Raw genomic sequence first — 121,829 nt, 5'->3', positions numbered from 1 at the left:
GAAAGAAAGAAAGAGAAATAAATATATTTTAATAATTTATTTAACTAAAATCCCCCCAATATTATCATTTCAACATGTGGCAGTAGCCACACTTCAAGTGATCAGTGGTCACATGTGGCTAGTACCTATCATATTGGATAACACAATTCTGGATCATATTTACTCTTAACCTCACAAAATAGGACTTTAAAGATCTCGTTAGCTTCTCTGAGGTTTATAACCTTATTGTAAACACATTTGGCCCATTTTCCAGCTACTCTAAACTCCTTTTACGATATAAAATCTCAAGAACTTTGAATGGAATCCAATTATAGGGTACTTAGAATAGCATGATTTTCCAGATGTCTTCGAACAGGAAGAGAGCAAATAGAAATGCAAAATTCAGCAGACCCAGAGATCACAGCTTAGATACTGGGAGCTGTGATGAAAGGGGGGAAAGAGAGCAAGCAAAAGAAAAAAAAAATTGTACCAAAAAATCCCCAAAACAAAAAACCCTTTTTATTCTAGACCTAAGGTGTTTTGGCAATGAAATTAACTATTGGAACTGATTTGAGGATCCTCACAGAGAGGGAGGCAAAACCAGAGACAAATACACATGTGTATTTCATAACCAACCTTGTAAGACAAGTAACAAAGTCCATTTCAAAAATTATAAGCTGAGGGACTTCTACATTCTAGCTATGATGGAGCAACTGGCATCAGAGCTGCCTTTTTATCATAAATAATTGAAAGACTAGACAAAACTTATGAAGCAATGATTTTCACAGACTGGGCAGTAAATCGTAAAAGATGGCAATAAGCGAAAAAAAGAAAAACAAATGAGGTGAGACCTTTAGTCTCTCCAGATATATGGCCAGAGGCATTTCCTGGACCCGAGCAAAGGGAGGGAGATCCAAGCAGAGCAAGGAAGACTCATCAAGCTGCGGAACTAGAGATCAGAGTTCAGGGAGGCTAAAGCAGTTAGAATTTACAGAGCAGAGTACTGGAGAGGAGGAAGCTACAAGGGGAAGAGTTTCAGAAACTGGCGTGGGGTCCACCTGAGTCTTAGGATGAATGCCAAACTGTCAATGTAAAGGGTGAAATTCCAGGAGGCTGATCAAACAACTACCGGGGGACAACCAGCCATTGAGAGAATTTATCATCCCAACAACTCCTGGAGTTCGCATACAATTGGGAGACACTCAGCCCAGGGGAGTAAGAGATTTCATCGAACAATTGAGGCATTCAGCAGATACCCCCCAAAGGCCATGCCTTAGGAGAAGGGCTAACCTAGCCCAAGAATAAAAGCTAATCCCAACCTAGTTTAACAAAACATAAGAACAAACTTGAAAAATATCAAACTGACGTGCAAGTAAGTTAACTAAAAATAAAAAATTTTTATTTTTAACGAAAATTAACGAAAAATTAAAAAATGAATAAACGTCTTTCTCTTTATTAGAAGACAGCAGTGAACTCAATACGGTAAAACTGCAAATGCCTGGCATCTATTCTCAAATTATTAGCATGCGAAGAAGTACAAAAATATGGCTCATCAGTCAATAGAGAAAGAGCTCCCGAGCTGATGGAGATGATAAAATTAGCAGACAAGAACTTTACAATAGCTGGTATAGTTAATATAAAAATATTTAAGATTCAAAGGAAAGCACAGACACGATAAGTTGAGGAGGAGAAATTATAAGGCATAAATTTAATATCCGATTATACACTTTCAAAGAAAAGATCAGTAAGCTGAAGACATGGGAATAGAAAGTATCCCAGCCGAAGGAAATAGAGAAGGAAGATCGGCAGCGACCTATGGAAACATAATGAGCAATAGAATGTACAAACAATTGGATTCCCGGAGCAGACGCTAAGTAAACTATATAAAGAAATAATGGCTGGAAATCATGGCTGAACATTTCTACTATTGATTTTAAAATACAAACCCACATAGGTAAGAAGCTTTATCCCCCAAAGTATAAATCAATGAAAAATGCACAAAGGCATATTGCAGTAAAAATTTACTACACTGTAGTAAATTTACTACTAGTAGCTGAAACCCAATGAGGAAAAAAATCTTAAAGGCAGAAGGGGGAAAGAGATGCATCATATTTAGAGAAAACAAAGGTAAGGATGACTACAGACTCATCAACTGAAACAAGCAAGCCCTGTAGTGAAATGGCTTATTTGAAGTCCTCAGAGGGGTGCCTGGCGGGCTCAGTCTGTAGAGCATTAAATCTTGGTCTTGGGGTTATGTGTTCAAGACCCATGTCAGTTGTAGAGATAACTTTAAAAAACTTTAAAAAAATAAAATAAAAAGCAACGACAATAAACAAGTAAAGTGCTGAGAGCCTGACCTAAATGTAAAAGCTTAAATTAAAACTCTTTGATAGAAGACATAGGAAAAAAAAGTCATTACGATCATAGGGTAGGTAAAGACGTCTTAGTCAGGAAATACTTATTAAAAATAGATCAACTGGACCCCCATGAGAATGAAAAACCCTCGTTGTCTTCTTTTAAAAATATTTTACTTATTTATTCCACACAGAGAAAGTGCGAGAGCAGGAACACAAGCAGGGGATGTGGGAGAGGGAAAACAGGCTCCCCGCTGAGCCAGGAGCCATGTGAGGCTCAATCCCAGGACCCCGGGGTTAACAACTGAGCAGAAGGCAGACACTTAACAACGGAGCCACCCAGGTGCCCCAGAAAAACCCTGTTTTTTCCAAAGACATCTATATGAGCAAAACGACAAAAGTCTGATGGATGAAAGCCAAAAAGAACTAAATAAATAAATAGGGAGAGATGAGCGAGACTAAATAAATCGGGACAGGGTGACTCAGTATTGTTTGCTCTTCCTAATGGGATCCATTAATTCAATGCAATCCCAATGAAAATTCCAGAAATCTGTGGCTATTGACAAACCAGTTCCGAAGTAGATATAGAGAGGCAAAGACCCAGAATGGCCAACACAATACTGAAGAAGAAAAACTCTACCTCAAGACTTACTACAGAGCTACAATAATCAAGACAGTGTTATCTTGGCAAATGGATATACAAATAGGTCAACGGAACAGAGTAGACAGCCCAGAAATAGACCCACAAAAATATAGTCCACTGATCTTTGGTAAAGGAACAAAGGAAATACAATGGAGCAAAGATAGTTTTCTCAACAAATGGTATTGAAATAACTATTTGAACTGTACTCGGAATGGGTGCATCTTCTTTTATGTAAATTATACTTTAATGGCATTAAAAAAATTTACATGCCTGGCCCACAGTTAAGTGCTCAGAGACTATTTGTGGAATTAAATCTTGTGAAACGTGGATTCTGTCCATTAACATACTCTCCATACTTTGATTCTGGTAATTCACTCACACATCTTCCTTGATACTGTCATAGGTCCTGGGAGTGAATAAGACCCAGAGACGTCTCAGATCAGCAATGAAATAGTGTGAGACTTGCCCAGATTCAAGATATATTTAGAAGGTGGAACGGATAGGACTTGGATGGAAGTGTGGGAAATGGAGATGAATTAAGAATGACTCCAAAATTTTGACTTGAGCAACTGGAACGTTGGAGTTGGATTGACTAAGATGGTGAAGACTGCATGTGAGCCAAGTGGGCCTGGGAGTGGGGGTGCTACCTTTGACATCTTAAGAACAACCTCCTTCCTGGCTATAAGCTCTGTGGGGTTCTGTCCTTCCTTACCCCAGTGAATCTCTTTCCGTCTGCATTACAGCTCACAAAATAACCATTATGAGGAAACTCAACGATAAACTAGGCAGAAGAACGTGCAAAACACTTTTCCTTGTGCCACGCATGCCAAGAACCAATCCCTACCCTGCACACTAGGGAGGCTGTCTGACTGGAAAGTGAAACATGCCTCCCGCAAGCTCAGAATAATAATTTCACATAGTTTGTTGTTGATACTATGTAGCATCCAACAATGTCATCTGATAAGGGGATTTGGCTGGTAGCTCATTCTTTGTTTTCTTTCCAAAAATTATATGCATCATTATTATTGTGGCTGCTGGTTGGTTTTAAAGCCTCCTCTGTAATCGTGTAATTTGAAACAGCTTTTGCTACAAAAAAATGCAATTTTAAATAATGCCGAAATAGTCTGGAGTTAGTTTCTGCCTTTTGTGGCAAGATTAATTGATTTCATCCTGGAAAGCATTAATTTTTACTTATTCTGGGGAGAAAAGCAATTTACTTGAGCATACCAATGTATTATTTGAAAATATGAAAACAGAAACAATATCAGTTCTGCTTTGGGCCAAATATTCTTGCTAATCCTGCTACAGACTGGAGGTAGGGTGTACAGCACAAAAGAATGCTGATCTAGTACAATCCCCATTTCGATCATCACTGTAAACCCTAGTGGCACCATCACATTGTCACATTTGTTTCAAGAGCTCAAGATTCATGCATGACATTCTCACCGGAGTCTTATCTACTATTTAGCTTTATGAGTTTATTCTGAACTATGGTATTTGTGATACTATATTCATCACTGTCTTTTCACTTCAATGAACCACTTTTGAACTGTTGATTCTTTTTTTGCTGTGTGTGTGAAAATGAGAATATAATTGAACAGAACAGGAATGACATAAAAGGGTATGTTTAACACAAATGATATGAAAACACACTAACCTAGAAGAATTGTTCTCTGGTAAGAAAATAGTGCTAAGGCAAAATGCATGTGTCACCTGTACCGCATTTGGCCCCAGTTATTAATAAGGGAAAGGAGGGGCACCTGGGTGGCTCAGTTGGTTAAGTGTCTGACCCTTGACTTCTGCTCAGGGCATGATCTCAAGGTCATGGGATTGAATCCTGCATGGGGCTCCATGTTCAGTGTGGAGACTGCTTGAGATTATCTCTCTCCTGCCCCTTCCCTGTCCATGCTCACCACACTCTCTCTTAAATAAATAAAATCTTTCTTTTTTAAAGATTTTGATTATTTATTTGACAGTGAGAGAGAGCACAAGCAGAAGAGGCTGCAGGCAGAGGAAGAGAGAGAAGCAGGCTTCTTGCTGAGCAGGGAGCCCAACGCAGGACTCGATCCCAGGACCCCAGGATCACGACCTAAGCTGAAGGCAGCTGCTTAACCAACCGAGCCACCCAGGTGCCCCTTAAATAAATAAAATCTTAAAAAAAAAAGGAATTTCTGCAGAGCTCTAATAGATTTTACACCTCAGATTTGTCAAAGGTGGTGAACAAATTGTTTTATCACATTCTTTACTGTAACTGACAAGCCACCTAGATAGATTACAAAAATGGTCCTGACGTCCTATACTTCTTTCTGTCCAAGACTCTTGGAGCATGACTTTTTACTCTCTTCCATCAAGAGGTAGAATCCATCCACCTTTGAATTTAGGCTGGTCTTGTGGCTTGCTTTGGCTGATAAAAGTTTGTAAACATGACAGTTTGTAAGCCCTGAGTCTAGGCCTCAAGAGGTCTTTCTTGCTTTCGTTCATTTCCTTAAACCCCTGGGAGTCTCAGATCAATAAGACCAGGCTAGCCTGCAGAGGGATGAGAGATCATGTGGAGGACAGTCAGAGCAGATGAGGCCATCCTAAACCAGCCAGCACTCTGCTGACCTACCGACTGACTGCAGACACATGTAGGAGACCAAGCAAGGACAGCCAAACCTGGTCCAGATCAGCAGAACACTCCAGCTAACCCATGGAACAATCATAAATGCCTTTTGTTTTAAGTCACTGAGTTTGGGGGTGGTTTGTTATGCACCATTAGCTGACTAATTCACCCTCTGTGGTCTATCTGATATCTTTGAGAAACACTGAATTAGAGAGAAAACTCCATCAAGGTGTAGGGATCATATCTGTATTTTTAACTACAGCTCCCCAATATCTACACTAGAACCTTGTACAAGGTTAACACTTTGTAAGTAAGTTATTCAATTAGTGAATTAACCAACTTCCTGCCATCAGCACCAAGAACATTGTGGATTTGTGTCTTCGTGAATGTTATCAGCATTTGCTGTATACTTTTTTGGAAATTGAGAGAGATGCATACAACTTGCATCCATTACTCTGACAATGTAACCTGGTTTAGAGATCATAGTTAAAAGAGGTCTTAGGCCAAGGATAGCAATAGGTTTTAATTTGTGTGTCTGCCATAATCAGTGGGTCATAACCATCTGGACCCTGGGGTGAGGAGGATTCTGGAGTCTCATTTAAGGTCAGTGGAAAGAGAATTGAAATGAATGAACAATGTGTGTTCTTGGTTGGATGGTTAGAAAGACAGCAATCTGCTTTGTGCTTGCCCATCCTTCATTAAGGTGGTTACTCACTGCCGAACTAAAGCATAAAGTGTTTGTATTAGTTTATTATCGTTGTTGCCACGAATTCAGTTGCTTAACAGAACACAAATTTACTATCTTAGTGTTCTGAAATTCAAAAGTGCTCTACAGGATTAAGATCAAGATGTTGGCAGGGCCATGTTCCTTCTGGAGAGTCTAGGGAAGAACACGTTTCCTTATCTTTTCCAACTTCTAGGGCATTCATCGGTGTGTGGTCTCCTTCCGTCTTCAAAGTTAGCCATGTGGGGCCAAGTCCTTCTTATGACGTCATCTCTCTGGTTCTTCCTCTTCTACTTTCCTTTCCCACTTTTAAGGACTCCGGTGATTACATTGGGCTGATCTGTATAATCCAGAATAATCTCCCTATTTTAAAGTCATCTGCAGCAATGTTAATTCCATCTGCAACCTTGATTCTCCTTTGCCGTGTAACATAACCTCTTCACAGGTCCTGAGACTTGGGATGTGGGCATCTTTGGTGGGTGGGGGAGGCATTATTCTGCTGACTATAGGCTTCGTACACTGAACGCAGACTCTCAGTCCTCTCTGACTAGGAGTTGGGGGGGGTCTCTCTTTGATGCTCTTGGGACTTTATTGGTGATGATTAATTTTTGAGGCTATTGTGACTGATTTCTCCAAAGAGTTAGGGAAAAATCCAGCCCACACATGGTTTTCTATAGACTATCCTGTAGGGTACTTGGAAAAATAAAAGAGCCACAAACCAGTGGTGTCAAGTCCTGAGGAACATTACAAAAGTTTGGATTTCTAGGATGTGTCTTAAACCTACTGAATTAAATTTTTCAGGGGTGGTACTAAGGAATCTGTACTTTTGAGAACTTCTTCTCATGACTCTGATACACACACAAGTTTGGGAAACACTAGTGTAATGTCCTGGGTTACATGACTCCCTTCCAGAGGGATGCCCAGATTATGCTAAGCTGTATTTCCCTAGCTGACCCCAACACCTGGAGGCACAGACATTTGAATTTTCTCAGTCAAACTTCTGGATGTTTCACAATCTATTCTGAAAAGAAAGGCCTAGAAACCGATCAAACCTAACTTTAATATAAAGACATTTACTTTTGGATCATTCTAGTAGTTTAGACCCCCAGTCCTGCCATGTTTTCCAAACTGATGATACAGACACTGATCATTGTCTCACTCTTGACAGACATGCTTTCATGCACATACATGACACCATAGACGGTATATTTCATCTTTATACAGAACTTAATCATTTGAGAAAGTACTTTGGAAATCATGAACAACATGACTGGCATCTCTGGTATTTTGATAATTGGCCTGACGCACTTCACAGGTCATAGCACAAATATATCAGCAAGGCACCCACCTGGGCTAATGAAGATAGATAAATCTTCAGTATCTCACCTTCTCCAGCAATTGGAATATCCTCAAGTAATCTCTTTTTGGGAGTGACTGTAATAATGCTAGAAAATACAATCTCTTGATAGACAATTACTCAGTCAAGACAGAGTTTTTCAGCAATGTTGTCGCTTTACGGCAAGAGCACATGAGGTTATGGCTCTTGAACACAAAAGATGGGCTCGCTGTCCTCCTCCCACTGAGCCTAGGCAGGCTGCATCCCTGTCCTACCACTTATAACCCCCTACCCCCAACCCAGACCCTGAGGAAGATCTCTGCTGGCCTCCAGTCCCAAATGCCTTCCAGGTAATGATGACAACAGGTAGATGAGATTTTTGTCCTCCCTTGATTTACTGGCTTTGGTTTTGACCAGATCAGTGGGGGAAACAACAGGTATGTGTTATAACCAGGAAACTGAGAGCACAGTTCTGCTCTTCCCGATCTTATCCCTTCCATTACCCAGACCTCTCCCAAACTCTGCCCCACAGCTCCTCCCTAGAAAGAGCAGTCCAGACACTCATTTCTTTGCTAATGATTGCTATTTACCTAATTGCATGTGGGTTTTCTCATTAACTCTCATGTTCATGAGGTGAGGCCCCCATCGCTGGGTAACCTTGAGTGCCTCACACTCACTCCATTTGGGTGGATCCTCTGTGGCATTTGCTCAGATTCTGGGTCCTTAGTTTTCTTCACTCTTGTGGTCCACAGCAAGGGTCGGTGAATTTTTTTTCTATAAAGGGCCAGGTGTCAAACCTTAGGCTTTATGGGTCATAGAGTGTCCACTGGCACTACACGACTTGGCTATTAAACCATGACAACCAGCGTAGACAACATGGAAACAAATGAATGTGTTTGCGTTCCAATAAAACTTTATTTATGGGCACTAAAATTTTAATCCCAAATAATTTTCATGGATCACGAAAATATTATTTTTCTTTAGATTTTTTTTTTTTTTTACTGTAAAAACCATTCCCAGTTTACAGGCTGAAGGTGGCAGGATGGATTTGGCCTGTGGTCTAAACTCAAACCTTCTACACTTCTGCGGTGAAGTATATGCGCCCAGAAAGCAGATTTTGTAGGTGCGGATCCCAACACTACTGTGTGCTGATGTGACCTTAGACTTGGTGTCTATGTCTTTGTATCTTAGCTTCTTCATCTGTAAAATAGGAATGTTCTAGGACCTACAACATCAGGTTCCTGTGAGGAATAAATGAGACAAGACAGCTAAAGCCTGTAGAATGGGGCCTGGCACATAGTAGTTTCTTAACAGATATTATTATTATTATCCTGATGAAATTTTCCTGTTTTATTTGTATTTCTATAATGCTTCACAGAATTTACTACCTATTTTATTTCTTCTCATTAACTCAATACCTTTTCTTCCTCTAAGCCAGAACTCACCTCTGATTAATACCCTACACTTAACACACAATTTGATATTTTAATTGTAAATGACACATATCATCAAATCTGAGATTGATTAAGTATATACATATTTTAAAACTTGATTATAAGAAATAGTTGACAAATAATTAATAGTACATAAGGAAAATCACAGTTAGCACAACACAAGATAATTAAGCCAATTACTTTTTTTTTTTCATTTCCATGATGACTGTAACTATGTCCAGAGAGTACTAAACACATAGATGAAAACATTTGGATAATCGAAGTTAAATTAAATATAGTTTAAAGTTAAATTAAATTACACTTTCTCTAAAATATCCCTTCCTGGATAAGCAGTTATGTAAAATATTTCTTAAATATATGAGAAAGTTGTATGAGTCATAAGCATTACTGGAAATAATATCCAATTTTTTATGGGTGATATCAGTCCTTAGTCACTGCCATGTCATGACAAATACTTTTTTCGATTAAATATTGCAAGAAGGGTAAAAATATCCTGCAAAACTATCTGGGTTGAAAATGCTACTTTTAAGTATTCATACTTTAAAGTGCTCACAATTCTTTTATGAAATCAGACTTGGTTATACATTAATGACAATTGTGTTTCTAGTTAGTATCCTGATCAGGATTTAGCAATGGGATAGATCACTGCCAGTTAGATCTGAATCACAGTGAGAGACTTATTATAGTCATGAAGGATAATCTGTGCCTTATGATTCACTTTTTGGTTCCCAAAAGTTGTTTTGAAGAGTTAGGTCATAGGAAAAGGCATGAAAATTTTAGAAAAATAGATTCCTTTAGATGAAACTAACTCATTGATGGATAATTTGGATTAATTCTATGTTTGTAACAAACCTGATTTCCCAACAGTTTTCTGATCTTCCCTCACCCTCATAGAATCCTCACAGAACACTGGAAGTCTTTAGAATAATATTTGAAGTTCTATTGCATTCAAAAAATAAGAATTAGATAATATCAAATATTTAGCAAGTTTGGCAAAACATAACATGTTCCCTGGAAAATCTCTCTATACACATAATGGTTTTATAGTCCCAGACTCTGACTGCAGAGGGTAGGAGAGAATTCTTTTTGCACATGATATTTCTTGTCCTCCATTTGGAAGAAATCTAGATTTTTCCTGTCCAAAGTGTGGTCCACGGGCAGCAGCATCAGCATCACCTGGGAGCTAACGGGTTAGGAATGCAAAAGCCACCTATCGGACTGAAGGAGAATCTGCACTGTAACAGGATCTGCAGGAGATTTTGTGTGCACGATCAAGTTTGAGAAATGCTGATCTGGATGGCCTTACTTTAGCTCATCCCCATATATGATATACATTAAAAGGGAGAAGATGAAATTCATAAACTGCCAATCAAAAAAAAATAGCTGATCACTTTTGGAAACTGGAGTCAAGTTTCACCCATTTGGAGATGTTGGAAACTGCATGGACAAACACAGCTCAGTGACACCTTCATAATCTCTCAGTCTCATACTCAGATCCAACCCTTAAACAAATATTTACACATCATGTTAATACCAAGGTGTGAATGCACAGATTCACGGCCTTTCAGATAATGAAAGTGTGCATAAACACCAGCTTTACAATGGGTCTATGTATGGGACCAGAGAAACCCCCATCTCCCCTGTCAGTTACCAAAGTGAAATTTCCTAGGTTACCATTTGGGGTCAGAAGAAATTTACAGAACATGCTTCAACTTCTTGAAACTTGTTTTGTTTCCTCTGTGAAATGGAAACAAGGATGGTAACTTCACTGCAGAGTTTTTGTGAGAAATATACAAAATAATGCCTATAATGTCTTAGCACAATTTTTGGCACAGAGTAAGCTCACCAAACGGCAACTGTTGCAAATACTTCAGGAATTCCTGGCTGGTAGGATCCACGGCTTCCTGGGGAATTGCTAAACTCCTACAGCTCAGCTGTGATGGGAAACTTCTCTCCAGCAGATAAACCTGCTGGAAATTCCAAATACCAAATTTCTCCTCTAGGACATTTGAATACAACCAGATTTCCTTAAGTATTTATGAAAGCCACACAGAGAGGAAGTTATAGGGAGATGGTTGGGTGTTTCCTGAGATGCTCCTCCTCTATCTGGGGATGTGGAACTAGCTAGCACCCATGTGATTGAAATCTACAAAGCTGGCGTTGTGCATCATCAAGGTAACAAGAGCATCCCAGGCCTAGAGATGCGGCCCACCTGAGGTTTAACTGATTATCCAGCAAATATGACCTGGAGAGTCTGACTTCCTTCTGTGACTACTGTGGGAAAATGCACCCTATCTGGGGGCAGGCTTGCCTCAGTGAGGGATTGCAGTGGAACCTGGCTATCCTTGGTTATGGAGTTTTGAGATGTGCAAAGTTAACTCCACATGCTTTGCAGCATGAATCTGGGAGATTGGGACTGGCCGACTGAACGAACATGAATGTGAATGAGGTCTCTCTGTCAGGTAAATCACTTATCTCTGTTTCATGAAGGTGTATTTCTGGAATTTTATCTTGTTCCTTTGTTTGAAACAGACTTACCTGTTTTTGTCTTGTTTTGTTTTAATTTCCTTGTAGTCTCTGTGTTGGTTTCTGTGCATTAAACAGTTACCTCTTCTGGTCTTTCTTTTTTTTTTAAGATTTTATTTATTTATTTACTTAGCAGGGAGAGAGAAAGAGAGACAGCAGAGAGAGGGAATACAAGCAGGGGGAGAGGGAGAGGGAGAAGCAGGCTCCCCACTGAGCAGATAGCCGGATGTGGGGCTCGATCCCAGGACCCGGGGATCATGACCGAGCTGAAGGCAGACACTTGAGGACTGAGCCATCCAGACACCCACTCTCCTGGTCTTGACCAGAGTGGAGATGGGCTTTCTCCTTCAGGTGGACCTTGGTTCTTGGTTGTCCCTCAAACCTTTGTGCTTATCCAAATTTCTTTTTTGTTCTTAGTGGCCCATAATCACTGAGGGTGTGCCAGATCCGTCTCCATGTGGGTTTTTTCTCATTCCCCCAATGTGTAGGAGTTGCTCAGCGAGTTTTTGGCTATCTTTCAGAGGGAATTGCTCTTCCATATGTAGCTGTAGATTTGGTGTGTCCATGACAGGGAGTGGGTTCAAGAGTGTCCTCTGTCACCTTCTTGAACCAGAACCTCCTGAATGAGGTAACAAAAGCACCTGAGAACTGACTTTTGAGTCTCAGGTAAAACTTACAAGTGGAACATAATCTGCCAACTCCAAGGTTGTATCAATAAAGAGAAAGTCCTACTTAACCCTAACCTCTCAACGTGGAATTTCTAATCATGTGGTTTAGGACTGAAAACCTTTGGGAACTGCTCTCCCAGGCTAATGTGGAACTATCTGAAGTTCTCTCTTAAATGTGTTGCCCATCCTACCAACGTTTGCAGGATAGACAGGCTGTGATTCGCCTTATGGCCCCACCTACCCTCTTTGCAGCCTCCCCAGGGGAGTAGGAGCCCAAGAGTGTCCCCTGATGAGAATCTCAGGAAAGGAATGCCCACTCTGGGAAGAGTAAACTGCTTCAGAATGTTTTGGAATGAGTCAGCAATAAAATATGTATCTAATGGGACTCTTGCCAAGATACCATGACAATAACATCTAAAGGGAGACAGTGGGATTTGGGCCCACTTAGGGAAGATATGAGAGCATTCCAAATTTTCATTAGTCATAACTTTTTTTATAGTTATGTAAGAAAATAAGAGTACATCTAACCCTTCAGGTAATTAATTGTCATGAGTCATGATCTTGCCCCTCTATGAAAAGAAACTAAATTTAATGATGAGTCACTTTAGGAGATTGCAACTAGGAAAATAATGCATTAAAAATTAATAATGAAAGTAATTACTTAACCTCATGAAAGGTAAGCCTAAGATGATTTTCATATCTAAGTAAGTTTAGCTGTTCATTCACCCCATGAGGTTATCCATAGATAACCAATTCGATGTTTTAGATGAATTATAGCAATTTCTTAAAATTAAAACTGATGATAGATGAAATTCAGGCCAGAGTAATTGCTTGATTAAATTGTTTCACATATATTTCGTTTTTTTTTTAAAGCAGAATTGACTAACAAATGAAGTCAAGCTGACTTCTGATGAGGTTTTTGTTTTGTTTTGTTTTAAAGATTTTATTTATTTGACAGAGAAAGAGAGCACAAGCAAGGGGAATGGCAGGCAGAGAGAGTGAAAAGCAGACTCCCGACTAAGCAAGGAGCTGGTTGATCCCAGGACCCGGGGATCATGACCTGAGGCAAAGGCAGAGACACTAAAAAACTGAGGCAACAAGTTACCCCTGGATGAAGTTTAAGATATTTGTCATTCATAGTTCTTCTCTGTTTAGTTAAGGGGAGAAGCATCTACATCCATTATCATGCTGATGCCATTGTGTTAGAACAAATTCTGCAGAGCAGAGCCTGTGGGATCCTTTGACTCTGGAGATTTACCTGATTAACACCCACAAAAGGTTTATATCAGTTTCCACAGCCTCTCTGTGGGACCTGAGTTTATTTCCTTCCTGTGCTTTCTCTGTGGTCAAGACAGATGTGTTCAACTTCACCTGAAAAAATGCAGGAGCTCTAGGACAGAGGGAAATCAATCAGGACCCAAGTGCCTTCTCTTTTAATACATTTTAGAGCATAAAATGACGTTTTTTCCTGTCTTGCTAATTTTGGCCATTCTAACTGGTGTAAGGTGATATCTCAATGTGGTTTTAATTTGAATCTCCCTGATGGCTAGTGAGGATGAACATTTTTTCATGTGTCTGATAGCCATTTGTATGTCTTCATTGGAGAAGTGTCTGTTCATATCTTCTGCCCATTTTTTGATATGATTATCTGTTTTGTGTGTGTTGAGTTTGAGGAGTTCTTTATAGATCCTGGATATCAATCTTTTGTCTGTACTGTCATTTGCAAATATCTTCTTCCATTTCGTGGGTTGCCTCTTTGTTTTCTTGACTGTTTCCTTTGCTGTGCAGAAGCTTTTGATTTTGATGAAGTCCCAAAAGTTTATTTTGGCTTTTGTTTCCTTTGCCTTTGGAGACATATCTTGAAAGAAGTTGCTGTGGCTGATATCAAAGAGATTACTGCCTATGTTCTCCTCTAGGATTCTGATGGATTCCTGTCTCACATTGAGGTCTTTTATCCATTTTGAGTTTATCTTTGTGTACGGTGTAAGAGAATGGTCGAGTTTCATTCTTCTACATATAGCTACCCAGTTTTCCCAGCACCATTTATTGAAGAGGAAACAACATGTGTTGGAGGGGATGTGGAGAAAAGGGAACCCTCTTACACTGTTGGTGGGAATGCAAGTTGGTGCAGCCTCTTTGGAGAACAGTGTGGAGATTCCTCAAGAAATTAAAAATAGAGCTTCCCTATGACCCTGCAATTGCACTACTGGGTATTTACCCCAAAGATACAGATGTAGCGAAAAGAAGGGCCATCTGTACCCCAATGTTTATAGCAGCAATGGCCACGGTTGCCAAACTGTGGAAAGAACCAAGATGCCCTTCAACGGATGAATGGATAAGGAAGATGTGGTCCATATACACTATGGAGTATTATGCCTCCATCAGAAAGGATGAATACCCAACATTTGTAGCAACATGGACGGGACTGGAAGAGATTATGCTGAGTGAAATAAGTCAAGCAGAGAGAGTCAATTATCATATGGTTTCACTTATTTGTGGAGCATAGCGGATAGCATGGAGGACATGGGGAGTTAGGAGAAGGCAGTTGGGGGAAATTGGAAGGGGAGGTGAACAATGAGAGACTATGGACTCTGAAAAACAATCTGAAGGGTTTGAAGAGGTGGGGGGGTGGGAGGTTGGGGAAGTCAGGTGGTGGGTATTGGAGAGGGCATGGACTGCATGGAGCACTGGGTGTGGTACAAAAACAATGAATACTGTTATGCTGAAAATAAATTTAAAAAATGACGTTTTTTCTACTTTATAGATCCTCATGCACATTGTTAATCTAAAGGCAATAGAAACTCATTGGGATAGAAGAAAATTTAAATGTTATAATCCAATATATGGACTCTCTCCTTGTATTTTAAATTTGAACCCAAACTAGAAGTTTAATCTGGGTGGTAACTTGAATCATGGGAATTTTATTATAGGCATAGATGTTTTATTTTTTAAATATACAAATGCAGTATCATAGGAGGTTATGCAATGTCCAAGCCCTGATTCTTGTAGTGCTATATGCAGAATCTTCCACTAGAGGGCCCCTCAACTAAATATATTGAGGGGAGATGAAAAAGGATTTTTTTCCATGATGAAAAGTCCATTACAAAAAATCAAAAGGCTTTTGAATCTCCATCATTACTGTATATTAATGGAAGGTTATTTTACATGAAAACATACAGATATTCAATGAGAGCTATAAACTGGGAGTCTATGATCAGAGGAGAATGTCATAAACAAAATAAAAAAATAGAATCTTACAATCTTAGTGCCGGGTGGCAACTTTTAAATGCTAACAAAATAATTATTTTAGAAATACTCTAACTTCATTACAAATATTGTTTTTTTTAAAAAGGAAACAATCTTAGAAATAATCTCTAACATTCTCTATTTTATTGAAATTGGAGAAATCAAGGGCCAGAGTGCAAGTCTGGACAAGCTGTCAGGCTCCTGACCCCAGTTCCAGGCTTTTCCCATTATTCTCCAGTAAATGATATTCTCTATTCAGTCTACCTGTATCTGTATCTGTCTAGAATAAATGTCCTTCTGATTCTCAAGTCGTGGAAAATATTCCCCCCTTCCATGACTTTCAGGCTGAGCATTAGGTAATACTGTGGTTAAGTCACTGGCATTGTGGTCCCATTGCCACATGCCTCTGGTCTTAAATTATACCCAGGCTCTCCACCGGGTTTTGCTGTGTCAATTTCTGGTAATGTAAATTCACTGATTGTAATCACTACTATTTGATTTTAATTTCTCTACTTTTTAAAAAAGATTTATTTATTTGAGAGAGAGAGAGTGCATGTGAGTGGGAGACACAGGGAGAGAGAGAGTCTCAAGCAGACTCCCCACTGAGCGCAGACCCTGACTTGGGGCTCCATTCTTGGGACTCCATCCCAGGACCCCTGAGATCATGACCTGAGCCAAAATCAAGAGTCAGAGGTTAACCGACTGAGCCTCCCCGGCGTCCCTAATTTCTCTACTGTTTTTTTTTTCTTTTAAGATTTTATTTATTTATTTGACAGACAGAGATCACAAGTAGGCAGAGAGACAGGCAGGGAGAGAGGAGGAAGCAGGCTCGCCGCTGAGCAGAGAGCCCGATGCGGGGCTCGATCCCAGGACCCTGGGATCATGACCTGAGCCGAAGGCAGAGGCTTAACCCATTGAGCCACCCAGGCGCCCCTCTACTGTTTTTTAACTATACTTCTTAACGTTATATTTTTAGTGGTTTTTCTAGGGACATATATATCCCAGTGTATATACATACATACACTATATCCTTATGTATATACTATACCTAGATGGTATATCCTTTATACTATAGTTGTCCTATCTATTACATCTGTATAACATTACATATCTCACAAGACTATTAAAATGAAGTCACAAAGTTTTAAAAAATGAGAGTAAAAAATCATCTTTTTTATTTGCCCACATATTTACCATTTCCAATGTACTTCATTCCCAGTCCCCTTTGGGATCCTTCCCTACAGCCTGATGAACTTTCTTTCAAGATTCTAAAACTATTTTATGAATACAGGTCTCCAAGCAAAAATATTTGGCATACCCCAAATTTTATCTATTGTGTAATTTCAAAGCATATGATTTTATCACTTTACAAAAGCTTTCGTATGACATTTCTTTTAACACAGAATTTGTATTTATCTGTCATTACGCCCAAAAGCAGCATCTACAAAAAGACCAAAAAAAAAAAAAAAAAAGTTGAGTGTAGCTTTAAAAGAATGGAAAAAAAACTGAAATAACTTAAAAATCGTGGTAATACATGCATGACATATCATCTATCATCTTAAACATTCTTAAATATACGGTTCAGTGACATGAAATGACATTAAGTGACATTCCCACTGCGCAGCCATCACTCCCATCCATCCACAGATTTTTTTTTCATGTCGCTAAACTGAGACTCTGTGTCTGGTTAATAATAACTCCACACTCTCCCCTCCCACAGTCTCTGGCAGCCACCATTCTACTTCCTATCTCTATGAATTTGACTACTCTAGGGACCTCATATAGATGGAATCATACAATATTTGTTCCTTGGTAACTGGCTTATTTTACTTACTATATATAACATCTTCGAGTCTTACCCATGTCGTGGCATATTCTAGAATTTCCTCCATTTTTAAGGATGAGTAATATTCTATAGTGTGTATATGCCACATTCTGCCTATCCATTCATCCCTCAGTGGGCACTTGAGTTCTACCTTTTAACGATCGTGAATAGTGCTTCTATGAACATAGTTTTATAAATTCCCATTCAAGCCCCTTTTCAATTTCTTTGGGTATACAGAAGTGGAGTTGCTGGATCATACGGTAATTCTACTTAATAATTCAGTTTTTTAAAAAATTTAAAAACACTTATAATACTATTGTATGATCCCTATTATAGGAAGGTCAGGAACAGGGAAAACTGTTAAAGTGATAAAGTGGGTGCCTGGGTGGCTCAGTGGGTTAAGCCTCTGCCTTCAGCTCAGGTCATGATCTCAGGGTCCTGGGATTGAGTCCCTCATCGGGCTCTCTGCTTAGCAGGGAGCGTGCTTCCCCCTCTCTCTCTGTCTGTCTCTCTGCCTACTTGTGATCGCTCTCTGTCAAATAAATAAATAAAATCTTTTTAAAAAGTGATAAAGTCACAGAAGTAATTACATCTATGTGGGGGAAGGCAGAGTGAAAGGACCGGGAGGGAACTCTCTGGGTGATGGAAACATTTTACATTCTGATCCGGGTAAAGGTTGCACAGTACACATAAAAATGTATCAAACCATTTAAGATATGTATATTTTACCATATGCAAATTATACCTAAAAATCCTCAAAGATGTTTAACAGTGATATTTTTAAGTAAATATGACTCAGTAAACTCAGAGCCATGATATATTTAAATTTGATTTAAATATAGATGGATAGCTAGGAAATCAATTTTACATGTTTAAAAAACCATTTGTAATATCTCATTAAACAGGGCACATTTTCCAAACTCACCAGGCAGTTCTAGGAAATTCTACATGTCATGCTAGAGTATAAATGCCATTTAATATGTAAATGTTTCCTTTTCCCTAGAGTTCCACAGAAAAATAATAAGAAAAGGGAGGGTTCAAAGGCTATGTTTCCAATTTTAACCATTTTAAAAGCTTACATCAGTAGTACCTGAGGGAAATTCATAAACGTACACATAAAATTTATCTTGAAATCTGGGTAATCAATGTTTAAATAAGTCACTCTTTTAATGTTTTTAAAATTTTTGTTTTATTTCACAGTTCTGAGTATATATGTGTTTATGGTTGAACAAGCTTTGTTACCATAGAGCTTGTTCCCAAACACTAAAAATTACCTGCCCAAATATTTTTTTCTGCGAATAGCTTGTCTAACTCACCGCAAATTCAGAAACAGAAAATAAAGCCACTTCTGCATCGAGCAAGATGATTCATTTTTTCTAGAAAAAGGGGAGTTAGGATATGCATGCCTGGCTGATGGACCCACTCAATAATGCAGCAGAAAAGTGAGCTAATGGAAGGCGTTGTGGTTAAAGCCTGAGGAAAGAGTAAGTTACAGGGTTACCTCATGAAGTTAGGAGAAAGGAAGCTGAGATTCCATTTGGAAAATTCTATCTAGAGGAAGAAGGAGTCAGGAAAGATCTCTGGAGGAGAATCTGAGAGTATGTGTTCAGTGTCTACTGACTCCTAAGCTCCCTGCGGACGAGAGCAGGGTCTCGCTGTACATCATGGAGCGGGTACCGCTGAGTCCTGATTACGCGTCCCTAGGAAAGATGATTCAGGGGCGCCTGGGTGGCTCAGTGGGTTAAGCCTCTGCCTTCGGCTCAGGTCATGATCTCAGGGTCCTGGGATCGAGGCCCGCATCGGGCTCTCTGCTCAGCGGGGAGCCTGCTTTCTCTCTCTCTATGCCTGCCTCTCTGCCTACTTGTGATCTCTCTCTCTCTGTTTCAAATAAATAAATAAGGTCTTTAAAAAAAAAAAAAAAAAAAAGGAAAGATGATTCAGTGCCCAGATGAGGCATGAGGGGTGCAAACAAGAAAGATAGAGGGATAGAAGGGCAGAGAACTTCGTGTGTAATGAGTGATCAAGAGGCTTGATGAGTGGCTGCTGGCGCCGACAGTGTGGAGGAAAGGACTAGCTCGGATAACATCTGACTTTAAGGTTAGAGGGAGTCAGTTAGTTGCCTGGGACGGTGGGACCAATCTCAAAGACGCCTGCAAAAATCTTACGCTGGGATTTTAATGAGCTCTTTTTAATCTCAAAACTAGGGTAGAACATCTGAGGATAGAAACTTCTAAGAATCAAAGTCCTAATTCTTCAGGGGATTGGGTCATGCGAGGCTCCAGCCAGCCTCTCCACCCTGGCCAGAGCCGAGTCTGAACTTGTCATGAAGGTGAGTCTGCCATGAAGGTGAGTCTGCCCCGTCTTTTGGCTGCCATTTAGAAAACACAGCATCGAATCCCCACGGCAGCCTTTCCTACTTATAACTGTGTTCCAAGCGTATCTACTAATTGAAACATTTAAATATAAATTTTAAATTTAAACATTTAAATATAAATTTAATTTAAATTTATTTATTTAACTAATTTAAATTTATTTAATTTATTAAATTAAATATAAAATTTAAATTTAAACATTGAAATATAAATTTAAATTTATTTAACTAATTTAAATTTATTTAATTTATTAAATTAAATGTAAATTTTAAATTTAAACATTGAAATATAAATATATTCACTTATTTCCTTGTAAAACAGAGAGAGAGAGAGAGACTCACTTTAGGCCTTGAATCACTTTTTGAAAAATTAATATTGAATCGTTAGAAGAATGCTTACAGGATGTATGTATAGTATAAACAGTCACGATCAAGGGTCTGTTCATCCTTCACTCAAAAACTCCATTTCGTGTCAGGTCTCCTTCACAGGAAAACCAGTGTTCACCACGATCCTGCCCTCCTACCCTGTCTCCTCCTCCCTGACTGCTGGGCTCCCGCCACCCCAGCTGCCTGCTGACTGCTTCCTCTCAGACCTCTGTCCCTCTTCTGCCTGCCACTCACCTTCCCACAGGGCCACAGGGCCAGGCCCAATTTCCTTCCAGGCTTCACCCAAATGCCACCTCCACAGGGAGCCGGTCCCTGGCCAGCCTGCATACAATTTCAACATCTACCCAAGGCAACACTTCCTCTGTGCTCCATTTTAAAAATCCCTTAGCATTTATCACTATATAACATATATTATTTATTAATCACAGTCATTGCCCATCTCCAAGCATCAGAAGTCCAAAGGACAAAATGTCTATTTTGTTCACTGCCGTCTCTGTGATGCACAGAGGACTTCAAAGAAATATTTGTTGAATGTGTATGTGAGTCAACACGCTTGTATCTACCAGGCAATGGAAGGCATAGGACGAGTCCCCTGCATGACCCCCCTCTATTCTGTCCTCCTACCTCCCCCAGCAGGGGTGGCCACACATCTAAACTCATCCCTCCCCTGCTTTGCTTTAAGCCTTGTGTGTTTGAAACGTAGTATGTGTTTGTCTCCCAAAGTTACACTTTATAGTGTTGCGTGGTCTTGACTTGCTATAAGGGCAATCATACTCTAGGCACTCTTCAGCAATGTGGTTTTCCTTACCCAACATCATGTTTCAAAAATTTGTCCATGTTTTGTATACTTTTGATTGAGTTTTCATCATCATATGATAGTCTTTTTTTTTTTTAAGGATTTCATTCATTCATTTTTGTGAGAGAGGGAAGGAGAGAGAGAATGAGAGGAGGGGAAGGGCAGAGGGAGAAGCAGGCTCCCCACTGAGCAGGGAGCCCAATGTGGGACTCGATCCCGTCCCGGGATCATGACCTAAGGTGAAGGCAGACGCTTAACGACTGAGCCACCCAGGCGCCCTGTATGATATTCTATAACATGATTTCACCACAATTAATTTATCCATCTTGCTCTTTATTGATATCTGGATTGTATCTAGTTTTGGTATTACGAAAATTGTTGCTACGAACCTATGCAATTATGCAAATTCTTTTAGATTTCCTATCTAGGCGTGGACTTGATAGGTTGTAAGATCTTTTGTCCTTAATCTTCTTAAATAGTGTTAATTATTTCCAAAGCAGTTGCTGTAATGTACATTTCCTGCAGCACTACCTAACTGTTCTGGTTGCTCAACATCCTCCTGTAATCCGAGGTTATCAGATTTTTACATTGTCGCCAATCTGTTGGCAGTAAAACAGCCCAGTGGTTTCAATGAGCATTTACTCGATTATCACTGACACTGAGCTTTTTTTTTTTCCTTGTATTTGAGTTCCTTTTTCTGTAAAGTGTCTCTTGACTGTTTTTATTAGGTTATTTTTCTCTTTTTATTTGCAAACTTCCCTTATATACTCTGGATAGAAAAAACTTGTCAGTTTTCATGTTGCAATATATTCCCCTAGTCATGAGATTATGGGCTTTTTATTTTCTTTATGTTTTCTTTTCATGAACAGGAAATTCTTTCTATTTTAGTGTAATTGAATATATATATATGTATATATATATACATATATATGTATGTATTTTCCTTTATGATGTACTTATTTTTATATTTTTTCAAAGAAATCCTTTTAAATTCAGAAGTTATAAAGATATTTGACACTGTCTTTTGTTTTATAGTACTTCTTTTTACATTTAAGTGTTTAATCCACCTAGAATTGATTTTTTTTTTGAAACTATGGTATGACGCTAACTTCAGGTGTGCCCTATTTGTTGAAAAATCCAGTCTGTTCCCACTGGTCTGTATCTGCAGTGTTCATATTTGTATGGGTCTCTGTCTTTTGTTCTCTTGGTTTCTTTGTCTATCCTTTCACTCAGAATTTGTTCTCTCTCTCTCTTTTTAAAGATTTTATTTATTTTAGACTTCCCACTGTGTGGGGAACCCCACATGAGGCTTGATCCCAGGATTCTGGGATCATGACTTAAGCCAAAAGCAGACCCAGGCACGCCCCCCCCATATTTGTTCTATTAATTTAATTTTTATTTTATTGTGGCGAGAACACTTTAGATGAGATCTAAGTGTACAATACAGATGCTTATCTATAGGCACAAAGTTGTACAGCAGATCTCTAGAACTCATTCATTTTGCATAACTGAAACTTTATACCTTTTGATTAACAATACCCAATTAAAAACACTTTAGAAAGTAAGAATAGAAAGCTACTTCTTTAATGTACCAGGGACACTTCTCAGGAGCCCATGCTTTAATGGTGAAGGGCTACAGATATTCTCATTTGTACTAGATAAGACAAGTCTGTTCATTATTTATTATGATTTATATTGTTCTGAAAGTGCTAAATAATGCAAAAATCTAATAACAAGCAGGATGCCAGCTGGGAAGGAGAGGGGCAATATTCCTTTATTTCCAGATGCTATCACTATAGTTATGGAAAATCACTGAAAACTGCAAAAGAATGTAAGGTGGTCAGTCAGAATTTACATCCAAAGGCAACAGAATCTTTTTAATGGAAACAATATCATGAAAGAAGATATTTTACTCACAAAATCAGTAAGATACAACATATCTAGGAATCCCATTATATCTAAGAACAAAGGCTGGCTGAGGTGGGGGACTTTTTTACATTATCACTTAATCCTCAAAACAAAATACAAGTAGGCATTGTTGTTGCTGTTGTTATAACCATCATGTAATGGAAAACACTGAGCTTCAGGAAGGTTCCATAGCTTCCCAAGGTCATTCACAGAACACAGCAGAATCAGGATATTAACTGTTAGGCAAGGTTCTGCCTTTCCAAAGAAAACCATAGGACTCTACTAAGGATTCATAAAACACCCAACTCAGTAGAGATAAGTCTGGAAGAGGATGGCAGCATGTCATGAAGGATGGCCATTCTTACCAGGTCACACTAGAGTTAAAATCAAACCCAGTGAAAATCCTGCCAGAATTTTGTTTTTAGGCAACGAACTTATTGATACATAATTAATTTTTCACAGCAGGATTTTTCTGTTAATTCATGAAGTGATTCTAATTTCTGCAGTCTAAACACAGAAATTCTTAAAAAAAAAAAAAGTGGGGGAGAATTTGCTTTAGCTGAGACTAAAATATACTATAAAGCTCTGGTCATTAAAATAATGAAGTACCAGGATAGAAATAGAGCAGCATTCTCTATCTGGGGCAATTTTGCCTCAGAGACATTTGACAGTGTATGGGGACGTTTTTGATTGTTATAAGTGAGGGATGAGTTTTCACTGTCGTCTGTGGAGGGCGGGGATGTCATGAAACATTCCCACAATGCACAGGATACCATCTTCCTCCCACCCCCAACAGTGCTCTGGCCCCGAAAATGTCAAAGGTGCCAAGTCTGAGAAACGAAAACAGACAAACAAATAGAACAGAGTAGGGAATGTAGCATAGATCTAGGTATCTATTGAAATATAATTGGATATAAAGGTGTCATTAAAGCTATGGAAAATGATGAATTTTAGATAGTTAGTGAATGATTTGAGGAACAAAGGAAAAGCTAATTCTAACCTCATTTCTCATACCAAGTCTGAGAATGCATGAAAATTAAAAGCATCCCCACAGTACCTAGAAAAGGCAGAATACAAACCTGGGGAAAATATCTGCACTACACATGTCAGACAAAAACATTACTACCCCTGATATACAAAGAGTTTTTATAAACCAATAAGAAAATGTCAACCCATACAGATAAAACAGGCAAAGTACACAAACAGGATATTCAGAAGTTAAAACATATATAAAATACAATGATGAAAATTATCTATATAGTGCAAAACATATAGAATGTAATGATAAAATAGGATAATGAAAAATGCAAATTCAAATGAGGTATCATTTTGACAAGAAAAAAATACGAAAGCCCTCAGACTCTGAAGGCAGAGTCTTGAGTCCCATCCCAGGAAACGAATCTTGCCGTGCCTTCCCTTACCGTCAGCGGTAAGTATTACTAACAATATAAGCTTTCTCCTCTCCACTCTCATCGGAAAGCTACCAAGGGCACTCACCGCAGATGCGGTTACATAATGAGTAGTCTAAATTTATGTTGCCCCAATGCTGGCTAAACAGCATTCTTTTATAGAAACTGACCTTATTTGACTGTATAAATCTGTACAAATTCAATATTCCTGGTGCAAATCCACCTGAGGCAATATCAGGAAATTTTATTAGCTGTATTGATTTCTTCAGGCCTCTAGAGTGCGATTTATTTCCCAGTAGAAAAGTAGTTTGAGTATTTCAGTATTTCAGTATTCACTGATTTCCCCTTAAAGTCCATTAAAAAAGTTCAAGTAAAAAAAAAATCTCCTACTGGGCTACAAACATCTCTAATGTTTCAGGTAATAGTTGTGAATATTTCTGAGGAAATAATATTTGTACATAACCCTAGTATCTTAAAAGGAGCTATTCTATATTAGGAAAGAAAATTATTTTCCATTTGCTGTCCCTGACTTGCCTGAAATTCATGATTTGGTACAGCCCTTGAATATGACTGTCATTATTTATCATGGCTAAGGAAATTGGGATTCCCAGGCAGCCTGAGGTCAAGCAAAACCCCAACTCCCAGTGCAGATTTGCCCTGTGCTGCCTGCCTCCCTGGAAACCATTTCTGTGACACTGAAGCTGCCCCATGGGCCAGCCCACAGAGGCACTTGGACACCACAGGTGGGCTGCTTGGTCTTGCACCAAAACCTGTCCTCCTGTGGCACATCACAGCTCGGGATAGCCCGACCATGTCACCCTTGCCAAGCTCAGGTGCCTGCCAACCACAATTGCGGATGGCGGGGGGGGGGAAGATAGTTCCCCTTACTGAGCACAGGGATCCTGTTGAGGCCTGTGGGGTGCGTGGGAAAAAAGACTCAGAACCAAAGTGTTTAGGAAAGGAAAGAAGTTACACGAAGTCATTCTTCAGAAGAAGAATAAATAAAACACCCAATAGGAATTTAATGGGAAAAAAACCCACACAAGATTACGAAGCTCGCATCCGTTAATGGCAAGCCCATTCACAAAACTTGGGACGTCTTGAGCCAACAGCTCTGCAAACGTGAAGTAAAGTTATTCTGTGAGGAAACTAACTTACGGGAGATGCTCAGAATCTTCCACTGGTTTCTCAGCATGCTTGGAACGAATTTCCAGGTCTTCACCATGTCTTATAAGGCAAGTCCCTTTGCTCCCTGACATGTCCTCTCACTTTTGGCTTCCGCTCTGGCTCTGATCACACTAGATTCTTTGCTGTCCTTCAAACACATCATTCAGGCCGCTGCCTCAGGCAAATATTTATTGAATGAATAAACAAGCATGAGTCTAAAAGTCTGACAAACAAGGTCATACAGAAAAAACCCAACAACTCTTCCCGTGTCTTCCCCTGTGGCTGCCAGGGAAGTGCGGTGAGGATGTTGCCACAGGTGCTCAGCCGAGCGGTGGAATTCTCCCAGGGCCCTGTGGACACACGTTCCAGCAGAAGCATCACGTCTTACCTCCTGTAGGCCTGGCAGCACCCGGGAGCCTCCGGTGCCAGGGCCTCACAAGGTGACATTGGCAGACAGTGGGCTTCTGTACAGTAACTATTCTGGGCACAGAATTTTCCCTGGATGTTCCTCCAGCCCAGCACCCTCGCCCCACCCCCACCCATGCTATTGCTCCCCGCAGACCTCTTTAAAGTTTCCTCTGACCATTTAGCTGGCTATTTAAGGGGTCTAATATCCTGGCACACTCAGGACTCCCTAGGGCTGGGGTGGGGGGCAGGCAGATCTCAAAGGTCAGCTGCACTTGGATGAAGCTGGTACATCCAAGCATCTGAGAATGGTGGTCACAAGACTCCGCAGATGTCACTAGGTAGCAGAAAGGATCAAAAAGGAAAGAGGTAAAGTTCCTCTGATTCAGTGAAGGTAACTTGGTTGTTGTGAGTTATGAAGAAGAAGAAGGATGAGAAGGAGAATAAGGAGAAGGAGTGGAGGAAGGAGAAGGAGAAGAGGAAGGAGGAGGAGGAGGGGGAGGAGGATGGGGGATAAGGAGAAGGGGAAGGAGAAGGGGAGGAGGAAGAAAAAGAGGAAAAAGAAATCTAAACTAGCTAATAATTTGTGCCAAACTATTTCTTTTGTCCCCTCCCTAAGATAGCCTTGTGATCAACCTTCGTTTCCCAACCTTGGCTGCCCATTGGAATCACTTGGGGATCCTTGAAGAAAGTATTGATGTCTGGGACCCACCCCCAGTGAGGCTGGTATAGTTGGGCGGGAGGGCGGTCTGGATGTTGGGCTTTTTAAAGTTCCCCACTTGAGATTCTGGTCTGTACTTTTATATCAACAATTAAAATGATATGTTATCATCATTTATAATGATTTTGGCATCATGTTTCATTAAATCACTTATCTCTATTAACAAATACAATTGGCAGATATCTTGGGAATCACACAGAACTACAGGGACATATTGGGCCACTCTGCCCAGACATCACTTGGTGTGTTTTACAGAGAGAATGCAGAATATCTGGGAATCCAGCCATTCTTACTAAGGTTGAGTAGAGGACGTTACAGAAGTTTCTTCCTTATTCTTAAACATGTGTCTGTTTGATGGCAGGAGTCAGGGCCAGGGGGTGGCAGGGATTTGCAAGTGATGGGAAAGAATAAAATCTCGGAGAGCAAGCAGTTTTTCACTTAAGAAGAGCAGCGGGCTCTCCTCAAAAATTCTTAAATTTTATTGCCAACATTAAAATTTGTATTTATCCAAGAAGTGAGAGGTTCAGGCGATTGCAGAAAATGACCGTATTGCTGAGGTACCTCCATTGAAGCCATGAAACAGATGACATCAGGGCTATTGAAGAGGCTTTTGTCTCCTTCACAGGAACACACTTCCCCTCAGAACTTAAGCTCAGTTCACACGGCATCCTTGGTGTGCATCCCATGGCCTCAAGACTGTCCCAGTCAAAATGCCACCCCATTTCCAGCGCCGTGTCAGGATCAGACAGCACTTGAAAGCTGACCAACTATGCTTTGCAAATTTGGCCAGGCCTTCCCTGGCATCCCGGTGCCACGCTTGTCAGCCTCTCTGCTGCGAACACAGCTGGTGCTGTCTGTCGTGGTCCCCACACACCTTCTCCGGTTTATCTGACAGCTCATGAGCCACCCGTCCAGCTGGATGGAAGTCATTCCTCCTACAGTGCCAGCTTTCAGCCTCACAGGACGAGAGGTCATCACACGCTTCCCTCGCACACTTCCCTCACTCATCCTTCCAGAGTCACTGGACCCGGAGCTGGTTTTAAGTTTATTGTACTATTCTGTGCTATGGTATTTGCGCCTGTTGTCATCTCTGATTTTCCATCTCGATGAACGGCTTTTTTTTTTTTAAGATTTTATTTATTTATTTGACAGAGAGAGATCACAAGTAGACAAAGAGGCAGGCAGAGAGGGAGAGAGGGAAGCAGGCTCCCTACTGAGCAGAGAGCCCAACGTGGGACTCGATCCCAGGACCCTGAGATCATGACCTGAGCCGAAGGCAGCGGCTTAACCCACTGAGCCACCCAGGTGCCCATCGATGAACAGCTTTTGAGCCATTGATCCTTTTTAGTGAAATTGGTGTCCTAACAAACACAGAAGGAAAGACAAATCATGCAAATTAACAAGTTCGGTTGAAAAGTGGGCCCACAGAGGATGTGAGACTGAGAAGAATGTTCTCGCAATTGCAATGCTTGCTGAAACCCAGGGACAGGATCTATCCTCCCGGTGCATGCTGCTATTGTTAGGAAGAAAGCAAGATTTTTGTGGAAATAATAGCGAATGTTCCATTTCCTATGTGTCATATTTTGAGAACAAAATCGTTTCAACCTTATTCTTCTGAAACTTCCAAACCACTGCTAACCCCTGGACAGGTCGCCCTCTGAGAAATGTGGGACAAGCTAATAGGACCATGTCCAGATTTCCCCCTTTCTAGCCCTCCTGGCCAGCCTGGGAGCTGGGCACCATCAGTTCTGTAGATGCTCTTGAAGAAGCGAGCACTTCCTCCACCATGAGCCCCAGGAAGTGTTCATGATTTCTCCCTTGTCATCGTCTCTACTCTTAGATCCTCGGGCATGTTAGGAAGTAGATTCAAGCAAATTCTATTTTTCTGTCTACTTAAAGTGCTTGAGAGCTAACAGTCACACTTGGAGCCTGGGATGACAAATTGTGTTTGATTTGTGTGTCAACAGTAATTAACTGGCAGGGACTGCCTGGTGCACTGCGGTGGGAGGGATTTGAGGTCCCATCTGATTGCGGTGGGAAAGGGGCTGGTGATCAATTAGTCATGCGGTAGTGGGCTGGGAGTGAAAAATGACACCACGCTGGCCGTGTATTTCCGTTCCTATCTTTAACTTCATTATTTTGACAGCAGAAAACGAAACGCTTTAGATGTTGATGGTGGAATTTAAGGTGCCAGCCATGAGTTGAAGGAGGGATTGAGGACGTTAGCCTTTTGATGGAGTCTCCAAAAATCCCAAGCCTTTACCTGCCTTCAGCCTGCTCCACAAAGGATAGTAGGTGGGGTTTTGGGGACAATCAGTGACACAAATCAGGGGTTCTCATTCTTGTCTGAGCACCTGAAATACCCATGGAAGTTTATAAAAATCAGTTCCTCACTTGAGGACTGTGAGATCATATTCTCAGGGCTCCATATTTAAAAAAAAAAAAAATCCTCTGTTGACTCAGCTGCACACAAATTTGGGAAACAGTGATAAAAATCTGCTAGGGGGAACTGAAATCTGACTTCTCCCCAGCAGGAGGCCTAGGAAGCTGTTTGTCAAAGCTGCTGCTTGCGGATTTTACACAGCAATGTGAGGGGAGGTAGTGTATTTCTAGACTTTGATGTCTAGATATCTGATTGTCTCTCTTTTGGGGGTGTTGGCAGTCATTGAAAATCACTGCCTTGATCCTTTAATTCATTAGGGTTTGAAAATAATAGTATTCTAATTATATCATTCCTTTTACGTATTTCAGGTGGGCTATTTCTGTAAAGAGATCTTTAATTTTTTGTTTCTATTACTTGCCTCTTTAGTAACTGTTAATTATCCCAAGTTACAGTTCATATAGGAAAGGTAAGATAAACGATCGATTTTTCCATTTATATGTCCGTTTTCAAAGATGCATTTAGCATCCTCCAAGGTAAACAATGAAATTTTTGCCTTGTTTTTTAGTATCATTTTGGGCTCATGGCTAAAACTGTATTAAAGTATTTCGGTGCAGTGACATATACCTACTGTTTACTCATGCTCATCCCATCATTCTCTTGGCAACCAGTGGGAACATCTTTAGGTCAATGGCTCCTTAATCTTTTTGACAGGACTCGAGTAACCTCTGACAGTTTCCTTGCTGTTTGGTTTGACAAGAGGTTCCGGCTTCCTATTTTACCTAGAATCAACCATTGCTCCAAGGAGCCTTGTTTCTTTTTGGTTGCAAATGGCATCATGACGTCACAGTCTGGGTCCTAGGGGTACTCATCACAACTGAGTTGGTCATTGTTTCTTGATCTTTTTTTTTTTTAAGATTTTATTTATTTTTTTGACAGACAGAGATCACAAGTAGGCAGAGAGGCAGGCAGAGAGAGAAGGGGAAGCAGGCTCCCTGCGGAGCAGAGAGCCCAATACGGGGCTCGATCCCAGCACCCTGGGATCATGACCTGAGCCGAAGGCAGAGGCTTTAACCCACTGAGCCACCCAGGCGCCCCTTTACTTGACCTTTTAAAAACTGATTTGAAAAAAATATTTTTTAAAAAGATAAAATAGATGATGAGTTCACCTTGGAACTCCCAATTTAAATTCAGAATTTTAGGATTTTACTCAATCTCTTTACTCACGCATCTGTGTATACATATTTTTCCTCCATGCCCAAACTCTCAGTTGTTGATGGCACCAGCCCAAGTTTTCCTCCACTTTATTCCACTGTGCTCACACACCTCCTTCAAAATGGCAACATCACCATTACCCATAACAGGAGAACACCGAAATAGTTTTCATGTTTTTAAAAAAGATTGTTATTTTTTAAAAAAAAGATTTATTTATTATTATTTTTTTATTGAGAGAGAGAAAGAGAGAGTGAGGTGAGGAGGGGCAGAGGGAGAAGGAGAGAGAGTATCTCAAGCAGACCCCCTACTGAGCAGGGAGCCTGATTTGGCACTTGATCCCAGGACTTTGGGATCATGACCTGAGTCAAAGGCAGATGCTTAACCGACTGAGCCACCCAGGCGCCTCTACATGATTTTCTGTTTTTGTTTTGTTTTGTTTTATTTTGTTTTGTTTTGTTTTAAGTTCTTTATGTTCTTAGGGTTATCCCACGGGATATGAATCAATTAACTGTTATAAAATCACTTGGAGTGGTTTTTCTTTGTGTGATTATGAAAATCAACCAGATACACACTCAAGTTCATTTATTTGATTTTGCTTTCAATATTTAGGGATTGCTTTTCTATTCGTTTATTTTGTTATGTAATCATGGAAAACACTTACATGATTCCAGAACCAAATATACAAACTCAGTTCATTGAGAAAAGTCAAGTTTTGTTTCTGTCTTCTTCACCCGATTTCCCTTCTTGCCACTGGTAATCATTTAATTTTTTAAAAAGTTGATCCTTTTGTTTTTTTAAATGCAGTCAAGTAGATATATATCTGTATCCTCCCTTTCTTATTAATAATGTTTTTAGAAACATTAACCCCTCAACTGGAATATAAGAGGCATTTCTTAAGACAAAATATATATTTAAAGAATAAGTTTTTTTTTTCAGCAAATATTGCCAGTTGGTAGCAAGAGCACACAGCCGTCTCTAGAAGAGTCATCCCAAGCTGCGTGCTCATGGCTCCCATCTCCAGTTGGCACAGGCTGCTTGCGGAATGAGTTTTGCAATCATCCTTCCAGCAATGATACGTAGAAAAAAAATGAGACACTATAGATTTTTACTTTTTATCTTTTTTTTTCTCTCTCTCTCCGTCTCTCTCTTTTGTTTTAGAGAGAGATAAAGCAGAGGGGTAGAGCATTGGAAGAGAGAGAATCTCAAGCAAACTCCACACCCAGCCTGGAGCCTGATACAAGGCTTGATCTCACGACCCTGACATCATGACTGGAGCCCAAACCGAGTCTGATGCTTTACTGACTGAGCCACCCAGATGCCCCAGTTTTTACTTTTTGATTTACTGGCTCTTTGTTGATCAAATCAGTGAGAGAAACAACAGACCACATCCAAGGCACAATCTTCCCCAAATGCGTCCACATATCTTCCCCTCAATGCCATCTACACCCCCTGTTTCTCTGCTGCTTCTATTATTAAGTAAGTAAGTAATTTGCATTTTTTTTTTCCTTCGTAGTCATCAAACTGGTTCATTGCCAGGGCAACTAGAAATGATGAACCCTTATTTCAGGGTTCAGTAGGCCTGTATGCTCTATTGATTAAGTTCCAAACATCTTTTTGGTTTCCGTTGCTCCTATGGTCCAAAACATGTAAAACATTCACCTTTTTGCAGTACTGCTGACTGACTTTGGAGCCAGACTTCCTGAGTCTGATTCCTGTCTCTGTCATTTACTGGCTGTGTGATTTTTGGCCAGTTGCTTAACCTCTCTGTGCTTATATGCCTCATCTGCATAAGTACCTATCTCATAGGGTTGTCCTGAAAATTGAATCAGAAAATGTACAAAGCCCTTGGAATTATAGTTGGCAGACAATGGGTGCCCACTGGATTTTAGTTTTTATTATTATTCTGCTGATCTCTTCCTGATTTAGATTGTTCCTGTAAAAGATCATGTCAACCTGTTTAATCTTCTGTAAATTCCCTGAAGTGATTTATTTTACTTCTACTAATTAAACCTAACAGTTTTCCCTCCTATAGTGCAAATGATTTGATCAATTTCTCCCACTTAACATATAACTCAGTAATTTAATTCTTATATGACCATATTGCCAAGCTTGAATTTAATAAATACTGAAAAACATGTGATTGATATTTTATTTTCAATATTACATTTAAAGATTCTAGACTAGCTATGAGACAATTCTTTTTTTATTTGTATAGATACCACAATTATGTCTCTAATCATGCAGGTTTATACAAATTTCAGATAAAACTGCTCTCAGGTTAATTCAGTTTAAAAGGGAAGTTTGCCTAAAATGGGCTAACCTAAATGGTTAGTCACATAACAACATATTTTTAGTACATTGGGTGATTAGATGAGACTTTAATAGTAATTATGATTAAAACTTTTGAGAGAATGGATAAAGAGATGGGGTATTTCACCAGGAAACTGGAATTTGTAAAGAGGAACCAAGTAGAAACATGTAGAACAAAAATGAGATAACTAAAATTGAGTCCAGTGGTTGGGTTTACTAGCATGTCAGAAACAACAGAAGAGAAAATTAGTATTTTGGAAGAAAGAGCAGTGAGAAGTATCCAGATTAAAGCACAGAGAAAGAAACCTGGTAAATATAGAAAAAGCTATAAACCACATACAGTACACAAAGACAAAATCTAATACATGTGTGTGTGATCTCCCAGAGGAGAGGAAAGAAAGAATGAGGAAAAAGCAACATTAGAAAAGGTACTGGCTGAAAATTTTTCAAAACTGGTAAAAGACCCTAAATAGCCAAAGTATCTTAAGAACGGAGTTAGAGACATCACACTTCCTGATCTTGAATTATATTATAAAACATAGTCATCAAAACAGTGTGGTCCTGTCATAAAAACAAATAGACCAATGGACCAGAAGAAAGAGTCCAGAAATAAGTCTAAGTGTAAATGATCAACTAATTTTGACAAGGACGTCGAGAATATAGGATGGGGCAAGGACAGTCTTTTCAGTAAATGGTGCTGGGAAAACTGGATATCCACCTGCGAAAGAATGAAGTTGGATTCTTATGCCATAAGCAAACCAACTCAAAATAGATTAAAGACTTAAAGACCTGAAACTGTAAAACTCCTACAAGAAAGTATAGGCAGTAAGTTCCTTGGCATTGGTCATGGTGATGAGTTTTTGGATATGACACAAAAAGCTCAGGCAAGAAAAGCAGAAATGAACGAATGGGACTACATCAAACTAAAAAGCTTTTGCACCGCAAAGGAAGCCATTAACAAAATGAAAAGGCAGCCTACAGATCGGAAGAAGATATTTGCAAATCATATTTCTAATTAGGGGTTAATAGACAAATTATATATGGAACTCATAAAACTCAATGGCAAAACCAAACCAAATCAAACCAATCTGTGTCCTCCCAAAACCCCAAATAGTCTGACTAAAACATGGACAAAGGAACCTGAATAGACATTTTCCAAAGATGGCTAACCTACAGCCAATAGGTAGATGACAGTGGTGCTCAACATCATTACTCTTCATGGAAATATAAAACAAAACCATAATGAGATACCTCACGCCTGTTAGAACGGCCATTATCAAAGAGAGAAGAGATACAAAGTGTTGGTGAGGATATGGAGGAAAGAAAACCCAGGTGCACTGTTGGTGGGAATGTAAATTGGAACAGCCACTCCCGAAAACAGGATGTTTTCTAAAAATCTAAAAATAGAACTACCATATAACTGAGCAACCCCTCTTCTGGGTATTCTTGGATACCCAAAGGAAATGAAATCAGTACCTTGGAAATCAGCATCCATTAAAGTTGAATATAGGCCAACTCCATCAATCTGTAATTCCAGTCCTAGGTTTGTACTCAAAATAAATGCATACAAAATATATGTTCAAAAATATTTGTACATACAAAAATATTCATAGAAGCATTATTTGTAATAGCTTCACACCAGAAACAACTCAAGTGTCTATCAACTATAGGGTGGATAAATAAATTGTCACACAAATGTTCTATACAGCATTGAAAAAGATCAAACTGGTATTATTTGCAACGATTCTATAGACATAATGTTGGACAAGCCAAGAATGAACACATACCGTACTTGTGTCCAGTTTAAACAACAAACCAAACCAACCTATGGTAAGAGAAATCAAAATGGTGGTTACTTTGGGTGAGTCATGACTGGGAGAGATAGAAAGGAGACTTCTATGATGTCATTAGGATTCTTTTTTTTTAAATATTTATTTATTTGATAGAGATCACAAGTAGTCAGAGAGGCAGGCAGAGAGAGCGGAGGAAGCAGGCTCCCTGCTGAGCAGAGAGCCTGATGCGGGGCTCGATCCCAGGACCCTGGGATCATGACCTGAGCCAAAGGCAGAGGCTTCAACCCACTGAGCCACCTAGGTGTCCCTCATCAGGATTCTTTTTGAAAGAGTTCATGTTGCTGTGTTTACTTTGAAAAAATACATTGAGCTGCACCTTTATGATTTATGCCCTTTCTTGGATACATTGTTATACTTCAATAAAAAGTTCAAATGAAAGCAAAATGTGGCCGCTGGGTGCTAGGGGCTTCCTTCCTCTCTGGCACCTGGGTTATACTGTGAACATTCAGCATCGCTTTCTAGCATTTGCTCTCTTTACCAGTCTGGAATTCACCCAATGGCCCCAGTTACTCTCTTTCTAAGCCTCCCCAGCCAGCAGTGTGGGAGCCCAACCTCTGCCCATGGAGTGAACAACCGACGGAGAGAGCATGTGTCAGAATTAAGGAAAGAGCTCTGCAAACAGGGGTTACTCAGATGACAAGATGTACAAAGAAACGGCAGGGTTTTGCCCGATTCAATGCAAAGTATCAGCACCCCAAGGATCCACTAGTCACAGAATTTTTCCGTAGTCTCATAAAAATGGAAATGCACCTAACTTTAAATCAGCTGCCGCGGAGCAACCTCTTGTCCTTTTGCAATGAAGGGTGACCTAAATTAAAATGAAAAACAGTTCTAGAAACTCATGTTGCCTGATTAAATACTGATTATTTAACCCCCGACATTCAAGTTGCCGTACCTTTTTCTAGCTTTTTATTTACTCCGTAACACGAGCAACGTGATATTTCAGATGAACTGGTGTATTGATATCGTATGAAACTGAAATCAATGGCTGGTGAAATTCTGTTAAAAAATAAACTTGGGGGGCGCCTGGGTGGCTCAGTGGGTTAAGCCGCTGCCTTCGGCTCAGGTCATGGTCTCAGGGTCCTGTTATCGAGCCCCGCATCGGGCTCTCTGCTCAGCAGGGAGCCTGCTTCTTCCTCTCTCTCTGCCTGCCTCTCTGCCTGCTTGTGATCTCACTCTGTCGGGTAAATAAATAAAATCTTTAAAAAAAAAAAAAAAAAAACTTGGCCGCTTGGACTAAAACACTCTTGTCACTTTAAAAAAACAAAACCTGGGGCGCCTGGGTGGCTCAGTGGGTTGGGGCCTCTGCCTTCGGCTCAGGTCGTGATCCCAGGGTCCTGGGATCGAGCCCCACATCGGGTTGTCTGCTCCGCAGGGAGCCTGCTTCCTCCTCTCTCTCTGCCTGCCTCTCTGCCTACTTGTGATCTCTGTCAAATAAATAAATAAAATCTTTAAAAAAAAAAACAACAAAAAAAACCTACCCGTTAATTGTGTTAAATTGGTTTGTCGACAAAGCTTAAATGCTTTCCTCACACTCTGGTGCCTGCTGTTCAATCAAGGGGAAAGTTCGGTCTCTGGAGAGAAATATCTTTATTGATTACTACACCAAGAGCAATTACATCGAAACAGAGGCTAGTGGGTAAGACCTTTCGGTTCTTATATAACCTTATGACAGATACTGAAGAACACACGCAACGTGTACCCTTTCTGCTCACACGCCCTCGACATTCTGTGAAGTCCGAAGCTTAGTGCTCACATGCCTTGTTCACAGGTATGGTCCTTGTCCCACCTAAAACATGGGCTAGGGACAATTCTCAGTACGCCGGCAAAGTACAGGTCCTCCGGCTTTTCTGGCCTTACTTATTGCAAGTCATGCACTTGATGAACACAGTGAAATGTGCTCCGTGTTTTATAGAGTCCAATATACACCGTTATTACTCCGAGAGCAACAATCATTTTTGTTTTGTTTTTAACAATATTCTACCTTTTCACATGCTGTTATTCTTAAATTTCAAGATTGGCTCCAAACAGGAATTTTAGCCAGAATAAGATAATAAGATCTAGAGAACTGAAAGTTTCTCTGCACATAGGTAGAGGTTTGATCCGTTACAAATGCAGACCGTCCTGTGGTTTGTCGATCATTAAGGAGGCGCAGGACGACGCAGTGTGCTCGCTCTGCCACTAGAGGGCCCCCTGACAAATATATGAAACCAAGCAAGCAAGGCTTTCCACAATAAAAAGACAAATCAAACTTCAGGAAAACATGAATTTATTGTGTACATCACCAAAGCATAAAAATACCTAATTAGGGCTTTATATGGTTGGAGAGAATTATGACCACACAAGAAAATCCAAATTTTATTTTTTTATTGATTGATTCACCCACATCATTAATGGATTCTGTGATCAGGCTGAGACCTGAGATCCTCAAATTCATATTTCCATGCTCTATTCTCTATGTTAAATTTTAAAATATTGCAGAAGTTCAAAAAAGAATAACCTTCTGTTTCTGAGATTTCAGAAACCATCGTCTTGCCCTGTTGGTATGAAATAGTGTGTCCCATGTTCCATGTGTCTTCTGCATTTTGCCTTTTCCATGCTGTGTGTTTTGGACTCCCTGGGCCCGTCTCCCCTCTGTGATAACCAGTTTCTGGTCCCGAAAATCCACCAGCCTTTGTCAGTGTCCGTAAAAGAAACATCTGTCAATAAGACAGATAATGTTGCATTTTCCCTTCAGCTTCACAGAGAAAGCAAATGGCACTGTGCATAGTAAAAACATTGTAAAAACATTGTAAGCAAAACACCTGAGAAAGTAACCCTCTTTGAAAAAGGTCTCATTCTAGCTGGTTGACTTAAATACGTTTTGTTGTGCGAACAAAATTGAAATTCCTTTCTTTTCTCCAGAAGCAATAAATACACATGTCTTTGCATTTTTAGGCCAGAAGGGAGTCACTAAATTTCCCTTTTCTTACACTTGCATGTGGAATAATGATTTGGATGGAGCTTTTACTTAAACAAAGAGCCTGAAAGTCTTACCTCAATGAACGGTGTGCAAAGCGTAGCCTACTGCTGTTTGTGTGATGAGTGTTCAAGTGGTAATCTCTTTTGCCACATACTCACATATTTCTAATCTTAAATTCTTTGAAGTGTGAGGTTTCCTGTGGTTGTTGAGAAACGATGGGCTGAAGCTTGGTTATTCCATCTGTTTTCATGACCAGTGGGCATCGTTCTGCCATTGGCTCAGGGCCATTGGAGTGCGTCACAGATGAGCCTGAGGTGAGTGTGTTGGTCACGTTCTGGGTGGTGTCATCTTATATCCACTGGGCTTGGCCTCTGCTCCCTCTGTCTGGGACCCTCCAGGAAATGACTGCTCCTCTGGCCATAGCACATAGTCAACAGATTCAAATTTCAAAATGGAATCACTTGTGAGAACGTATGTGGTGACCACAGATTTCAAAGTTTGGTTTTTTTTTTTTTTTTTTTTTTTTGACAGAGAGAGAACACAAGGAGGCAGAGAAGCAGGGAGAGAGAGAGGCGGAAGTAGGCTCCCGGCTGAGCAGAGAGCCCGATGCGGGGTTCGATCCCAGGACCCTGGGATCATGACTTGAGCTGAAGGCAGAGGCTTTAACACACTGAGCCACTCAGGTGCCCCAACCACAGATTTCAGAAATGAAAAATGCCTGATTTCAGTCTGCTAGTATCACTTTCACACGAGATCAATGAGCAGAGAGCGAAGAAGGTGAGAAGAGTAGTATTTTCTTTGCTTTGATCTCTCTGTGCCTGCTTCGATCACAGTGCTTGCCCGGATAGATTCTCAACAAGGATTTCCTTCCCTGCATCCTTTTCCTGCTCGGTGCTGTGCAGAGTGCGGGAGCGGGGGTAGCTTGTGTTCTGCATGTAAAACCTCATTACTCCACACAATGCCCAGCACAGGAGAAAAACAGGATAACTCAGTGAATGTGTGTTCAATGAATGAATGAAAGAACGTCCTACGAAAAGAAAGAAAAAAGTACGCGACTGAGTCAAGACTAAATGTTTGCAAAATGCAAATATAGAAAATAGGCTGCCCAAGGAAGAAAACATTGGCCTCCAATCTTTGGCTCAGTCGACCCAGGTATGCAGCCTCTCATATTGGCATGAAATCTAGTAGACACTCCACTCTCCTAAGACTTAAATCATTCACAGCAGAACTTTTAGAGCCGCACATGTAAAATAAGGAAGCCCATCCGGTATTATAAGTACGTATTTGGAGGGGGGAAGAAAAGCATAACACAAAGCACGCCTATCATTTTTATTACACGATCTACAGAAAGTAAAGATTTACAAAATCTTTTTAGTCAGAAAGTATATGAAAAAAGATTGATTTTTCCCAAGTGGAGTAGAAAAGGCCCCAGGAGAAACATGAGATTTTTATGTTTATTAAACATGAGCTGAGGTTTTAAGAGGCTGCGAAACAATAACTTGGCATATGTTTCTGTTCCTGAGGCCCTGGGCTTACTCTGGACACTTGCAGAGTCAACAAAACCTGGGAGCTCTAGAAAGCGGGGTAATTCCTATTATCCACTCCGATCTTTGAGGAGCCTGGGGAGAGTCACAGCCGGGTATCTGAGTCTTCCTCAGCTTTGCAGGACCCTTTATTGTCTACCTCCTCTAGCCCCAGACAGAACGCAGAATTCAATGGCTTTTCCATAATGGATATTCACACGCCATTGGCTCCCTTGTCTGCTCTCCCCAGAGCACAAACTCTTGCCAGCAAACCCTTCTGTGGGCACTTTCTCCTCTTAGCCTGACGCGTTAACCAGATTCCAAGCCATCCAACGTTCTCTTCTACTCACAACTCTCATTGGTATAGCCCTTCCAGCTTTATAAGGTGCGAATACATACACTACTCTTTAAGTGGAAAGAGAGAGCATGAGTGAGCTCGAGAGACCTACAAGGGGCTCAATTCCCAATGCCCAATGTGGAGGAACCCAGGTCTTGTCACGTCTCTCGACCAAAGAACTGGTTTACAGGAAGCACACAGGATGGAGAAATGCTTGACGTGAGACCAAGAGGGTTGCAGCAGTTGCATGTGAGGAAATTCCCAGGACAAGTGACCGGGTTTACCTAATAACTGGTGTGCAGGAAGGAGCAGAGGAGTTGTCACAGGTGGAAAGAGACTGAGGGACGAGTCAGTCAGAGGCCCTATAGGGATATTGCTTGGCTCCCACTTTTAAAAAACTCACTGCCAAAAGACACTGTTCAGGCGATCTTGGAAATTTCAAAACTACCTCAATATAAGAGGATATTGAGGAATTACCGTTAATTTTTTTTTAGTTAATCTTAAGTTCATTTAAACATGATTATTGTTGGAGCCGCCTGGGGGTGCTCAGTCAGTGAAGTGTCTGACTGTTGATCTCAGCTCAGGTCTTAATCTCAGGGTCATGAGTTCAGGCCCTGAGTTGGGTTCCACGCTGGGCATGGAACCTACTTAAGAAAATGATTATTGTTAATCTTTGTACAGTGGATACTGTACATATGTTCAACAATTTGAAATATAAATGGGAAGGAGTATGGTAAAACCGAACAGGTTTGAAGGTGAGCATTTGGGGTGACAGGATGACAAGGTATGGGTGAATCAATGGCAATGAGAGGTGGAGGAAGTCAACAGCCCACTGGGTTTGAAGTCACTCATCAGCATTAATGGCGGTCCATGCAAGGAGCAGGACTTGCCCCAACATCTGCTGGTTCAAAATACCAAGTGACCATAATGCAGGGCACGGAGAGAGAAGGGGCATCATTTTTCAGTGCTTTCCCAGGGAACAAACACATGGAAAACAATGTCATCATTCTATACTTTCAGAATCCCTCTGCTTAGATAGGCCATGCACACTTTTTCATCCTCATGACATTCTTACAATGCGGGGGGAAAAAAAAAAGGACAGTAAGACCTATGGAACAAAAAGTTTGTGTTTTATTAAAATAGGTTGCCAGAAGTTAATTGACTCCCATTTGTCTTTCCAAGCTTAGAAAGAGCCAGCCAAGAGGCCTCTTGGGCAAGGAGGCAGGCCAGGACTCACAGAGCCTGGTGCTGCTGGTGGAGCTTCCTGCTGGTAGCCAAGCCCTTCTCAAAAAAAAAAAAAAAAAACACAGAGAAAGGCTGGGCAGAGAACAGTGGAGGGTCAGGACAGCTGCTGGCACAGGAAGGTGTCCTGCCCCCAGAGAGATGGGGCCCTCTCCACTGCCAGGCTGCAGAGGGGGTTGGCCTGCCACACTGTTAGTAGGACTCAGAGACTCGGACCCTCCCCTGGGCTGCTCATGGCCACCCTGCTCCTGGGCTGGCCTAGGCCTTGGGCTGACACACCCACCAGAGAGTAGACAACCAGCCAGTTCATGCCAAACGTGTCTGCATCTCCTTTCCTCCTTCACTGAGTCTCATGCTCCAATCAGTCTTCCATCTCCCACTTGCACGATGGGAAAGAGACACCCCACTTGGTTCTCTGATTTCTGCCCCAACACAAGTTTAAGTACATCCAGGGGCCTCTTCTTGAGGTCCACTTGGCGGCAAGGCACCAAGGAGAATCAAGAAAACTCCTGCAGAGGCTTTTACAGCATTTCCTTTCAACAACATTTACAGTACAGTGCTGTGGGCTAAACACTAAGCCCATTAGAAAACAGAGCAGATAAAAACAGTCATCTTTGATTTGCACTGGATACAGACAATTGAATTACAAAAAACTGAAGCAAAGCTTTAAAAAATGGACACATTTAAATATTACAGGATTATTATTACAAACACAAAGGGACAGTCAGGGGCATTACAAATGAAACGCTGCCTTTAGGCCAAATGCAAACTTGCAATGGGGCTTTCAAGGCCCAGAGAGGAGGAGTCATTTTCTCCGAGCAGGAGGCCTCCAGAGAAGGGGCTGATGATTCTCAGGGACTATTGCCAAGTGTTGGACATATCACAGATCAGCCCCTGAATTTCTTTTACTTCACACACACTTGAAGACAAGGAACACCTTGGAAATACTAATGTATTCTCATCGGTTTTCATTATTAATACATAGACATATCAACCCACAGGGTTATCTATCATCTACATACCATGAACCATAGCCTTACTTTGTCTTAGCAAGATTAACAACATAATAAATATTCTTTAAATCATTCTAGAATAATGCTTATTCTACCTGGAAATACTCAAAATGTACCTCAAGTACTCACCAGGCAGTGTCTCACTTTTGCCCAGTGAATTTATACCATGACACTTTGGCATCACGTCATCTCATTCAGGGAAATTCCAACACAGCTTTATTTTGGCACTGATACCCGCGTTCCTGCATATGACCATACTATACTCTGTCCTAGGACTCAGTCTGTTTTCAAGGCCCTTACAAAGCTTGTCAAGGAGAAAAACATTCTATGTAGAAAACAGCAACAACTGTACTTTTCTACCTCATTCATGATGGTCTACTTTGGTTCAGATACCAACCAGAAGATTCTTTCTTTCATCACTTCCATTAAATAAATCCATCAAGACTGTATCTGAATTTAGCATGGTTTCAGGATCTGGGCAATATTGGGTCCCATGATATCCTGGCTACAGAAGGTAGATCTGAAAAATTTTCAAGGAAAACAAAAGGATATTAAAATGACTCTATGGGGCAAAAGACACATGGTAGATCTAATTGAATGAGTAATTATTATTTTGTAAACACTTTTACAAATATAATGTTTATTTCTTAAATAAGTTTCCTTTTCTTTAATTATAAAATGTTAAGATGTACAAATTTTTACACAAGTTGCAAATTTCAAATTCTACGGAGGTTTCAAATACCATTAAAAATTTAAAAAGTTTGTCTGAAAATTCAAGGGAAAAGGTAATACTTACTCATATCCATATTTTCCAGATATATCTTTTACCACCTCTGCTCCCAACTTATTCTGAGAATGCCCAAACAAATGTTCCTTCCAAATGAACTCAATATTTGTAACACTTCCAACATTAACGTCTGCATCAATTAATTTTGTGTAAGTCATGCCTGGCTTCAGTGTTCCACTGTAAACAGAAAGATAAGACTCATGAGCTCACACCGGGTATTCTCAATATTCAAGTGGAGCCGCATCTGTGTGTACGATGAGAGAGAAAGTCGTGGCTGCTGGCATCTGCTCACAGAGATTTACTCTTTTCGCTCACGTCAATCAGCGTCTTGGAATACCAGCGTTCTGAAGCTTGAAAGGAAGGGCGAGGGAAATGGGAAGCTTGACTAGTTGACGTTGGGGAATGCCTAGAGAGGCATTATCTCGATGGGATCTCCACAATGAAAGGTCTGGTTTTGGCTTTAGAGTCTCAGAAACTAGATTTTATTGACACCAGGAAATGATCACGCTGTCTAGGAGGAGCTGAATTCACAGAAAACTGATCTCTCTGTTCCCAATGGGGAAATGCTTTCTTTTTATTAATCAAAATGTCCTCCGACTCTCTCCCTGGTAACTTCTTTATCTGGACGAAAAGATTCACGTAACCAAGGTAGTCATCCAGAGCATGGCAACAGAGCAGAGGGAAATGGATTCTCTTGATGCATAAGGCACATCTTACCCTAGCCAAAATTAGACCAGATGTGATTTCCCTATTCCTGCTGCTTCGTTTTTCCATTGTTAATGTATTGTCTAGCTCCTCTCCCTGGAAGATAAGCCCCACAAGGACAGGACCTGTGGCTGTATTCTCAGCAATCAGAACAATTCCTGGCACACAGTGGGCATTTAAATGTTTGTTGAGTGAATGAATGACTGTTGCTATTCCTAGGGCCTGTCTTACTCTATTTTATATAGAATTAATTGCTTTAATTATCAGAAGGCAACTTTCCTTCCAGCTTCTTAGGGATAATCTCCCTGTTGCTCTTTGAACTGACTTGGCTCAGTGGACCTACTGTGCGGACCTTCATAGCAGTGCCATTAGAAGCCCACATGACTAACATAGAAGCCACAGGGTTTATAATAATTTAAGAATTATTCTTAAAAGAAGATTGGTGACTATGCAACCAGATGGTAAACTCCTTCTTTAGATATTTGCAAAAGAAATGCAGAGACGTCAAAGTAGTCTTACAATTTTTAAAAAAGATTTTATTTATTTGAGAAAGAGTGCTCACAGGCACTAGGGGCAGAGGGAAAGAATCTCAAGCAGACTCCCGCTGAGCACAGAACCCCACGTGGGGCTCTGTCTCGTGACCCTGAGATCATGACCTGAGCCAAAACCGAGAGTCAGATGCTCAACCGATGGAGCCACCCAGGTGCCCCAAAATATTCTTGCAAATTTTTAGGTGGGTGGGAACTGCCTATTTGTTCCCCCCTGTCCCAGGTCAGAGGCCTTTGTGCAGGGCTCAAACTACCTAGCCTTGCTATGGGCCTGTGGGCCTCAGAGCCGCAGGCACACAATCGATCGTACTGAACGGCTTCCAGAGAACTAGCTTCATGGAGACATGAAGATCACGGAAAATGAGATAGGATAGGGAAGGGTACCTGGAACAGAGGAACAGCATGAGTGAAGTCAGGAAGAGAGGAAAAGGTGGATCTAGTCAATGCTAAGTACTGCAGTCAGGGTAACCTGATTGAGTTGAAGACCAACGAACCAGACACCAGACAGTGGGAGATGGGGATGGAAAGGTGGGCTGGAGCCTGTGCATTCACCAGGGGCCAGAGGGTCCCCGACTGAACCCACAGCTGCAGGTAGGGCTGCTGAGGCAAGAGGGTGTGCACAAAGGGCCAGAATGATTAACCTACCCCATCCTTCGACTGACAAAATAACCACAGAAACCTCTTGTTTATCATGCCTCTGCCCATTCTTTGAAGATGATGGAAAGTAAAGAGGCAAAAATCTAATCCATTCATTGGTTTGCAAAAAGGTAGCATCTAATTAGTGTGCATAACCTTAATTCTGAAACGGATTGCAGAATTAAACAACGTTAAATGAAATCTCTAATACAAAAATGCTAAGGCTGACCAAAGAAAAGACGAAAGGAAACTCAAGATAAAAGGGGACTTTAGCCAAAGGTAAAGGCTCAGTGAATGTCTCTGCTGAATTACTCCCACCTTTGACTATTTCAACACTTGTCCTATGTCTGTGGGTGCTACTCAGACAGCTTATTAGGAATCTGGCCATTTATACAAATGTCTTATTCCATAAGTAATTTGAATCTATACAATCAAAAACATACACTCCAATTTGCATAATGTTAATGGACTGGATAATAACTCTTGTTTGTTGTCCAGTTACTCTATTATCTAGATCTATAATTTTATGCTATTGTTTTCCAACCTCTTCTGTTTGTAGGTGGAACTGCAGAGAAAAGAGTGCCTATGATTTCTATTTTTACATCTGGAAAGCCGGAAGTGAAAAGAGTCAAATGGCAGCCCGTGGCATTCCCATTCCACTGTCAGAAGAGTGAGCTGCTGACTGAGCCAGTCTGCGCGAGTGCCCAGCACTGTGCCACCTGCTGCTTCCTTGTCCTTGGCCCCTGCCTACCTGGCCATCACAAACTCCTCCGTGTTCCCCGTTGTTCCACCTACACGGAGAAACAGGGTCCCTTGAGTGACGTTGTTTCCATCAAGTTTGACAGACAATTTGTGCCTCCAACCTGGAAATTAAAAAAAAGAAGAGTGAAAATGAAGAGGTGAAAACATGTGAAAAGCATGACCTCCTGGGCACTCAGATGTCAATGCAACTCTCAGCCTTGAACGTGGCTGTTCTTGCTCACGAAAAAGCACAACTTTATATAGCTTGAGTGACTTTGGTGAAAAGCTACATTTAAAAAGACATATACATGTACATGTTTTCATTTTATGAAAGTAAATAGTATCATGATATTCTTTAAAGAAAATCCTTTAATCTTCTGGGCATTTTTATGACTTTTAAAAATGGAAGCATGAGCTTTCTTTTGTCTGCTACACTTGTACCCTGCAGCATGTGCACTCTGCTGAGCTGGGTTTTGACTGGCCATGGTTTGACAACTCGTCCAGAATAAATCTAGAGAACCTAGCGAGCAAGAGGGTCTTGGGAGGTAAAGTGAGTTGTCTCTTCCCATCCCACCAGGCTCTGCACTCGGAATGTTCAGTTAGCCCAGGTTGGGGGCAGCACAAAGCCTGCCCACACACAGGACAAATCCCTTGAAAGTGGCCAAGGGTCACTTTTACAAAACCTGGAACGAAACACATCGTTCATTGTGAATTCTGAAATTGTATGCTTAAGAACACATTGGGGAAAGTGCAATTCTTCCTAAAATTGTTTGAAAAAGGTCTAAAAGGAGAAAAGCCTCCAGAGAGAATTTTCAATTCCTGAGTTAATTGTTGCCAGATTTCTTCCCTCCGCAGCCCACACCCTGCCACCTCCACATGGAAACCCCCTCCCAGGCTCCCAGGGTCGGCATCGGCACTTTAACTCAGGATCTCTTTCTCTGCTCTCTTTCTTCTCATCTGACACATTTTTCTTGGGTAATTCCATCACCCGCCTCCACAGCTCTGATGGCTGTCTACACACAGGTGTACCTCTCAAGTCTCTGTAGATCACATCAGTCGCCCATATATCTGACTGCCTTGTGAGCACATCCTCCCCCTCCATCCCAAGGCATCGCAAAACCTGGTGAGTTAGAAACTGGGCCCATTAACTCCTTTAAGCCAGTTTTTCTTCATGTGCCATCAAGTTCAGTGAATAGAACATCCAGTGAGCCAGAATCATCCTTGACCTCTCGGCTTTCTGTATCCCTCACATCCATTCACAGGTTCATTGGGTTTCTACCTCCCATCTCCATACTCTCTCCCCATCTCCTACCTTTCTGTCCAGCTTTATTGAGATATAAACATTATGGATATGTACACCGTGACCGCAATACACACTTAATGATATATTGTGAAATGAATCGCACACGAAGTTAGTTTCCATCCATCACCTTCCATGGTGGTGAGGAAACACTTGTCCTAACAGGTCATTCTGCCTCCATCTTGTCTCCCTCTAATCCATGCAGCAACTAGAATGACTTTTTAAGAAACCAGTCTGATAATCTTAACACCCTTTGGTGGCCTTCCAGGAGCTATAGATAAAGTCCAAACTCCCTATATGGCACATGTTTCATTATTTGACTTAATTTACGTCTCCTGCCTCATCTCGTATTACTCTCTTCGGGGTCTCTGTGGTCCCAGCAGGGGGTTCTTCTTTCTCTCACTGTCTTTCACCTCCAGACACTGACCCATGCTGTTCCTTCTGCTTGGATGTTCCCACTTCCTTCTCCCTCTGACTCCTCTCTCAGGAATCCGCTTAGAAATCACCTTCCCTCAGGAAGCTCTGTTGATTTGGTTATGGACGTCCCTCCTTTGCACGTCTATTATCAGAACGTTTATTACCCAGGATTAAAACTCCCCTCTAGTCTGTACTCACTGTTTTGCTTCCTCACTGCAGCCTCAGCTTCTGGCCCGGTGCCCAGTGATTTAGTAGACACTCAGTAAAAACTGTTGAATTTTTAACAATAAGTACCTTAAAGCATGACAATAAAAAAACTGAGCTACAATACTTACGGGCAAATGGGGAAAGAGACCCAGTGCTTAAAAAATAATATGATCTATTAGGCTGCATATTTTTGAGGTGAAATCTATCAGCAAAATGACCCATTGTTGGGCAACCTTCTTTGGGACAATGGAAGCAATCTCCCTGGGGACAGAAAAGAAGAGGTAGGTTAGAAATGTAATTAGAAATGTTGGCCTTCAATAAACTCTAGATACATTATTAAACTATAATAAATCTTTGACATTTAAATAAAGCATATGCATTTAAAAATGACTAAGTTGCCCAGTAGGCTACCCTGTCTTCCAAAAACAAAACAAAATAAAACAAAAACAACCGAGGGCGGGGGGAAATGGCCTATTAGAAAAATGAGTAAATGCTATGAATAGATAACCCCCAGAAGAGGATAACGATGTAAAAAGCTGCTCAATCTTGCAAGTTGTCAGCAATGCACTAATGAAAACAACATACAATTTCTTACGCAGCAGAACTGCAGAAATTAAAACAATGTGCAACACCAAGTAGTGGTGAAGACGTGTGGAATTCTCGCTTGGTCCTGATGAGAATGTAAAATGGACAAACGTTGCAGAAAGCAATTTGGTCTTGTCTAATAGAGACAGAAATGTGGGGCTGGGTGGCTCCGTCGGTTAAGTGTCTGCCTCCTGATTTCAGCTCAGGTCGTGATCTGGGGTGGGGGGGATCAAGCCCCTTGTGGGGCTCTGCTTGTCCTTCTCCCTCTGCTCCTTCCTCTGCTTGCGCTCTCTCTCTCTCTCTCAAATAGATAAATAAAATCTTTTAAACAAGACAGAAATGTACATATGCTTTGACAATTTCACTTGTATTACACACCATAAGGAAGCTTCCACACAAGCACACTGGCAGACGTATGGAAGTGTTTACTGCAGAACTGCTTTTTTTTTTTTTTTTAAGATTTTATTTATTTATTCATTTGTCAGAAAGAAAGAGAGAGAGAGAGAGCACACAAGCAGGCAGAAAGGCAGAGAGAGAAGCAGGCTCCCTGCCGAGCAAGGAGCCCGATGTGGGACTCGATCCCAAGACCCTGGAATCATGACCCAAGCTGAAGGCAGGGGCTTAACCCACTGAGCCACCCAGCTGTCCCCAGAACTGCTTTTAATAGCTAACCCTGGAAGCAACCAACATGCTTGCTGGTAGGGGAGTGAAGAAATAAATTGTGACTGATTCCTAGAAAATAAATACATCAGATCTCTATATATCAATGTAGATCTCAATTCTAAAATTTAACAACAACAAAAAAGCAAATCCAGAAAGATACAGTATGATGCTATTAATCTCATACATATGGGATTCACCTCAAACCCTGCTTCAGGGGAGGGCGTGAAGGGAATGAAAGGGAATGAAATTTTGTCTGTGCATTCTAAGATCTAAAGCAAAACTAACAAAATGGGGATGCCTGGGTGGCTCAGTTGGTTAAGCGACTGCCTTCAGCTCAGGTCATGATCCTGGAGTCCCGGGATAGAGTCTCGCATTGGGCTCCCTGCTTGGCAGGGAGTCTGCTTCTCTCTCTGACCTTCCCACTTTCTCATGCTCAATCTCTCTCTCTCATTCTCTCTCATTCTCTCTCTCTCAAATAAATAAATAAATCTTAAAAAAAAAAAAACACAACAAAATGTTAACTTAAAAAAATCTGGGTAGCAGTGTTTTAATATTTGTTATTTTAGGTCTTGAACTTACGGATATATAAACCATGGACATTTAGGCTAGGATTATAGTAAAGCATCCCATGTAAAACTCTATTTTTAATAAAGAAAACTTATCACAATAATAAAAGGGCTCATATTTATTAGGTGCTTACCATGTGCCAGGCACTTTTTAAGCACGTTGTATGTGTTTAACTAATTAGTACTCATAAGCCTCTTTATTATTACAGTACTTTCAGCCTCCCTATCTAACAGATGCGGAAACCAAAGTGCAGAGCAGTTGAAGAATTTGTCCAATGATGCATGTCTAGTAAGTGAGGGAGCAAGGGTGTGAACCAGACAGCCCAATACTTGAACTCCTCCTTCATTTTACTTTATTTTATTTTATTATCTTATTTCATTTCATTTTATTCTATTTCATTCTGTTCTATTTGTTTCATTTCACTTCCTTTTTACGACTGTTTGGGTAGAAGCACAATAAAACATGTCAAGGAAATTGACTCCGTGTTCTCCAGTTTATAGCCATAATTAGTATCCATGTGGCACAGGTGTCTAAGTTTCTCCCATCTTGCAAATTGTAGCCCATTCTATCTGACCATCCTGTGCCTCTGAGGGCTTCTACCTGACTTTAGTAGAGTAAGTGCCAAGATCTCTTTAGCTACTCAGAGCAGCATTTGGGGCCAGAAGAAAGAGGAGGCAGAGCAGAAGAAGGTTACTGGGGAAATGCCAGGGTTTGGCTGGCAAGCTTCCTGAGCAGTTCACCAGGGCGTGCCATGGGTAAGAGCAGTTGGCTCCGGAGATGAGGAAGGTGGCCACAGGGTATCCAGTCACCTTGCTCTGGTTAAAAGGACAGAAACGGCTTATTCTTATCCCAACAGCACTTTAGTCTCAAAGTGCTATTACTTACAATAAACTCCAGCTGAAAACCCCACATTTTCTACCCTGATCAAAGAGGGAATTAGGTCTCTGAAGCATAAGAAGGAAAATCTTTCCACTTCCCACTACAAAATAGATTTTCTTTCTCCTTTTCATAGTGATAACAAAATGAAAAATACATTTAGTTCAGATCTGGCACCGTGCGCTTTATGACTCAAGCAAAATCAGATTTGGTATTTTGTCCCTTATTGATCTGTGTGGAGCTCCTGTGAGATATCTGTGCCTTAGTTCGGCTCTGTATAAATAATTAAATTTTAATAAAATAATTTTCACGTTCCAAGTAAATAGTAATATGTTTGGTTGTAGCTATTGATTGGTTCAGCCTTCTCGGGGCATCTTTGAAGATGACATTTAAAATATATACACAGGGGCGCCTGGGTGGCTCAGTGGATTAAAGCCGCCTTCGGCTCAGGTCATGATCCCAGGGTCCTGGGATCGAGCCCCACATCGGTCTCTCTGCTCCATGGGGAGCCTGCTTCCTCCTCTCTCTCTCTCTGCCTGCCTCTCCACCTACTTGTGATCTCTGTCTGTCAAATAAATAAATAAAATCTTTAAAATATATACACAGAAAAATGTTTGCCCTGGACTTCAGCCTGTTACACAGTAGCATCTAATTACTGCATAACAAATGGCCCCAAACACAAAATTGGATATAATCTTCAAAAGAGCTGAAACAACCAGAATACAAATAGTTGGTTTAGTTATTTAAGCCCTTCAGCAATCCTGCTACCGTTCGGTACTCTGCACAGAGAAAGAAAACTATTACTTCCCAAAATGGCAGATGCATTGTTTGCCATATACTCAAAGCACTAATTTTTCGTTGGCTGATCATGGTTCAAAAAATGACTTGCTAATTAAACTCCACTGCAAAATACTTAACTTACCGCTTTAAAAGAGTTGTAGGATCTACAAGGATAAGCAATAAATGCATCAGGATTGAGAACGCTTTCCATGTAGAAGCGATGACTGCGGGCATGGTTGCATTCAAAGAAGGAAGCCACTTCTGCGAAGACAATTTCCAATTAATTGATAGCAATAAATGGATTAACTGATAACTAATAGTAGGAGCCATTTCTTAGAAAAATAACTTAAAAAAAACATATTCTTGACGTGGGAAGTCCAGACAGCCAGACCTTGTATGTAGGCTGGATACAGCACAACCTTTATCTCAATAGCATATACCATTTTCTTTGTATCAGAGAATTCTTTGTGTGACCCTCAAGGGACATTCAAGCAGGGTAAATAAACAAATGCAAATGCAAATGATTCTGTGCTCTGTTATCTTCAATACTTTCCGAATCTTTGACTTAGCTTTAAAGCACTTAGAGCTTTCAGTATCCTTGTGCATACAACATCCCCACGTTAGATCAATTCCTTCTCTGCCTCCCTGTTTCTGCAGGAAGGCTGAACTCCCTCTTACTCAATCACAAAACAGCCAGCAATGTGAACCAGTGCACACCTTCAACTGAACACCGAGATGTGATAAGTGAGAGGTGTTATAATGAATGCTAAAGACAACTTAGTTTTGTCAATGTCAAGCATGACATTATGGCCACGAATATTTATTATTATTGCAATAATAAATAAGATCTAAATACATTTGTGCATTCTGAAGTTAGCATTCTAGTCCTTTATGCTCTCTATCTTACAGCAACATCTCTAGCATCTGCCGTGGACTATTCTTCCAATGACCTGCACAACTTGGTTGATCTTTGAGAAACTAGATTTTGTTATAGTATATGTGGTAGATCGTTATACTTCAATAGTGGCCTCCAGTGAGTCACTATTTTTTAGGTCCTCACCTCTTTGGAACAACAGATTACCACTCCTCCCTTCAAGAGCAAGGAGCGTATCTTTTTTCCCCCCACTCTCCCCACCCCACCCTGGATTGTAAGCTAGTCCCCTGACTTGCTTTGACCAGCAAAACATGGAGGAATTGACCCCGTACAAATTCAGGTCCTCAATCTTAAAAAAATTCTAGTACCCACTCTTACTTTCTTAGAACCCAGCTTTTCTGTTAAGAAATCCTGGTTAACTGGCTGGGAAGAAAGGCCCTTAAGAGGAACAGACCACTTACAGAAAAGAACCAGTACCAAGACCCCAGACATGGAAGACCATGTTGAACCTTCCCACCTAGCTTAACCCAGGGCAGCCCCCAACCAGATGCAATCACGTGACTCATCGCAAATCAAAGTCTGCCTAACTCTGCCTGAATCTTGACCCTCAGAAAAGTGGACAACAAAACCACTGTTCTTTTAAGCCATTCTGGTTTGCCATGCAATAGTTAGCTGAGACACGGTAACTTCAGAAAGCAGAGATCAATAATGGGCATCATCTTTTTTTTTTTTTTAAACAAGGGTGTCTCTTACATCGGGTTTTTTATATTCAGATTTATATTCACCATTAATTGTGATGTAGATAAGACAGTTCATTAGCATTTGGGAAATAAAAATTTTAAAAGTAACTGATTTCTTAGTAATAAATATAATGTAAAATCGAATATCTTCATGTTTTCAAACTCTTCTAAATCATACCATGAATGATACACATACTTTAAATAAAGTTGTAGGGAATTTTACGATGTCTTAAAATGGTCGCTTGTAATAAATGTGTTTTACTTGAATTAATTCTCTACAGATTTTCAAAAGTTCTGTGTATATATACAGTTATATAAAGAAATATTGTGATCTATATTTTATCCTAATAGAAGGGATTTTAAGTCATAATATGGAAAATAAGAAGAGAAATAAGTTTTATAATAGGCCTTATTGGAATGAATTTTGCTTATCTTTTCTTGCTGGAATTGGCTTTCTCATTCTGAGTGTCTGTAACTCACCAGTTTTTGTTTCTTTTCTTCCGGACGCATTGCAAATAGACACTTCTAATCACATTTACTCTTCAGAACAGATATTAAAACTTTGCACTTTGTCTCTAGAGAGGAGGACACTCTGGCCACTCTCAATGTCATGATCTGTGTATCTTTCCACTACAGTAGCCAATTGGAAGATCAAATAATTAGATCATCGGAAAAAAAAATTAGATCATCGAGATATTCTGACCATGTGAAATATGATGGTGAGATATTTAGTCATTTATTATCATATCATCATACATTATATTATTATGTATGATACATTTCATTATTTACATGATGATGATATGTAGATCCAGAGAATAATGAAATTCCCAAATAATAGCTTTTGGTGTCTTCTTACCAGACGCTCTATGGATATTATTCTTATCGGAAACTACTATAAAGGGTTAGATACTATTTGTTTAATTTGTGATTAATGTGTGATCCATAGTGATTCTGTTAATAAGTAAGTCAAATCCTATCTCTCTTCTGCTCCAAATCCTCCCATGTCTCCCAATTCACTTGAGTAAAAGTTGAAATCTTTGCAATGGTCCAAAAGCCCAGTATTCTCTCCTTCTGTCCCTTCTCTAACTAACTTCATGTCCACTACTCTTATCTTTCAATTCCCTCTAACCACGGTAGGCTCCTCACTGCCATGAACTTCCCAGGCAGGTTCCTGCCCCAGGCCCTTTACACTGGCTGCCTCCCACCCACTGGCTTGGATTGCCTTTCTCCCAGGTAACCTCATGGCTAAGTCCTTTAGGTTGTCTGTGGCCACCCTATCAAAAATCTTCTTTCCCCACTCGACCCCCACTAACACCAACACCTCATATTCAATTTTATGCTTTATTTTGTCTCCTTACTCTATTACTGTTTTTCTAGCAAATTAGAATATTAGCTCCATCACAGAGGGGTTTTTGTCTTTTGAATTCCTTCCTACATCTGCTGTTCCTAGAATAATGCCTGGCACATAGGGGACACTCAGTACGTCCTGCTGAATGAATAAACATATCCTCCTGTTTACACTGAGTGACTACAATATGCTAGACATTCTGATAGGCCCTGGGGATACAAAGATAACTAAGACATGGACCCTGACCTTGTGGGCCTCACAGCTAGTAGGAGCTTCATACATGTGACTGTGTTTTGGGTAAAGTATATTTTTAAATTATATTATGTGCAAAAGGGTGTGGATCCTGTCCAAGGAGGGAGCTGAGTGAATGTATAATAGCTAGCTTCATATTTTAAGAAGTATTTACCTTCCTTGTAAATGTTGAAGTCAAAGGTAAATAAAGGTGTAATTAAGTCTTCACATCCTGGCATGTGCTTCCCTCCATTTGGGTAAAAGTCAAGGTGACCACAAGCATTAATAGTTCCAGCACCTGAGATCAATAAAAGCAGTATAAATGCTTCTAAGATTCTTTTCCATGCTTCAGTGTAGTTTCTCTTTGTACTGAAAACTTACCAAACTCAAAGAGCAAGCGAACTGCGTTTGTATGAATGACATCGACAAAGTCGGCATCCGAGGGGTCCAGCCTAACCTCATTTGGAGTGTTGTGGAAATATGGCCCGGCTGGGTCCAACCCTGGGGAAAAGCACGGAAGGCCATTAGACCAACACACGTTCTCTCCAAGAGCACATTCATAGTGTTGTTGTTATTTTGGAGGGAGAGATTTACATAGGTCGAACACCACCCAAGACAAAGTACTGATACCTAAATTGAGCACATACATGCAGGTCGCTATACAATGTCAGATTCCTGTGCACAAGCAAGGCTGTGTCCAGACAATGCCAAAAAACATAGAAGAATCAAATGCTCGGGTCTGTACAGGGATTACCATCTCCATAACGAAGGTTATGGATCGCAGATGACCTCAAAAGCAACATCCGTAGGCAAAAATACAGATAAAAATAAAAGATAAGAGCTCTTCACTCTGTAAACATGAATCTACAAAGCAACATGCTTCAGCTTAGTTTTCAGCCATGGCTCATTATTTCCACTTCATTATACTATAAATGAAAAGCCTGACATCCGGTGACGTGAAGTGATTCAACAAGGTCATCATATACTGGAGGCAAAATGGACGAGTGTCTAGACCCTCAGCCCGCTCTGTCCTGTTCAAGTATCTAAGAGGGATAAAGGTTAGCTATGTAGAGGTCTCTACGATGTTATGTCCATTCACGGAGCCACTCATTTACACACTTGACACTTATTATCAAGCACTTACTATGTGCCAGGAGCTAGGTTCAGCACTTGAGTACAAGGAATAAGGCCTGGCCTTGTCCTCAAGGAGCTTTCTGTTGGATGGGGAAGACACCTCCATCCAGAGCTCTCAGTCCAGAGACCGAGGGGAGCCTAGGTCTTATGCGAGCACAGGGAAGGGACACAAAAACCGGTCTTGGGAAGTTGGGACATGCTTCTGCGGGACATGGAAATACAAGCAGAGATCTGAGGGACCAGGACACTCAGCCAAGGTAAAGAGGGGACAGCCGCACCCCAGGGGTAAGAAAGAGACTCTTCATGGCCTGCAGGTGAAACGGTTAAGCACATTTGGGAAACTATAACCGGTTTTTGAGGGCTGGGGTACAAAATTTTCGAACTGGGGGAAAGACAAAGCTAGCATTGTAAGGAGGGGCCAGGTGTAGTCTGAACCACGCAGAAGGGTTGGGACACCATCTGGTTGGCAATGGGAAGCTCTGACAGGTTTGCAAAAGGGGAGATGTACATTTTAGCAGAAGTCTCTGCTGTAAAGTGGAGACTGGGTCCCGGAGTGGAGAGGACTTGGAGCGGAGCTGCAGCTAACCCGTGGAAATACGGCAGAAGTGAGAAGTAAATGTTTGGGCCCCACGCCTGTAAGACACAACAGGCTCAGGATCGATCTTCAACTCTAGGAAGTTTGTTTGTTTCGTGTGCGATCGCCGACCAGCTGCAACTTCTGATGAAGTCAAGAACTCTGCAGAGATGCCTCCAAAATTAGGAGGCAGCCATCAGACTCTACTGATCAGAGAAGAGGCAAATAGCAGGGAAGTGGGGAACCTGCATTTGGGGGGTCCAGGAGAAAGACAGCAAGAGGTTCAACTTATACATGTCTTAAAATCTATCACTTAATTCTGCTTTGAACTGATTTTATGATAAAGCTCATATCTTTCTTGAGGTTTTGGTTCTTTTGTTACACAAGGAACATGATTGTTCCAAAACTAACCACTTGCAAGGACTATAGATTCCAACATCTAAATTATAGCCATTTTTGGATTTTCAGAGAGCCTTTAAAAGTATATTATTTTCTACTTACTCAACGGGATAATTCACTTGGCAGGAAGAATTAGGAGTTAAATAGTATCTGATTTTTGAAATCAAAATTGAGAAACACAAAATCTTCACAAATTTATGGTGACCCCATGTGATTGCAAACACATGAATAGCGATGTTCCTCCCTCTGATTTATGGCTGAAATGCCCACAGGCTGTGTAGGCCCCCAGATGTTCCCTCTTCACAAACTCTGCCCATTTCTTCACTCTCCCGGGCCTGAAAACTTAGAGCAAAGGGGGATTTTTGCTACACGAGGACTTCAGAATAAAAATACAATTTTATTATCTCAAAGAAGAAAGGCGGCCATGGGCTGGTGTTGGCGTTGGTGTTGGGATTTGGGAGCTGGAAGAAAGAGGAAGTTTTCAGCAGGAAAAGTCTGCTGTACCGGGAGGCTGCAGAGACCATACACTGTACATGTAACCTGGAGTTCTCAACTATTTTTAGGAAAAGATACTTAAAGTTCAAGTTTGAATTTAAAGCATAAGTATGTGTGTGTATATATGTACACACACAGAACTATAGTTTATTGTTTTAACCAACAGGAAATGTACACATACTGTGTGTCGGGCCTGGGGAGGGGTGGGCTAAGAGAGACTTTCTTAGTAGTTTAGAGTGTCTCAAAATAAACAGGTGAATGAATAATTATATATGTGTGTATATAGAACCATGCAACACAGAAGTTGCATTTTGGGATATAATAGAGGCGTATTTGAAAGGAGTTGGGAAGTAGAGAGAATTAACTCTGCCGGAGGACAGCGCACTTGAAATGAATCTTGAAAGGTGAATAGTGGCCATTTAGGGCAAAGGATAATAGCACCAAAATATGAAAAGCCACGATGAAGCATGAACCATTATGTGACGAGCTAAGAGGCTTTGGGCGACAGAAAGTTCTGGCAGTGAGTGGCAGCCCGTACTGGGAAACACGAGGCCTTGGTAGCACTTGTGGGGGACTGGGCTGGGGGACCTGTCACGAGTGGCCAAATCCAGGTGAGCGATGTAGAGGGCCTGAGCCGGGACAGTGGCCAGGACGCGGACAGGTGCAAAGCAGCCGAAGAGACCAGCACCTGCTGCCTGAATGTTGCTTGGGGATGCAGAGGAGAGAGAGGCCAGGCCAATTTGTAGTTACTGGAGCTGATACTTTGATCTCCCTCCATCTGACTCGATTAGTTCGGAAGTTGCAGTGCCGAAAAGGGAGATGATGATCTTCCTCGAAAATCTAATTCGCAGTATATCCTAAATCATGCTAATTCATCGTGTATGCATACCCGGTCTGCAACTTATTCTTAGACTTGACAGTATGTCCAGGGGTAATAGTCAACATTCTAGCAACTGGAACGGCGTGGGCACAGTTCCACACAGCCAGTGTCCACGGTGAGCTGTGACCGCGATATGTCCCGGACGTCCTTCCAGAACCGTCAGTGAGGCTCTGGCTCATTCTGGAGTGGCATGGCGCATGTTGTAACTCATAAGCCATCCTCTACTGCTGGGTGGGCAGCTCCCGATACTTTGCCACCGCAGGTGACCCCCAGCGAACATTCTTGAACATGGACCTACACCCTCCTACTTTGAAAACGCTGTCATGTGTAGTTGAGCCCCGTTCCCTCCTATCTCACATCCTCTTCTCTACTCCCGCTGGTGTTTCAGACACTGATTTTGTATGTAGACAAACATGGGAGCAGATTCCAGGCCCATGCCCAGGGCAGGCTTACCTGTTATCCTTCCAAGGCCTGGGACCCTGGACCCAGCTTCCCCAGCCAGATGTGCTCCCACGCTGTGGCCAATCAAGTGAACTTTAGAAGGAGAATATCCAAATTTTTTCTGATTGGGTTTTCAAAGGAAAACAGAACACATGTTTTTAAGAGACCAGGCAGAATGGCTTCCCTGTGCTCGACATAAGCTTATTTGTCCCTCTCACACACAGGCTGGCAACTGGTCAAAGGACAAAGTGACCCCCTGGCTCCTTGTCTGGCTGAAGGAGAAAGGACAGGGCAGGCCTGGAAGAATGACCTCTGTCAGGTTCTTCTCCCTGTGCTAAGGGGCCTTGTGGTCCTCAGGAAAAGAACCGTCCAGCAACCACGTCCAGCAACCACCATCCCTGAGAGCCAACCCTGCCAGCACACTCTCATCATGGGTCAAATGCGGTCATACCAGGGCTGTTACATACCTTCCCTGCGTCTGTCTCCTCCAACTGAAGGACACTCTAGCAAATGTCTGTGCTGAGTTTGGTCTTCAAAGAGGAATTTTAATGACTATTCCCAAAGTGACTGTATGCCAAAGAGTCCACACACACACGCACGCACACTCAACGGGGAACAAAGGAGCAAGCCCTTTCTGTTTCATCTGAGCTTCAAGTTCTCTTCACGGTAACAGCGAAAATCAAGCAATTGCCTTCACATGGATAAATTTGTCATTTGATCAAATGTTCCACTTTTTTCCCACCAGTAATGACTGTATTACGTGCTGCCTTATAAAGAGTATTTTCTCCATCCGTTACATGTGAATGTGCATCCAAGGATGTCTCCTGGTCATTAGGGGCCCCTTCCTCCACTGCGGCCACCCTTTCAAATCTCGGCTTTCTCTCTGTCTTCCTCTACAGCCTGGTATCCGATCAGCCCTCCTCCCCCTACAGGCATCCCCTCCTCTGTCCCCATCAATTCACCGAACATGTACTACAGCAAATGCTTTCCTCTCCGCAAACATTTCCTCTCCGACAAGTCACTGCCATTTATTTCCTGGACCTAGAAGAGCCCACAGTGCAGGCCCCAGGATCCACAAGAAATTCACAAAAGGTTAGGACAGGTATTTCTCTGAAGAGATGAAATCGGATTTCATCCTTTAGATGCAAGGACCCATTCTAGGTACCTCCTTGTGCCCTGGTCTCCCTCAAAGGCAGGACGAGCGGACAAACCGTGTGGGGGCAGAGGTGAGGACTTGGCCCCATGAGTCCCCTCCAGCTGGTTCCTCATTGTGCTCAGGTGCAAGCATCACCTCCCTGGGTTGCCCACCTAGGTTAGCCTCTGCTCCAGTCTCTTTCCATCCCACTGCCTTGGACTTCATAGTACTGTCCTCATGCTTTGTCAGAGCAGAAACTGTCTCACTCACCCTGTATCTTCAGTGACTAGAACAGCGCCTAGCCCACAGCGGCGCAGAGAAAAATATTTGTTGAATGAATGAGTGAACCCACCTTAAGAGTCTGAAAGGGTCATAAATCTTTAGATTTTACTTCGCTGCATTTTATGGTGGGAAATTACTTTCTATAATAGTAGGGCATATGGAGATTTATAAATGTCTCAGGGTGTAACCCTCCTATATAGCAAAAGACTTTGCTATTTTATTCTTTTAGAAAATGTAGGTGTTATTGTGCCTGGGCTGGACCACAGACCTAACTAATTCCCTGCCACAGAACCCAATTTCTGTGGGACCATGTAGTTCACATTCCCAATAAATGGTATTCATAAGATGGGAATAGTTTATAATCATTAAGGATAGGTTTATGATGGGACAAAAACTAACTGGCAGGAGACAGTCTTACAAGGCAACCCCGGACATGACCTTGGGGCTGGGGTTAGGGGTGGGGAAAGCCTTGGGTGAGGAACCTGTGAAGGGACACTGCCACCAAGTGGCGCTTTGTAGAATCACAGGCACTTCTTTTCCAAGAAGTCCCTTCCCTTTCCTGGTCACCATACGGAATGCTTAATATCTCAAAAGACGCTTAGAAGTTGTGTAAGCAATAAAAAAGCCATAAAATCGACGCAGATTCTCAGTGTTATGATGCAAAACCAATTAAACACAGTTTTAAAAAATCAACTTCTCTTACCGTGAGAACATTAATAAAATACGCCACCTCAGCCCCAACAACACGCAGATTGTTGACGGCGTCGATGTATTCCAACGAACCGTTAATCCAGTCTATGTTAATGCAATTCACGTCTTCCGCTTTCAGTAACACCTGGCACAAAGATTTATTATGTATGTAAGAAAGAAGAATTAAAGGAAGCCAAAGTGACTGAGCAATGGATTCCAGAATAAGAAATAACACTGGGAAAAAAGAAAAAAGAAATAACACTACCAGGTATTGAGAACAGAGTACACATTAGGTTCTGCCCTAAACCTTTTATATATATCATCTTACTTAATCCCTTTTACAGATAAAGAATCCAAAGCATGGACAAGTTAATTAAACTTAGCCACGATCGTGGTACATAGAACCACGGTATGAATTCAGGCAGCCTGACTCTACTATACTATATGGCCTTATAAATAATTAATTGCTTACTATGTTAGCAGTCTATTAATCTTGAGTGTAAGGGAGGAAAATTAATTTCTTGAAGTGAACCTGGAAAATTTTTTCCCTTAAGTGAGAAATTTATCATATTGTTCAATCTTTTGTCAAAAGTGAGACTTTATCAAAGAATAATTATAAAGAAATATGCTCCCATTATAATCTATGCAATTCATAATAAGTGGGTATAAATGGGAAATGGATAATTCATTTGGGGCCTTGGGACAGGGACAATGTGAGTAACTGAATGGAGGATTTTTCATGAATATGCATTAATATATGCAAAGTACATTCCCATTAAACATACAGCTTTTATACCAGTATAAAGAAGAGGCTATTCGTATCATACATTGCACATGTCTTGCTGCCATTTTCCATCTGATTTCCATCCAGGTATGTTAATACGGGTCATCTTGTCTGTTCCAAAGTGTGAGGTTTGGATAGTTAGATAATTAATTGCACTGATCTCCTATTTCAAGTGAAAAGAGATTAAGGTAAAATAATAATTCAAAATTATTTGACACTTAGTAGAATTATTCCAAGTCTGCTCAAAAGTCTTCCACTACATTTGATTTTTAACAATCTTCTTTAATACATTTTTACCAAAGAAATAGTTACTGCTACACACGGCAAGGTACTAAGAAATTATTAATGCGTTATCAAATATAATATATAAATGTAATCACAAGGAAAGGAAAGAAAAATGTTTGCTTTCAGGGCAAGGTTTGTAAGACAATGCTGGGTCAGTTGCGGTCAGGGCTCCTGTCAGCCTTACTTTTTCTAGCACTTACTTCTCTGCTGCCCATGGAATCCATGAGCCGTGTGCTGCTTGAGGCTTAGGAAATGCTGACAAGGCGGCAAAAGAGATTGTTCACCCCACTTTACGGGGGAGGGAATATAGTTTAGGATCTCACCACATGCAGCGCAATAGCGTATTAATGATCATCTTATGTAATTACCTTAAATGTTCTTTCGTATTTCTTGTATTTTGTTGGATTGTTTTTATAACCAACCAAACTCAATTTAAGCGATACTAGGCACTGAAGTGATTTCGTTCTTAAAAGAAACATGAAAAGGCACGCTCTAAGAAATGCTCAAAATTCTATTTTGAGAAAAAAAAGATGAGCCCTCTAATCAGCGAGTTGCAAGTTGGACCATGGAGAATCCCACAGCAAAGATCCTTCAAAGGAAGGGCCTATTCCTAGCCCTGTGTTTAACAGTAACATGCAAGTTGATCATACAACTTGCAGGCTAGTTAAAATAGCTCCAGGGTGGTAAGCAAGCAGTTAGGAGAATCTTAAATTGACTTACGTAGTCATTATAATATAGCTACACTCGCATGTGCCAGGAATCGTTCTAAGCACTTTGCAGTGAAGACTTTTTAGCTACACTGTGAGGTAGGTACTAACTTTACAGATTAGGAAAGGGCACAATGAGAAGTCAAGTCATTTGTCCAAAGGCCCTCCAGCTAACAAGTCCTGGTGTAGGGGTTGAAACCCACGTGGTCTTTCCCTGAAGTCACATGTTCTACCACCGAGCTCTCAAGTTGGGGTCTGATCATACTGTTCTTTACTGATACGGCCCAGAGCAGATGTGGGATTTGTTGAGACAGATAAGAAAATCAAACGTATCTGGGCTTTTTTTTTTTTTTTTTTTCGGAAGCGCTGCTGTACTGAATAATGGAATCCAAACACAAAAACATTTGTCCATCTACATATTTAAAAGAATCCAGATGTTAATTCCAACCCCAGCTGGAGCTCCTTAAACAACCAACCATATTTTTATTTCTGTGACCAAAAAAAAAAAAAAAAAAAAAAAAAAAAAAAAGAAAAGAAAAGAAAAAAACACCTCAAACCTATTTGAGAAAGGGGATTTGGTAGAAAAAGTTTGTTTAATCTTTCTACGTCGTGAGAAGAGCTGGAGGCTAGATGTGGGGCCTTGTGAAAGCTTCAAAGTGTCAATCTAACAACTCTTATGGGATCCCAGCATCCTCTACTGTCACAAAAGCCTTGAAGAATTCAATAAAGTAGGAAAGGTAGAAAAACACTTTTGTTCTCTTCGTATTCAATCTGGCACACCCCTGTGAAATGACATACTAACCTAGAAAACAGGAAACAACACCATGGAATCAACTCAAAGAGGACACCTCAGCTTCTGCTGCCGCAAGGACAGAGCCATAAAAGGGTGTCAAGACAGAAGGGGTTATCCCAAGAAAGGGCTAGGTAAAGTTTCAATGTTTAGCTGGGTGCTCAGACCTTTACTTTTAACGTTCTTATCATTGAAGAATCACAGAGCCTACCTGGTATGAGATCAACCCGTTCCACAGAGCATAGCTACTCTCTCGGTGATCTCATCTGTAGTCAGTCAAAAGTAGTCACCAGTTAGGTATGTCCCAGCCTAGAGAAAAGCTGCAGGCCCAGAAACCACCATAATTGTGCAAAATGTGCATCACCGCCAGTGACTAACCGTATGAGCCGCTGTGGGGGATGGCAGATTGGATTCATTCTTATAGAATTGTAGCTGTGAAGACCTGGGACTCTCCGAAGAGTCCAGGTTATTGCACAACGGTTAGCTTTAAAAGCCCTCCCTCTGGGAAAAGAGAACATTAAACCATTGCACGGTTAACTTCTGCTTTCTCATACACCAAGGGTAGCATATGGGCCAACCATGGGGCCATCGAGGTTTTTAGTATTGTATGTTGACCCAACCTGTATCCTGACTGTTGGTATAAAACACATGAACACCAAACCCTCAGGCTTCCATCCATTGCAAAATTCAAGTACAGATCTGGTTTGTCACAGGGTTTTTTCCAAATGGAAGGGAGTGGAAAAGACGTGAGGAATGTTGCCTTTATGGTCCCTTTATTAGGAGAGTACTCAGTGTCTGACAGTCTCTTCATTGCCTTTAGGGTCCACATTCTCCTAAAGACTGACCTTTATCACCTGTTTTGGTGCCCGTGCTTTATGGTTCAAGTGCACTTCAAGTTCAAGTGCATGGCCACTATGTAGAAGGACTAAGGACCAATGAGTCCTATGAAGACTGAGGGACAAGACCAGGGGTTCAGTTAGTCCTGAATACACACATGTACCCTAAAGTTCTAACCAGAGAGCAAAGGTGCTCCAAAACTTTTATATTCAACAGATTCCCTTTACATTAGAAAAAATGGTGGCAAAATAGATATAACACAAAAATTACCATCTCAACCATTTTGAAGTATACAATTTAGTAACACGAAGTCATCAGCGTTGTTGTGTAACTATCAGTACTATCCCTCTCAAGGAACTTTTTATCATCCCAAACTGAAATCCTGTACCCTGAAATAGTAACTCCACAATGTTCCCTCCCCCATCCCCTGGTAACTATTATCCTACTTTTCTATCTCTATGAATTCGACTATTCTAGGGGTTTCATATAATGGGAATTTCATGGAATGCACCATGCTTGTCCTTTTGTGTCTTTGCTTATTTAAGTTTGTAAGATGTTTTGAAGGTTCATCCATGTTGTGGCATCTACCGCAATGCCATTTCTTTTTAAAGCTGAGGAACATTCCTCTCTTGGCTTTTTGATAGTTACGGAAATCACACTTTTGAGTACACTTTCTCTGTAAATTTCTCTGGACCCCAATTAAGGGCTTTTCCTCTTTGTTTTGGATAGAGCTGTCATCGACAGGGCAAAGGGCGGATTTCAGTGAAGAGCCGTGTGCCCCTACGTACGTGTGTGTCTGGTCAGTGGAGAGCTACACATCAGATTCTGTTGGTGTGGTGTCTTGGCTGGGTCTGATGGAAAGTGAGGCTCAGGGTGAATCAGGAGCAGGTAGAGATGGGAAATTATCTTGAACCGCGGAGTGCTTGTTCTCTGGCCTTTGCTCTGCTTAGGTCTAGTATCATGCTTTTTTTCTGTGCCCCTAAGATCACATCACTCTTTGGGTTTCAACTCTCACCTCGGGGTAAAAGACTTTGGCATCTCTTTTTCCAGCTCTAGACTGCCTACTGAGCTATAAGATGCAAATATCCGATAGCCGGCCCAAACCTCACTGGTCCAAAATGTAACTCATTCTCCTGCATCCCCAATCAAGTTTTCTTGACAAGAGGTCATTATTCTTCCTGTGACTCATGTGTGATGTCTCAGGACAGTTTAGGATGTTTATCATGTCGGTCTTCTGTTCTCATACTCGTGCCCTTGCTCTGGCTCAGAGTAGTTCCCTGAGTCTGGTTTTCTAGCACTCTCAAATAGAACTTTCTGAGATAGTGGAAATAGCCTATATTTGCATGGTCCAAAATGGTAGCCACTAGCCACAGAGGGCTACTGAGCACGTGATATGTGGCTGGTGCAGCTGAAAAATGGAATTTTTCATTTTATTTAGTTTTAATACCCATGTAGCTCATTCATGATTAGTGTGTTGGGCGGCTCGGTACTACATGGTCTGGAGATCACTGGCAGGCTCTCCCAGCTCCGGTCCAAGAAGGTTCACTGCAGCCAGGGTAAAAAACCTATAGACTCATTAAAAACTCCCACTGGGGCCTCATGGCTCACAGAATAAAACCCAGAGTCCCCAGGAAGATTCTAGTTCCCTAGAATTCATCTCTAAACTACTTTTCTAACTAACTCCATACTCCAGCACTTCCTCTCTGTCCTCCGTCCAACTCGACATGACATCAGACATACTCTGCAGGCTTTCTTTCATCCACACCACTTCATTTGTCACTTCCCTGTGTGTCTCTGCTTACATAAACCCTGCCCACTCTGTGGGACACACCTCAAACAGGTGTCTTCCTCAAAGCCTTTCCTGGTTCCCGTCCCACCCCCAAGGGGAAGGTAAGCCTTTCCTCACCACGCTCCCAGATTCCTTTTTTTGTATCTTACGTAACAGATTATAGTTGGTGCTGCAACAGAAGTTAATTGTTTACAAACCCTATTTTCCCTAATACAATAAACAAGATACTGTCTTATTTAATCAATTTGAAACATGATAGATACTGTTGCTTGTCCCTAGTCTTACCTGTGGAAAGTTCTCAATTAGTATATTAATCGAATGGAGTATCAAATTCATTTCATATGAAACAACAGATGCAGAGCAATCTTTATATTTAAGTACTAGAACAAATAATATGACAAGAAAATCTGGCTCACAATACTAAAAAGAAATATTGGCCTTTAAATCAGTAGTTTGTGCCAGAGTAAGTTACTGAACCTAGGCCTTCTGTATCTATAGATACATCTTCTGATGTAGAATAACCTATGTGTGAAGGCAGCAAGTTAGCTTACCTGATAGACTTTGGGATTATGTCTAGTGTAGAGCAGAAAGCGAGTGTTTATCTCCTCTGGAGACCAGGGCAAACCTGCCAACTGTCTTGACAAGGTCCCAGTCCATGGTAAACCGTCTTTAAAGCACCCCACCCTTTCATAGCAAACTTCTTTTCCTGCAGCAAAAAGATGGAGTGTTAGTATTATAGGAACCAGGTCCAGAGAGAGGCTGGGTTTCCCACCACAATGGTTCATTAAAATAGGGATTTAAGTCAAACAAATTCGGCCCAGGGAGACTCTCTTTAAAGAATGCTCTCCACTCCCCTTCTGCCACCACCCTCCTCCTATTATTTATGACTATGACTTTGCAGATCACAGTGCCACAAAGGAGAGCATAGGGACTTTGGAATCAGATATTCCTGACTTTGGACAATTCTTTTTTCTTTTATGTCCTCTGCAAAGTAGAGTTAATCCCACTTACCTTACAGCCTTGATAGGAAGATTACCTATCACCCAGGACAACCCTTGTGAATGGGCCTAGACATAGATACTGAGTGTTCCCTGAATTCCTGCCTTTTCTTATGAGAGTGAAATTTTTGCTGAAAGGGACCTTGGAGTCCCCAGAGCCTAACACTATACCTGAGAGGTATAGGTCTCCTGAGAGCACAGGGACAGCAAAATTTCATTCAGTTGTAACCAAGTCTCTTCTGTCTGGAGCTCACCCCACTCATCTCTACAATGAGAAGCTTTGGGGAAACTGAGTCTTAATATTTCTGCCATCCACTGACTTTCCTTTGTCTTTTCAACAGGGCTTTTCTTTTTCATTTAATAGTCAAAACAACTTCATTTCCTGTTGTTTAATGGAGGAATAATTTAATTTATTCAGTGATAATTGCTATTATTTGTTCAACTTATTAATGAATTATGTATTCAATTTATTATTACTTATTACATTGGTTTTCATTTGTTCATTTTAGGATTATTTGTTACTAGTGACTAGAGCTGTTTGAAGACTTGAATTTGAGGGTTTTCTTCCATTTACCAAAATATGGCAAATCAGACTTTGACTTCCAAGTCCACCAGATTTTACTTTAAAATTTTAGGAGATACAGCATTTTCTCCATTCCCTACCAATGAGGTTCCACAATAAATATAAAGAGAGAGGACAGAGAATTAAATTTTTAAAAAGAAATTGTACAGGTGAGCAACATCCCCTCCTCATTCCCAAACCCAGCCCTGTCCCCAGAGGTGACAGTTATTCTGGTGGTCACCCCCATCTCTCTATATAACACACTTACCCCACTAAGTTTTGATATAATAACTTTAGTCACACATGATCTATTAACTCGCTACAGTAATAAATGAAGATTTAACCCACCTGTTCTTGGAATCAGCCAGGATCAGGGCAAGAAACAAATCACACCGCTTATTTTTAACTGTGAGAGTTTAATACAATGAATTGTCATTAATCAGATATTGGCAAACCAAAGGCAAAAAGGGGACCAGACAGCAGCTCCCAGGTGACAACTGCAGGAGCAGCTACTGGCAGGGTCTGGTGGGAGACACAGAAGAGGTTTGTTTATTCAAATGAGGAAACTTGGAGGAAGGGCTGCTAGACCCGGGCCAGGGTACTGTCTCCAGAGCTGGGGTTCAGTCCCTGAAGAGGGGTGCTAGCCGGCTAGTGCTGGCATCTTTAAGTGGGCACTAGGTACCCCTGGTACCCCACGCACCAGGGGTTTTAGAACAGCTGCAAACCAGAGCCATCAGCTGCTACTGGACAATTGTTCATGCAGAGGTGACAAGTCACTGCTGGAAAAACACTGACAGGAACCGGGAGCCAACAGGAAGGAGCACCTCCTTTTTTCATCCTGGAGCCTCAGTGTCCCTCTAGTGTCCCTGCTGACAGTGCTTCTCTGGGAATGGCTGAACAGGGGGAACCGTGGTTGAGCATCTCAGTGCTGGCCGGGCAAGGGCTGACATGAAGCTGGGGGGCAAGAGCTCCTACAGGACAATTCTCTCCACATTGTCTTAAGTCCTCCTCCTCTACAGTCAGTAACATTGTTTTTAGCTCATCTAATGGCTTCCACTATAAAGTTATTTGACAGACAGAGATCACAAGTAGGCGGGGAGCGGGGGGGAGAAACAGGCTCCCTGTTGAGCAGAGAGCCTGATGTGGGACTCAATCCCAGGACCCTGGGATCATGACCTGAGTCAAAAGCAGCGGCTTAACCCACTGAGCCACCCAGGCACCCTGGTTTCCACTATAAACTTAAATAGTAATTATCATCATCATCATCATCTTCTTCTCCTTTTTATTTTTCTTTTTGAGAGAGAGAGAGAACAAGGGGGCTGGAGGGGTAGAGGGAGAGGGAGAAAGAGAATCTTAAGCGGACCGTTAGGCTTGATCTCATGTCCCTGAGATTATGACCTGAGCCAAAATCAAGAGTCAGATGCTTAACCGAGTGAGCCACCCCAGGTGCCCCCGTACTCTTTTCTTTTTTGATCCATACCTCCTACTTCTCATAACCTGACTCCCTACCTTTGCAAGACAAGGCTTAAGCCGTGTTGCCCGTCCTCTTCCCTTCCATCTTCCAAAGGCTGCCGGCCACACTTTGACTTTCATACCGTCAAAGTTAATAACATTCAGACTTTGCTCTATAATCATAATTAAGTCTTTTGTGTTTTATCTGTAGACTGGCTCTAAAGAATTGAATATCAATAAACAGAGACATATTATTATGACTAGATAAATATTTTTCCTTTCAGAGCCAGTTAGCATGCTATAATTACATTTCCTTGTCTGCACCTCATTATTCAGCTACCCATTCCCTTCAGAGGAGAAGATTCAAATGAATGATCTTTTCATAGACATGAATTGCTCAACATCAGTGTCATTTTAGTTTCCTCCATATTTGGATTATGCTTTTCTTATGCCATCTCATTTTCCTGGATTCTCTGGTTGCCTTTGTTTTCTCTTGTTGCAAGAGTAAACATGCGCCCTCTTCCATATATCCCTAGTACAGTACAGCTCCTCAATCAACATTTCTCCTGCCTGGAATCTATTCTGTTTTTTCTGTTGAAGCACACATACATGCAGTTCTGATTTGGACCAATGAGTTTACATTTGGATTGTGTATTTTATTTTTTTAAGATACATGTATTTGAGAGAGAGAGAGAGCATGGTGGGGATGGGCAGGGGGAGAGAGAGAATCTCAAGCAGTCTCTGTGCCAAGCATAAACCTGACTCAGGGCTCCATCTCAGGACTCTGAGATCATGACCTGAGCTGAAATCAAGAGTCAGATGGCTTAGCCACCCAGATGCCCCTAGATCATGCTATTCTAATAGAACCTTCTGTTTTTTCCTAGAATGTCCAGCTGCCTTTGTTTTTTGGGTTACATGGCTCCCCCCTCCCCAACACAAATTCTTAACTACATCATTCAGTCTATGGAAGTGAGTTTGGATTTTGAAATGAAGGTTGTTATAAATATTGTCCATTCTCAATGTTTGTAACTTACCAGGGTTATTGGTCACCATGTCCTTTTTCATAAGGAAATGCCCACTGAAAGAGCATAAAGTTAGAAGAAACTACATGTGACGAAGGAGACTGGTCAACATCTTAAGGCACTAAATCCATTTAAAGAAAAGAATTGAAAGATTAATAGTGCTTTAAAAATAACATGTTTTCTATAAAATCAGTAAGTTGTTATTGGGCCAATATAAAACAAAGAATATAGTTTTAAAATGGTAGCCTTGAAGATATGCAGCCATTGAAAATGTTTACAGAGATCTGTAATGCGGTCAGTAATAAAGTGAGAATGATATAGGGTTGGGGGGAAAGGGCAGGTAGGTAGCAGAACTATGTATGGTTTTATTTAAAATGCATGGGGAAAAATAAAATTTAAAGGAAGTGCTTCAAAATATTGACAGTGATGAGAACACATTTTTATTTTATTTTATTTTAGTTTTTATTTTCTTTATCTTTATCTATGGTCTTAAATTTTCAATGATTAATAATGATTACTTTAATAATAAAATAAGTTAGGGGCACCTGGGTGGCTCAGTGGGTTAAAGCCTCTGCCTTCAGCTCAGGTCATGATCTCAGGGTCCTGGGATCGAGCCCCGCATCGGGCTCTCTGCTCAGCAGGGAGCCTGCTTCCTTCTCTCTCTCTCTCTCTGCCTACTTGTGATCTCTATCTGTCAAATAAATAAATAAATAAAAATCTTTAAAAAAATAAAAAAATAAAAAATAAATAAGTTACAACAGAAAAAAAAGAGTACTACTTCTCCAAATTATGTTCAGTGTGGCTTCTGGATCTTACTAATAATAATTAAAACAGCAAAAACAGACTGAGCCCTAAGTGTCACGTAGTTGAGGAAGTGGACACTTAGAAAAAGCAATCACTAAAAAAAAAAAAAAAAAAAAAAAAAAAAAAAAAAGAAAAAGCAATCACTCTTGCCCAATGAGTCACTGCTGTTAAGTGGTAAAATATGGACCATCAGGCAGCTCATTCTATTACTAAGTAGAATCGAGAGGAACATTAATTAATTACCTTTTGCCTGTGGTAAGCAAGAGCCTCCAAATCTCCTTGTCTTACCAAAATAAGGGTTTATTTCTCATTTATGTTACATTTTGGCTGCAATAGTTTTAGGTTCACTGTGGCTCTGATTTACCAGTCCTTTTCACTCCAGATCTAAGCTAAAGAGACCCTTGTTCAGAACATGTTGCTCTTGGGGCAGAGAGAAAGCGGGTAAAGGCTCTTCACACAGGCATTGAGACTTGGACTGTCTTTGTACATCCTGTGGCCAAAGGTGGGGCTGAGGCTACAGAGTCCTCTTCCAGGGATAGGGAGTAAATAATGGGGGACAATAATACAGTCTGCCATGGAAGGGTACTGGGGTTACATTTTTATAGGTGCCACCGGAAGGAAAAGCCTTTTGTCATTTAAATGTGCATTTCTTGAATTACCCACACAAACTGAATATCTTGTGCATTTCTGCCCCTTTGCACATCTGTGGGTGAGATCTTTGTGTCCTATGCACTTTTTCTAAAGTTTGCTTTTTTCCTATTTGTAAAAACTCTTCAAATACAATTTGCTGCTTTCCAGTCAGATATTGAGAAAAGATATTCTAGTTTGCTCTTTGTATTTTTGTTTTATAGAAGTTTCACATTTTATTCAAAAAATGATTAATCTTTTCCTTTACAGTTTTGGGGTTTCACCTTATTTAGAAAAGTATTCCTTACTTCAAGTTAATTCACAATTCCACTCTGTTTTCTTTTATACGTTTCTTGTTTCAGTTTTACTTTAAATGTTCACCGATCTGAGATTTATTTTGGTGTAAAGAGTAAGATTTTCATCTAGAATTTCATTTCTCTTGGCCTGAATTTATACAAAGTATAATCATTTTAATTTCTTCCACACCTGTGGTTATTTCCCATTGTTTATTTAAATCTGTCGGCATGGTTTTCTATTTCTTAAGTTTTATTAAGCAACCATCACACGTATCTATCAATTATATTGCCTTTCTCCTGTTTTTCTAATGCGTTAACCTCTACATTTATTTTAATTAATGAAATTCTTCCTTCAATATTACTTGTTCTTTTTCTAATTTCTTCAATTCTTGAGTCATTACATTTTGATATATTCTGCAATTGAAGTGCTTTATTTCCTTTTTGACCTAAAAGTTCTTTAAAAGAGCATTTGAAATACAGCATAGTACATGAAGCTAGGTTTAATTGGTTAAGAAATCATATAAAGTTGGCATATCAGTTCATATTTTCTTAATTTCCACTTTCTAAATGAGTCATTTCTCTATCTTACTGTGAGCAGCCTTTTCCAATGACAAAAAAAATCTTGAAAGTAGATTCATTAATTTATTCAAGAAATATTTATTTGAGTGTCTATTAGGCACCCGACACTGTTCTCAGCACTGGGGATTCAACAGTGGAAGAAATAATCCTAATCTTCATGGAGTAGAGTCTAGTGGAGTTGTGGGGACAATGAATAAAAACACATAAATTAACTGAAAGTGCATGTATATTCAGGTGAGAAGGGGTTTCTAGGTGACATTTTTTCTTTTCTTAAGTAGGCTCCATGCCAGTGTGGAGTTCAACATGGGGCTTGAACTCATGACCCTGAGCGCCAGACCTGAGCTAAGATCAAGAGTCAGATGCTTAACAACTGAGCCACCCAGGTGCCCCTAAAATGGGAGGCATTTGAATCCATAGTCGAAGGGGATGAGGAGCACACTATGGGAATTTCTGGTGGAGGGCAGCATTCTAGGCAGAGGGAAGGGAATGTACCAGCCTCTGGGGGAAGGAGCGTGCTCAGTGTGACAGAGGAATTACAAGGAGTTCACCCTGACCAGAGCTGAGGGATCAGCGGGGAGAGACAGGTCTACAACCCCTGATTCTGCAGTTTCAAAATCTAAAAATCTCTGGGGAAAAGAAGTGGGGTGTTGACTTTTTCATTTGTTTTTCAATTTGCAGCAGACTCATTTGGCAACAGAAACTGACCTAACTGTGTGTGTGTGTGTGTGTGTGTGTGTGTGTGTGTGTGTACTCATTATCCCACTTACTAGGAGTATTCATAGATTTTACTACAAAAATATCTGCGTGGTTGTTTACAGGTTGCTACCCCGGAATTCCTCTTGAGGTTTTGTATTTTACAGTGTACTTACCATAGTCTCTTTCTAAAATAAAATATAATTGGAGTGCCGGAATGTAGTCCCAGGGGGTTGAATAAGGGATGGTAGACAAGTAGCAGGGATGGTGTTTAGAAAGTTTACAGAGAACTATAGCATCCAGTGCTTGGCAGATCATTGGAAGGAGTTGGCGTTTCCTCCGAGGTGAGGGGGAGAGCCATTGGAGGGCCTTGAGCAAAAAAGTGATGCAGACTGACTGAGTCTGGCTTTTATTTTGAGAACTGATTGAAGCAGGAGAAGGGGAGAGGCTATTGTAGTCAACTAGACAAGAGAGAATGGTATCCAAAAGGTTAAGGTGATGGCAGGGTGGGTGGTGAGAAGTGGTCAGGTTCTGGATAAATTGTGAAGGAGGATTCAAAGGAACTCACTGATTAATTAGCAGAGAGGTGTGATAGAAAAGTGGAGGATGATGTTGAGGTTTTCAGACGAAGTTCCTAGAAGACTGGAGTTGCCATTAATTGGGTTGGAGAAACTCTAGAAGAGACAGATTTGAGAGTGACTCAAGAGCTCAGCTCTGGATATGTAGCTTTTATATGAATTAGACACATGGTGGAGATGCCACAGAAACAGCAGGACGTGAGGCAGGACTTCCCGGGAGAAGTTCAGCTGGAGACAGGAACTTGGAAGACTTGAACATAAAGTTGGTATTTGACGTCATGAATATGGATAAGATCACCAAGGGAGTGATGACAGGTAAAGAAGAGGGATGATCTCAGGATGGAATCCAAGGACAATCCATCATTAAAACATCAGGAAGATGAGAGGCAAAGAGCAAACAAGACTGCCAAGAAGTCATTGAAGAAGTAGAGGAAATCTGGAAGAGTGTGGCATTCTAGAAGCCAACTTGAAAACTTAAACACACACACACACACACACACACACACACACACACACACCAAAAGCAACCCTGTCACCAGGGGAGGGGACAATAAAAAATACCAAATACTGCCAGGTCTAAAAGATAAGGATGCAGAATTCACCATGGGCTTGTCACCACAGGAGTGACTGGTGACCATGACAAGTTGTAGTTTCTGGGGTGAGAGCCCGACTGGAGTGAGTTCAAGAAATAAGGGGGGGAGAAATAAGAAACCCTATGTACACACCTCAGAAGTGGGAGTTTTAAAGATGGGTGAAACAACACGTTTGTGTCCTGCAGGGAATGTCCCAGAAGAGAGGAAGAACATTGGTGAGACAGGAGAAATAGAAGATCGCGAAGTAGGATCCTTGAGCACATGAGAGGAGACAGACTCTAAAACATATACAGGGGAAGGACTGGCCTTTGTTGGAGCAAAACACCTTATCTCTTGTGTGAGAGAGAGAAGAGGAGAATGTATGGACAGCTGCACCCATGTAGCTGGTACTGGGAGCTCCAGGAAGGCCTCTTTGTTTCCATTTTCCTGCTGAAATAGGAATCCAGGCCATCAGCCCGGGGTGAGCAGGGAAGTGTTGGAAGTTTGAGTGGAGGGGGGAGGAACGAAACAACCCAGGAGCCCAGGCAAATGAATGGACAAGAGAAGAGGAGTGAGATGGCCTGGCAGCTTCAGGGTCTTCCGCGGTACCCACGAATTCACAGCGAGACGAGCAGCGGGCTATGTGCTTTTTCTCCAGGCACATTCAGCTGCACAAAGCAGATGAGGTGTTGGATTTAACCAGGGTTGTGGTTAAGCCAAGTGAAGCAAGAGTTAACAGAGAGAAGTCCAATGTGCATGATACGGAGTGATCGTGATGGACCATGGGATTTAAACAAAGTAAGGAGGGAACTGAGGAGAGAGTTAGCTGCCAACAATTTTTAAAAAAATAGGTAATTATATGAAATTTAGATTATTTAATATAAACATTGTATGTGTATATATACACATATATATTTATTTATTTCCATGGCACATATACATTCATTACAGAGATATTATAAAATTTGACTCTCCATCACATCTGTATTACTACCTATACTGGCATCTATTAAATTTGTAACAAGGTCTATTTGGGTTCAGCTCTCTGGCAGCGGCCATTTTACAATTTGTGATTAATTCAGTAAGCCTTCAACAGAAATCACTTCCTGCTGAGAAGCAAACATTTCTGACATAGGGAAGCCTTGTCAATCACCGCTGCGTGCCGGGAGCTGAACCCAGGGGCCGGCACACAACAGGTGATTGTATTTGTTGGTTGAAATAAAACAGATAAGCATCCTTGTTCGGAGAGGGTTTTGAGGAGTTGGCTGTGTGTAGAGATGGGAAAGAGGCTCTGAACTCTGGAAGGAGGAGACACCACCTGAGAAAAGAAGGTGGCAGATAAGGGAAAAGAAACCAGGGCTGACTTCTCTCGCTCAGTTCTGCTTTGGAGCTCATCAGTCTAACGGCTTCCAACACTCAAATCAGGCCGTTTCCTGCCCCTTCTTGGGACATCCTACAACAAACAATAGCTCCATCCACTTTTATCCCATAGTAAAGAGCTGGAGGGCAGGGACTAAAGACATTGAAATTCTTTGATTCTATTTTGGTTAAAACATATCAGCTAACTTTTGTTGTGCTTCAGGAGGTAAAAACAAACAGGGGCGCCTGCGTGGCTCAGTGGGTTAAAGCCTCTGCCTTCAGCTCAGGTCAGGATCCCAGGGTCCTGGGATCAAGCCCGAGTGAGGCTCCCTGCTGAGCAGAGAGCCTGCTTCCTCCTCTCTCTCTGCCTACTTGCGATCTCTGTCTGTCAAATAAACAAAATCTTTAAAAAAAATTAAAACAAACAAACTAACAAAAATCCAAAACAAAGTAAAAGGAAGTAAAAACAGAGAAAAACCAACTAGTACATGGGAGATACGTAAGGACAGGAAAAGCACAAGACATGAGTGTGGAATTAGTGTGTAAGAAATGTTCACAGACCAAAAGCCCTTCCCAAAATCATGATCCAAATACAAAAAAATCAACCTGGAAGTTCTAATCAGCATTAATTATTCATTCATTCATTCATTCATTCATTCATTCAGCATGTACAGTGAATCAGGTACTGAAATTAAAAATATGAATGTATTTTTTCATTTACTGCTCTATACCTTTCTTAGAAGTGAAGAAATTAAGACTTTAACAGATAAGTTACTCGACCAAGTCCATAAGGCTGGTAAGTGCAGAGCTGCGAGCCCAAGTAGGAGACCACCCAGCAACTTTTATCTTATTGGAAATAGATGCTTACATACTCATCAGACTTAGTATTACTAAGTTGATGCATTTCCCTTATGACAAGTAAATGAAAATATAAAGAAAGCCGGTATTTCAAAGCCCATGTCAGTCACATTTTGGATGCGACGATACCCCCCATTTTCAAGGAACTAAGAAATGAGGAGTCTTACCTGTTGATGTGCCGAAGAGTAAGAGAGCAGCTATCCAAAGTGGGAGCATCTAAGTTGATTTTAAGAATCACATCAACTCTTCTTAAAGGTTTTTACTGGTAAAGTCACTTCCCTATAAAATATTAAGCAATTTTCTTCAAAGTGATACCTCTTAACATTTAAGTTCTAGGTCCAGAAGCGCATGGAGCTCACACGACCTTTAATCCCTGTGTCCTGCAGAGAAATGTGCCAGAGCCTACGCTCCTAGCTCCACGTTGAGAGATTTAATGAGCAGGGCGTGCCTTCCATTAGGTGATTGGTAATTAAAACTTCTGAGGTTTTGCTGTTTCATCATTAGCAATATTTTGATTAAGCACAGACTGAGTCACTCTTGAAAGTTATTTTAAGGCTTTGGGATGGTAGATCACATTTAAAAGGCACAATTTTTCCAAGTCAGGATTATGCACTTTGAGTATTCTTTCCCTAACCCATTTTTGAGGGCAAACATTGGTTTACTACAAATAGACCCTCGTAAAATATTATGAATTGAACAATGAATGTAGCTAGTAATGGCTAATCTGCCCATTATAATGGGGCAATAAAATGTAGCATTGTCATCTAGAGCCCAATCATCTGGGTTGCCCAAATTCTGGCTCTGCTACTTATTTGAGGTGACCTCAGGCTAGTAAGCCTCAGCTGCACCTTTCCTCACTTGTAAAATGGGGATCATCATGGTGCCTACCTCATAGGGTCACTGGGGTGATTGAATTCTTACTATATGAATAGCACCTGGTAGATAGTACTATATTAAGAGTTAATTTTATTAGTTATTTTTCCACTACGTTAATGGTTATGAGAACAAATTTATGTCCACATATAGCTAAATACACCCCGATGTCATGGTACATAGGCTTCATAATGACATTTAATGTCATGCAAACCTGCCTTGTTGGCGACTACATTCATTTCAAGTGATTGAGTTCACAGATACCCTCAGTCAGTTTCTCCATTTTTAAATCCTCATAGATGATGGCTCAAAGTATTTCTTGCTTTTTCTTAATTTTTTTCCTCTCAGCATAACAACATTAAGATGTTCAAGTATTTATGAAGCAGTCAGCCCTTCCATATAAATCTTGTTATACTATGATATATTTGTTGATAGAAAAAAAGTAGCATTACTTGTCGGTGATCTCACATCCTTTGAGGAAATTCTTACTCTAGAGAGAATATGATTCCAAGAGTAGAAGACTCATTACGCTTTAACAATTATATTTAACGACCATCAGATATTGGTGACCCCATAGCTGCTTGCTGAAATCACAGCTGTTCTGCCTGAAAAAATTTTGCATAGAGCAGTTAGCAATAGCTCTTAAAAGTTCATCATGAAATCAAAGCTCCACTTATAGATGTCAGCACACCAAAATGAGAAAAAACAGCAAATCTGTTGAGTTCTTGATTCAAGAATAGAGAATAATTTAATTAATTTTGTCCCTGACATGATAAATTATTTTTAGGATTTAGTACGGCAGAGAGCCTTTAAAGATGTCATGATGGATATTTCAATATTAATGTCAGAACCCTGAAGAATATGGCTGTAATTTAAAAAATCACTTTTTAGGCTCTTTTTTAATGCATGGCATTTTAAATTATCCAAGATTTCAAGGAGGCCAAGGATTTCGTCATGGCCGTTTTGGTGAGGCAAAGCAAGAGTGAAGTACAAAGACAAATACCCAAGTAATCTCAGCAAACCAAATACTTGAGTGGCTACTACATGCCCGGCACAATTAGAGTTTTCAGTGATACATCCATGAATAAAAGACAATAAAGACCCTGCCCTCTTGAATAGGACAATGGGGAAGGCAACCAATAAATACAGTAAACAAGTAAATTGTAGAGTATGGGGAAAGGTGGGTTAAGTACTATGGGGTGGGGAAGAAAGCAGAGTAAAGCAGATTGGGCAATCTGGGATTTGGTTAGAGGAGAGAGCTGCTATTAAGTCTGAATGGTCCAGGGAGGTCTCACTGAGAAGGTGATGTTTGGGCAAAGACTACTGGCGGAGGTGAGGGAGGTAACTACGTGACTCTCCAGAGAGAGGGACAGGTGGTCGCTCCTGTCTTTGAGGAAGAGCAAAAAGGTCAGTATGGCAGGAGCAGAGGAAGAGGAGTAGGGGATGAAGTCACAGAGACACTTAGGGGCCAGAGTGGGTAAGGCTTTATTGGTCATTGTAACAACTTCAGATTTTCCTCTCAGGAAAATGGAAACCACTGGAGGGCTCTGAACAGAGGACACCTGGTCTGACAATGTTTAGAACAGGGTCTTTCTGGCTGCTCTCCTGCCAAGAGATTGAAGTCGAGCAAAGGTAGAAGCACCTTTTCCCCCTCCTTTCTGTTACTGTTCTTTTATTTTTGTAGTAAACTCTCTAGAGGTGCTGGTGGGCGTTGTGGGGAGCTGGTGGGAGGAGGGTCCTCCTGGGTGGGGGCTGGGGATGGGGTTATTACACTGAACTCCCTGTCCCAGAGGGCCTGTGTGGAGCGTGTGTCAGGAGTGGTGCTGGCACAAAGGGAGACACAGCTGCACAAACACACAGATCACAGCATGGGGGTATAGGTAGGCAGGAGAGGCTGGGGGCCATATTGCCCTTTGGGAGTGGGGTCAGCCTCCCAGCTAGGAGGCTATTTCAGGAATCCAGGTGACAGATGATGATGGTTTGGACCAAGAGGGTGCCAAGAGAGGTGGTGGGAAGTGGATCAACTCAGGATACAGTCTGAAGGTAGAGCCAATAGGGTTCCCTTTCTTACCATGTCTATTCTTTGACTTAGTTCTGGAAGGATGCAATGGTATAGGAAGGTCCTCCGTGTGTTTTGCAGATCTACTCCTTTTCTTCCCCCTTCTCTATTCTTGAATAACAGATTTTCTCTTATGAGTATCATCAGAATAATTCTTATGATATTTGAAAGGACAAAAAATATATTTTTTAAAGATTTATTTATTTATTTATTTGATAGAAAGAGAGATCACAAGTAGGCAGAGAGGCAGGCAGAGAGAGAGGAAGAAGCAGGCTCCCCGCCAAGCAGAGAGCCTGATGCGGGGCTCGATCCCAGGACCCCAGGACCATGACCTGAGCCGAAGGCAGAGGCTTTAACACACTGAGCCACCCAGGCGTCCCGACAAAAAGTATTTTAATGAATTTGTTTAGCTTGATTGGTTTAAGGAATGTAATTTTTCTGAAAATTTTTAGAAATGTGCTTCTAAAACAGATGATGCTTCTGGGGTCTATCTCTGTAGTAAGGCTTTATTTGTATGCACATTTTGTAGTAATACACCACTTGCAGGCAGACGTAAAACAAGCACCTCATGGGGTACCTGGGTGGCTCAGTGGGTTAAAGCCTCTGCCTTCGGCTCAGGTCATGATTCCAGAGTCCTGGGATCGAGCCCCGCATCGGGCTCTCTGCTCAGCAGGGAGTCTGCTTCCTCCTCTCTCTCTGCCTGCTTCTCTGCCTAGTTGTGATCTCTGTCTCTCAAATAAATAAATAAAATCTTAAAAAAAAAACCTCATGTGAAACAATAACCTCTACCAAGTAAATATTGTAAACTATTACTTTGTGAACTATAGACTGTAATTAGATAGTCATCACATACTTGTTAAATTATACACAGTAAAAATATACATTGCATCAACACAATTCATTATAATTACAAGTTATTCTAGAAAGCTACTTGAAGTCTCCAAGTGGTACACTTTTCATAATAGTAATGTACTATCTTAGGATGTGTATTAAAATTACACTTGAAAAATTAAAATTAAAATTCTCCACATTCAGGAAAGAAACTGGAATATATAGAAAAAAAATCACTGTCAAAGAGGCAAGGGAGGAGAGGATAGGAGGATTTATATTAGCAGTTCATGTCTGAGACTTCAGCACAGTTTGAAAAGGCCTGGATTCTAGAAGCGGACTCTCACCAAAGGAAGAGAGCAGCACGGTGAATTGGAGCCTGGATTTCAGAGCTGGATCTGGGTTCATGGCCAGCCAGGACCTGTTTAGCTGTGCAATTGCTGGCAACTTAACCTCTCTGTGCCTCAGATTGCCTGTGCACATTGGTTAAATAATTAAGTCCCATGAGCTTATCTGCACCAATTTTATTTTGAATATTAGTAAGTTTGCCTTTTCTTTATCCAACTATTCATTTCTTTCCTTTCCTGCCCCCCCGTTTTATTAACGTATAATTGACAAATAAAACCATATATGTTTAAGTGTACAGTGTGATGAATTACTGTACATACATTGTGGAATGACTACCGACTCAAGGGATCTTGGAGTGTTGTTGGGAAGACGGAGTGAGCCCACATGCATAAACAACTTGGTCTACACGACACGTCCACACAGAGCCTATCCGATGGCAGCTGTAACAACAATTACTATTGTCTTGGGTCCAACCCAGTCTCCTGTTTTGGGTACGGTGGTATGTAACAAATGCTACTTGTCCAAACTAGCCCAGGAGAAAGGCAGGACTGGAAGGGAGGGTCATCCACGGGTAAGTGTTCCTTCCGTGGGTGCCTAGTGACAACAGGGAAATCAGTATGGGGACAGCTTGTGTAATTGTGAAGGAACTGTGGGCCCAACAGCAATGAACCTCAGGGAGAGAGAGAGTCATGGAAAACAGACTCATTAGGAGGCGTGATGAAGTAGCTAGATATGGTGAGGAGAGGAATGATTGTTGAGTGACTATGGCAGGAAGAGGAACAAGTATGCCCAAGGACAGGGATGAGGAAGGTGACTTACAGGTTAGAGGGCAGAGGGAAGAGACGTGATTTGCTTCCACAGGGACTGAATGTGCTCCTGGGACAATCTCGTTCCATGATCGACAGCATTCCTAACTTTGGTCGTTCTGTCATATGCTTCCACCCACCACAAGGAAAACCAGAGCTTAAGTAGATTAGTGTTAATCCAGCCAAACGCATTTTAAAACTGAAAGGCTCATCTGTGAAGGATTTACCACGAGTTTCTGGGCTCCCTGCGAGTAGGACAGGTGCTCTCAGGGCCCCGGCAGGGGGAGTCACAGCTGTTTCGCCTTGCTAAATATTTAGACCCCATCTGTCTACCTCTCTTTCTACTCTGGCTCCCCTTCCATCAATCTTCCCCAGGCATGGGTGGTGCTGGAGAGGCTGTGGGCACTTTTGGGGCCCAGCTAAGGGAGATTCAGGGAAATACTTTGTAAGGGCCTGACTCTGCTGTTTGATGCTTGATTGTTGACAGCTTTCAAGCCTCACCCTAACCTCCTTCCTTTCTGCCCAGCGTCTGTTAACCTGGTAAGAAAGACGGAGTTCAAACAGGGAATCCCCTGCGCATGCGTGTGGGAACCCTCGCCTCAGCCCTGCCTCCTAAGCTCCATAAAACCCCCAAGCCAGCGTCCTGTCTCTGGTCGTTTTTAAACCATCATGGGTGCCTGTCCCACTTTCCCAGAGATGCATGAGGTAAGTAATATGAGCTCATTTTGTTCTCACAAGTACCCTACAAGGTTGAAATTTTATTCTAGTTTCTATGCAGGTAAGAAAGTTAGAGGTTAAAAAAGTAAACCCCAAGATAATTATGAAAATTGAACTACGATTTGAATGCAGTTAAACCTCTAAACTTTGCACTGTCTCACAGTAGCCTCCCAAATGGTGGGTCATCCTGGAAACACACATCCCATATTCTAGGACCCAGACATAACCTGTTTTCCTACGTACTTTTATGGATTCTCGGGTTCAATTTCTGGTGGCTTTTTTCAATTTTTTTTCCCCCTTATTCTTCAAAAACAATCATTCCCCAACATTCCTCTCCTTTCCTTATGCCCTAGATTCCTAGATATTTCCACCTGTGGCAAGAGCCTTCCCTCCTATGACTTCACCTTTTGTCTCTAGGTGAGAAACTTCCCTCCATCCTCTCTCTGAAGCTTTTGGCAAGACTAGCTATCTTCTGGACCTTTCTAGCTGGGTGTTTTAAGGAAATCATAAAGTCATCCTATTCAAATGCTAAGAAACTCTTCTCTCTGGGGAGCTTTTCCTCACGCCTTCCATTTTCCTATTGTAGGAGCTTCTACTCTTTGAGTCATGAGCTGGAAACACCCACAGCATCTCTGCAGCTCTCAGGGGCCCTCAAGAATATTGATTCTTTGGTGTCCTTTGTTCATTTCCTGTGAGACTCACTGCCATGATCACTGTCATGATCAGGACTTCATCTCTTGCTGAAATATTGCTCCTCTTTCCCCAGCCATGTATCCTAGACGTTATTAATAGAACAACCATCTTGAGCCATATCTCTGATCATTCTCTCCAAATGTCTCTGTTGAATGAAGCTCAGATATTTAACTTGGATAAAGGACCTCCTTGTCCTTTCCTCAATTTACCTTCATACCCATTGCTCTTGTTGACTTGCTGAGGTTTTTGGTTCCCTCTGGTTCTTTCCCCTCAATGGCCTTTCCCCACCCTTCTCTACATGCTAAACTCTCCTTATAATTCAAGGCCCAGTTCAAGTATGAGGGTCTCTTTCCTGAATACTTCTCCCGATTCCCCTCAGTCATTGAAGATTTTCTGTTTCTGAATACCCACTTAATTTGTAGTATTTTTATTCTTCTTATAACTTTTAATTTTATTATTCCATTTTTAATTTTTTTTCTTTTGTCTGTTCACTTTTGATCCCCCCCTTCACCCATTTCTCCCATCCCCCACCCTCCACTTCTGGCAACCATCAGTCTGTTCCCTATATCCACAAACTTGATTTTTTCTTTTTTTTCTTGATTCCCCATATAAAAGAGATCATAAAGTATTTGTCTTTCTCTGACTTATTTCACTAAGCATAATGCCTCCATGGCCTCCATGGCCCATCCATGTTGTTGCAAATGGCAAGGTTTCATTCTTTTTTATGGCTTAATAGTATGCCTTGTGTGTGCGCACAGGTGTGTATGACACGATTTCTCTATTTATTTATCCCGTGATGGATATTAGGTTGTTTCCATATCTTGGTTATTGCAAAAAATACAAATATTTTTATCCTTCTTATAACCTTTTTTAAAATTTAATTTAATCTGATTTTTTTTTCAGTGTTCCAAAATTCAGTGTTTATGCACCATACCCAGTGCTCCATGCAATACGTGTCCTCCACGATACCAACCACCAGGCTCACCCAACACCCTACCCTCCTCTGAAACCTAATTTATTTTTTCACCCCCATGATTAAATTGTAATGAGCTACACTGCAATGTACTAAATTCAAGGCCAAAGATACATATTTGTATGCTTGTTACAGTACGTGATGAGCAGTTTTTTCCTAAAACACAAATCGGATCATTTTGTTCTTCTGCTTTGTCTATGAGATAAAGTCTGAACTCATCAGCATGTGATGCATGGCCTTCCTCACATCACACCCTTGGGCTTTTCCCACCACTCCTCACTCAGTGCCCATCAAACAGAACCACTTACAGCATTAGAACAAACTCAAGCTCGCTGTGCCTATGCCTCTGTGCCTTCATCTGAGCTATTTCTGCAGCATTATTCCCTTCCCTCCTTTACAGGGTAAAATCATAATCTTTCATCCAGAGCCAGCTCAGGTATTACCTACTCTGTGAAATCATCCTCAACCTTTAAATTGCAAATTATCATTTATTCTGGGCTCCCCCATACTTTAGACACATCTCTAATTCTGATGCTATTGCATTATAACTAGTGACATGTTGGACTGTCTCACCTGACCCCTCCTTGAAATTAAGGAAATCAATTCTTCATAGTTATCTTTGTATTCCTCAGTACCAGGTAAGGGGCCTGTCACTTGGTGAACACTCAGTACTTCTAGCATAGATACTTGAGTAAATAAATGAGTGAAAGAATGAAGGAAGGAAGGAAAGAAGTAATCTAAATGAATATCAAATGGATTCATCTTGATTTTGCTACACATACCAAAAAAATAGAATTCTTGTCATGGTCCAAATTTCTAGTATAGCCTTCAACAACTTATTGGAAAGGAAGCAACTCTCTGAGTTTACTCATTCCATTCTTCATGTTTTCTAGTACAGGTAGGCTCTTAAAAAAAAAAAAAAAATCAATTGCAGATCTGGTTTCCATCCTCCGAAATCCAAGGATCTCTGTTATGTATTGTTCTCTCTGATATACTAAAACAGGTAGATGTATCCTAATACAACAAATGTATATATTCCCACAGCAAATAGTTCTAAGAATTCAACTTTGGTACTGATAATCATTTATCTTTAATTGGGCTAAATCTTGACTACTTCATTAAATTGCTCAATATTGTTTATGCTTCCATATTTCCACAATGTCTAGTTGCCATCTTAATGAATTTAAATTTTCTGAGGAAAAGGTGACTTGGGGTTAACTTGAAGACAATTGAGTTTTCTCTTTTCACAAGAGACCCAGTATTTGGGCTGTTATAGACAGAATGGCATGTAGCTATTTGAAGTTTATTGAATACATACCCTTAAGCTTCTTATGTGATAAATCACAGAACACATTTTAACCAAAGCACTTATTCCCCTCTGGAAGACTTTATATTTAAGCTTTACATGACAGTACGTGATATAGAAAAGACAACTCAATTTGACATCTGAAGAAAGTTGTGTGAGGAGGCTCTCTGGACACAGAGGGATACATAGAAATAAAGGATCTTGGTCTCTACTTCTGATATGGCCACTAGGTAGCTATGATCTAGGCCAATAGACACTTTCTAAGTTTAATCCCCTTGTCTATAAAATGAGGAATTTGGACTTTGTGATCTAAGGTCCTCTGCAGCTCTAAAGTGGTCTAAGCTTTGAATTTTAAGGAGAACATTCATAGATCCTTGAGTAAGCTCGTCTTGTGGGGGGTGGGGGGAGGGGAAACGACAAATTTGTCTTCCTCTCTCACAGTAATGCTTTGACCATAAAAACCATTCTAAAGTGTGATTATTTCTTGCCATCTACGCTGATTCAGTGTTTATCATTGTCAGGTGGTGTGACTTTTGGCACCACCCAGAAAGAAACTCCTCTCTTGGGGTAGGATATCATTAAGTAATTTTAGGAATAAAGAATGAATGACTTGAATTTCAATTAAAAAAAAAAAACCCAAAGACTCAGGATGTCTTGATGAATAAAACAATTGATTTAGGTTCAGTCAAACCTGAGACCTTGCCAGTGGCATAAGGAAAAATAACACCACTTGATTTTAAAAGAACAGGAACTGAAATCAGTTTTTCCCCCATTGTGGAAGAGGATAAGGGAAGCAATAACACGGAGCCAAGTACTTTTAAGCTCCACAGGAAGGATGAAGCCCCACCCTTGTGTTGGGTCTCCGAAAGAAGAAACCAGCTGACAGAACAGAAGAGCTCAATTTAAGTGGGAATTTTCTAATAAGTAGAATGTCCCCAAGTAGGAACTCCTTAACCAGTCACTTCAATAATATATTTGAGAACCTTATTACAGGAAAAGCACTTGTTATAAACAGGGTATTAGGGATTTAAATATTGAATCTGCCCTCAAGGAGACTATAGTCTAGTAGAAATCATCTGACATGTACATAAAAAACTCTAAAACCAGATAGAAGGTAAAATTTATGAACTGAGTAGAAAGGTAATAAATCCAATGTCAGTGGCAATGTTCAAGGAGAGGCTGCATGATTGTTTGGGTGACGTAAGAGAGATTTATACATCTGGTAGGAAGTTAAACTACATGTCCTTCAAGATCCTTTCCAACAAATGTTGTGTGGTTTTATTAGACTGTCACTATAGTAAGGATTTTTTTTAAAAAACAGGATTATCTGATTTTCTGTTCTTCTCACGTCTCAGATGTTTTTCTTGTAGAAATGTATCTCTATTGTATAGTATCTTTTACCAACATTAGTATTAAAACAAACATTGTTAATTAATTTACTTTAAGTATATGTGAGAATTCAACTAGTTAGAAAAAGTCAATAGAGCATATTTAAAACTATTTCTATTTTATCTAATAATTAAGACTAATTTCTATTTTATCTAATTATCAAATGGTTTCACTTACTTGTGGAGTATAAGGAATAACGTGGAGAACATTAGGAGAAGGAAAGGAAAAATGAATTGGGGGAAATCGGAGGGGGAAACAAACCATGAGAGACTGTGGACTCTGAGAAACGAACTGAAGGTTTTGGAGGGGAGGGGAGTGGAGGGTTAGGTGAGCCTGGTGGTGGGTATTAAGGAGGGCATGTATTACATGGAGCACTGGGTGTGGTGCATAAACAATGAGTCTTGGAACACTGAAAAAACAAAATAAAATTTAAAAAAATAAAAAATAAAAATAAAAAACCTGTTTCTAAAAGGCAAATACATTTTTTCCAATATAATCATGATGGATTTTTTAAAGGAAAACTTAATTATTTTATATAATACAAACCAGAAAAATGGGACTAAAATAATAATCTTACAAACATTTATAATTTCCATTCACTCTTCATACTACTTTAGCTTTAAGATTAATTGTTCAGAATCTTATTTCACAGTCACTCAACTTTTATTGACTTCGATATTGACAGACTTGGTACAAGTTATAAAGCCTTATGTGGCGTGATATGTAATTAGAATACTTTGTCTCATAACTTATATTAATGGTTGCATGTTAGAGAGTGCCAATTTGCCTCTGAGAAGAATGTAAGCCTACGTTAATTCATTTATTGTGGAAAAGCCTATCAGGACCATTAACCACTTTGTCTTTGCCTCATATAGTGAAGCACGAGCCGCTGCAGGGGTGGGTACGAGCTGTGTAGGCTCAGCCTACTGTTCCTTAACGTGACTTCTGTTAACAGTAAATTCATATTCAACTCGCCTACTGGTGAATTTTTCAAAATGTAAAGGCGCTGGATCAGGATCAGATTAAATTTTTTTTTTTAAAGCATTAGTAAAAGAGTAATTTGATTTCTAAATGGTTGTGGTAAGGAAGACTCTCACTGTCGTTCCTAAAACCTCATACATAAATTCAGTTGAATGGTACTGGATATGGGCCAACCATTTTTAGAGCACTGAGTTATAAATAATTAAGTAGCGGGATCTGGTGTGTTGTTTATAGGTCAAGATACACATACTCTGTTCTTATGCCCGAGGGTGATAAGGCTCTAGCAACTGATTTAGCTATCCAAACTGACAAGAGGCTGCTACGTAAACTGGAAAGCAAATTTATTAACGTGTAGGAGAAAAAATTCACTTTTGAAGAGAAAGGATACTCTGGTGCCTCGCTCTGTCCCGCAGGCCAGGTCAATAATGTGGCTCTTGCTTAGTGAGCACAACATCTGATCAAGGATAGGTAGCTGAATAATATTTATGGCTCCTGTTATCTATCTAGAAAAAGACCAGAGGTCTATCTCCACAGTAACAATACCTTTGAGGCCCCTGGTTGGGTACATGTTTCCCCCAGATAGCGCTGGACACACTCTGACAAATTCTTGCTATTTGGAATCTCTGTTTATAGATACCATAAATGTTATTTTCTTTAATATAGCTTTCCATCAAAGGATGATTGAGCATCAGAGAGAGGCTTAGGTCAAATGGCGGTGGGCCGGTGGGGCTGGGGAGGCTCATTCAAATGCCTCCAAGGGCAGCTAGTCACAGAAACAAATGAGGTTGATGAGATGTGAGAGAAGTGTTGGAAAATAACCAAATTTACTTTATTTTTCCTGAATATAGTCTGAACAGGTATGTACAGCATTTTTAGAGATATTTGAAATTTTAAAATAAAAAACCTTGGAAATAGAAATATTTCCTTACTTAAGTTCTCTTTCATAATTTGTTACATCTGTTCTTATCATGGAAACATAAGGTATCACCATCAGACCATGTAAACCTAAACCACAAATCCTTCAATTGGGTACAATAATTTGATTTACTAGTTTCATACACAAAAATGGAGCTGAGAAACCCTGGTGCTTTTTAACATGTATAGACTCTCTTTACACAGTGCTTGGGTCTGGAGATGTCTTTGTGCCATTCTGGCATCCCAATACCATTGCCCTTGACTTTCAGTTATTGCTTTGCAGTTCAATGGCTTCAGTTTGTAGCTCTTGTTTTCATATTATCAATCTCAAATTACAAAGGTAAACTTTCTGATGTTTCAATGTTACTTTATTTTCATAAAGTTTAAAATCAGAGAACTTCTTTGGAATTCCATTTTCAACTCCACAGCTTTGGTGATATAGTTCAAGCCATGACTTTCATTTCAGGAACGTGATTTCGGTGCAGGATGATGGGCCGGATTATTCCTTGCCAAATTAGTTTCTTAAAGACACAATTTCACTTCAAGTGAGCAAATTGAATCATACGTTTGTGTAGCTGATGAATGTGGTGAATGTCTTTGCAGAGAACTATTCAAAATCGATGGGTTCTTGCATGAAAAGGCCAAGACTTTGATCCACTTTTCATTGTTAGAGATTGAGTGGCAAATGGCATTAAAGCGTCCAAAAATATTAGCAGTTGGCCACATAAGTCCATGTACTGCAACAGGCCACAATAGGATCCATCTAATTTATAAAAAGCCGCCCTCGGATATCTGGATTTTATGCTATGCAACGTTATCCAGTCTACAATATTAATTACAGCACATTCATGGTATGTTGGCACAAAGCAATTCCTAGAAAATGATGTAATCAGGAGACCTAAATTCTATGTCTTGGGAAATGTTTCCTTCCTAAATTTAAGTTTTCACACTAACACTGTCCATTGTAAGAGTTGAATCACACTGACTGATTTTTACCAACTGCCCTGCGTTTTGCAAATTTTCTTGCAGACAAAGATCAGTCCTTTGCCAAGTCCAATCACAGCCTGTCATCTTCTGACCCATGAGCATTTTTGTCAATATCACCAATTCAGTGTAGCTGATGATGTGATATTATTTAAACCTGTGCTCTCATCATCTGCAGGAAAAAAAACAACGCTGCAACCAATTTAACTTTTTGTATACAACTTTTCTGCAAGGACTAAGATTAGTACTTCCAGTAAGATTCCCATTTACAAATGCTTGTTTCTGTGCAGAACACATAATTTCTGCTGTACTCTATGATCCTCTTTTATAAACTTGCCATCCGGGTAATTCTTTCACTTAATATATAACCCCACTTATAGGAGCATCGGATATTTTATTCATATTCAAAAACAGTCCTTGACATTTCAATTCTAGTCTCAGGTGAAGTTTTTCATTTCTCATCTTCTCCATATACCAGTCATAAACGTTATGATTTGTTTCATGATTGTTTATTTCATATTTCACAACCTCTTAAGTTGTGGTTCTTTCAATACGGACATCTTTTATTTGCACATTATATATGGAAGACTATTCTTCACTTCATCAAAGAAAGATGATCTTTTCCACTGAGTCTTAATCAAGCATCTTTTCCCTACATTCAGTGGAGATAGACATATAGAGAGACACTTCCTTATTTTAGAAGAAACAAACACAAGCGGAAACTGAAATCAGCTTTAACATTAGAGAAACAATAGGGAGTGAGGGTGACTGTGGCTAATTAAAGACCAAATATTCCATCTAAGGGAATAGTTGCTGCTACTCTATATAGAAAAAGTAATTCATTATCTTCATGCAAGAATGCAGATCTAGTATTGTCAAAATCAATTTTTTTTTAAAAGAAAAGCTGAAAATGATTGGCTCAATTAAAAAAGAAAGGAAATTACAGGTCAACAGGCTAGACAGAAGAGGTCAGAAAGCCAAATCAGTCCCATAGGCAATCAGTATGCAATTTCTGTAATAAGGTATTACGATATTTTCATAAAATTTTACTTTTCTGAGATTATACCCACCACTATGATTGGAACACTATATATTCCCCAACATCTCAAACATTCTAAAAAACAAAATTATAAATATCAGCTCATAGTGTGAATCTCTTATTTTCGTTATCCCAGCAGGTTCTTTCTGCTGGTAGGGATGTTGATCACATGGACCTGCGTCCCTGTCATCCCCCATCACCGAGAGGATGTCGTGTGATGCAGCCTAGCCACTGTTCTGAGTTTATGAATGGGCATGTGACCCAACCAGTCCAGTCAGAATCCTCTCTGCGTTTTTATTTAAATGTTGATCTACTCGCTTTTCTTGGGGCTCAGAGCCAGAAAGTACATGATGTCTAGAATTATTTATGGTCACTTTTGCCACAACACAAAGAGTCTACCTCAAAATGATGCTAACATGGAGAAAGATATCACAGCCAAAAACATGAAGAAAAGAGATAAATAAACCCAGAATTTTCCTTGGTTTTTAGTTATATAAACCAGTATATTTACTTTTTGGCATAGGCTGGTTCAGGGTGGGTTCTGTAACAAGTAAATAGTCTTGACTCCATCTGATTAGTACAGATAACTAATATTATTCATTATGTCTGAGTTGTTTGGCAAGCTATATGGTCCATATAATCCTAAATATTCTCCATTATAATATACTATACTTAATTGTAATCTCTTATTTAACATCAATTTTATGTACTAGATTTGGAAAACTTTATCTGTGAAGAGGAAGATAGTAAATATTTTAGACATTTTGGGCCAGATGTACTCTGTCACTAGTAACTTAACTCTGTCTTTTTGTGAAAAATCAGCCATAAATAGTCCGTAAACAAATAAGCCCAGTTATGTTACAGTAAAACTTAATCAATGGCACTGAAATGTGAATTTCATATAATTTTCACATGTCACGAAACATTACTCTTCTTTTGATTTTTTTCAATCACTTAAAAATCATTCTTAGCTTGTGAACCATATTTGGCCTGCAGGCTATGGCCTGTTAACCTTGGAGTAGATCATAATGTCCATAAGGTCAAGGAGGGAGCCTCATCATCATTGTGTCCCCAGCACTAAGGGGCAATGCTTGCAAGTAGCAACATATCCCTAAATATTGAATGTGGGTAAATGAGTACTCAAGGAAGATCAAGATTATGAAAAAATCAGTTTTCACAAAAAAACAGTAACACTAAACCTTCTGGAAACTTACTAGAAATTATTAAAGACTGAAGGAACCCAAGGAAGGTCACTGCTTCTTCCAGTTCTCTGGCCCCGTCTTTGGCCTTTTCTCATCTCTTTACACCCTCCCTCCTGAATTGTCCCAGGAACCCCAACTCTTGCTCCTTCTATTATTCAGACCAATGTTTCTCTTTACAACTACTATCCCCAAACTTGCATATGGAAACCAATCAAAGTATTCAGGTGAATAGAGGAATCTACCTTACAGGTCAGGGAACAAACCTCCCAGTTCTATTCAAGACATCCTCAACAGGTCATTGGTCTCAGGCACATGCTTAAAAACTGATCTTTTTCACACATAAAATAGAGACAAGTATCACATATGGAACCAACTCCATACATTTTCTTGAAAGTTCCACATGAATGAGTAACATATGGGATACATAGATTTTTTTTTAATTCCTAAAAAAATTCAACACATTATTGGTAAAGATTTTAGTACTTTTAATGATGATGAATGTTTATGAGGAATGTGATCCTGCCTGCTTAACAAAGCAAATTTGTTTTAAAGGTGCCATAATTATAAAGAAATTTCTCATCTTAAAATAAAAATAAACCTTCATACTATATTTTTTCTTAACTAAATCTTATATTCAACTGATTGTAAATTATTAATACATGAAAAGGAAAAATGACAACATCTGCATCTTAATTATATAAAAAAAATAAAAGAACTCAGCCAGCCTAATCTCAAGAAAATATGAAAATTACACCTTTAGGATCCTATGCTCTAGAGAAATGTGGATCTTTCTAAACAGCTTTTAAAATGATATTTTATTCTAGTGGAATCTTTTCTCTTTCATTAACCTGGAGGATAAACTTAGACTTTCAGTTAAAGTAACTATCAAATGAATAAAACAGCATTGTATTATCAATATATAACACACTGATCTTAAATAATAGTATCCTAAAATTTTTTAGTCTTTCATACAATAATGAACAAGTCTCTTTTCTTCAAAATCATCTTTAATGTGTTGTATAGCTACTGTTGCTAAGACTCTTTTCTTTTTTCTTTTTCTTGAAAAAGAATATTATGTTACATGGCCTATGGGGTCCTCTTATCTTACCTTAACTTCTGCTATCATAACTACACAAAACTAAAAATCCGCACAGACATATCTTTGTTTTAAATAAAGAATGACACATGGAAATGGTTAGATTTTAAATTGTTTTAAATATTCACATTATATTTCAAACCACCAATTCTCACAAATGAAAAATTTGAGTTTCTAGTCCATATCATCCAGTTAATCTGTCCATGTTTCACTTATATTTGTTTATGAGATATGAGAGTAAGTATAAAATAGTAATTCCAAACAAATGTGCCTCCATCATTTAAGAACAGGATGAAAACATCTGGTTGCGTTAACACAAATTGTAATTGCTCTCACTGGTTATCTCTTTGGCTGTACAAAATCAAGTGGACTTGAATGGAGCATTCTTTCTCCTTCTCTATTACGCTAGCAAATAATATCATTTTCCACACCTTCCACTGAGGGACTTTTTCAAAAGAGATTTTACTCTCATTTTCTTCCCTTGTGGGGGTGGTATGGGGAAAAGGGCAGTAGAGGGAGGCAGGGAGTTAAACCAAGTCCAGCCAATTTTCAAAAAAAAGATAATGTGGGGGCGCCTGTGTGGCTCAGTGGGTTAAGCCGCTGCCTTCGGCTCAGGTCATGATCTCAGGGTCCTGGGATCGAGTCCCGCATCGGGAGCTCTGCTCAGCAGAGAGCCTGCTTCTCTCTCTCTCTCTGCCTGCCTCTCTGCCTACTTGTGATCTCTGTCTGTCAAATAAATAAATAAATAAAATTAAAAAAAAAAAAAAAAAAAAAAAGATAATGTGTTCTCACCACCTCTCAGTTGTAAGCTCCTAATCAGTAAAAGCCAAAGTTGTGCACAAGTTTAACTTCCCCATTACAGTGTGAGTTCTTCAAAGACAGACCCCTATTTTACTCATGTTTTTACCCCCAGCACCTACCATGCATGATACAAGAGATGCAGGAAGAGCTTACCAGCAGTGCTGAAAGAATTAATGAATGGGTGAAAGGTCAATGATTAAGATTCTATGTGTAGCCACAGCCATAACTCCCTTTAAAAGACAAATATACACAGTATCTCATTGGCTAGGACTGTAGGGTAAGCCCCACTAAAGAGTAAGAGTAGTCATTGTTATTATTTTAAATATAGAAAATAATTAGTGAAAGCCACTCAAAAATTTGCATTCATCTATTGAGATCTGAAAGGTTGGGTTGGTTTATGATTGATCACAGGATAGTAGGAATTAAAGAAATACCATTGGATTAGAAACCAGCAAAAGTTTTTCATGTCAAAGACCATTTTAATCAATTGTTAGGATTTTTGTTCCTTTTGAATTCCTGTATTGCTTTTGACAATATTTCAGAATGAGGCAGGGTTAGAATTGCTTTCCACCCAGTAAAGAACTACATGGAAAAATTGGCTTATCTTCTATTTTCTAGAGACAAAGGTGAGATTCTATTGAAAAGAAACAGGATAAGAAAAAGCATAATTAACTAACTCATTCTCAATATTCCTGGTCTCCTTCCTGTTACTCAAATGGATCTTTTGTTTGAAAATGAACACTTGGGGACACACTGGTAAGTTTGACTTTGATCAGTATATGCCCCAAGATTTCCTTGATAGTTTTCTTTTGCATAAAAGAAATGGATGTCCCTGGGCAGTCTGTGGAATCTGCTCCTGTATTCAAATAAGGCCTGCCATAATTACTGCTTCACTTAGAGTAATACTGCTGGTTATTACAGCCACAACATCCGACATTGCTCAGAGATTATCCCTTCAAAAGAAGAATCAAGAACTATGCTGCTTATAGCAAAGACCAGTATATCTACCTCACCATTAAAATTTTTATTTCTTGGACAACATAAGACAAAAATCTAATGTAGAATCACCAATAAAATCCTCCCAAGTTGATTTCTGACTGAATGGTGCCCAATTAAAATCCCCAGTCAATGAGACCACAGAACAAACACCATAGAAAGTAAAGAAACATAACCTGATACTAATGTTGTCCATATTACCCAGGCAGAAAGCTGTTGCCCACAGAGTCAACAAGGTGCAGGAAATACATGTGTCCACAGGCATGTGTCAGAATGCAAGGAGACAAGCCAAATCTGGATTTGACTAGTACCTGAAGTTTTCTCTGACAAATTCAAGGACATAGGGCGTACATCTCAGGAAGTGTAACTTCAAGTTAACCTGATATTAATAAAGACTTAATAGTGTTATAATAAAGTCTCTATAACTGGATGTATATATTCATGTGATCTCCACTATTCGAGGTTCCTACTCAGAAAGTCGTCACTGGGGCCTAGGCTTCAGGGCAGGGAAACATGAGTGGTAGCCTTTAGAAATGGTCATGACTTGGTGATGTCCATTGTAGTTCGGGGGGGTCAATCATCAGTGAATACATCCTCACATGGTCTGTTGCACTGAAGAGCACTGTTTCTGATAGAGTTAGACACAGTGTAGTAAAGGGCAGCAGCACCCCAGATAAGGCGACAGCTTACAAAAATGTCTTGGGAAAGAAGTGATTCACACCATTAAAAATCCAGGCACAGTAAACTGATAATATGGCCTCAATTGTTGACCAATTTCCTAAAATATAATCTGGGATTTTATAGAAAGAAACTGTATAATTCTGTCTGGAATCAGCTATTACACCAATTCACTTAAAAACTAAAATATGGGAGGGGCGCCTGGGTGGCTCAGTGGGTTAAGCCTCTGCCTTTGGCTCAGGTCTTGATCTCAGGGTCCTGGGATCGAGTCCTGCATTGGGCTCTCTGCTCAGCCAAGAGCCTGCTTCCCTCTCCTCTCTCTCTCTCTCTCTGTCTGCCTCTCTGCCTACTTGTGATCTCTGTCAAATAAATTAAAAAAAAAAAAAAAAACCCTAAAATATGGGAGTGTCTGGGTGGCTCAGTTGGCTAAGCACCTGCCTTTGGCTCAGGTAATGATCCCGAGGTCCTGGGATCAAATTCTGCATCAGGCTCCCTGCTCAGCGGGGAGTCTGCTTCTCCTTTTTCCGTTGCCCCTCTCCCCTCTGGTGCATGCTCTTTCTCTCTCTCAAATAAATCAATAAAATCTAAAACAAAAACCAAAACCTAAAATGTGTATCGTTTGTTTTAAAGGGAAAAACAAAATATAATTAAAGAAAAAAAGGAGGGTTATCAGACCAGTGAGACAACCCCAGTAGGCCATTCCAAGTCCCTACAAAAAGGTCTCAAACCTAAAGCTACAGAACACTTTGAGAGGTCACCAATGATCCATCAAGTAAGGACCAAAGCGCCCATATTTAGTGCTTACAAGGCACTCAGTTTTTACCATATTTTTGTTTAATAAATGTGAATTACTGCAGAATTATTTTATAACCCACTAGAAAAATGTTGTTCCGTGATATTAAATTCACCAGCACAGAGATGCTTTCTGGAATATCAAGCAGGCACCGAGTTCTGAGTTTGTGCCGGAACATAACAAACACAAACCACAATTTCTTTGGCTTCACATTAAGAAATCAGATGGTGCTCAGGGAGTACATGAGCATTCTGAAGGGACAATGTCCTCCAAATAAAAGAAGCCCTTGATCCTATCTCAGAGTCAAGAAGTTCTAGATTTATGTCTGCAATTATGTCCACATAATTTACATTGATTACAAGCTATTTTCCGGGTTACAAGGAAGAAGGCTGGTGAGGGTAGGAAATGGGTGTTTGGATAAACAGGACTTGAACTTTCTGACAGGAATCACAAGGAGAATCTCAGCCTTATTCCCATGGTGTCAGGTGTCAGTGCCTTGCTGGAGAGGAGGTATCCAGAAGAGAACCCCCAGGCTCTGGGATATGTCCCTAAGTGGCCAGGAGAGTATCCAGTGATTTGGGGTTTTTTGTTTGTTTTTCCAAATAGAAAGGAGCCCAGGAAGGCTGTATGAGAACAGAGCACTGGAGATTTACAGGGGGTAAAACCCAGCTAACAGAAATACGTCAGTATAACCCACCACAAATCTTCAGTTTGCATGAAAGCCTATAGAGAAGTACACTCCAAAGGCAGAAGAAATAAAATAATTATCTTTGGCTCAGAGCCACCAACAACAAAACAGACCTCGATGCCACAATGATAGGACTTGCAACTATAGACAGATCACTAGATAGGGTTAGTTTCTGACTCAGAGTCTGAATGAATGAATCAGTTTGTCTGGTTAGTATTAGGCAGTCTGTGAACAAAGGGGTTATTTGAACTGTCCTCATGGTTGTCTCCAGCAAATGGTCAGGTGGAAAGAATGATGTAGATGGTGAAGATTATCACACTGAGGAAGACTGCCATTAAGACTCACTGGGTTTCACATCGCGTGTTCCATACAAAAAAATCAGAGCCTGTCCAGTGAGGACAAAGGGATGGTGCCCCACCTGGCTTCAGCTGTCTCCGAATGATCCCTGAGAATTCACAACACAATCCTAAAGGCTGCTCTACCTGTTGTTCCTACCTTTCATTTTTTAACAAGTCATTTTTTTTTTAACAAGCCGGTCTTTGTAAAGAACTGTGGAGTTACCAGGGTTGTTTTTTGCCATGGGTATTGAGGAATCCAATTTGAAATACATGGTACGGTGTGCTTATGGGCCAACAGCTCTGGAAGGGCCAACTGGAAAATGTTTTCTCCAAAGAAGTAAATGATACCAGAACCATTCAAGTGTTTCTCAGCCTTACGTGCTTATTCAGTTTAGCTGAATTATTCCAAGAGATTTAAAGTTTTGGCATCACTTGGTTTGCTTATTCATTTTGTTATTCAGCACTTTTTCTGTCTTTTAAAAATATTTTAAATTGAGGCATATTTCATGTGATTGGAAATGGGTGTAATATGGCTTCTGTTAGATTTTGCTACCTTACGGCTGACAGGCTAGGCATTCATCCCAGCAGCTGCCACGGATGGATTTTGGGAGAACATGGCAACCCAGGTGTGGCTGTAGAGTGGAGCAAATGTGGCAGGCATTTCTCTCCAGGAACTGAATCCAGAAATGGGAAGACAATGACAGTGAAAATTGGAAGGAAGGAAGTGCCTAAGATGGTGGTTGAAAGTGCCTACAAAGTCATCAAGCTAGAAGGATACACCAGCTGGGCTCCTGGATTAAGTGTGGCTGATCTCATGGACTCCTTGTCGAAAAAATCTACCCAGGATCCGTCCAGTGCCAATGATGGTGAAGGGACTGCATGGCATCGAGAATGAAATCTTCCCAAGCCTTCTGTATATCCCGAACACTCAGGGATTAACCAGTGTGATCAACTAGAAGCTGAAGGATAATGAGGTTGCTCCTCTCAGGAGTCACCTAGTGGGACATCCAGAAAGACCGAAAACACCTGTGACTTCTGGCTTCTAGGCTGTAGAAATTTAAAACTATAACGTGATTAACCATGAGCCTTCAGTTTTTCATCCATATACGTGGATCACAGTTTGCTTTTATCTTCCTAAATATGTGAATCTGGGCTCACAAATTCGAAGATACACTTGTTTTAATGTTGGCAATATGAACCCTTAATATGTAAAATTAACTATCATAAAAAATAAATTATTGAGGTATATTTCACATTCTATAAAATATACAGGTCTTAGGTATTCAATGAGTTTTTCTTATTGTGGTGAAGTGTAAATAACATAAAATTTACCATTTTAATCACTTTCAAGTACAGTTTGGTGGCATTAAATACATTCACACAGTTGTGTATCCATCACCCCCAATCATCCAAAGAACTCAACATCCCCCAAGTAAAACCCTTTACCTACTAAACACTAACTCCTCTAGCGGTGCTTGGGTGCTGCAGTCAGCTGACAGCCAACTCTTGGTTTCCACTCAGGCTGGATCTCAGGGTCCAGGGATCAAGCCCCGCATGGAGCTCTGTGTCAGGCTCCGTGCTCAGTGCTTAAGCTCGGTGCTTAAGACTTTCTTTCCCTCTGCCCTTCCCCACCACTCGCTCTCTCCCTCTCTCAAATAAATAAATCTTGAAACACTGACTCTTCTATGTAGTGAAGCGTCTTTTTATACGCTTACGTGCCACCTGTATGTGTTCTTTTGGGTTGTCTTCTTTTAATATATGTGCTGCCGAAGCGAGCATGGGTTGTCTTCTTTTAAGGTCTTTGGTCCATTTTTTTTATTTGGGTGGTTTTCTTACTGTTGAGGTTTAAGAGTTCTTTGTATATTTTATATATTTAATAGATGTTTCTTTTGCAAATATTTCCTCACAGTCTGTGGCTTGTCTTCTCATTCTCTGGACATTGTCTTGCACAGAGCAGTTTGTAATTTTAATGAAGTCTAGCTTATCAATTTTTTTCTTGATTCATTTCTAATATTAATTTACAGGAATTCTTTTTATATTCTGGATACAAGTTCTGTCAGAGTTACGAGCTAAAAGTATCTTTCCCAATCTGTAGCTTGCCTTTTTATTTTTTAAATAATACCTTTTGATGACAGAAATTTTAATTTTAATTAAATAATTAAAATTTTATATTTATATTTAAATTACATTATATTTATATTTAAATAATTAAATTTTGATTAATTGAATAATAAATTAAATAATTAAATTTTAATGTTGATGAAAACCAAATATTTTTAAATGGTTAGCACTTTTTGTGGCCTATCCAAAATATTCTGCTTATCCCAAAGTGGCTTAGATATTCATCTATGTTTTCTTTCTACAAGGTTCCAGACTCTGGGTTTTACATTTCAGTCTATAATCCATTTCAAATTAAGTTGTGTGTGTAGTGAGAGAGGAGTTTAAGTGTATTTTTTTCCATATGAACACCTAGTTTTTCCAGGAATATTTGTTTCAAAAGGCTTTCCTTTGCCCCACTGGATTGCCTTGGTACAGTGGCAAAAAAAAATCAACGATCATATATACATATGACAACTTCTAGCCTCTCTATTCTGTTCTCTAGATCTGTATGTTTATCATTATACCAATACCACACTGTCTTGATCTAAGCTTCAAGGAATAAGTCTTGAAATCAAGGTGCAGTGTAATTTTACCAATTGTGCTTTTTTTAAAAGATAGTTTTGGATATTCTGGGTCCTTTGTATTTCTATGTAACTTTTAGAATCAGGTTGTGTATTTTAGTAGGGATTTCATTGAGTGTATGGACTTATTTGGAGAGAACTGACATCCAGATGTCAATGAGCCTTTCAATCCATGAATGTATCTCTCCACTTATTTAGGTGTTCTGTAATTTCTCTAAGTAACATTTCATACTTTTCAATGTAGAAGTCTTGTACATCTTTTGTAAGATATCCATAAGGTATTTTCCAAAGTACTTGATGTTTTTGATGCATTCATATTTAATGTCTTTTGCAATTTAATTTTAAATTGCTCATTGCTTGTATACAGAATAAAATTATTGAATATTGCCTGTGTATCTTGTGTTCATGCTAATTTTACTTGAAAGGTCTACTATACTTTTGGATGATTCTATAGAATTTTTTAAATACACAGTGATGTTTTCTATGAATAATGAGGATTTTACTTTTTCCCAGTTCAGGTGTCTTTTGTTTCCTTTTCTTGCCTCAACGCACCAGCAAGAACCTCTACTACACTGTTGAATACAAACGGTGAAAGCAAACATCCTTGCCTTGTTTCTAATCTCAGAGGAAAGGATTTAACATCTCACCATTAAGTATTATGTGAGCTATAGACTGTTTTGCAATGCCCTTTACCAAACTGAGGAGACTGTCATCCTGGTTTGCTGAGAGGTTTCATCATGATGGAGTATCAAACTTTGCCAAATGCTTTTTCTGCATCTATTGTGAGTTTTTTCCTTTATTCTGTTAAGTCGTATATTCCATTGGCTTGGTTTTCAAGTGTTAAATCAGCCTTATATTTGTGGGAAAAAACCTACTTCATCATGATAAATTATCCTTTGTGTATATTACCAGGTTGTTACAATTTCTGTGTTCTGTTCATAAGAGTTATTAATCTATAATTTACTTTTCTTGTAATATCATCATTAGGTCTCAGGGTTATTCTAGCCTCATAAAATGAAAATAAGAGGGGGACCTGGGTGGCTCAGTCATTAAGTGTCTGCTTTCAGCTCAGGTCATGATCCCAGGATCCTGGCAACCTGTTTTTCCCTCTCCTGCTTCCCCTGCTTGTGTTCCCTCTCTGACTCTCTCTCTCTCTCTCTCTGCCAAATAAATAAATTAAATATTACAAAAAAATAAAATGAAATATGAAGTATTGTATTCTGGGGCGCCTGGGTGGCTCAGTGGGTTAAAGCCTCTGCCTTCAGCTCAGATCATGATCCCAGCGTCCTGGGATGGAGCCCCGTGTCGGGCTCTCTGCTCAGTGGGGAGCCTGCTTCCTTTCCTCTCTCTGCCTGCCTCTCTGTCTACTTGTGATCTCTGTCAAATAAATAAATAAAAATCTTTAAAAAAAAAAAAAGAAGTATTGTGTTCTATTTCACCTTACGAAAGAATTTATGTAGATTGGTTTCATTTCTTCCTCCAATGTTCGGTAGAATTCACTAATGAAGATATCTAGGGTGTAGTTTTCTTTGTAGGAAGATTTATGATAACAAATTCAATTTATTTAATACATATGGGGCTATTTGGATGCTCTATTATTATGTAAGTTTTGGTAATTTATGCATTTTAAGAAATTTGTCTATTTTATGTTGCAAAATTGATTGGCATAAAGAAGTTTGTAGTATTCACATTATCCTTATAATGTCTACAGAATCTGTAGTGGGGTCCCCTTTTATATTCCAGATATCAGTAACTTGTGTTTCCTCTCTTTCTGGATTACATTTGCTGGGGTGTATCGATTCTACTTGTCTTTCAAAGTATCACATTACAGGTTTTTAAAATGTTATTGTACTGTGTTATCTAGATTGCTTTCTTTGCTTAACAATATATCATTGACATTTTCCAAAAGTAATAATATAAATATTCGTCAATTTTTAATGGTTGCATAACATGCCTTAATTCCATATTTGTCATTTCCAAATTTTTCAAAACTACAAACGACATTTTATTTTTGTTTGCAGGCATCACACAACCCATGCTGGTACCTAGTAGTACCTGCTAGGTTATAAACCATGAAATTAAAATGTTGATAGAGTCTCCAAAAATGTTGTAATAAGAGTATGCTTTTTCCACCTAATTTCACCAATACTGGCATCATCTTTTTGTTTAATTTTTGCTAACTTCCTAAAGAAATTTATCTTGTTTTTGTTTGCATTTAATTATAAATGAGTTTTAGCATTTTTTTGTACGAATAGCGGACTCTGTAGCTTTTTCTATTAATTGTTGATATCCCTTGCCCATTTTTCTCTTTTTATTAATTTTTTGAGGTTCTCGCTGCATTATTCATATTAACACTCCACTTATCATCTGTTGCAAATTCATTCTCTCAGTTTTGTGTGTGCATGTGTCTGTGCATGTGTGTGTTGGGTGTTTTATAAGTGTCAGAAATAGATGAATGTTTATAAAGTGTTTGGCACAGGGAATAGCAGACATCCAATGCACAGAACTATTGTTATTAATCCTGTCATGTCAATGGTTGATGCTAGGAGACTACCTTGTTGTCTGTGCTACTAAAGTCCATTAGGAAGCTAAATGCTTCATTTTCTCTACACTTCTGACTTATATCAGACTTCTCCCCCCACAGAACAATCATGGAGAACTGTTTTCCTATTCCCACATTCTGTAACAAACTAGCTAAATTTAAAACTTCTACAGGAAATTGAGTTTTAATTAATATACTCCAACTCACACTACAACATTGATACCATTTTGCATGACAAGCATCAGAAAATAATTTCAATTCTTATGACTCACCCTTGAGAACAAAATGTCCTCAGACAGAGGAACACAGGTGTGACAGGTGTCGTCAGCCTTGTAGTCTGTCTCATGCTCCCTGGATGAGAAATAACATACCCTGGATAAGAAATGAAGAAATGTTGATGTAATTTTCTGTATTCCCTGTGCACCTTCTGCCACAGGAAAAGATTTTAGTGGACTATCTTGCTCAGCTTGATCGGACAGGCGTCAGTGATACAAACAATTTCTGCAGGTGTTATTAGATAAGATGGACACTTTTAAAAAGAATCAGAAGCTCTATGTGAACCTAGATGAAAAATGTGGTAGTTTCCATGAGGAAATTGAGAGTGTGAGAACTGACAGTTAACTACATTTGGAAATAAGGCTTTTCAAGTGAGACTCTAATTACTGCTGTACTCTACAAAGAAGTCCTTTACTTAACATTGATATCTTCCTCTGGCCCAGATTAATTAAGCCCAAACCAGTTTTCTGTCACTGAGATTGTTCATCCACCAGGAAAAGTAGAAAGTTGGATTGAATATTAGCCTTACAATGATGTGTGTCATTAAATATTTTATCCCATCTTCAAGCAACCTCATCTAAATTTTTAACAAAAACAGTTCATTTAATGACCCATTTACTCAACAAACATCTAATAACCACCTATTAAAAGTGTTTTCCGGGCACCTGGGTGGCTCAGTTGTTTAAGCAACTGCCTTCCGCTCAGGTCATGATCCCAGAGTCCTGGGATGGAGTCCCACAACAGGCTCCCTGCTCCATGGGGAATCTGCTCCCTCTGACCTTCTCCCCTCTCATGCTCTCTCTCACTGTCTCTCTCTCAAATAAATAAATAAAACCTTTTTAAAAAATAAATAAATAAATAAATAAATAAAAGTGTTTTCCCACTCTTGTAAGTTTTAGTACCTAGCACTGAGCCTGGCATAATCAATTTTTTTAAAGATTTTTTATTTATTCATTAGAGAGAGAGAGAGAGTGAGAGAAAGCGAGTGCACCAGCAGGGGAAAGGGTCAGAGGGAAATGGAGAAGTGGACCCCACACTGAGCAGGGAGCCTGATGTGGGCCTCCATCCCAGGACCCTGGGATTATGACCTGAGCCAAAGGCAGAGTCTTAACCAACTGAGCCACCCAGGTGCCCCAATCATTGATGTTTAATAAACATTTATTTGACAAATAATGCATGAAACCAGGTGCTGTGCTAGGCAGTATGGACATGTTTAAATCCCTACCCTTCTTGACAGCATTCGAAACAGTTGCCCATTCCTTCCTTCCTTGAAGCTCTGTTTCTACACTTCCTCAATGTCACAGTCACCTGCCTCTGCTCCTGCTTCTCTGGGAAGTCCTCACTCTTCTTTGCTGGTTCCTCCTCTACTTGTCCATTAACTTTTGGTAGTTCCTCCAGAGTCTGTCATAGGTCTTCTTCTGAGTCTGCTCACTCTCCCCGGGTCATTTTACTCATCTCCAAGACTTCAATTATTGTTTGTAAATGGGCAACAAATCTTCATTTCCAACTCAGGTCTCTTTCTTGAGTAACAGATGATACATCTGATTGTCCCTGGGTTCCTCCCCTTAGATATTATACAGATACCTCACATTCATCGGCATCAAACTGGAACTCATTTCCCCTTAACCTTCCTTCCACTTGCTTCTGCCCCACAACTCACTATCTCAAACAGCACTCCCATGCAACCTCGTGTTCAAGCTAGAAACCTAGAAGTAATTTCTGAGTCCTCTTTTTCCATTTTTTTTCTACTTTGTTCTACGCAACCAGTCATGAAGTCCTTTAAATTCTAGGGCTTAAACTTTCCCCAAATCTGTCTCTTCCTCCCATTCTGCTCTACAGTGATTTTGGTCCAAGCTGCTATCAATTTTTACCTCTTCCTTCTACAACATTCTCCAATCTCCCTGCCTTCAGTCTTGTTCCTCTTCAATTTCTTCTCCATACTGTAGTAGGAAAGAATGACTCAATGTAAATAAGGTCATATTTTTCTCCTTCTTGAAACTCTTTGTCTATTGTTCTTAAAGTAAAATCCAAGCAGCTGAAACAGCTTAATAATGCATTCCAAGATCTGGCCTATGCTGTTTCTATACTATATGATATTCAATTCCTTGAACACTCACAGTATTATCTTACCTCCAGGCCTTGTCACAGGTCCTTCCTTTTTCCTGAAATAATCACCTCCTATCTCCACTTCACCTTCATCAAGTTAACTCCTTCATTCCCTCCATGTCTATTAACATGGTGCTTTTTACACCTGTATCACAAAATTTAACACACACTTTGTAATTTTTTTCCTTCCCCATTAAAATAACCTTTGTTAGTGCAGGGACAATGTGTATACTGAACTCTGACATCCTGCTAGTCTTAGTGTCGTGTCTGGTGTACTCTATAAATATTTGCTGACCAACCAAATGAATAAATGGAGTTCAAGGAAAAATAAAATATAGTCTCTGCCCTCAAAGAACCTGGAGGAAAAAGAAAGAAAACGACTAATTATAACTGTGCCAAAATTATGTTTCATAGTGTAGGTATATGGAAAAGCTGAAGGAGAGTTAAAGGACTGATCATTGTTGCCTATATTGGGAAGGGCTCAGAAAGGCTTTATAGATAAAATGATGCCTGAACCAAACCTTGAAGAATATGTGGACATTCAGAGTGCTTGGACTACTGAAAGTACTCTGGCTGGTAATGCCCAGCATTCATTCTTCCTCCTAGCAGTAACAATATTCCCACTTTCTTCTGGAGAAATATGCCTCTCTTTTCCCAGTGGTTTGCATTCAACTGACCTCATTCTTTGCCCCACCCCTCATCCTGGCCCTGCCAATCAGAAATCAAAGAGAGTGGCTCAGGCACAGGGACCTTGTCCTTTCAGGCCAATGAAAACCAGTACAGAGACCTGACAGAACTAGCAGAGGAGAAGCACTCTTTCCATGGGTGATAGCTACACGATGACAAAAGCCTAAGCTGCTAGTAGCCATGTCTTATACCATGTAGGTAGAGTTTACCAGAAGATAAAGTTGGAAGACTGAAAAATGGACCTAGGGGTGGAGAAAGAGACTGGTCTAATTACTTTGTTAAAGCCCTTGGATCAGCTGTACAAAAGGCCAATAGGTACTCCAGGACTTAACCACTTAAGCAAGACGGCGCACTCCTTCTTTGCTTTTTGGGTTGGATATCTGATCTTTTATAAGTAGAAGTGTCCCAGCTTACTCAGCACTCAACGAATAACTACTAAAATGTGTACAAAAGTAAGAGGCAATCTTATAATTGTCTGTATTTCTTTGGTGTTAGTTGTGATCTCTCCTCTTTCATTCATGATTTTATTTATTTGGGTCCTTTCTCTTTTCTTTTTGATAAGTCTGGCCAGGGGTTTATCAATCTTATTAATTCTTTCAAAGAACCAGCTCCTAGTTTCGTTGATTTGTTCTATTGTTTTTTTGGTTTCTATTTCATTGATTTCTGCTCTGATCTTTATGATTTCTCTTCTCCTGCTGGGTTTAGGGTTTCTTTTTTGTTCTTTCTCTAGCTCTTTTAGGTGTTGGGTTAGGTTGTGTACCTGAGACCTTTCTTGTTTCTTGAGAAAGGCTTGTACCGCTATATATTTTCCTCTCAGGACTGCCTTTGTTGTGTCCCACAGATTTTGAACCGTTGTGTTTTCATTATCATTTGTTTCCATGAATTTTTTCAACTCTTCTTTAATTTCCTGGTTGACCCATTCATTCTTTAGAAGGATGCTGTTTAGTCTCCATGTATCTGGGTTCTTTCCAAATTTCCTCTTGTGATTGAGTTCTAGCTTCAGAGCATTGTGGTCTGAAAATATGCAGGGAATGATTCCAATCTTTTGATAACGGTTGAGACCTGATTTAGGACCGAGAATATGATCTATTCTGGAGAATGTTCCATGTGCACTAGAGAAGAATGTGTATTCTGTTGCTTTGGGATGAAATGTTCTGAATATATCTGTGATGTCCATCTGGTCCAGTGTGTCATTTAAGGCCTTGATTTCCTTGTTGATCTTTTGCTTGGATGATCTGTCCATTTCAGTGAGGGGAGTGTTAAAGTCCCCTACTATTATTGTATTATTGTCGATGTGTTTCTTTGATTTTGTTATTAATTGGTTTATATAGTTGGCTGCTCCCACGTTAGGGGCATAGATATTTAAAATTGTTAGATCTTCTTGTTGGACAGTTCCTTTGAGTATGATATAGTGTCTGGCGAGGATGCGGAGAAAGGGGAACCCTCCTACACTGTTGGTGGGAATGCAAGCTGGTGCAACCACTCTGGAAAACAGCATGGAGGTTCCTCAAAATGTTGAAAATAGAACTACCCTATGACCCAGCAATTGCACTGCTGGGTATTTACCCTAAAGATACGAACGTAGTGATCCGAAGGGGCACGTGCACCCGAATGTTTATAGCAGCAATGTCTACAATAGCCAAACTATGGAAAGAACCTAGATGTCCATCAACAGACGAATGGATAAAGAAGATGTGGTATATATACACAATGGAATACTATGCAGCCATCAAAAGAAATGAAATCTTGCCATTTGCGACGACGTGGATGGAACTAGAGGGTATCATGCTTAGCGAAATAAGTCAATCGGAGAAAGACAACTATCATATGATCTCCCTGATATGAGGGAGAGGAGATGCAACATGGGGGGTTAAGGGGGTAGGAGAAGAGTAAATGAAACAAGATGGGATTGGGAGGGAGACAAACCATAAGTGACTCTTAATCTCACAAAACAAACTGAGGGTTAATGGGGGGAGGGGGGTTGGGGGGGTGGGATTATGGACATTGGGGAGGGTATGTGCTATGGTGAGTGCTGTGAAGTGTGTAAACCTGGCGATTCACAGACCTGTACCCCTGGGGATAAAAAGATATTCTATGTTTATAAAAAATAAAATTAATAAAAAAAAAAAAAGTAAGAGGCAGAAAACACAAGATAAGGTTTTGGGTCAAAGGAATAGATAGCATTAAGTGAAGGAGGAAATTAAGTTTTAGACAGCTTAATTTAACTTTTCTTAAAAATGGGGGGATATATGTATGTTCCTATTCTCAGCAGCCTATAGATGCAAGATATTTCATGCTTCTTAAGGTACCTATCTGAAGGCTTCTCTTCACCTCTCAAATTGTCATACCTAAGAATCATGGTACGTAGTAAAGGAATGATTTGTCCAGTTTTGTTCAAAGAAGGTTATGTGTTTTGTTCATGTTCTGAACAAAAAGATTCAAGGCAGTGTTACAGAACCCACTTATTATATCTGTATTCAGCTATTAGAATCAATCCTTAAGCCAATCATTATGATGTCATTCTACCTGACATGCACCAGGAAACAATTCCTATTCTTGATGTATAACCAGAAGATTTGCATAATCTGTAGTATAGTCAAGCAACATACATTATGACTAGAGCACTGCCAACTTATGATGACGTGACTTCACTACCTTTCCTGCATGATCAAATTACACATCTGTTGAAGCAGATCTTCTCAGCTTGTCTTGTGTAATTTTAATACTGCAACTTTTGTATACACAAGAAACCTCCTTTTTTGTTTCCTAACATAACTCAAACATAGCTCTGCTTTAGACAGTCTTCTATCTGGCACACTTTTCCTTTTCTTAATTGGAAATCCAAAATTTATATGCTAAACAATTTATATAACAAAAATATCAATAGGGCACCAATGGGCTTTTGTATCCCTATAACCTAGGTTCTAGATTAACTTCAGCATTTGAAATGCTCTAATTGAAAGTGGTTTGTAGGTTTAATACTAGGGCTCAAAAGTTGGACCTGGAGATCTCACCAAATGTAAACATCATGCTCCCTATAATCTTAAGAAGGTAACTAAATATAATATAAGGGAAAAATATATGCCTCACTTTAACTGTAGCCTTGCCTAAATTTCCTATAGTCATAGTACCCATTTCCCTAAAATGGCCCATATTGGGCATGAATGCTCTAACACAGTTAAAAATGAAAGAAAATTAAAGTAAGTTTTTGGCACTTATAAACTGGTTTGATAGAGGAGACCTCATGGATTCCCAGTTAAATTAGTTAATTTGCTCCAATGTACATTAAAACAGAGCTTTCAAAGACAGAAACTTACTATATAAAACCTAAATGATAAAGCGTTGATCATCTCACTGCTTCTCCACTTAATAGCTCCAAATTTTTGCCGGTTATTAAATTTTTGCCTGGAAAAAAATAAAGGATATCCCTTAGTGGATTACTATAGCCTGGATTCTGTAGTCCTTTCATTAAAGCCCAAACCCAATATCCAATAATATTAAAATTACTGATTCCATCCAGTCAATAACTATAAATGAAATTGTTCTATCCCTTGTGTTGGGTAGTAATGTCCCTTTGTCAAAACTTATCAAAATCCACTTAAAATCTGTGCATTTTATTTCCTATGAATTACATCTCAAAAAGTGATTTAAATTTAAAGAAAAAATAACTTCAAAGAAAAATATGTTTTACATATCAACACTATACTTTTATGCAAGCCAGAGACGACTTTTATCCTTTAAAAACAAAAACAAAAACATGTACTTTGGTCGAAGTCGTTAAAAGCTGATTTATACTGTCTTGTATGAGTTGATTATGAAATTTTAGGAACTTTGTGAGCCAGCTGTTAAACTATTAGCCATGGTAGAAGACTTTAAAACACATTACAAATCAGGGTTCCTCCCACCCCCACTGCCTCAGTGAGCTGGTTTACTAGCATTCCACTGCACTTATGATTTATATTAAAATAAAGATCTACTTTGCATGTCATGTTTAGAATTATGGTCAATAAACAAAACAAACTTTCCAAAAATTATTTGTGTTAATGTGGACTATCAATATCTCCATGCCTGTTGCCCTTTTCTTCCCATCACGTGTGCTCCCGAGTAATAATTTGAACTCTTTTGGCCGGTTATTTTTTAATGTGCCTTCATGTCACTAAAATGCTGCTGTTGCCTATTTTTTCAGGTTTGGCACTATCTACTGAGCTCCCACATGAAAGATATGAATTTAGTCTCCTTTCTCACAGAACATCTGCCATTATCACAAACACACTTCTTCCCACTCCTATCTTTCCAACATTGTGTTACACTTTGTTAGATCAATAGTGTTTACACTAATACGATTATCAAAATACCCACAGCTGAGCTATCTAATATTATAATTAGTATTACTTATCCTTCCTTGCACAACTTTTTGTTTTCTCTGGAGTTAATGATATTCTTGTGGTTTGTTTTATTTGCTTAGTTTTCTATGTACTTATCACTGACTGAAACTCTATCCAAATTGTTTTAAAATTCCTCTCAATATTTCCAACATATCAGACTTTTGTAGCAATTCCATTTGGGGGAATACCTCTCTGGAGGCTATTTTCATTTGGATTGGTTACTCTCCAGGCCTGGTGCACAGCTATGATCCTGGGATTTATCTTCCCCGCAAGATTCTCATTACCTCTCTTGGGAGTTGGTAAACCAATTGTTAGATAGGTCCTCTAAGTATTGCTGTTAGGTTCAAAGCACTCTGACTCCTGATCCCTTAGAAGTGACCTATTTTTCACTTTGCTCCTTCATAGGATCTTATCTTTGTCCTTCATATTCTGAAATTCTCTGATGATGTCAGCTAGATGGCAGGTTTAATGATTCCACAACGCCCCTTAATGTGTTCTTTCAACCTAAAAACTCAGGTCCTTTAATTCTTGAAAAATTTCTGTTTTTTCTGCTCTCTTTCCAAACTCCTATTATTCAGATATTGAACAAAATGAACTGATTCTTGACTCTTATCTTTCTTTCCTATTTGTCCTCCTTGTGTGTGTGTGTGTGTATGCTTTAGTATCTGGAAGACTTCCTCAACTTTATCTTTTCACTCTTAAAAAGAAAAAAAAAACTCAAAACCAAAAAACTCCTGCTAACATTTTAAATTTAATTTATTTTGTATCTTATAATGGGAAGTATCTTCTCATATCTCTCCAAGGATATCAGTGACTTTTTTAAAGCCTTCATCTCCCTGAATAATCTCTTCCAAGTTGTTTTTTCCCTATATGGATAGGCCCTCTTCTTCTTAAAAGGAATGTCTTATGGATATTGACTGTTTCTATTTAAAAATGAGGCTGTAAAATGTTCTAAAATTTCTTTGGGGTGCCTGGGTGGCTCAGTCAGTTAAGCATCTGACTCTTGATTTCAGCCAAGGTCATGATCTCAGAGTTGTGAAATCTAGGCTTGCTTTGGGCCTTGTGCTGGTCATGGAGCTTGCTTAGAATTCTTTCTCTCCTTCTCCCTCTGTTCCTCCCCCACCCCCACTTGCACCTGTGCTCCCTCTCTCAAAAAAAAAAATTAAATTAAATTAAATTTCTGGACACATGGGTGGAATTTGTCAACTGTGAGTTTCACTCTAGGTCATCTGGCTGGACTGTTGCATTGACAACTTTTTCCTTAAGTCTTTTCTGTTGAACTTGTGAAATTCCTCAGAGAAGGATATTCCAATCTTTTGTTTGGAGTGGTATGGTTCTCAAACTTGAGTATACATCAGAATCACCTAGACATCTTGTTAAAACACAGATTGCTGGGCTCCATCTATAGAGTTTCTGAGATAGAACCCTAAAATTTGCATTTCTAACAAGTTCATAGATGATATTGATGCTGTTGGTCCTGGGACCACACATTGAGAATGCTGGCTGGCCTAGAGGATATAAATTTATTTGCCCAAATCAAGGTCTAGTTTAAAGTGTTAGGCTTACAACATTTAGAATGTAAGCTTTTCTTAATCCTTCTGTTTTCAATAATTATACTCTATCCTCAAAAGTGCCTGGTACCTTCTGTCCAGAGACCTTCTGTTTTATAGTTTCCAGAAAATAAGACTAAAATCTTCTGCCATAGCTGGGAGGGGGCTGTTCCTAGCCTGAATGAAGAATAGGACCCAAGGATCTCAGTGTTTCCTAAACACACATCCAACGAATCCTTTTATTTTCAGTCCCACCTTCACTTCTACTTCCCAGAGGTACATAGTATTGCCAGGTTCCGACTGTTTTGGGAATTCTTTAGGGGCAAGTCAAGATGGTTTTCACCATCTTTCCTTTCTGCCAGTTTGGGATCCACTTTCTCAAGTTTGTTAAGTCATCTCCCAATCATCCATCTACTTCCAGCTTCCAAAATCATACTACTATCAACACTTCTACATCATTTTCTATTTGTCCTTTAGGCTTTCAAAAAAAAAAATCATTTTAGTATCATATTGATACTAAAGTATCATATTGATACTTCCCCTAGCGTTTAGGGGAAGAACCAGAGGTAAAAGTTTGTGTTCAATCTGCCGCCCTCAACTGAAAGGTAGAAAAGTTTTCAGTATCTAACAAATGATATTCCCAGACTAACGATATCTCAGAATATAAAACAACAAAAGCAAATTGAACCATCCCCAAAAGTTCTGCTAGACCGGTCAGTGCAGTTATTTCAGACGTGGCAAAGATGTCAACTGTGTTTGCATATAGGACAATCTGTTTCGCAGCTTCAGACTGCACCTCTCCCACAAGTGTGTCATGGGTCTGGGATACAAGCCACCCATATGAAATTCTGGTGACTCAAAGCAAGAAATCCAAGTATATGAACCAGAAAGTTTATCTTTGCATATAAGGAACAACACTAAAAAACATTAATACCATGTTAAGGTACATTCTCTGTTCCATACTGTCTTCTGCCCAACAACAATTAAAATGACAAGGATTCATACGCACCATGCTAGTTCCTTTCATACTGTCTCATAGGATCTTTAAAACAACCCAACACAATGCATATTATTTTACTCTTTTATTACTGGTTAGGTAACTGAATTCCAAAAGAGTTACATAACTCGCCCAAGGCCAAAGGAAGGGCAGAGCCAGAATGGGATTCTAAAGCCACTGCATGACCATTTTTGAAATTAGGTGAGTTAAAAGCAAATAAAAATATTTATTTTGAACACAAAACCCAAGCTGATTTTGATTTTATAAGGCAACACAGTGTATTTGAATTTAAGTTGGGTTTTTTGTTGTTTTTTTTTTTACAGATTTGGACCACATCTTATTTTCTGTGGGTGTGACACATACAGCACCCACCAGAACAAAACTTTAAGAAACAGTCATTAAATTGAAGATGGTTATGATATATTTAATAGCTCTATGAATAATACACAGAACAAGTCTGTTCAAGATTACTATAGACATGTCTGGTAAGTCACTAGACAGATTTCTGCCAAGGGAAATCAACAGGACAGAAAACCCTTCAGAGACACACAGACTTTGTTCCTTATCATTACTTGGCAATATTTTCTGACTTTTTAAATAAAAACAGATTCTACACATTTGAACCAATAAAGTGGTTTTCCTGAAGGATACTTTGAGGGTGGATATTTTAGCCTCAGTTGGGTCACTGTAAAGTTTTATGCTCTTCGGGGAGTCTTCCAAATGAAGATTTTTATCAGCAAAGAGAGATTCAGCGAGGGGCCTAATGATCACATTTTAAAATCTAAAAAAGGAGATGGAACTTCTTTTATTATCCATGAATGAAAGGATCCCAGTAAAACAGATAAATAAGAGAACAGTGGGCAACAAGAGTAGAAGTGGAAAATAAGAGGAAAAAATATAAAAATGTGTTTGGAAGAAACTCAGAAAGGAAAGGCAAAGATATTAACATTTGGATGAGAAGGAGATGAAGAGAAAACTGCTTAGAACTGCCCATGGAACATCTTTGTTACAGGACTAGGGAACCCACTTTGCTGGGAGGGGGAGAAATCACTCAACTACGTTAGTTTTCACTTTATTGCAGTCCAGGAGATGGGCTACAGATTCATAAAAAGCAAAATGTCATTAACTAATACTAAATTTTTCATTCAATTTAGCTAGGAAACCAAACACAAAATGTGCTGCACAACTGAGATGACAGCTGAGCCTGTCTTAGAGAGCACAAATATTTCTTCGATGTGCTGGGCAGAGTAATAACCCCTTCCAAAGAGGTCCACGTCCTAATCTCCAAAACCTGTGAATATGTAAGTTACGTGGCAAAGAGAAACTAAGGTTGTAGATGGAGCGGTCTGTTAATTAGCTGACCTTGAGATAGGGAGATAAGCATGGATGGTCCAGGTGGGCCTCAAAATTACAAGGTCCTTATAAGTTGAAGAGGAGGGTGGAAGAAGGAGACCAGGAAGACTCAACATGAGAGTGACCTGGCTAGATGGGCAGGCTGGAGTAAGATGGAGGAAGGGGCCACATGCCAAAGAATGAAGCAGCCCCCGGAAGCTAGAAAAGGCAAGAATCTACAGATTCTACCCTAGAGCCTCTGAAAGGAATGCAGCTCTGACGACATCTTGCTTTCAGTCCAGTGAGACCCATATCCCACTTCTGATCTCCAGAACTGTAAGATAACAAATGTGTGTTGTTTTAAGCCACCCAATTTGTGGTAATTTGTCATCGCAGCAATGGGAAACCAAAACGACTGACACGCCCGTGTATGTAAACTCATCGTTAGTCTTATCTTACTCTCTAAGGCCAGCCAGTCAACCTTCATTTAACAGTGTGCTTGGCAAAAAGGAAACTGTCACCTTTTTTTGTTAGAACAAAAACTGACTCCCTTTTTCAGTTTCAAATAAGTGCATTCCCAGTTAAGCTTAATTAATGAGGTTTTATGAAAACAGAAATCAGAACTGAATTAAACATGTGTAAGTGGCCTGTTTCGCACATCGTCATCATTGCATCGTACCGTTGTAGTGTGGCCAACTCGACTGCTCTCTCCACTCGCAGGATGGATTAGCCAAATGTCCTTCCCTAAGAATTTCCTCCACTGGTTTGTATGTATGTATACATTAATTCTTTAATTCTGATAGTCTATCACCAGCTATTTTTTTTCTAGATGCTTCCTCCATTCCTTTTAAAACGTTCCCATGCTAGTGAGTATCCCCAGCTTCCCTTTCAACAATATCAAGGTGTGACCATGAATGGCAAACAGTAATTGGTTGTACTGAGAGCAAATTTGAATTTTGAGGGGGGGGATATCACCAGAACAAGAATTTGAGAAAGAAATAATTGTTAAGTATCTAGTGCTCAAAAGTTAATATTAGGTTGTCTATTTATTTGTTTCACATTTTTATTTAAATCCCAGTTAGTTAACATATAGTGTAATATTAGTTTCAGGAGAAGTAGGTGGTTTAAATCTTAGCAATCACCTTCCCTCACCAAGATTACTGAAGGTGATTGGGCTCCAGGCCAATCTATAAAACTTAATCAACCCACTAAGTGTGTGAAGTGGAAGTTAATCATATACATCAAGTTTTCCACATTTACTGGGTAACTGCAGCGTGCAAGGCTCTTTGATATGAGTTTGAAATGCAAAGATAAGTGAAAACTCTTGCCCTCATATAGTTCACAATCCAGAGGAGGCTAATAATTGCACCACCGCTGGATCATACTCTAATGCACATCTAGTAAAGGTTCCGTGGGGGCACGGATGGCATCCTCAATTTGCCTGGTGGTCCGAGGAGACACATGGCAGAGAAAGAAACGCGTGTGCAGTATCTGAAAGGAAGGAGTATTCTTATTCCAGTTACCTCCAAACTTGCTGGGAAGGAGGTGGCTGTGGCCACTGCTGGAGAAGAGGCAGTTTCAGCATCCCTGGTACCTAGGTAACTGCTCTCTCCATCTATGGGGGGAAAAAAATCTCTTCGTTGCATCTCTAAATCCATGCAAATTAGCACCTATGTATTCTGAATTGGGAAAGATGGCATTTACTAAAGAGAACTGAATTTAGGTACTCCTGGGTTCAAATCTGCTTGGAAATGGTCACTGCACTATCTTGGTAGTTTGCTTAGGCTTGCAGCCTTGGGTTTCTTGGATAATCAACAATAACCAACACTCCTGTCTTTTAAGATAGTGGTGAAGATTAGAGCTGGTTTATGTAAAGCACCGAGCACGAGAGATCAAAAATGGGAATTCTGAATTCGGACTCTAATGCCAAAACACACGCAAGTCAAGTGTTCGTGTATCAGGAAAAACAGTGAACTCCTCCAGAAGCACTGCCAAGTTTAATGGCTGCCCCTCAGAAAAATCAGCAAAATGCAACAAAATGAAACCCATCTCCTAGTTCATGGAAGAACAGATCCAGCAGCTCAGAGTCTGAATTGTTTTGTCGTTCACCACAACGCCTTAACAATCCTCAGGACGAAGCGTAAATTCTGTAGGCAAAAGGACCACATCTTAGTCACTTTTGGTCCCATATCACAATTATGATTTCTTGTTTAGCAGGTGCTCATTTTTCGCTTTAAAATTTAAGATATATAGTCACTCTGCATGCATGTAAGTGACAGATTATACCTACTTAGACATTGTAATTTAGAGTTGACAGAAGCACCAAGAATACATCCCTAACTAAATAATTTATAAAATATTTTATGTGAGAAAGAGGAAAATCACTCAAGTAAAGCCATTCACTTCAGAAATAAGCTGTCTGAGTACCCACCATGTATCAGGCACCGTCCTATGCACTAGGGAGACAGCAGTGAAAGAGATGATTTCATGAAGCTTATATTCTAGCCTGAAAGGTGGTGAATGTGACAAAATTTATAAAAAAGAAAAATAATAGGATAAGTGCTAAGAGACAAATCAAGCAGGAAAGAAAGGCAGGAAGTATCAGGGAGCCTACGCCAGGGTGTAGCCATGCTGTGATGACAAGAGTTCAGAGAAACGACAAGATCTGGTGATGGGTTGGACACATGGAATACTGTCAAATATTCAAGTATTAGGATATTCTTGGAGTCAACAGAGATTCACCCCAATTTCCCTTCATCAACAGAATTATGCTAGAAAATATTTCAATCACTTAATTCATGAAACAGCATGAATTCTGTAGATGACACATGATAAAAAGACAGGAATTTTAAAGTAAAACTTCAAAGAAAATACATATCTGGTGATAAAGGTGCTTGGCAGGTCAATTATCAAAGATCTTAAGTAGAATGACTTCACTTCATTTGATGGACAATTAATGAGTGAATCTTTGAAGACTAAAGACAAACACTAAATAATCGAGGTTAACAAACTCAGAAGTTGTATAATTAACAATTTGATTTTACACCAATTTTTCATGCGATCTCAGAGCAAAAGTCTTATTTATATTTTTTACCCTCAAAAATAAAGAAAATGTCTTGAACCAATTAAGTTCTTTCAATATTAGCAAAAGTAGAAACAGTAATTACTAAAATTTCACTTTTACAGCTCTTAAATTTTATATTTTCTCTTGGATACATGTGATACTAATTTGAAAACTGGTTATCATATTTGAAAACTATATATGGAACGATTGGAAACGATATATAGAAATTTATGATTTTTATCTACATAAATGGGGAAGGAGGTAATAAAGGAAGGAAAGAAAGGAGAAAGGAAGGAAGGCTCACTTGTTTATTTTTCATTGGGATTTGTTTATTTTTTATTTGGAAACTTCCTCCATTTTTATCTGATCTTGTTCAAGGTGTTACCAAAGAAATCCAGCAGATGGCACTCACACATTTTTCTAAATATGGTGCTGAATAAAAACAGGATTGCTTAAACTTTGCATTTCAGACCAGAAAGACCGAATAAATCATAGTCAGAAGCAAATGCATTTCAAAATTTTCTATTACTACGGAGATATAATGCTTTTAAGTTACTCTAATGCACATTCATAGCTTGCAAGCAACTTACAATTTTCACTTCCTTTTCTAGTAGCTGGTGGGAAGTAAGCATTCAAAGCCATTACCTGCCAATCAACAGCTTGATAATAGAAAGCTGTAAGTAAACACTGAGAGACCCACAAACTTTTTCCATGATGGGATATGGCATCATTATTTTCTTCTAGTTTCTTTTTAATGCTTTTATTGGTTGTTCTACAAAGATAGGTTCTGAAATTAGCAAACATTATTACTGCCAATTTTTAGCTAAGTAAACACAGTCTCAGAAAGAGTAAAAAATGAGGGGATACAGTAATTCAACTAAGAAAGAATCAGCAATAAATGAACTCAGTTTCTTTAACTAGAGAATTAATAATTTATACTTAAATTCTCCATTAATAAATATGGGTTAAATGAACAAGTTAATTCAAGCCATATTTCAACATACATTTATTTAACGCTTGCTAAATGCCAACACTGTTCCAGGCTTTGAGGAAAAAAATGGTGCATAAGACAAGCAATACCCCCGCTCTCATGGAACTTGTGTGTCAGTGGTTAGGAATAGAAAAGGAAACAAATAAGACAGATATCAGAAATGACAAGTAGTATGAAGAACATTAAACTCAAGTGCATGATAATGTGACCAAGTGACTGCTTTATTTTTTTTTTTAAAGATTTTATTTATTTATTTGAGAGAGAGAGAGCACAAGGAGGGAGGAAGGGTAAAGGGAGAGAGAAGCAGGCTCCCTGCTGAGCAGGGAACCTGATGTGCCACTAGGTCCCAGGAGCCTGGGATCATGACGTGAGCCTAAGGCAGACACTTAACCGACTAAGCCACCCAGGCGACCTCAAGTGGCTACTTCAGATCCACGGCTTAAAGGAGGGCTTCTCTGAGGAGGTGATATTTCAGTTGAAGCTTGAATGACAGAGCAGACAGCCGTACAGAGATCACGAGGAGGAGCAGAAGAAACAGTTCCTGAAATGATCCCAAGTCCAGAGTGAGTCTGGACTATTTGGAAAGCAGAAAAACCAGTGTGGCTGGAGAGGAATTTTCAAGGAGGAGAGTGCCGTGATATGAATTCTGAGAGGTAGCCAGGAGCCAGGATGAAAGGATAGATGGATGGATGGATGGATGGATGGATGGAAGAATGGATGGAAGGGAGGGGATGGAATAGAAGAGGACAGAAAGAAATGAGCAAGAGTACTAATTTCAGGTTAATTGGAGATTCTTTTATATGTTGATCTTTCTGGAAGTTTTCTATTAGTTTACAATCCTGCCTTAGCAAGTACTGAAAAATTAATATAACTCTTATTATTTAATATTTTAAGAGGGTGCCATACCTTAGGTTATCACCTTAAATTATCAATGACCTTCAGGGTAACAGTGAAAAAAAAAACATCTATAGAAAGTGTAATAAAGTGGGATGAATAGGTATTAATTTCAAGAGATACCCGGGAGGTGAATTTTCAATAATACTTGAGTTGAGTCTGTTTTGTATGGATTTGCCCTTTCCTCCTCATGGAGAGTAAAAGATGTTCTTAGTTAATGATTTACATGTACTGATTCTGATTAATCAATGTTTTCTGGTACCAAAAGGGTGATTCAAATGATTCTCCAATTTCTCTTATCTTCTAATATTTACCTGATGTGTAAGAATTTATTATAAGCAAATTTTCAAAAGCAATATATTTTTACAGTTGTTGGAACTGAAGCCCAAGCAATTAAACTGTAAATAAAGAGACCCATTGCCCTCTGTGACCTCATACATATCAGATCATCAATCAAAATCTCAGTTCTTCCTGCAAACCCTGGGATCTATGCATAGTCTCCAAATGGAAACTCAAAAAAGAGCTTTGGTTTTATTGGACAAAATTGTTTTTATAAACATAAACTTGATATTTTATAAATTTTAATTGACAACAAATTTTAAAGCTGACATTACACTGACTTTAGGATTACTCCCATGTCACCTATTCCCAACCAGAAGCTTCCTTGTCTGAGGTCCACAAAAATATCAACCACCACCCCCATTTAATGGTGATTTGAATTTGCAAATACTTTCAGCAATCACAAAGCCATATCCAGAAATATTCATTAGTAATTGTATTTGCATCTATTAAATGTAGATTAAGAGGATTTTATTTTAACAAGATTTTATTTACCAACTAATTAGGATGACAATTTATTACAAGTACGAAAATAATTAACTTAGAATTAATAGAGTAGTATAGCTCTTCTGGTTGTAAGAAAGAAAGAAAGTCATTTCTCTCCCCTCTACAGGCCTTGTTTCGCACAGCTACTTATATCAGTCATTGTTATTAATTTCACATTTTTACTTACTCTTTATTTTCCCAGACATTTGAATTCTGGCGCTGTCAATTTCATAAAGGTCTTTTAAAGATAAATGTGCTATGTATCAAAAGCAGTTGTTTAAATAAGCCTTCAGTGCTGACAGCTTTGTTCTTGATACTTTTCATAGCAACAGCTAAGAGAGCATTTTACCATCAGTCATGGCTTTCTTTGTAATGCTTCCTTTTTTCCCCTCCAATCAAAGTAAATATGCTCTTACAAGTAGCATCACCCTGCAAAATGTTTCCTCATGTTTAGTGAATGCGACCATCAGTATAATGAACAACAAATAAACAAATGAAATCCCCATACTCCCTTACAGAACAGGGAGAATGGTTACATTATTTCCTTCATATATTAGTCAGTGCTATCTCAATATTGTCTTTTGGACAAACGTCAGTAAAATAAATAAAAAAATTAAAGCTTCTTTGGGCATGATGATTAGATCATTAGCAGGCCAAGCAAAAACGTACCTAACTTGAAAATATAATGTTTAGAAAGTATAAATGCAACTAACTGTACATTCCTACCTCTAACATTTTCAAAGATAATTTCACCTTCCCCGTTCTTCCATTAAAAAAAAAAAAAAATCTGTTGTCTTAAGATAAAAGGACCACAAAACTCCAAGACTTAATCCCTGCTTCAGGCTAATGACAAAAAATATTTTTCATTTTTTTTAGTTCACATCCTGAAAAATAATTTCACTTGACAGAAAATGTTGTGAACTTGACTCTGAAAGGCAAATGTATTTGCTTCTCTTCAGTTTTTCTGGATGACAAAAGAGAGAAGAGTCAAGAAGAAACATTAGAGTTGAACTAAAAAAGATTTGTTTCAAATATTAAAATATTTTTTAGAACACTGAACAACTTCAAATTTCAAAATGTTATGCTATAAATAAATATTTGAATGACAGAACACCTTACCCTTGTACACCCAGGATTTAAAAGATCGTATCATATTTATTTCTAATCATGTCACTGAACTGCTACTGTTTTCTGGGCTGCAAATAAATGACTTATTCATAATAATGTGACACAGTTATGTGTGATTGATTGGTATGAAATAGAAAGGGACTTTGTCCAGAGTGTATGCTGAGAACAGGGCCTGCCCCGTGCAAGCTATCGGCCAGTCCATCTACAGCCAGCCAGCTGAATTACGCTTCTGGTGAGGGACTCAGTAGATTTGTCACAGCATAATTTCCACTCCACGGTAAATTACTAATCTCAACTGCCTCTCTTTTAAGACATCTCTAGATTACAATTCATTATAATTCTATGACTTCGACCTTATCTTAGACTTTTAACAATCTCATCATGTTTTCCTGATCAGGGTTAGAGGAGAAAAAAGGCAGGCAAAGGACTCCTCAATTTTTGTTTCTTTTACAAGAGAAAACACTACTACTGACAAAACAATGAGTAGTATATGCAAATCTTATTGACTGTATTCACCTTAAAGCTCTTCCTTTTGATTTTTTTTCCTTCCATTTCATAATCAAGGCAGGGAAGGAAGAAAGGAATTTCTAGTCCGGTGGTCACACTCCACATCCTATCATTTTGTTGCTGTTTTTCCCCTAGCCAAATAGTGCCCTTAATCAGCAGGGAAGAATATGCAGCAAACTATCTATACATCCTCCCATTATCCCCAACGGAGAGCTGAGAATTAGGAAGGTGCTTCTGGAAGAACTTCTGTCACAGTGAAGAACTGTAATGCTGTGCCCAGAAGCTCGGAGCGCTCTTACTCCCGGTTAGTTTGAGCCTTGGCTATAACTAAGCATAAGGAAATTTAGTGAATTATTTGCTTTCATTTAAAAACTGCCTCTCTCATGGGCGCCTGGGTGGCTCAGTGGGTTAAGCCGCTGCCTTCGGCTCAGGTCATGATCTCAGGGTCCTGGGATCGAGCCCCGCATCGGGCTCTCTGCTCAGCAGGGAGCCTGCTTCCCCCTCTCTCTCTCTCTGCCTGCCTCTCTGTCTACTTGTGATCTCTGTCAAATAAATAAATAAAATATTTAAAAAAAAAATAAAAATAAAAAATAAAAACTGCCTCTCTGAATAGCCAAAGTCCTGCTTCCCAAATAATTATAGTCAGTTTGAGACACCTTTTTTACCCAGAGATTTTAGTTATTTTTCGTACCTAAGGGGTTTACGGACACTGTCTTAAGGAAACCAAGAACGGACCGAATCCACCGCCGCGTGACATTGACAACGCGGTTGAGTCTAGTGCCCCGGGGTCTCTACGGATCGTCGCACTTCCTTTGTTCAGTGAACCTGTTCCCCTGATTACATTGATTCTGGTGGTCCTCGTTATTCTGACTTGGTACCGCATGGGCAGTGTTTTATATGACTCCACCACATAGCGCCAAAATAATCATGCATTTGATTGTTTCAAAATTAGTTTAAGTCTTAAAATAGGAATTGTAAAATAACGAAACTTCCATTTTTTTCTCAAACTCAGTTCATATGAATCCTGATTCCATTACTAAGTATTTAATCCTGATAGCCTACATGATACACACATGAAAAGAGAGTTGTATCGGTAAAGAGTTTATTCTGCATATATGTCATTGTGTGTTAGTTATGCAAATATGTGGCAGATCTATAGTTCACATTAATATTTAGTTACAAAACCAACAATGAAAAAAAATTACTGGTAAGTGAAAAATCTTTATCTGTAAACTCAGTCAGCATATTAATAATATAATACACATACAATAAGTAGATATTCATGAGACTAAGAATTTAGATAAATGGAATAAAATAAGACAGAACTAAAGTCATGACTAATCCCAATAACCATTTCCTACTCTGTATTTGCATATATAAAATAGAATGTAATTCCCTGGTACCATTAACTCTTTTCTTCTTAGGCAAAAGTAATTTACTATCAAATATTTAAGGAATCAAAATAAGAAATCACTTCTGAAAATGCAAATTATTTAAACAGCTGGCAATTGCAACACATCTCAAAGGAGAGTTTTAACTTTACCGATTTAAAAAAAAATAAGAGTATAAAACAACATATACAGAGTTATCCCAAAATAAGCCTCGTTCTGAAACTAGACCACCTTATCATTGGTAGAGAGAAGACGTTTGCAAACCTTTCATAGTTGATGTTAAACTCATTCAGCTATAACCACAAAAGAAAAAATGATTCTAACATTTTGCACTCAGTACTTTGAAATTTATCTCCCTCCCCCCACCGACCACAATTTAGGGCTTTGTTGGACAGTTTCCATACACTTTTTTAGGAACTAGGGAAAATACACCTTTCTTCCTACACAGGATGGCAAATCACAGAAAGCTACGCGACGTTGCAAATTTGGTAGAAATACCAAGTCTGATACAAACATGAGTTTTAGTTGCCATGTTTCAGCGGAAAATGAATCCTGAGGCCCCTCAGGAGATTATGTACATCCCCAGGTGGATGACCTATTTCATTCTACCAACACCAGCATCACTGGCATCAGGAAGAAAACTGCCAGGCGCGAAGCTGGCAAAGGCAGCAGGAGCCCCAAACTTAACTCCACAGACACGTCTAGAGATGCACATGAAAGGCCACCGAGGACCTTTGTCAACAAACATTTTAAGATGAGAGAAGGATTAAAATGAAAGTGAACATCTTTGTTGGTGGAAATGGCAGGGACAAAATTGAGTCAATAATCTGATCATTTCTCTCTCCCAGTGTTTGATTGGACCCAAGGTAAACTGCAACAAAAAATGAACAACATCAGAAAGTACAGATCAGCTTAAGGGTCAGGGGAGATAAGAAACCGGAGAACACAGTATCCACCTGTCCTTTTTTCTTCCTTTAGAAACAA

The 121,829-nt window shown here is 39.8% G+C and overlaps 1 protein-coding gene and 1 pseudogene across 1 annotated transcript; one reads left to right on the top strand and one right to left on the bottom strand.

Annotated features, from left to right (window-relative positions):
- Window positions 1-41,812: 41,812 nt before the first annotated feature.
- LOC111145307 (pancreatic lipase related protein 3) lies at window positions 41,813-75,202 on the bottom strand. Its single transcript, XM_022500145.1, has 12 exons — window positions 75,154-75,202; window positions 65,138-65,292; window positions 60,222-60,341; window positions 59,408-59,539; window positions 57,300-57,408; window positions 53,746-53,865; window positions 53,540-53,662; window positions 50,311-50,429; window positions 46,826-46,958; window positions 44,784-44,895; window positions 42,153-42,320; window positions 41,813-41,876 (listed from the first exon to the last, which is right to left on the bottom strand). The coding sequence occupies exons 1-12, from the start codon at window positions 75,200-75,202 to the stop codon at window positions 41,813-41,815; spliced, it is 1,404 nt and encodes a 467-aa protein (XP_022355853.1).
- A 4,220-nt stretch (window positions 75,203-79,422) lies between these two features.
- Window positions 79,423-96,521, top strand: LOC111145036 (annotated as a pseudogene).
- The last annotated feature ends 25,308 nt before the right edge of the window (window positions 96,522-121,829 follow it).

This window comes from Enhydra lutris, unplaced genomic scaffold (genome assembly GCF_002288905.1).
Source record: "Enhydra lutris kenyoni isolate GAN:26980312 unplaced genomic scaffold, ASM228890v2 scaffoldscaffold12, whole genome shotgun sequence".
Lineage (NCBI taxonomy): Eukaryota > Metazoa > Chordata > Mammalia > Carnivora > Mustelidae > Enhydra > Enhydra lutris.
Note: the sequence above shows the minus strand (reverse complement) of the source record. Positions and strands in the feature narration are given on the sequence as shown.

Excerpts from the sequence above, each read along its gene's own strand:
- LOC111145307 (XM_022500145.1), bottom strand. The coding sequence starts at position 75,202 with ATGCTCCCACTTTGGATAGCTGCTCTCTTACTCTTCGGCACATCAACA. Across the intron at positions 59,540-60,221 it reads GGCAGCAAGACATGTGCAAT|GTGTTACTGAAAGCGGAAGA; the intron begins GTATGATACGAA and ends TCTTTGTGCCAG. Across the intron at positions 41,877-42,152 it reads TCTGGAAAATATGGATATGA|ATCTACCTTCTGTAGCCAGG; the intron begins GTAAGTATTACC and ends AAAATTTTTCAG.